At 35.5% G+C, this 137859-nt stretch overlaps 1 protein-coding gene across 6 annotated transcripts; it reads left to right on the forward strand.

The window, feature by feature from the left end:
• The first annotated feature begins 2890 nt into the window (after positions 1–2890).
• LOC149556733 (RNA-binding KH domain-containing protein) lies at positions 2891–111613 on the forward strand. Of its 6 annotated transcripts, none has more exons than XM_089831231.1 (8): positions 3196–3673; positions 3853–3938; positions 35304–35449; positions 40483–40599; positions 40706–40852; positions 81918–82037; positions 110736–110879; positions 110968–111613. In XM_089831231.1, the coding sequence occupies exons 1-8, from the start codon at positions 3579–3581 to the stop codon at positions 111112–111114; spliced, it is 1002 nt and encodes a 333-aa protein (XP_089687357.1). In that variant the 5' UTR covers positions 3196–3578; the 3' UTR covers positions 111115–111613. The 6 variants fall into 6 exon arrangements, with proteins under 6 accessions (XP_089687360.1, XP_089687359.1, XP_089687362.1 ...); XM_089831230.1 differs by having other exon boundaries at positions 3435–3673; positions 3850–3938; XM_089831234.1 differs by lacking the exon at positions 81918–82037 and having other exon boundaries at positions 2891–3673.
• The last annotated feature ends 26246 nt before the right edge of the window (positions 111614–137859 follow it).

The raw sequence follows: 137859 nt of genomic DNA on the forward strand, positions 1-137859 counted from the left end.
GACTTGTGCTATGTGTTTTAATAGCCTGTTTGGGACTTGAGATTATCTCCTTAGCACGGTGGGAGTGGACCACTTAGGTACCACGTGGTCGGGTGGTAGTGTATTTTCTACTCTTATCATTTGAGATTCATTGAGACATCGTGGTTGATGCGTCCTTCGTGATGGTGGATATGTATCCTTTCATTGATGATTAGCATATGTTAGATGATGTTATCTTATGCTTATATTTGCATGTTAGATTACTTTCTACATATGATGTTGTATTTATTAAGAGTAACATTCCTACTATGTTAATACCGATGATCTCTTCGGTGATTTGGGATGTTACGTAGGGAGGGATGGCTAGGGCCCACGATGGTCTAATGATGCTATTAACGGTTGGGAGGAACCGTGTACTTAGCTTATTTTGTTTGATCTTTATGATGGATGTATTTGACTTTTATGATGATGTATCTTGTGTATCATGTGATTATCTTTACTTTGATGTATCATGGATTAGAATAGGATGATGTACCTTATTCTACATATGTATATTCTTTTAAGCCTTCATACCCTGTGACATGTACAGTGGATGAATGAGCATTTGGATATGTAATAATTGAACATTGGACTTATCATTATTATTTCATGTGGATGTTGTACTAGTTAGATTCATGTAATTCAACGTTAAGGGATCTTAAAGAATGTAACCTGTTGTGCATATTATGTTTACTCTCTAGATGGACATTGCTATTGCTTCCGTTATTGTGAATCAGTTGTATGTGGAATTTACTTTCATGTAATTTAAAAAAAAATGTTACCAAACTTAGTGAAATTCTAGGTTAATTCTTTGGATCCCTTGGCGGGGCATTACAGATACAATTGGTCACCAATCTCATGGCTACATTAGAGGAAATGGAGAACACTCTAGCAGAGATATCGAGCACAACCATTGCTCTTAGAAAACTCCATGTCTCATGGAAAGCACAACTAGATAGTGCTAGAGCCCCTTACCCAGACCTATTGTGACTCTTTGACATTGATGACAAAAATGAGGAGATGAAAAGAAATGAAAAGAAAGGGGGGGATGACAAGCATAGGGGGAGATGAAGAATTGAAACACCACGAAGAAGAAGAAATAAGAAAAGGAGAAGAATATAACAAAGAAAATAAAAAGATATGGGAGATGAATAAGGTTAGGGGAAGATGAATACAAGAGATGTCCTGTGAGATGATGAAGGAAACAAAGCTAAGGAACATATAAAGAGAATGGTAAAGGAGGAAAAAAAAGGACATCAAATAGCACTTTTGACTAAGTTCACACACTGATGAAGTATCCACTGATATCGTTGTAGGAATGTGAAAGTAAGGATAGAGGACAAATCAAGAATGATCAAGAGTTTTGTCATCAATTGTAAAGTGGGGTGATTGTTGATCCTACAAGTCTTAATGGTAGTAGTAACACTTAGCACACCAATATGTTGGCATTGATTGACAATCGCTAAAGAGGAAGAAGTAATGTGCATACCATCTCACAATCATTGGTAGACATCTAAACCAGTCAAATGGAGTGTGAAGATGAGGATGAGGCAATGTGTCAGTCACAATCAACATGGGTAGTCACCATCAATGTGACACTACAAAGGGACATGCTCTACATCATGATGTGATTCAAGTTTAGATGAAATGATGGAAAGAAGATAGGACAAAGAGGCTCACCTAGGCCTACTATAGGGTTGGCATGGCTACAAGTCTAGACCCTACTAAGTAGGTGTTATGGGTTTTTCATGGACAACTCAGACATGCAATTCAAATTTTAAATGCATCAACTTTGGGTGGTATATTTTTAGGGTTTCAAAATTTAGAGAATTGAAATAATATATAGAGTTTGGACATTTAATTATTAAAGGGGTGTGTGTGCATGAAAAATAGAGAGAGATTGTATTCGAGAGAAGTGTTGTGTAGAAGCAAAATGGAATAGAATAGACAAGCTACTACAAACACGACAAAATAAAGAAGTGAAGAGGTGATGAAATAGACATCGTAAAGACAACTAACACATCAAGTGAAGATCTAGACATCTTCAATGTATATACTGGAGATCTACAAGGCAAGGTGTGCCACACATAATTTAGATCAACATTTGATTGGTATCTTAGCATTGTATTCATTTGTAAGCTCTTCATTGAGCATACTTCAATAACACACATATTGTAAATCCTCTAACAAGGTACCTCCCAGAATGAGAATTCAAATCCTTTAACATGGTATCTTTGACAAGCTCATGTAATCCTAATAGGTTGCTACCATTCATAACTGGATGTGTTCTTAAAAGGAACAATTGTAGCCTTTAATCGAGCAACCTTTTATTAGCATCAAAAGGCTAGTGAGTATATTATCCACATTGTGGTTTGCATCCTCTCACAGAGGGTTTCCATGTATAAATCTCCACTTGATGCATGCATTTGTGTGTGAGATTATATGCTTTTACTTTACAACTTTTATCATTGTTCTATCGGTTAAGTAGTTGTTGCTTAGTTTGCTTGAAAAAATAGTTCAATAGATCGGTTGGAGAATTTGTATTGATTCACAACCCTCTTGCCCCTCTCCCCCCCCCCCCACTCCCCCGCCCCCCAATCAGAGACCAAAATGCATAATTGTTTGAAGATGCTTTCGCACAATTTAAGAGTTATGATCATATGCTTTATTTTGTGTTGATCCTATAATAATTCACTAGATTTGTTTGATTGAATATTACATAAATAATTTATAGTATTATTATCAAAAAAATAATATAGAAAATGCAAATATATATTCCAAACATACAATTCAATCAAGAAATAATTCGAAATCCATTAAGAGTCCATCACACCCTATACACTATATTCAAGAGTAACACATCTTTTTGTGTACAACCATTTTGCAAGATAAAGTCTAAGGTTTAGATTAACTCTTTATTCCTTTTTTTTTTGGGGTGGTCTTTTGTGATTTTAATTCCATGGATGTGATCTGCCTATACAACTAGGAAACCAGGTGATCAATGTGATCCACTGTTGTTGCAACAATGTATTTCCCTGCATATGACGTTCGCTACCATTGTCCTCCAAATCCGGCCCCACTCTAGCAAAGTGCTGTTTACACCTGTCTTACTGCTAACAGGTACAAGTAGGAGTGCGGCGGGATGATAATTACCGTAATTGGGGTCCTATGATTTGTGTGTCCCCTAATTTAGAACTTCAATGCTGGGTCGGTTAACCATGGAGCTTTGATCTAACTCGGGGGTAGTATCCATGGCCAGTCGTCTGGGATGAACATGTGTTTAAGAGCCACCATACATGAATTTCTTCACACGCATCTTCCTTCTGGAAAAGTCCAAGCTTCCGTGGGGCTAATACAAACAACGTAAACAAATTCGCCTTTATCCCCGACAGGCACATTGCCACTACTAATCACTGACAACCATTATTATTCCACCATTAAAATTCACCCATTCTTTCATTTCAATGAAATCATTCATAAAAATCCTTAAGTTTTGTATAGTATTGTCTCTACGTGCAATCGAACATAATTGAAATAGATTACGAAAATATAGAGAAAGAATGTCTGGAAGGTATCTTCACTACTCCCCTGCTAGAGCTCACTCCCCCCAGATGGGAGGGATGCGCACGGCTAGCACTCCTTCAGACCATGACAGGTTGAAAAAGATCATCTTTATTTTGACCAACCTTTGTTTATTTGTTTTATTTTTTGATTTCCTTGGATCTGTTTCAGTCTATACAGATAGTTAGGTCATTGTCGAATACTGCGTTTCAAAAGGTGCAACTTTGTTGTATCCCTCTTTAATTCAATCCTTTGTAAATTTTGTCGCAGCAGGTACTTGGCAGAACTCTTGGCAGAGCGTCAAAAACTGAACCCTTTTGTGCAGGTTCTGCCTAACTGCAGCCGTCTGCTGAATCAAGGTTGGGTTGTGGACTAACGTTTATTTTTGATCTTTTATGCTTTATTTTGTCCATTGGAAAAAATATTTCATTTTTGGGTCGAGTTATTTTGATCACTAAGTAACAGTTTCCATGTCTGGGAAGAAGTTGTGTTTAGATTGAGTTATCGTGCGTAATCAGACCCACACTAGACCATGCAACATTTTTGCATATACTTTTTTTGAGGCCAGGATGCTTAATGATGTACATTGCATTCTCCGTTTATTTAGATTCCAGGTCTGAGGGGTATTTATCCTGCTAAATTTGCCTAATACTTTCACACAGCCTGTCTTTTCATTTGAATCTAAATGCCTATCTAAGCTCATCAGACTGCAGCTGCAATAGAATCTTGGTTTAACATATAGAAACTCTCCCAAAATGACTCTGAACCTTGGCTCCATTAAGCTAGTAGATTGGTAATTGACTTCATCCAAGCTATAGACTGGGATCGTTCGTTTCAATCCTGCAGTGCCTAGAGGCACTGTGCTAATAAATGTATCTGGATCTTGGAAGGTTTAGAATATATTGTGTGTGAAGTCATTGCGGGCAAGTGAATAGAGGTGCACTTTATATTTCAGTTACATGGCGTTAGAAAAGTCATTGCCAACAAGTTAATAGATTTCCTGAATCCCGATGTTCAAGAGAACCTATATTGCTACTGACAAATGGGTCTTCAGTTTGTAAGAATGGAGTGTGTCGTCAGGGAATTTATTGCCAGAAAGTAAATAGACTGGCACCTTGATTCTGAATCTAAGGGTTCTTGAGTACCATGCCAACATTGTTAGAACTCTGCACCACTTAGTAGTTCATATGGCAGCAAGTGAATAGATTGACGTGTCATATGACATCCCTGGGTACAAACTCAGACAAATTCTATTCCGCCAGGCACCAGCTGATACTATCTCAATGTTTGTGCACCCACGTTGTCATAAATGTTAAACATGTCTATGTTTGTTCCAGCGGCTCTCCCTTCGCTTTCGGCTCATACAGGGTTGGTTCTCTCGTTGTGGTTTATATTTATAAATGTTAACAATAAACAGTCACAACATATTCCACCAGTCTACCAAAAAAAAAGCAGGATTCAGTCGAATAGTTGATTGAAATTTCCTTCTCTCCATTTGCTGTAGATGCCTCTATTAGCACAAATCAGAATCCTGCTTTCCAGCAGGAATACCAATGAGATAAATTTACAGAATATGTAAAGTTCTAAAATGTCACACTGCAGTACAATTTATTTTTCACAAGCACAACTTACATGTCAATGGATTGCCACTTTTTGTCAAATTCACAATATCCATTATCACTGAAAGAACAAATTCAATCATTAGGTAAGAGAGAATTCGTTATTGGCACCTTCTATAAGAATCCTGTTATGCCAGGGAATTAATTTATAGCAAGCAAATATTGTAGTTTCTTTTATCAGAATTATGCATTTGTAAAGGGATTCACATACTTATCAGTATCTTGCAGTGCAAGTACTATTTTTTAATACCAAGGAAATTGTCATTTATCTGCTAGAAAATGTGTTCTACGAAGTTCAGTATAAGACCTGCTAGATATGAGATGTTCTTTGAACCCTGCTCCCTGTTAGAATTTTTTTCAGTACTGTTGCATATGAAATTGGTAATCTTGACACAGAAACCTTTAATGTACAGGCATTGCCCTGCGCTAAAGAGATCTACTTGATGTTTCTCATCCTCTGCATTTCGCATATCCGTGAAAATTGTGTTTTAATAATTGACATCTTCTGCTACAATCCTCTATATTGTTAATTCACTTTGTCCAAGCTAAACAATTAATTTGTTTTTGCATGAATGCTTATAATACTGGCCATATAATCGATATTTTATACCCAGACCTCTGACAGGGACAGAACCATTGTATGCAGGTTAACAATTTAATTCTTATGCCAGGAGCCTGTGAAAGTAGGTTACATGTCTGATTAAATACAACATGATTTTTTTGTGGGATGCCTTTGTATTCAATATATGTAGAAATAAAATAACCTTTTAAGGTAGAGCGACTTTGTAGAATACTCTTCAAGGAATAAGCTACTCCACACTAAATCTCCAATAGATCCGAAACACATAACATGCTCTGCACTTCTCCTTCTAATTATATTCACCGTCTTAATGTAGAATCTTACTAGCAACATGATGGACGAGGCAATTGACTTAACCCATGTGGCTTTACTCATTGCCTAATTCAAGCAATTTCACAATTTATCCAAATGATGCAACTTAAGGCATGTATGCTACATGATGGCATCTCCATCAACCTATCTACATTGTACTATTATATCTTATGGTGCATAACATCTCCTCCTTTCTTGAAATATTTCATCTCCAAAACATGGAAGAAGCCAAACGTTAAGATTGTTGCAAGTCATTACAGATATTTTGTCATGCATAGGATCCCACCCTGATTTTTGACAAAATCTTTTGCACTTCTTCCCAAAGTCTATTTTGTCGAATGGTTTGTGCACATGTATATTGAAAGGTTTCTGATTGCAAGTTTATATGTTGCTGGGTTTTCATTGATATCAGGGAACATCCCATTCAACTTGGCAGAATATGTAAATCATTCATAGAGCATAAAGACCATACAAATCAAATATTGGAATAACCAAAATCTTTACACAGATTGCTGTTAGCAACACAGGGATAATAAAATTGATATCTGACCTTTTATTTTGCAGACTTGCAAGTGACAAGGGTAAGAAGCAATATAATAGAAATTTACCCAAATATATTACATTTCATTGAATAGATGATAATGCGCAAGCAGATATGAAATGTCAATTAACTACAATAATTTCTGACCTCATACATCAGCCAATTTTGACAGCTTTGAGAAATCTTGGTACTCATCCAAGCCTCACATTGTATTCACAGCTGAACGGCATCTGAAACTTAGTGTTTCCAAATGTATTACATTTCATTGAATAGATAATAATACACAAGCAGATTTGAAATGTCAAATAACTACAGTAATTTTTGACCTCATACAGCAGTTGATGGTGACAACTTTGAGGAAGCTTAATACTCATCCAAGCCTCACATTGTATCCACAGCTGAACAGCATCTGAAACTTAGTACTTCCTTCCCTGAATTCTCTAAGGCAAGGGCAATATGCAGTTACAGTTCACCCACTGTCACCTGGTGTACGTGTGCCATTCCAAACATCCAAATGCCAACAAAGAGAGCCTTTCCAACTCAGCAACATACTGCAGCTGAGTGGTCAACACCAATGATCCCAAGTGCCGCAAAAATACTGAGATTTCTTTCCAAGGGTCACGGCTGACTGATAGAAGTCACATGCCACAAAGGCAAGCTTAAGTTTTCAATCAATGAATTCATAATCGCTCATCAGGAGCTTTCCATGTCCTCTGTTGTACTCATGCCATTCCTAGCATCCAAATGCAACTCAGCAACAGAAAGACCATTTGCTGCAGCTGAGCATTTAACTCCAATGATCCTGAACGCCACCAAGATACTGAAATTTCTTTTCAAGAGTCATGCTTGGCTGATTGAAGTCACATACCACAAGAACAAGACTTAATTTAATCAAATGAACTCCTAATGGCCAAGAGGAGCTTTCCACAACCACGCTTAGCTGAAACTTAACCTTCACACCCAGCTAACTCACAAGGTAAGTTATATTTATATTTATCAAAAAGTGAAAGTCAAATTGAAAATATAACATCATATTTTTAATTCGTGCTGTTGCACCCAAAAGGTCCACTTTTGAAGCACTAAAATGAGCATAACTTTTGATTGACAACTCCGATTGACCTCTAGGTTAGACCGAATCGAAGGGGAAAATGAAAAGCATGACATGAGCAAAACCAAAGGACTAAAAACTAACAAACACAAACTCAAAAGAAAAGAAAAGGACGATGAAAGCCTCAAAAATCAAGTAAAGGCTCGATAGAAAGCAAAACAAAAAAGACTTGACGAAGGCCTTCAATAAAAAAATTCATTATATCAATTGGTACCGATTGGTTGATCAACACTAACCAATTAAATAATGAACTAAACTCAGAGAAATGCGAAACTAATTTGAAAAAGTTTCGTACTGTTACCTACATTTTGTGGTGACAAAATGCAGGACAACACAACATAAAGAATGAGAATCAACATTTCACCATTAATTACCTTGAAGTATAGATTTGGATCTGCATCATTCTTGGAGAAGCCCAAGCCTGAAAGATAGTGATCTATCCTCTCATCCGTAGCTTGAGGTGCTTGTTTAAGACCATATAGAGCCTTCTTTAATTTGCAAACATGAGAGCCATCACCATGTATTACAAATCCTGCAGGTTACTCTAGGTACACTTCCTTTGGTATTATGCGATTAAGAAAAGTAGTCTTCACGTTCATTTGGTAAATTTTTCATCCTTTTCAAGCAACAATAGCAATCACAGCCCTGACAGAGGTGTATCAAGCAATTGGAGCAAATGTCTATTCATAATCAATTCCCTCCTTTAGAGAAAAGCCTCTAGCAACAATTCTTGCTTTATATTTTTCAATACTGCCATCTGCAACATGTTTGATTTGAAGAGCCATTTAGATGAAACAAATATATCTTTTGGTCTAGGCACAATGTCCCAAACATCATTCTTAAGAATAGACTGATATTCTTCAGTCATAGCATCTTTCCAAACTTGATGTTTGAGAGCTTTCTCTTCATTCAAAGGTTCTGATTTGATAATTTAACTCATAAATGCAACATAGCTGGAGTATTTAAAGGTTCCTTTTGGAGCTGCATATTCTCAGCCTCGTAAATCATGGTTCTTGCCCATAGAGTCTATTTCTGACCCACAATAGCGTCTCTAGGCTCATCAACCAAATCCAAAGGTTCATTTTGATTATCATCTTCCATATGTTCATGATTCTCCCTCTGAATCTCAGAAGCACAATCTCATATTTTGAGGAGACTCTTGATCTTTAATTTCATGAATGTCTTTGGATCTTTTGAAAGCAAGATCTTCTTCAAAGATTACATCTTTGCTTAGCTCAATTAATTTTTGTCCAGGGATGTAAATTCTATAGGCTTTAGATGTTTCACTATAGCCAACAAATATTCCCCTTTTTCCTGAGAGTTCTAGTTTGGATCTCTTTTCTTTGGGCACGTGAAAGTCAACATGACAACCAAAGATTCTCAAGTGGCTTAAATTAGGTTATATCTTTGTAAATGCTTCTTTAGGGGTTTTGTTATCCAAAAGGGAGCGATGACATCTATTTTGAATATAAACAATAGTACCAACGACTTCAACCTAAAAGAAGGTATGAAGGCTTTGGTCATGCATCATGACTTTAGTTGCTTCTACTATTGTCCTATTTTCCTTTCTGACACCCCATTTGTAATAGACAATGATAAATGGAGACTGTAAACAACGCTTGATGTGAGGAGATTAAATGATCTAAAACCTTCCTGTTTGTAACATCATCGAGAAAAATATATGCAACAAAGCTTATGAAGGTCATGAAGATGCTCTTGGAAACTATAGTGGAAAGCTGAAGGGACTCACAGTGGGAAATGTAGTAGTATAACAGGATGTGGAGATGTAACCATACCATTTCCTTCATGTGAATCTTTGAAGTTTGTCAATTTATGTTACTACTCGAGTTATTTGTAAGTATGTGCCTTAAGGATTTAGAGGTCTTGAAAAGTGATGTTACAGATAATGAAATTGTCTCCTTGGCATTCACATCACATAATGTAGTTGAAACGGGCATGACTGGGAGTTTGTAATAGAATCACAACATGGTAGAGTTTAGTATATACCATATACTTTTGGATCTAGCACTTCTAAATTGCAAATTGTACTAAGGAAAAAGGGGCTATTACTGATGAAGGGACAATCCAATCAAGCAATGCCTCATCAGAGGAATTTTTAGAGATATCTGAAGCATCTCATTAGACTTTTGGCATGATGTGTTTTACTCTTGAGACTGCTACTATATCGATTAAGACAATTAAGCATACCGGGAAAATAAAGCGAATATTAACAACAATTTAGCTTTTATGGGGCCTACTGGTAATTTTGGCAAGATGCAAGAAAGGTGCAAAGCCAACAACAAAATACAAGGTAGCTTCAGTAGCAAAACAATCATAGAAGTTGGTGAATCAGAGGATTGACACCTAAATAATGCTTTTGGGACACAATCTCTGAGGTTACAGATTCACATGAAACTTTGGACATTGATCATGATGCCTAGGTGAGAGACACTCTCTGTAGCAGTAGTAGAGAATGATGGTTCATCTGTCATGAGTCATTGGAGACAATTCAGACCTAATTGCATTGTTGGAGCAAGATATGCTTCTATGAGAGGAGTGGATAGAGGATCTACTTTAATTGACTATCGAGGATTAGATTGGTTCAAAGGGAGAAGATCATGTCAAGATGACTTCTCTAGTGACCAAGAAATTGTATCAATCAAGAGGGAGTCAGATAATCTACCAGATGAAAACTTGGACGAGGAGGTTAGAAGGTTGATATCACATTTAGGAAAGGTCTAAGCTAACCTTGGATGAGAAGGTCAAAAGATTGATGCATGCAGTTGGAGCTTTAGATAGAAGCCAAATTATCGTAAATGTTGGTATCCCCAAGCATGAAGATAAATTATAGTTTATTACATTCACTCATGTTACTATGAAATCAGACAATACATTTGTGTTTGAGAAACTACCCCTATAAATAATGTTGTGATTAGAATAGAGAGAGTTGCTAGAAGATCTGTGAAGTGGATCTTTGATGACTTTGATCATAGTGATTTAGAGTGAGTAAACCATGGAGATGGTTTCTAGACAAAGTGCACTATCATTGAAGAACGAACGGCTGATATTCTCACCAAGGCTCATACCAAAGTAAAGTTTGTGCCTATTGAGACTAGCTTGGAGTTGTGAAGAAAGAAGCCCTTGCTAAGAGGGAGTCTTAGCATCGGTGATTTCTTAAAATGCACTTTATTGGATTCTTCTCTATGAGAGTGAAGCTTAAAGTGAAACCCTTGTCCCACCCTCTGGGAGTAGTTACATTGGAACCACCCTCTGATATGGTTCATGGAGGATGTCATGTGTGTGTTGCCATGACAACACCACGTGAGAGAATTTGTGGTGTCTCTGAGTAAAATCTTTTATTGTCATGTGTGTGAATCCATGACTTTATGAGCCCCCTGTGTACATTATCAAAAGGTGACGATTTTTCAGATAATGAATGCTTGTATTTGACATTGTAAGTTGACGACTTTAGAATGATTAGCTTTACTATCATGATGGATATCATGTGATTTGATATTCGTGGACATGTCATGATAGTTAATATCTCTTGGATATTTTGATGGATATCATGAGACTTGATATCAATTGAAGATCATTATGATCCTTGTGAGATATTCATGGTGGATAGTGAGCTTGTGGATAAACCATGATTTGTTATGGTAGACATCATGAGACTTGATGTGAGTGCGCATACCTTAACTTGGATATTTTATGAAGAATGTCACGTGACTTGATATCTTAAGCATATCATATCCTTTGATATCATGAGTAAGGTGATATCTCTTCTCACAATAAGATGAGCCTATTGTTGAGACCTATACTTGGTTAAAACTTTATCTTCCCTAGCTAAGAGGGAGTGTTGAAAATTGGTAGCTTCGGTCAGATGACTGTGAATGACAATAAGGTCAGTAGGATGATATAATTACATATGGATGTGTGTATATTGATCTATACACTTACATATTTAATGATCAAAATAATATAATCATACTGATCTTATTGATGAAACAAAGAATCATTCATAATCAGATTGAAACGTTATATATGTTCCAAGTATAAATCTGAGTCTTATTGATCTACATTTGAAGATCATTATTGTTGACTTGTATATAAGTATCGAGTAATTAATGGTACTGCCGTCAATGCTGCATAATGATGAGATCATAATTATTGGTTATAAACCGATGCATATTAATTTGTGAAATGAATTGATGCATCTACCCTGTGTTATAAACCGATGCATTGTACTTGTGTTATGAAATGATGCAAAGGATGATTAATACAAGCCACCAATAATGAAGCGGTGTGTAGAGAAGAGTCATCTTGGTGTAGAGACATGTCTCTACATACGTAGAGACATGTCCTCCCCAAGATCTCTATATATATGCAGTCATGATGAGATCAAACAAGATGAAAAACACAGAAATCTATCAGTGCAGATCATTTGGTGTTCAATCTCTATATTGTACATATTCAGGTTTATATTCAAAGCATTATCATATCAAGAAGACTTATCTTGTGGAGAACCATGACAACCTGCAAGAAGAAGAAATAGCAAACATAAACATACCATTCAAGAGTCAAAGAATTAAAAGAACATATACAGTTCGAATCTGAAATAAATCTAATCATTTTAACATTTTGCAGGATAACTTCAACCTGCAACATCATTAAATGGTTCAAAAACGAAAATGAAAGAATGAAGAAAAGAGTGGCTATCCAACGCACACAGGTCAATGGGGAGTTGTTTGAAGCAGATATAAGCATTGAATTCTCTGAATTGGAATGAGAAAAAATTAGGATTTTTAGTCTAATGCAATGAACTTTAGAGAGGATGATGCAAGTGGAAAAACAGGATGCTTTGTTGGTCTTCCTTGAACAATGTGATCTAGTTAAGCAGGAGCACAATATCAATGCTCCATGTAATTTTCCTGAAGAGGAAGAAGTGAATTGAAGTTGGGTGGCCTAATAAAAAGACAATATCTCAACAACTGTAAAACAGCACAAAGGGGTTCCAGGCTTGGATAATGTGGTCTTTTATTATAGTGTGGGGTTCATTCTTGAGAAGTGGGAAGTTGTTAGTTGACTCAAGGAATTGTCTTCTATGTAACCTGCTGCTGCTGTCCGTGTTCTCCAGGTCTGCAGTCTGTTAGCTTTTTGGTGTTGAACTCCATCCTTGGAATTAAGTTTCAAGTGTGTTTTTCTAATTGGACAATTTCTACCTTTTTTTGGGTGTCCCATTGTGAAAGGGTTTGGGCAGTTTCAAAAATTGATTTTTACCCTTATGTAAGGACCCGAACTGGCTCCCTATTTGAATATTGATGCACAATTTACTATTTGCAATATTTAAATGTTTCAAATTTTATTTTGTATTTTCCAAGTCGGTATATGATAACATTTTCAAGAAGTTTGCAATGATGATATCAAATCAAACTTAACTGGATAACATCCTTTGCACTTTATTTGAAGACTACAAATCAGAAATACATATTTTAATCATGGCACCTGGATTGCAGTTAAGTTTGCCAAACTGTGCCACCAAAAATGCCTTCTCCTTAATGCTGACCCAGCCGCAATGCAATGAATGTCCTTGGCCACCCTTGAGAATGCAGAATGCTGTGTACAAATGGCGTGCAAGGGCTGTTGCTGGGATGTGATTCCTTATAACCCTCGGTATGGCTGCAAGAGTGAATCGCAGGCCCCAGCAAAGATACGTTAGCCTCCCAATCAATCGTTCCAATACCAAACACACGGGGTAAAGGCAATATCAGGACCAATATAATGCTGCCGTCCAATCTCCTCTTAGTTATGGCTGCCAGTATACCTACTTCAGAATTAAATCGTCCACCAATGTGTTCTCACAGCAAAGAAACATAAACTCCACAATTCAAGAGCTGATCACTATTAGAATGTCCCAGCCATAGTAGACACAGTTGGAGGATTCTACAATTGGTTACCGCAGCACAATTGTAAATGAAGACCTCAGAAAAATCCTTCAAACCCACAACAAGAAGTTATGAGCAAGGAAAATATAATATTCAAAATTATTCTCCTTAGCTATAGGAATACAGTAGGAGAATGTTGGCCAATTGTATACTTAAGCACAATTGTCAAGAACCACTCAGACGAGACCCTTATACTTTAGCAAGGGCTCACAAGTCAGAAATTAGGAAAAGCCACAAAGGCACACAAAACAAATATATTTTCATGCGTGCTTTTACCAATGAAATGAGCTCTCATTTATAATCTTTCATTGACCAAAGTTTCCTAAAAAACTCCACTTCAGAAATTGTGGAAGTTTCCCAAAAGAACTCAACACTAGAAACTTTCCAACATACTTTTTAGAAATAACTCTTAATGTCATTATTATAATAATATAAATATCATTATAATAATGCAACTTAATAATTATCGAACAAATAAGAGCTCATGCAATTATTAACCTGATTTACTGTAGGTGACAACTAATTGCCAAGCCACCCACTACACTGCCAAAAATAGCAATCGCCAAAAATAGACTTACTAAAAATAGTAAGTCCACAACTGAGACCCCCAAAACACCCTGTCGGCTCACAAGGGTCGCTATGATGAGCTAACTCCATCAGTTGAGTAGACCTGCCAAAAACAGGGACATTACACCTTAAGAGCACAAACTTAATCTAGATAAGTTTGTTCATTTCTTTTTTTGATTTTATGAGTGCATGCAATTAATTTAGAATTGAAGCTATTGCTGAAAATGAAGATCTTGCACTAATTTAGTCTAATAAATTAATAACCAGAAAATGGATGAATCCTGTTGATGTTAGTTTTGTACCTCTACATAACATATAGCGATTGAATACTTGATATTGAATATCAGACACTCAATCGCTATATGTTATGTAGTATAAAACTAACATCAACATTATTTGGCGCTAGAAGGAGGGCTGGATTGCAATTCATTCTTGGGAAAATCGTACTGATAGTGTTTCTTTTGAAGACTTGTCGGTAGTTAGCTATGATGAAGGATGTTGCTTCCTAGATCAAATCAACCTAGAGCAACTTGGGGAACACTTCAAGATCATATTGTAGCCAATTTGTGCTCAACTGCTTGGGAGGAAAGTGAGAATACTAGAGAGTATTTGGACGCCGTTTACGTATTGAATCGAGAGGAACAAAAAACACGAGCTATTGAAAGGAGAATTCATAAAAGGGTGGAATGTCAAAGAGAACTAGAAAGGAAGCTTGAAAGAGAAAGGAAAGCACACAGACAAGCTCAAGCCACTCTTGAGGAAAATTCAAATTAGGAAAACCAATCGGGTTTGAACACAGTCAAGCTAGATAGAAGAATCAGGTCTTTCTCCCTTGAAAGGTTTGAGAAATTACAATCAGATAGGAGGCAAAGGGTACTGAGATCTACACCACACTTAGAAGAGGATTTAGTTGAGTTGCAATTTCATAAGAAAGCAAGGAATCATTGGGTAGCCCATACTTCAAGTTTGGCTAGCTCCTCAAGTAGTCAGCTAGTTCAAGCTCAAGTCAATCAAGCACGGATGGCTCAACCACCATGGATTCAAAACAATGCCTCACCCATTTCGTTTCAACAATAGAATGACTTACCGAAGACTCTGACGAGATTCTGCTCCAAGTCTTTTGTTAATGACCCTAACCGCACAACAGAGGAGCATATCAAAGTATGAAGATGCATTGTGCAACAGAAGGATTCTACATGAGGATGTAGCGTGCAGGCTTTTCCCTTACTCATTGGGGGAAGAACCCTATTATTGGTTTGTCAATCTGTCGGTGTCATCTATAACAGAATGGGTTCAGCTCAGAGAAGTGTTTATTGCAAAATTTGGCATGCCCACCACACCATTGGAGTTACATAGAATGTTTGTGGACATTAGGAGACACGATAAAGAGTCAATAAGTTCCTTTAACAATTGTTTCCACAAGGCCTACACGAGATTGCAAGCCCCTTACACAATACAGGAGGTGAGTGCTTTGGAAGCATATTACAATGCCTTTGACAGTCAGACAACTATGTTTACAAGGATGACGAATCCCACTCCCACAACGTTGAATGGAGCTTACACTAAAGCAATTGAAATAGGGAAGCAATTGGGCCAACAAGGAATGAAACCCCCAAGTGTTAGGTGCTGGGTAAAACTGAAGTTCAATTGGATGGCCTTTATACGGATATAGTTGAATCAAAATTACCCTAAGAATGTCAATTCGGGAATCGTAGACTTGTGAGAGATATTACGGCTGTTTGCTCAAGGGGTGAAGATAATAAATCAAGAGATTTATGAATGCAAATTACTACTTGCTAATAAATTGAACTTGTCTAAATTACGACACATCTAGGATTACTTCTCCAAATGAATTGTAATATAAAGTGCACACCTTTAAACAATTAAACACAATACATTTATGAATGCTATGAATGCTATTAATCCACCTCTTAAACAATTGATCACGCTCTTCTAATTAATCTCAATGAATGCTTATTGCAAAGTTTTTGTCTAATGTAATCTGCTTAGACTGCGACAGGAAGTTGTTTTCAATAGGCTGGTTCCAAATACACAGGATGCGGCAGGGAGTATGGTAAGGGGTGACATGGAGTATTATAGATGGCGACAGAAAGTTGAGTATTATGGCTCAATGACTAAGAGGATACGATAGGAGAAATACAACAAATAATATTATGAATACCAAGGCTGAATGGAAACGATAGGAAGAATAGAGCGGACCGTATTATGTGATAGATTAATATACTAATAGAATAATGAACAATTCCTTTATAAGACTGTCGCAACCAATGATTCCATCAAACAATTGAATTCATGATTAATCAACAAACTCTATATGGATTTGATTAGCAAACATATACATATATATATATATATATATATATATATATATATATATATATATATATATATATATATATATATATATATATATATATATATATATATATATAGCAAACTTCTTATAAATGCACTCAAGTGAATTTGAAAGGAACACACGAAATTGATAATATTGAAATACTTACAAAGCAATCTGCAAGAATCCCACCAAGTTTCCCGAGAGGGGGCCCTCCTTTGGTTTGCTAGGTGAGAGATTTTCTAAACACCGACTGCTACTTAAAAACTGTGTTTTAAAACTTCAAAGATAATATATGGAACAGAGTATTTTCATAGATTATATATATGATATGTCTTTTGATTCACATTTACTTATATAGCCTGAAATGTTCAACCATATTGATAACTAACTATAATGGCCGTTGGTCTGTTTCTTAAACATGGGTAATGGTTTGTTTTGGCCATAACAATTTACAAAACAGTCTAGCTAAAATAAAATAGGGCCAAAACTGAGCCATTCAAAACTATTTACTTAATGAAACAAAATGACAACTTCAAAATTGTTCTTCCAGCTAAATGGTCGATTCCATATTCTCGCATCTTTAGTTCCTGTAGCAAGGTAGATCACAATATATCAATATTTATGCATTGAACATCCACTCTTTCAAGAAATATTTCAAACCTTAAGACTTTATTAAATGCATTATATTCCTTAATAATTAATGGCATAACAGGGGTTTAGACAAGCTTAAGACAAGGCAAAAGTTATAAAGAATATACAAAAACAAAAGCAATTTGCACACCCATCATTAGGTATCTGAACAATCCAGTTCCACATCTTACATACCAGGCACTTGCAAATCAGCTTGTGGTACATCCGGGACTTTCGTTGTCTCAGGCACCACCACCAATGCCAGTTTATTTGCAAATTGCAAGTTCATCCACGGGGACGCAAGAAGAAAAGGATGAAATGAAGGAATTAATCGAGCAAGTCAAGAAGTTGTCTATAGAAGTTAGAAATGTGGTGTTGCCACTGGATAATCAAGCCTCAACAGATAGTAGACCTATGGACAAAATGTTTCTAGCTAAGTCTGCCATGTCTAAATATTGCAGATTCCATGAGACTGATCAACATTTGGAGTTAGGATGTGCTGAGTTCAAGAGGGCATCTAACCTATTTCAGAACATAGTAGATGAGTCAATTGATCAGGAAGATATTAAGGTCATGGGGTATGAAATTGTCCCATCGTCAGGATATGATCAATGCTTGACTTTTGAGGAGATTCATTCCACCAGAATTTGAAGCATATAAAGAACACCAAGGGAGATTTCCTCCTGAGTCAGTCGATGGGCCAGTTAGCGAGGTAATAGATCAAAATGGATATAGCAATGGGTTGGATTTTTTCCCACCTTTGGGTGACGCTGTTCTAGTTCAAGGAATGGGAGGGAACCAAACATTTCAACAACCGACTAGCAATGCAAGGTTCTATCACAGAAACAATAAGAGAAATGATGGACCTTTCACGTCCTCCATACCTCTGAACAATTTCAGTACGTCTCCACATCCCAATGTAAGTAATGTACCAGATCCTTCAAGGGATGCACCCGAGTACAGACAAGGCAACCATAACAATGGAAATGGACAATAGAGTTCTCAACAAAGTACACAACAAAACAATCAAGTTGTTCAAGGATCACAGAGTATCCGATCAACACAAGAAGCAAATAGAGGAAGAGTAAGGAACAATGTTGTGAATAATGATGAGTTGAAAAGATTAGGACAAAGTGTAACAGATGAGATGAAGAAGATCAAAATAAGTCTTCCTTTGTTTGAATTGTGGAAGGTAATGGAAAATAGAGATACATTCCTTAATAGTTTGAAGGATAACAAATCACAAGGGTCTCACACTCAAAGCACAATAACACATACTCAAGGGAGGCCTCCTCCTAACTCGGTGCATGTGATCCAAGAAATTCCAAGTGGGAACACAATAAATTCATCTCAAGGGATCTCATACGGTGAGATAAAGAACTCTACGCAAGAGATTGCATATGGTGACATTAGTAATTTCAACAAACAACCAGGGCCTCAACTAGTTTATGTGGCTCAAGGATCAATGCTGATGGAACAACAGACTCAAAGGAGTCAAGACCTGGTAAACAATAAGGAAACGATGAAGGTAGAAGAGGTAGTTCAACTGACAAATTTTGAAATGAAGCCGAAGCAAGTACATAAGACACTAGTGGTATATTATCAAGGGAAAGATGAGCCAGCCCCATTCTTGCTTTCAGTAAGGATATTTGGGAAGCTTCTTCATAATTGTTTGATAGATTCAGGAGCATCAAGTAATGTCATGCCTCTGACTATTTGTAGAAATTTGGGAATCACTCTTTTGGGATCAAACAAAAGGGTTACCCAATTGGATAAGACAGAAGTGCCGGTGGTAGGTGAGCTACACAACATACATATACAGTTGGCATCTGTTCTGAGGATGAAACACACAGTGGATATTTCAGTCGTAGATGTGGCCGATACCTATGGATTGATCCTAGGTAGGGATTGGGCCAGAAGGTTGAATGGATACATGGCAACTGATTATTCTCACACATGGCTCCCGTGGAGAGGACTTGCCAACCAAATCAGAATTGATAACACCCTAAGGTTGAGATTGATAGTTATTGAGTATGCGGAATCAAATCAAATATTGTTTGCGGAAACAAGTATGAACATCTATAGACCTAAGAAGACAGAGGTATTGACTTTGAATATCATAAGTGAAGGGAGGAATTCCACTAAGATCGTGATTGAGTCAGATCCAGACACTTCATCAGACAATGGTGAAGGCATGTTCGAGAAATTTAAGAACTTTGTGATTAAGGTTGTACAACAGGGAGTAGAGTTGGGTAACCGAACATCAGTGAGAGACTTATTATTGCCCAACTGGTGCAGAATCCACAATGCTTTCCATTCGGAATTATCTTGCACCTTGTGCACAGTTGCCTTAGAACAAGTAGAGAAGAGAATCCTAGGGGCATTAAAACAAGATGATCAACATGGCAAACAGAAGTTGAAACTTTACAAGTTGATGAAGCAAAAAGTAGCATGATGGGTGAAACAAAGAACCAAACTGCAACACCTAACTTGGAAATGAAGAAAAATGATGAATCAGGCAAGTCCAAGGGTTCCCAAAAGGATTATCAAGAAAGTGATGGAGTATGGACTCTAAGGTTCGATGGTTCCAAAACTAAGCAAGGGGCTGAAGCTAGATTTGAGTTGATCAACCCGACAGGGGCAATGTATTTGTAGGCACATAGATTGGAATTCCCATGCACCAACAATATGGCAGAATATGAAGCTTTGATTTTAGGCTTGTTGTGTGCTATCAAGAAAGATGCCAAGATACTTCATGTACTTGGAGATTCGTATTTAGTAACTGAGTAGGTAAAGCATAAGTTCGCTTGCCATGACAAGAGATTGAAAAGGTATAGAAACAGAGTTTGGGATTTGATAGAGGACTTTGATGCCTCAATATCAAGTTTAGCTATAGAGCAAACAATCAGGTGGCTAACGCCCTCACACAAGCTGCAAGCTCATTAGCACCAATCAAGTTGGATGGCTTGAACAAATTTAGAGTTGAGTTAGCATCGATCCCATCAGTACCAGATAATGTCAAGAACTTCCAAGTGTTTGAAGATGATAGACATATCCTCAGCTTCTTGACCAATTCGAATGTTTTCGTAGCACAAATCATTGATGGTGAAGTGGATGAAGAAGCAAAGATCGATTTAGAAGGAATTATGAGCTTGAAGACAAATACTATTCCAAAGGGAATGATTGAGTTACAAAGAATATTCGACATGGACCAATTTAACAAAGTGCCATATAAACCCACAGGGGGTGATGAATGCGAAAAGGTAAATTTGGGAACAGAGGATTGTCCCAAAATAGTTCATATTGGGAAAGTTTGCACACCTAAGGAGAAGGCGGATATACTAAGTTTGATGAGGGAATTCCTAGATGTGATTGCTTGGGGATATGGAGATTTGAAAACATATGATCCTTTCATCATCACACATACAATTCCACTAAAGGAAGTAAGCCATTCAGGCAGTGACAAAGGCCAGTCAATCCTTTGTTAGAACCGTTGATATTCCAAGAGGTAAAGAAGTTGCTAAATGCACGGATCATCTTCCCAGTGAGACATTCAACGTGGGTCGCCAATCTCATCCCAATTAGGAAGAAGAACGAAGAAATAAGGTTATGTGTCAATTTCGGGAATATGAACGGAGCATCAAAAAAGGATAATTATCCATTGCCATCACTAGATGAGGTCTTGCAAGTTGTAAATGGAGCATAGATGATGTCATTTATGGATGGGTATTTGGGGTACAATCAAGTGATTGTTGAAGAAGAAGATAGATTGAAAACGACTTTCACCAGAAGTGGGGAACATTCGCATACAGGAGGATGCCTTTTGGCTTGATCAATGCTGGTCCAACATTTCAAAGGGCCATGGATTATGCTTTCAAAGACTTAAAAGACAAGTGCATTATCATTTACATGGATGACATGATAGTATTTTCAAAAAAATAGAGAAGATCACATTTTGGATTTGAGGAAAGTTTTCATGAGATGTAGAAAGTTTGGAGTTTCTTTGAATCCAAAGAAATGTATGTTTGGAGTTACTGAGGGAAAACTTTTGGGACATGTAATTTTAGAAAGGGGTATCATGATAGATCCAGAGAGAGTGGAGGCAATTTCCAAACTTGGCATACCAGCTAGCAAGAAAAAGCTCAAATCATTCTTTGGAAAGATCAACTTCGTGAGAAAGTTCATATCCGCATTCGCAGAGATTGTAAAGCCGATGAATGACATGTTAAAGAAAGATGCAAAAATGAATTAGACTCCAGTAGCAAAGAAGGCATTTGAAGAAATAAAGCATGCTATTGTTAATGCACTAGTTCTAGTAAGCTGAGATTATGAGAGGCCGTTCAATATATATTCTTTCGCCTCTGATCACACTTGTGCAACCATCTTAAAAAAGAAGAATGAGATAGATGAAGAGCATTCAATAGCGTTCATGAGTGCACCTTTTAGGGAGGCCGAATTGAATTATCCAAATGTGGAGAAATAGTGAAGGCGATGAAGAAGTTCAAGCATTACATCTTGAGAAGCAAAGTACATGCAATTGTGCTTGACATAGTAGTGAAGACTATTTTAATGCAAAACGAGCTTGGAGAGAAAAGGAAAGTGGGTCGCCACTATCCAGGAATATGACATAGAAATTCAACCAATGAAATTGGTTAGAGGACAAAAATTGGCGCAGACCATGGCATCAGAGGGGCCTAGACTTGTGCAACAAGTTTACGAATTGGAGGATGTGCGCCCCGATGAATGTTACCAGGACATAATCAATTATTTGTTAAATCATCGATGCCCTTCACATTTGAATCCGATACAGAAGCGAGCATTGAAATTCAAGAGTAAAAGATACATGTTGCAAGGAGCAATGTTATACAAATAGAATCACGAGGGGATATATTTGAGATGTGTCAGAAAAGATGAAGCTAGAAATATTTTGGAACATTTTCATGATAAATGGGGAATAGGACATGGATCAGGTTTGGCTACGACACATTGGATACTAAGAGTTGGATACTATTGGCCAACTTTGTTCAAAGACATTCATGAGCACGTAAAGACTTGTCATGTCTGCCCGGCATCGACAAAGACGGCAAAGAGAGAGAGGAATTCATCAATGCCTCTGTGGCCAATTATTGAGGTGAGACCTTTCGCAATGTGGGGACTTGACTTCATTGGTCCTATCAATCCACCTTCCTTGGCACAACACAAGTATATTCTAACCGCAATTGACTATTGTACTTGGTGTTCAGAAGCTCAAGCTTTCAAGAATTGCACTGCAGAGATTGTCATCAAATTTTTAGAGGAAAGAATTGCTACTAGGTTTGGGTGTCCTTCTGCTTTTGTATGTGATAATGGTTCTGCTTTCATTTCTTTGAAATCTCATAAGTGGGCATTCGACCATGGGATCATTTTAAAATCTTCATCAGGTTACTATCCCCAGGGGAATGGCCTAGTAGAGTCCACAAACAAGAACCTTTTGACTGTGATTGGAAAACTTTTAGATAGGAACCCAAGAGATTGGCACACACAACTGAGATACACTTTGTGGGCAGATAGAACAAGTGTTAAAGAGTCCATAGGAATCACTCCTTATCATTTGGTTTATGGACAAGACCTTGTGTTCCCGATTCAATTGAAAATTCCAACTTTAAGGTTCATACAGGAATATTATGATGAGAACGAAGACAAAGTCCAAGCTAGGTTGGCTCAACTGATGCAGTTAGATGAAAAAAGAGACAAAGCCTTAGAGAAATTTGCAAAACATCAAGGGGTAGTAAAGTGTTGGTTTGATAGAAAAGTGCAGAACAAGGCCTTCAGGATATTTGACTTGGTCTTATGTTGGGACAAAGCCCATGAAAAGAAATGACAACATAAAAAATTTGACAAGCTATGGAAGGGTCCTTTCCAGATTTTAGAGATTATCGGGGATAATGGATTTAAAGACACTCACTAGTGGGGATGTCTTGTTGCCTGTCAATGGGCAATTCCTCAAGCATTATTTCCAAGCCTAGGACTCCGTCCGGAGCCCTTTTTGTACATAGTTAGAGTAGATTTGCTTTTAGTTAGTAGTTTAGTTTGCTTTCCGTTCTTTAGAATAGAGTTTGTTTTGGACCATTTGGCCCGAAGGTTAGAGTAGTTTCCCTTTAGTTAGAGTAATTTTCTTTAAGTTGTTTAGTTTAGGTGTCGAGAGGGAACTTGAGTTTAACTTGGATCAAGTCATTTGACTTGAGATCTTTTAGCTTCCCTCAGTTGGAGAGGAATTTTGGTTTTGGGGCTTTGCAAGAGCAAAGGAGGTCCATGTTATCACTCATAGGCGAGGTGTGTAGATTTTACATTTTTGGTGACAAAACAAAGTTTATCTTGTTCATTTCTTGGATATATTTGACAAGGTTAAGAGATTAAAGGGTGTGCTTAGTCGTTAGTCTATGGCAGGACTTGTACTAAATTTGGGTCAAACTCGATAGAGGTTCTTAAGTTACTTTTGACATGGTTATAACATTCTACTCACACTTAATTGCTCCGGGTTCTTGGTGTTTTGAAGTGAAGTTGGACTCAGTAAAAATATACACCTGCTTCAATGCCACTATGGTCTTCCAAACCCTCTGCAGGCTTCATTGCTTGTAAGCCAAACAATAGATTGAGAAGAAAAAGCAATATCATGAGAAAAGAAAAATTGTGAATTTATGCAAAAGGAAAAGGCAGTATCAAAGTCAAAATAAAGATGAAATTTGGCTCAAGTGTGTGCAATCATCTCTACCGGTGTTATAAAAGTAATCACTAAAGGTAGAACCGTGATTGTGGTGCCACAACAATAACTCTGTCGAGGCTATAGATGCTTGACTAGTAGTGGAGCTCTATCTAGGTTGCTTTCGAAGTAAGGATATTATAATAGCTAAGTTAAATGGATTGGAGAGATTATCAAGTTCTTGTCGAGCTGGGAATAAATCATTTGCACACATGTGGGTAACTTATGGTCAGGGTGGTTAGGTTCAACTTGAAAGTTCTTTCCCTTGTTGAGTGCTTGTCCTTAAGTAGATTTGCGGTAGGACATCCTGAGATTTTTTTTGTTCCAAGTTGTTTTATTCTTGAAATATTCTAGAACATTTCACCAGTGGAGTCACCAGATGTTGTGAGATTTTCACAATTGCCCCAAAATTTTTGGGGACCCCCTTAATTTTTCGGTTGCCCTGGCAAAATTTGGAGTTGTTCAAAGGTTTTCAAATTGCGATTTTTACACCTTGGACGTCTTCGGGGCAGGAGGGATTTGATTTGTTTTCACTCAATGCGAAACTTGATTTTTCAGAACCTTTAATTTTATCCTTAGGCCAAACATAATTCAACAACATTTTTTTGATGGTTAAAATGATATCTGGCAGGATAAATTTGCAAATTTTGGACTTAGATGCATTTTGAAAATTTGATATAATTGTATGAGCTTGAGCATTTTCAAAATGAAATTGTTAGATTTAGTCATTTTGGAAAATCTTGAAATTTTGATAGTGAAATTGGATTTAGGGTTTTGAATTTCAAGTGCCAGGAAAAGGATTAATTTTATTAAAAAATTTGAAATTGTATTGCAAGATTGAAATTGGTTTGAATTGCAAAATTGCATTAATTTGGTTGAAATTTTGCCTAGGGGATTTTAGAAATGTTAAAGGAAATTGTAATTTGGAATTGAAAATTGATTTTGGCTTGCTAAATTTGATTTTAATGATATTTTAATTGCCAAAACATTATTCAATGAAAAATTTGACATCTCCTAAGGTTACCTTGTTTCTATTTTACAATTTCTGATCAAAACTGGCAATTAAATGGGCTAATTTCACTATAGGGATAAGTTATTTTAATGTTGCATTTAAATTTGGACCATTAATTAAGGGGCTAACTTTATTTTGTTTTCCCTCTAGGCAGGTCGGCCCCCTTGGAGAGGTAAAAAGTTTGGTATAAGAGGGGCTTCCTCTCTTATTTCCTCCTCCTTGGATGTGCGATTTTCTTCTTAGGGAGGTGAATTTCCAGCTTGGGCGATTTTTGGGGTAGATTTTTCCATTTCTTGGTGACATTTTTTCTCCTCCTTGCTTGGGCGATTTTGAAGGGGTAGATCCGATTTTTTGCAGAATTGGGCGATTTCTTTGAGGTTTGATTTCATCCTTGGCAGCAATTTCTCCTTCCAGAATTGGGCGATTCTTTTTTGGTGAAGAGGCAATGTGATTTAGGGTCTGAATTTTGGCAATTTTTGGGTGAATTTGGAGAACCGAAATTCTGATTTAGAGCAGATTTTTCTGCCCCAGGGCAGCGATTTCCTTCATTTTGAGTGATTTTGGCAAGGAGGTCAAGATTCAATGGTGAGCAGATTTTTGCAAGCATTTTATTGGCTAGGACATAATTATTTGCAAGGAGGATTGAAATTGCCGAGATCTGATCTGAACTTGAAGAGGCCCGGTTATTGGTAAAGGTAGATTTGAGGTAAAATTCTCATTCTTTTTTAGAAGTGAAGATTGGTTTTAAAGGCAGATTCTATTCCTTGTTCTTGCTTGGTTCGTTTCCCTTATCTTCTTGCACTATTCATCCACCACTTCAGCATTTCCATTGATAGGCTGAAGTTGGGAGATATAAGTGTAGATTTCATGATAGGACACTTGGATAGGTAGAAATAAGTTGTAGTCCCATCCCTAGGAAAGAAGTTTGGAGATTGATAAGTGTAGAGATAGGACTTGGAGAGGTAGAAATTGTTAATGTTTAGCGTCAAAAGAAGCAAAACATGAATCTCGTATGCTACCACTGTTTACTTTGCATCGCAGAGATATAAGCATTTGTATTTTGTTATTGATATCTGCTTTACATTACAGAGAGATAAGCATCAAATTTATGCTACCACTATTTGATATGTATCACAGAGATATGTGCATACGTACATATATTCATACTTACATATGCATACATATACGTATACATATACCTCTGTCATACATACAAATTATTGACAGCAAGGTAAGCATATTGTTGACCAACCTATATTGGTCGGGCTTCATGTTTATTACTTGTATCGGGTTTCATACCCCGTGCTTTGCCTTTGCTATGTATTAAGCATTATTGGGCCCTTTGATTATTATCGGGCGTGGCTTATATAATTTGTTTGGACAGTTGTATTAACTAAACATGCCTCCGAAGAGGCATGTCCCTATGTGGCTTTTGGGCCACGTAGAGACATGACTCTTCGGAGTCATGTCTCTCCATGCATATATATATACTCACCATTGCCACTGGAAAAAGCATCAATTCAAGGCATTTGAGTACTTGCGGATAAGTATCAACATTATTTATTGTTATCAACTTCATTTTGTTATACAGTGATCAGGAGTTGTTGCAATTGCTGAAGAAGGAAGACTGATAAAAGTTTGCTGCAAGTAACAATACAGATAAGTACTTATATTTTGCATAGTTTGATTCAGAATTTATCTACAAGCATTTTTTTAATTGTTTATCTATCAGTGATCCACTATTCTTAATAGAAATAAGCTAGATTCCATCGATAGAAAGAAGGTTGGAGATTGATAAGTGTAGTCCATATCATTTAAAACGAAGGGGTAGAAATAAGTGTTTAAGATGGTAGATGTCAATGCAAGCAAGAACCCAAAGGGAACGAATACCAAAAAAGACAAGGAAGACATGATGCTTAAGACCACCTTCTTCTTCAAAGTGAGGCGAATAAGTGATACCAATATCGGCATGGTGAACATGGTTCAATTAAAAGATAGATTGAAGGAAGGACAATCCCCCATGGCAAAGATCTACAAGAGCGGAATTGTACACGTGGCAGCTTTCCCTCCTACCTTGCCTTGTTCGGAATTGGTAATGGAATGTGCATCTCGGTTTGAAATTGTGACCAAGTCCATCATTTTTGATGAAGGGAAGAGAGTGTTGGCTAACATCAGCAAACAAGTGGTCGAAGAAGTATTCAATATTCCCCAACATAGAGGCATGACGATGGTAATGATTGATCAAACAACCAAGTTCTTTCAGGGTAACCAGGAGGCCTACTTCATTCATTTAAAGAAGAATTGGTTACACGAAGGCAAGAAGGGAGTCACCAAGTCGTCAAAGCTCACTGAGCCAGATTTCAAGCTGGAGTATGGTGACCTTATTGTGCTTCTCAGTTGGATCATGGGCGTGGCTCAAGGTATGCAATTCAAAAATTGGATGTATTGCTTTATTGATGAAATTGAAAATGGAAAGAGTAGATTTGATTGGGCTAGAATTATAAGTGAAAATCTAGAGTTGCAACTTAGGACAGTGCAAAACCAAAAAAAATTCTACATGGGATCCTATCTTTTTTATCTAATTGTGAGACTATATGAAAATCCTGGACTTAATGCCTTAGGAGTGATTGGCAATGGGCCTGGGCAATGTTTGGTTCATGAGTGCTATCCACAGCTTCATTTGCACAACACCAAAGATTATAAGATGTTTTATGACGCCTTTGTCATGAAGACGATAAGGATATTACAAGGGACACCTACTAGAAGGCTCTCAATAGAAGCGGAAGTAAAAGTTAAGAAGTATGGGAGTTGCTTCATCTAATTTCCGCAATTGATATATATTAGAGTAGGAGGAAGTACAGTTTGTCCCAAGAGACTTCCGAGGTACCCACCTGACAAGGTAGTTTTGATGGAGTTGGCTAGACAACTTGAGCATTATGACAAGGTGATGAAACTTAAGGATGAGATAGGGATTACCTTCTCGTTTGGAATAGGTAATGATACTTGCCCCAATCCTTTCGGCTTTGCAGCTGCAGAGAAAGAATTAGAGAAATATCCTCTAGGATGGTATAGAGCAAGACAAGGATTCGATCCTAATGGTCTTATCAAGGCATCTCACAAAAACGCATTCAAGCATATTCCTACTATAGAATATTTTTGGGCCAATGCACAGGATGACTTTCATGTGAGAAAGCTAGCTTTCTCAAGGTTGTCAGTGAGCATGATGAGGGCAATCAGATGGAGAGGCCTTGATATTCTCGATCAACTGGAAGATGATGAAAATGTGCTAAGGGAAGATTATGATACAGTGGATGGAATAGAATTGGGTCTAGTGGATTGGGACGATCATCAGGATCCTTCCTTAGAGGTAGTTACAAGGACAATTGATCTACACACTAAGTCATGGTACAATGAGAAGTTAAGGCAATTACAAAGTCGGAAGGCACGCCTTACTTACGAGAAGATGAAACCAGAGGAAGATCCAGTGGAGTTAGTAGGACAGAAAGGTGAAGGCAGTAGCCAGCAACAAAGAACAATTAAGAGTAAGAAGAGAAATTTGGAGGTTGAGAAAAGTAAAGAACATCAGGAGCCTCCAACAAAGAGACGAAATGCAGCACCGTCAAGGTAGAGCATAATTGAGGCTAGAAGCCAAGGGGATAATACAAGTGGACAAGAGGCTGCGGTAGAGGTGAGCTCTGATTTAGAATCAAGCGGTTACAGCAATAGTACCAAGTACTCTCCTCTCTCAGAGAACCAACATGGAGATGATGTGACAGTCACTAGTAAAGAAGAAGAGAGGCCAATTGATATTGAGGAAATAAGCTAGGCGCCCGAGGCTGTTGGTGATGCTTTGCGAGTCAAACCAAATCAAGATTTGGGGAGATGCATTGCACGACTATGGTTAAGGAAAATGCTTATACGAAGAGGTGAGGTGGTGACTATCAGAACAGTTGAAGATATTCAAGGGTTAGTGGAAAAGGAAGACATCGAGAAATAGAAACAAATTGCAAAAATGGTGGAAAAGGTAATCAGGAGTGATAATGAAGGTCATTGGAAAGTTCAGATTGCTATACCAAAGGTTAGCAAGGCAGTGGATGAGATTGTAGCCCAAGAATATGAAATTGTAGAGCGTAACTTGGTAAGAATCAGGGATGACATGGAATATGAGGAGATCCAAGAAGGCATGGTTTCAATTAGAGAAAGGTTGAGGAAGGCAAACGAGAGGATTGTAAAGTTGGAGGCCGAAAACACATATTGGGGAGATTGCCAGTCTATCCAACAGTTGCATCAGGCAGCCCTTTCGCAAGACAACGGAAGCAACATAGAAGAGATATTGGCTCAGCTGCACGAAATCAAATATTGGATCAATGATATAATTCAAGATGGGTGAAATTTCTTGCCTTACTTTATCTCGACATTCAAGTCATTGGTGGCTATTAGAAACAAATTCAGAGCATTTGAAGGGGAGTGGAAGGATTTCCTTCTAGTCAAGGACTTAGCCATTCCTAGGCTGCATGCATTTATCGAGCTACCTGAGAGATATTTGGAGAGAACCAAGTTGGTAGATGAAGGAGGAATGAGTACGGTGGAGTCTTGGTTTGTTGCCTTGACTATTAGATTGAGGATACTTGAATAAATACAAAATGAGATTACACAACACAGCCTAGGCGTTGACACTTCCATTTCAACCATGATGAGTGATGTTGGGGCTGCACTTGATTTTGAAGATATCAAAGAGGAGAACGTCAATGAGATAGAATTTGGATCAAGATTAGATGAGTTGGGGAAGGTTGCCATCAAGAAGAAACATTTGGGCACCCTTGCCTCCCTCATTGCCTTTATTGGATATGCGAAAGAATATGAGAAGGATCATGAGAAGACATTGCAAGCAGCGAGCAACATGATGAATTCAGCTGAGCTCAAGATGAAGTACACGCCTTGCCCTCCCATGAAGGAAATTAACAACAAGCTAGCCAAGTTCATTGCCTTGGCTAAGAAGATGAAAGAAAAGGGTAGAAGATCATTTGATGTAAGCCCAAGTGGCAATTTCTCCTTCTTCTTGGGTAGGATAGGTTCTGATTCTGATTGGATACCATTTTGGTGCCTTCTCATTGGTTGCCACTTTTCCTTTTTTTCATTGGTCCATTGATGAGGTGGCATCTTCTCATTGGTCGATGGGGTGGCAACCCTAATTAGGGCTTCTGGGATTTGATCTGAATTGTTGATTTTGCCTCTTAATCTCTACTGTTGGTTGTAATTTCAGCCTTTATATAAGGCCATTTGCTCTCATTTGTAAAGGGTTGAAGAAAATTGTTGCTTAAGATAATACCAAAATTGCTTCTTTTTATCATTGTTGTGACTTGCATGGTGATTAGGGACACTTGTTGTTATTGCATGGTTTCTACTTCCAATAAATTTCATTGAAGTTGTTAAAGTAGATTTTATTTCAAGAAAGTTGTTAAGAGTAAGAATAAGATGGATAGTTGTATGGTGATATTAGTGGATGTTTGACAGGGATCTATAAATTAGGCCACTAGCATCCTAGCGGCTTTTTAGGAAGCCTTGTTTGGTAATCTAGTCTTTTTTCCCTTGAATCATTGCATCTATGGAGGTAGAGCCGCTGGTAAGCTTTCGTCATATTTGATCCCCATCCATCTGATAATCTTTCCATTCATAGGAGTAGGAGTAAGGCAGCAAGTAGTGTAGTAGTTGGAGTTCAATCAAGAAGAAAGTTAGGAAGGCATAAGTCATTTGAACACACACCCTTCATCATCACCATCAACATCATTTGGCACTAGTATACATTGCAAAGCCAAGATTTCATCACCGTCACAACAAAAGTTCGACATCCTTGAAAGAACAACGTAAGCCCGCCTACGTGATTTACCAATAAATCACATTAATATAACTGAGTTAGTATCCACAGGTGTAAGGAACCTTGGAGTTTTTCTCATGTTCTTCATGAGTATATACTTTTCAAGAGAGGAATTGAGTGTTTGATATACCATATCAAGTATTCAATCGCTATATGTTATGTAGTGGCACAAAACTAACATCAACAAATCCTTTTTCTTTTTTGCCTGAATTGATCTATGTAGATCTTGAAGAGAGTTGCTAACAAACAGCTTCAGTAATTTGATGTATGTGCACAATGGTCAATGCTTTATTTCCATTGGTAGACAAATTATTATTAGCATCGTACAATTATGTCTAGTAAAACATATTGGATGGTTGAATTTTTTCCTGTCATTTGAGATAATATTCACTCAAATAGCAATCTCAGGAGATAATATTTACTCAAATAGCAATATCAGATCTATCGACATGCACATGAAACAATTTCTTCAAATCTAGGGAAGCAATATAGGCATAGTTGCAAGTTGCACCTTAACAAAAACTTAGTAGACTTCAAAACTCTTCTTAAATATGAAATCATGATCCTTTTTTGACATCTCCTCCATTGGCATGCCTATTATAACAGTTTTATTCGGAGTGAAATTTTGTGACATCCTATGTTCTAAACAAAAATTTACCTCAAAATGCTGGAGTGGACATTGATGAATCTAAAATAGAAGCAACTTAGCTCGATCAACGGAAATTTGCTAATAGCACGACATTCCCTAATAGAACATTGATTGGAATGAAAATTCTACATTAGTTAAAATTCAATGCAATGTAAAATGTTCTACATTGCTCAAACATTAAGTGTAACATAATAATATGTTCACCAGGAAGTTGTTGAAATACATTTCTAAGAAGTCATGTACAATATATTTTTAAAACAATAACTAATGGTTTAGAGCATGAAAAGATTTGTGGATCTCCAAAGTAGAAATTCAGTCTTGGCTGTGTGTAACATCCCGATTTCTCGGGTCTAAATTAACAACCAACATACTCAAGAAATACAATTATCACTTCGTCTTCTTAGGAAGTCAGTTAAATCAGTTTTGTTCATATGAAAGGGAATGACGGTTAAAATCAGTTAAACAAAATTTCTTAACTTAAAACATCATCAATGAAAATTATTATAAAAGTTAAAAACTACATACCATGAAATTTGAGATCGTAATCAAAACTAGGAATGCTTCTATCACCACCCGGGTTAGACCACAAATACCACTATAAAAATATCACATGACGACAACCATCTACAAACCACTATCTCAAAATCAAATGATGATTATGATTAAATACCACTATATTTAAGATTAAGGCATCACATACCATTGTATCAATTAGGGCATCGTTTACCATTGGTTCATTTAGGGCTTTCAGTTATCTCGGTATCACTTAGGGCTTGTGATACCACTGATTCAAACAGGGCTTCCAATACCACTGATTCAAATAGGGCTTCCAATACCACTAATTCAATTAGGGCTTCCGAGATCACTGATTTAATTAGGGCTTTTGATATCGTTGTATCATTTAGGGTTCCAGTTACCACTGAATCAATTAGGGCTTTTGATACCTCTGTATCATTTAGGGTTCCAGTTACCATTGAATCAATTAGGGCTTCTGATTCCTTTCCTTTCAATTACTTAACTGTTGCAGGAACTCAAGATTAGGAGATATATGAATGGAAGTTTAATATATCAATTTATCAGATAAATCTATCTTTCGCAACTAATTGTAAAAATAACTATAATGATGATATAACTCAATTATTCTTACCTTCATCTTGCATATACATCATAAAAGTAAAGATACCTATTCCAATAAAACGATTGGATGCATAGCTTATCTTTGTTCGACACACATGCGGCAACTTATGGAGAGGAGAAACATTGTCAAGGGCTTAACCACCCAACCTTGGACCAAATCTTATCCCCGCACGATCTCCAACGAGAGAGGCCCTCCCTACCCGGAATTGGCAGGGATCATCTTGCCATCCACTGGGCATCCTGGTATGTAACATACCATATGACTTGGCAGTAGGAGATTACATTGAATGGAATCATGCATGAGCTATTAAATAATTCATATTAAAATGATAAACATTGATATGTCATAACTGATTATTGTTTCATGTTATTGCAGATTCCTAGCTCTCACCTCATCACCCATTTTCTCGATTACACAACCGGGTGAGTCCCAGGTGTTCAGAATTCTCAGGACAACCGATTCTGTTAATTATACAAGAGGATTACATGCATTTGGCATTTCACAATCTGTGATTACATGATTATGTTCTTTAAAGATTTCTAGAATTTGATGGTTTAATTCTAATATCCTTCAGCATTATGATTATGGATCCATACTATGTTTTGTTTGGTTTCTCTTGCCATGCACAGGGCTGAATTAAAGAAGTTTAATTTGTAATTCAACAAGATATCAAACTAGATATCATCATGTTAAATGCTGAAACTTGCTGCAAACTAGTCTATGCATAGAGTTCGCTGATTGGTATGCTTATCACAACTGTGGCCAGAAAGGTTATGATCATTATATTTATTTTACACCTCTTCACCATTCAAGGCTTCTTTGCCGATGAATTCCTCAGTGTTTGAGCTTCATGACATTGTTTACATCTCTGCAAATTGTGTAAAAGAAACAGTGATAATACAGACAAGGTTATAGACTAATGGATTTCATTATTGTTTTCCATCTTAGATATCCATCTCTGAGACAATCTCATGGTTATTTGGTAGTAAATCAGGAGACATGATATTAGTCCCTATGAAGTTCCGACTAAGGATGAAAGCTATGTTTTTCTTTATATTACACATTCCGTTCAAACCAGTATTTAAATCCGACAACAACATTAACATCATTAAAGGTAACCGTACAAAGCAGAGCACTGACTTCTGGTATAACATTGAGAAAAGAAATTAAAGAAAGATCATACAAGCATCGGATTGGACATAGCAAGAATCACGTGACTTGTAGCAACATATTTTCTTCCTCTTGCGGCTGGAATTAATAATCACCCATTGTATCCTTGCTCTGTACCCATTGATGGAGGAAAAGGGAATCTGAACCCATATCGTTATGAGAATATCACTCGGCTTACTAAGACATAGTAGTAGATGGACGTTAAGGTAGAGGCAATGCTGAAAGAAAAAGAGTTGTTCCAAATACGATCAATGGTATTCTATAAAATGGCCGGCCTTGGCTCTTCGGCTACCTTCGGTTATCAAAAAGGCCATTCGAATGCAACTCAAATTCAAAATATAAAAGAAAGAAATAAAGAGGGAAAACGAATAAGGAGGTGAAAAGTTTAATTTTTATTTTATTATTATTATATGCTATTATATACGTTCACGTGTATATATTGGTGAAATGACATCATTAGATTATTAAATTATAATTTATTGGTGTCACTTCATTTTTATATATATGTGTTCGTATTTAAGGGTTTATAATAATGATAAGATAAAATTTAATAAACAATCTTTGAAGGTAAGCATGATAAATAATTAAAATTATTTTATGTTTTTTATTATATTGTTTTCTTAATGGCTCATGTGGGTCCCATAGATGTATCCTGTTTTCGAGTTGCTAGGTTCTCAACCCATATGCTTAGTGATGGTGATGCGCTTGCCTAATTCTTTTCTAACAATGCTTCCACCCCTTCAACATGCTTCCTACAAGGAAATTCTCCACAGTTAAATTATATTATCACAATAAATTATTTAATTATAAATAATTATGATGGTTAACCATCTTTTTAATTCCATGAATTCGTGATTAATGATCAACTAACATGTTATCTTCACTTGAAATCATAACCACTAACTATCTTACCATTTCGCTAGATTATAACAAATTAATTGCCAACTGACTTCATGTGAACCTCAACGGTTATATTTCAAATTAGGTCAAAAATTGGGATGTAACATTGAGAGATTTTAATTTTGATAGTATATAATTATGGAATACGAAAGTTCATATTCACAAATATTTTACTATATCATGTGTAGCTAATGTTGTATGATTGCATGTTCATGTTTGTGTGTATTAAATCTCCCTTTGATTTATTTTTTAGATCAAGTGATTGGCAATGCATCTTGCTTTGAACTTTAGCATTGGATTTTTTCTTGAGTTTTTGATATTCTTACAACCTATATAAACAACACAAGAGGAGTTCATTGACACTCTTGTCTCTTTTAAAAGTATTTTTTATGCATGACTAGTTTGATCTGGCAAGTATGACCATAGTTTTATCATGAATCTAGTATAAACATTTCTTAAAGATATACTGATGAGGTTTTGAAAAAGGTTTTGTTAAAGTGTCTTACTGTACTATGTAATGTGTGATCTTTAGCTAAGGAATCTTTCTTGCTTATACTATAGCAAATTTGCTTTGTGACAGAAATTCTACAGGCCTCTGGTGTGGTTTCGAACCAGAGTTTTGGGGGCAACGACAGACTAGAACATGGCAGTCCTTTAGCATCAGGAAGTCTTATTTCAAATGGCACAGGAATGGATTTGGGGGGCTGGGGAGGTCTCCAGTCTGAGGTAAAAAATTTTCTACCTTATCTGTTTTGGTACCATCCAGTATACTTTGTTAGACACCTTTTTATGATTATCTAGATTTTGAGAGGAGTCCTGCAATATCAAGGCTCGTGTGTGGAAGTAGTAGCCATTTCCTATTTTGTAGTATGATATATATAATTGTCAGGACTATTCAACTACCTAATAAATGTCAATGCAAGGTTGGATAAACTTGATTGGAGTTGTGACTCATTTGCTACTTTCCATGCAAACACTGTAGAGAAAATCTGAAGCATATCTGTCACATGGAACAAACTGATAAATAATCATGAATTTAGCAGTTTGAAAATTTAAATGAAGAACTATCAGTACTGTGGTAGGAGTTGTGGGATTGCTCATGACAGTCCTGTAGTCCAACAAGTGTGCCATTGACATGGGTGGCTACATCATCATTAATTGCTACCCTGCAGTGATCTGAGAATTTTGGGACATTTAACTGGCAATTCTGGATATTTTTCTGAAAATTTCCCAAAAGTATAAACTTTCAATATTTTCCGTGTAATTTATTTTTTAGGTTTTTGGTACTCCTTGGAATGCAGTTTTCCCTTTACCGAATAGATCTTTTGGTTTCCTTGGAACAATCAATGCTAGTACACGATTTAAGCTGTCCAGTGCATATAAAATATTTTGAATTCTAAAATACAGTCAGGGAGTGATGACCTAAAAATTGATACTGCCATGTAATCCCCATTCCAACAGTGTATTTCAATTCCAAACTTTTTCTGTCCTTTCCACATTGGTGATCTATACTCCATGAAGGACAACTCTTTTAACTCCCTTTAGTTCTTGAGGTGGACCTTTTGAGAACTTAGATTTTCTAGATTTTCTTAGCATCATTTGGACTATTTAGAATCACTGACATCAAAGTAGTTGACCCATGTATTACAATTCCACCTCAACATTGAACATAGAAGCAGGAATCCAATTCAATTATGATAATTTTCTACTTGTGGGGTTTGCCATTTCTCCATTTCTAGAGAAACTCAGGTCTGTGATCTTGTACCGCAAAAGTAATGGATTGGGATTTTTTTCACGATTTTCATTTTTTGATAAAAAATTAGGGATATAAATAAAATAAGTAATCCAATGATTTTGGATAGAATGAGTTTGATCTCCTTCTGTACCTTGCAGTATTGAAGGGATTGCATCTCTTGATTGTTGAATGGGCATTTCTTCCAAATTGTATCTCTTCAAGGTATAAATAAATCGGTTTGTTGTACTAATCGTATCTCTTTACGATATGGATTAGTGTATTATGCAAGTCATTTTTTAATTGTAAATTGCTACCTTCCATGATTAATCTTTGTTTGTTATCACGACAATGCAACTGATGGACACTGGCTGGGCACGCTAGCATCTCAGACAATATGAGTACGAAATACAAAGAATAAAGATGAAAAGAAATGAGTAATAACAGACCTATGCAAATATGGATGAGTAATAACAGACCTATGCAAAAGATGCTTGATAGATGTATTAAAAATATTAAGTATATTTTAACCGAGCAAAGATGTGCAAGTTATTTATTATAACAAACAAAATGAAGAGGTTGAGAATGTGTTCCAAGTGAATCCTCCAAACCCTTGAACTAGCAATGCAGAAAACCTACACGTACACAAACCAGGGAAAATTGTTGGGCTGTTTGAGAGGCTTGCATCAGTCAAACTCATGCTTTGGGGTTTCCACCTCCATGGACGACCAATAGACATGATATGATCAATGATAGATAACCGAATAGAAGAGATAATAACAATAACATAAAATAGAAATTTGAAGAAGAAGATATATACTCGAAGAACACAAAATAATGGAGAGAGGAACTCCTTAAATGCAAGAAAATTGCTTGAATGTGAGTTGTGGAGCCAACTGTGATAGCTTCGAAACCTTGACAATAGAAGACTTGCAACATAAATGGTGTGGATGGATGCAAAAATGGTAGTGTTAAAGATGTGCAAAAGACTCAAAAAGCTGTTGAATGCAAGTACAAAAGCTCGAGAGTTTGAGTGAATGACCAAGAAGGTCAAATGCATGCAAATTAGACCCTTTTCAAAGCCCTGGATGGATTCTACATAGTAATCCCATAATTTTGGGCGTTACAAACATGGGGTGGCAGTTTTGTAATGCTCAAATGACTCTCTGCACATCTACAGATTTGTGGGCACTAGCAAACCGCGACAAGAATGTTAAGATTCCCTTGTGTGGATCCGAGCTAGATGGCAAGTTGGCATGGTAACCGAGGTGAATGAGGGTGACGAAATTTGTGTCTTGTGGTAAGGAGGACAAAGTGCAAAAATTGCCTTTACACGGGGGTGTAAATTTTATATCATTACATTTTGTCCTCACTTTAGCAAGCTTATCATCCATTGGAGGAGAGCGAAGCTAAAGTAAGGAGGTCTTAGCTGACTTATCTACAAGAATTTTGTCATGTGCAGTTGTCCCCAGATAGGAATTCCTTGTTCATCATTGTGCTGGACCTAAGACACCTGTGACAGAGATCATTGGTAGGTATGTTGATATGGTTGGCAAGTTGTGTTATGCCAAGTCATATGATAGGGCAATGTTGATAGTGCTCCGAAATGTGTAGCGAAAACTAGATAGGCATGTAATAAGGAGGCTTTGATGGTGTTCCGACATGTGTAGAAAATGCTAGATAGGCATGTGATAGGGCGACTTAGACACAATGTGTCGACACTCATAGCATTAAGCTAGATAGGCATGTGATAGGGTGACTTAAGATCGTTGTCGAAACGTGTAGCATTGTGCTGGATAGGCGTATGATAGTGCAACACCTGCAATATTGATTGGTGGTTTAGCCCCCACTAAGGCAAGTGATGTTGAAAATTTGAAGTTTCTTGAGATAAATCTTGCAGAGTACAGACATCGTTAGAAAAAATAGACAAGCATATAACACAACCTCCATTGGGATGGACCATGCTATAAAGTTTCTTCAAATTTTGAACAACCAAATCTGATATGAAGCCTTTGTACTTTGCTGTAGATGGTCTTTATCAACACTGACTGGTATAGACAGTATCCTTTAACTGATGTATAATTCTGCAACTGTATATTTATATCTGCTATAATTCGTAAGAGGCAATAAATGCTAAAGGAGCAGACTTAGAATTTCTTGTGTGTCCTTTATCCACATTCATACCCTATTAAATATAGTAACCAAGGGTCATGTCCTTAGAAAGGACATGTCCCTTCCAAAGTCGGCTTTAATTTATCTCTTTAAAATCGGCGACTTTACAAGGAGACATATGTTAATACATCAAACTAACCAAGATGATTTAGTTAATCCTTAACTATGTTGCCCAAAGGAGACACCAATACCTATTAAGGAGAAGACAATTACTTATAGGCTTTACTTAGAAAGGGATTTCATGCATTCTCAGATCTGTACGATCTGTAGAATCAGATCAGTATGAGATCGAAGTTACAGAATTAACACGTGCTGCTCAAAGGGGAGCATAAATCATTTCAAGGAAGGAAGAGATATGATCCTTACTATGCAGGGATAATAGATCCAAATCAATTGGATGCTTATATTATCTCCCTTTATCAGATATGATCTGTATGCTGATTGATCCTCTATTTGATCGTGTGTATGATGGGATCATTACAAAGAACTGTTGAAATAATTTTAGATATAAATATGGGCTGTCTCCTGTACAAGCTTTTGATAAAACAGTAACTTATATCTACTTCATTGACAAAATTGAGGACTATTTTCTGATAACAACCTTTGAGAGACCAAATTAGCGAAAGGAAAATCAACACCATGTGAGTTAGCAAATATGACTACCAACTAAAATATTTTCAGCTACTTAGTCACAGTATCTTCTGTCTTATGAAAGATCGTCATTTCATATGGCAATCTTCCAAAGTACAACAAATGAGTGCTATGTTATATGCTGACTTTGGCATTATCTGATAGTTCTTGAAGTTTGATTTACTTTTAAGTGACTAAGATGGATCCTAACCTTGTTGTCTTTTACTAGACTTTTCAATATTTAATTGCAAACTCATCGATAGTGGGATCTAATGGTCATATTTGAAGCATCAAGTTGATCAGCAGAAGTTTGGGTAGATCTTTAATTTTGATACCATTCAGCATTGGTTGTACCTGGCCTTGCAAACAAACAGAGAGTATACAAACTTAACAATTTCTACCTCCGAAACAGGCAAGGTTTTTGACAAAAAGAAAGTAAAATCATGCAACATTGACCTTGACATCATTTTGAAAGCAAATAGATCTTGCTATGACCATAGGGAACAAGCACTGTTTCCAATTTATTGAGGCCACTGTTGAACCACACAACTTGTCAGCTATTCAAGATCTTTCAAATGATATTATCTAAAAGTATATCATGTAGGCTTCTGAAGGAGTTCCCGCACCCTTGTTTGATGAGTAGCTGATATAAGTACAGGCATAAGAAATATCTGAACCATAATGGACGAGATATAAAGGAGATATCTAGTGAACTAAGCAAAACATAAAAAGGGTTCCTGTAAGATACCGGAACTTTCTCTTCATGTCTGTTATAATTCAGCCGTCGAATTTATCAATGGTCTTGTATCATCCAGAGGCTGCTGCACAAAAGCAAGGAGGATTAATGCCCCCCTGCAATAAAGTAAGGGGCTGAATATTATTCTGGAGATAAACCAATACAAAAAGGAAATGACCACTCAAAAGAGAGGTCCACAGTCTTCTTGAAATCTGCTGCGGTGTTAAGAAAAATTCTTCTTTCGAATTTTATAATAGACCTTTCTTTTTTAGCTTGCAGAAATATTGTGATTGATATGAAGCAGGTGCTTGGCTATATGGTGAAGTGGTTGGCTTTGTGGTAAATTTGATTCTGAAATAAATTGTATTTAGAAGTGAGGAAAATAAAAAAATAAAAAATGCTAGTTCCTATAGAAGTTCACATTGAAATGCTTCTGTAAATTATTATAACATTCTCTGATATTTTTTGTCACGTCTGTCAATTTGGCAGAGATTAGGTATGTCACAGGCATCTTCAATGGGTTGGCATGGAGCACCTGGCATGTCTTTTACATCTGTTATCAAGAAAGTTATGCGTTTAGACATCCCAGTTGATAGTTATCCCAATGTATGACTTTTAATGTCAAATTATTTTCTTTTTAAAATATCATTGTAACATTCTCTTCTCATTCTATTCTAATTGTATTTTGACATCTTTGGTTGGATGATTTCAGTTTAATTTTGTGGGACGTCTCCTGGGGCCTAGGGGCAATTCACTCAAGCGGGTAGAAGCAACAACAGATTGCAGGGTGTACATTAGAGGTCGTGGTTCAGTAAAGGATTCTGCGAAGGTAGAAGCATCAAATTTTACGAATTGCACTGTAAGCTGCTACTTAAAATATGTTTTTCTTTAGCTCAAAATAAGTTATTAGAATGTTTCTGTTATTATGATTCTCTTCCTTGTTTCTTTTTCTAAAGCTTCTTAGTGCTATAGGATCTTGTACCTCAAAATATTGTTGATAAGTTGCCCGACTTTCAGTTGGTGGTAAAAATGAATATGTGACTCTGCTTCCCTACTTTTGTGCTTTTTTGTTTTCAATTTTTAATTGCCACCATGTTGTGTATTTGATTATACAGCATATTGTCCAGGGCTCTGATGGATCTCACTCATATCAATATTTTGAACATGAATATATTTGTTTGAGGTATTGATGTGATCAATGAGGCACTGTTTTTCATAGGTAGTTGATAACTCCTAATGTATATGACCCTAGTAATAAAAGAAGATGCATATACATAGACTAACAAGATAAGCATGCTGTTTCCCTAAAATAGAGTAAACACTGTAAAGAAGCAGGGCTACTTGGATTTTGGCTTCAGGTTAGAATATGGGCCTTAGTTTGTTGGTTGTCATTGGTGAGTTTCTATAATTAACTATTTACTTGTAACTTGAGTACTCATTGTTGCTTCTATCACACAATCTAAAAGTAATTATAACTCTATACTCATGAAGGGAATATAAAATAATGGTCAAAATTTTGTTGGAAAACCTTACATGGTTGATCCAAGCATGAGATATTAATAGATACCGATAGAAGAGAAAAGGTCAAGAATGAAGATGAGATTCTAATGCAAGATAGAATGAAACCCATTTGAGAAAATCCCTCTTATGAAGATTATGTATGTAGGGGTAGGACTACCTTTCGTTATGTTACTAATGTGGATGTAGAAAGAGGAGATTCCCTAGCTTTGGATGAAATAAGATCCAAACTTCCAAGGGACAGTTTAATACACGAAGGTTAAAATTCTTGGGTCGTTGAGAAATGTTTTTGTATCATCCCAAGGGGTTTTTCCTTATAATCTTGACGTGGATGCTATTACTTTATCAAATGTACCACACTGCAAAATTACACTAAATGTGATATGGCATATTCTTGAGTCAACTAAAATTACAAGTTCTTATGGTTGAATTGTTCAGAGTCCCAGAGTATAGGAATCAAGCTTGAGTGTAATGTCTCTTTTTTGGCTAGCTTAGGAAATAGGAACCGGAGCAATTACCTTGCAAACTCAATTTGTAAGAGACTTATTTTCTTCATGTCTTCAATTATGACTATGAATAACTACATATGAATGCCAAAATTTATGCAATCTTTCGTTATGGTACTAATGTGGATGTAGAAAGAGGAGATTCCCTAGCTTTGGATGAAATAAGATCCAAACTTCCAAGGGACAGTTTAATACACGAAGGTTAAAATTCTTGGGTCGTTGAGAAATGTTTTTGTATCATCCCAAGGGGTTTTTCCTTATAATCTTGACGTGGATGCTATTACTTTATCAAATGTACCACACTGCAAAATTACACTAAATGTGATATGGCATATTCTTGAGTCAACTAAAATTACAAGTTCTTATGGTTGAATTGTTCAGAGTCCCAGAGTATAGGAATCAAGCTTGAGTGTAATGTCTCTTTTTTGGCTAGCTTAGGAAATAGGAACCGGAGCAATTACCTTGCAAACTCAATTTGCAAGAGACTTATTTTCTTCATGTCTTCAATTATGACTATGAATAACTACATATGAATGCCAAAATTTATGCAATTGATAAGATGGATGGATAATGATAACATTATTCAAAGAATAGTGTGTAGATAGGATATTGATCACTGCTATACCTGATATGACCGATATTAATTATGCAAGTTGATCTTACTATTCATGGCTAAAGCTATTAGCCTTCTCTGATTTGACAATGGAGGGTGTGCTACATCATCTTTGTATAGCTCTAGCAATGACTGCTATTTCTGATCCAACTTTATGAACTTGCAAATGTTCCTAATATCGCATATAGCGATATACTTGCTATTTCCTTTTTCTAGTCTTTGAATATATCCAATGTAGATGATGATAATATTGCTTATAGCGATATGTTTCTATTTCTGATATGAATCTATGTTGCTGTCTCTGATGTATATTTAGATGGCTGCAACCGGATTTGCCAATAAAGGAAGTGCTTGATCTGAGCAGATCCAAATAGGATGAATTAGAATAAATAAAAGTCAATGATTTAAGGGATCTATGTGAATAACTTTTTATCTCTTTTTTTATGATGGAAAAGTTGTTTCACATGAGACATGGCTGATGTCTTTAGAAGTCTGCACCATTTGATCTTAATATTCATATCTAAAGATATTAGCCTTCTCTGATTTGACAACGGAGATTGTGCTATATTATCTTCCTATTGTTGGTACTGGTAGCGATGACCACTATTTCTGATCTAACTTTACAAACTTGCAAATGTTCCTAATATCGCATATAGTGATGAAATGGCTATTTCTTATTTCAGTCTTTGAATGTATCCAATGCACATGATGATAATATTGCTTATGGCAATATGTTTCTATTTCTGATATGAATCTATGTTCTTGCAACGATAATGGTGCTGTCTCTGATGTATATTTAGATGCCTGCAACCATATTTGCCAATAAAGCTAGTGCTCATTCTAAGCAGATCCAAATTAAGGGATCCATGTGAATAACCTTTTATATCTTTGTTTATGATGGAAAAGTTCTCACATGAGACATGTCTCATGTCTTTAGGAGTTTGCACCATTTGATGAAGAACTAATCAATACTTATATAATTCTATTAGCTATCATGTCTCTTGAGCTGATACCGATTCTCTTTGACTACACACACCCATTCATAAGAACTATGAGCATAGTTGTCTTACAATTTATTGTTTTTTTAGTTGTAGTCAGTGTTTAATGATTGCTGGTTCTTATTGATGACTTCCAAAATTGTTTATCATGTTGACTTATCTTTCCCTTTACTTTTGTTCAGTCATCAATGTCACATCTTAGTATTGTTAAGATTATAGCTACAGTTGGATTGATTTAATCTTAAGATGCAATGTTTATATATATATATATATAATAATTATAATTATATTACACTATATATAATATTATAAATATATATTATATATTATACAAATATATTATATATAATACATATGTTATATTAAGATTTATATTGTTAATATATATTAACTAATAATGATTAATCATAGAGACATGTCCTCTTCATGAGACATGTCTCCTACTCTTATATTTATAAGAGATTGGATATGCATTTGGAACATATCTATAACAATGGAAATATAATTACATTTGCAGAAACGATCCATGTTACTTAACATGGTATCAGAGCAAGGCTGTAAATGTAAAAAGGAATAGTTATTGGTCTACAGAAATCAGAGATTTAAAAAGAGATAACTCCAGCAAGCACAATTCAAGATCCAGATCAAACAAATGGTAAAGATGAAGAAGGGGAGATACAGAACACCATGGATAAATTTTTGAAGCAACAACATAGAGCCCTCTTCCGAGCAAAGAGGAATAAAGAGATCTTGACAAAGATAAGAAATGACCACATTAAAAGAAGTTTCTCAGGCCATGTCACCTCAATGTATGGTGCAGAAGCCATGTGATTGGAAGGAGAAGAGACATAAAATTAAGAATCTAGGAAATATTTGATTGGAACAAATATGCATTGATTTGGTCCATCTATTCTTATAAACTCAGTATTGATCCAATCAGTAGAGGCACACAGGAAAAGAGAAGAATTTATAGATGGTATTCATATATCATGCGAACAGATAAAGGCATACTAGTTGTACAATAACCATTAGAGTAATATCAATGGTAAAAGCATTACCACGAATGATGGCAAGGCATAATATCGTGACAAATTAATGATATCTCCTCTTCCAAGGAAATGATATTCTCTCAAATAGCTAAAGCAATGTTGAAGTAGTCATGGAGAAGAAAATCAAACTTGAGGAGTTTATATCCCTACAGCTAGCATACAACTCTTAAGATATTGATTTGAACGAATAATCTAAGAAATAATATATAGCAAACGTGGGATATAACATAATATTCTTATCAACATTATAATAGAGATTTTTGAAGCAATGATTTCCATACATAATATGCAGCAAGGGAACATTGATTAACTTTGAGTCGATTAAAATATTTGGTGGAGGCCATATACATAGGTAACAAGCAAGAGAGATAGATGGAATTCCCAAAATAAGTCGCCAGTAGAAAGTGAGGATTGAAGATGGAGCAGTCCAAAATCAATACACTCCGGACATCTCGTGAAGTAAAGAATGAATTTTCCATTACAAGTGTAATAATATAGAGGCATGAAATTGCATCCAGTCTACAATTGGAGAAATAAGGAAGAATATAAATATTGTTATAGACTATTTAGAAATCGTGGATACCAACACACTAGTGGGAGTCAAAGGAGTTTAGAAACAAAATAGAAGCATACCCACGTCACCTTAGTTGGACATATGATGCATAGTCACCAAAGGAAAAATAATATATTTAAAGGGTGACCCTCTTGGCAGTCAATTCACTATTATAAGCACAAGAATAAGTTTAAAGTATTAATGGTGACATAAACATCAAAAGTGGAAGGTGACACGTAAATCACATTACTTTTCCTTGCAATGAGTACTCCTATGTGGATTCCTCCAAAAGGGATCCATAGTGGATGATAATTACATAATGTTTGATCACCACTAATTCCATATAATATGAAGAAGGATTGAATTAGGAAGGTTGTTTAAAATTGCAAATGTGTTGGAGAAGCCCGTAAATGCTCCAAGAAATTACAAAGTTTTGGTTCACTTTGGTTCAAGTGAGAGAAGGATAGTGGTGGAATCATATATGAGGCTGTGAATGTCAGATAGAAATACCAATGATCCATAGAAGCTTGAAGAAGTGGTAGTAGAATCAAAAGCAATTATTATTGTGCTTCCATACTTTTTAGTGGTAGCTCCTATATCGTTACTTATATTTAAAATGATAATTAAAATTTTATGGGGATGGCGGCATCCATACACTTGAAAATTTGTGTTCACGGCAAGCCTCTAATGATGTCAAACCCTTATTGGAATTGGGATATATGGACAGATTGAAGTGTTAATGTTTGTGGCCTTTATGACAAAGATCAACAATAAATAATTAAATATGCGAAAGTAAGCCAAGAGTGGCCACATATTTAATGACAATATAATAATAATAGTATGATATATATTATTTTATTATATGATAATTCAATCAAGTCGGAAAGCTTAATTGGCCCCATTTGTAGTGTCATGTCTTTTGGAAGACGCAACTCTTCATCTCATATATATATATATATATATATAATATGTGTTGGGTGGTGAATGAAAAACACACCAAAAACATAATGTGCAAGTAATTATTCACCACAATTACACTATATCTCTTCTCTGCCCTAAAATCTGAAAAACGAACATTGTATCAGTGCGGAATCTTTTGTTGGAAGCTTAATTGCTTGAAGGTAGATCCATTCAGATTCATGGGCAGAATCAAATAGTTTGTCATGTTGGGAGGATTAGAAGAGATTCATTGTGACTCGGTTGGGGGATGCCTTGTCTTCACTAAAATTTGGCGGCACATGTAGTTGAGACTTTACTTGCCATGAGATGCAAGGGAGCAACACTAATCTTCTGCCGAATTGCAGGGAAATTCTGGCACAATCTTAAGGAAAACCTCACATGAAGAATGTCAGTTGAGGCTAAAGTAGCCGATTCACACAGTAACAGCTATATTATCATGTTTGAGAAGAAATCACCATGAAAATGTGTTAAAAACAATTGTTGTTCAACTTGTTGAAACAACTTCTGATATCGACACTTGTAATGAATTTCCATAATCATTTCAGCATGATGGTGGATGTATAATGTATTGCAGAAGCCTCAGGGGATATTGCCTTGCTATGAGCATGGTCGATAAATGCAATATAAGAATCTACATCTATCTTTCGTAAGATTATTAGTACAAATAATGGTTGAAGACGTTGAAGGAAAGATTGGATTGGATTTTTTTGACAGTGCAGACCATAGTGACGGGTTGTTTCCTAAGCAAAAGAGGGGACATGTCAAGGCTAATCATGGATTGGTGGGAAGAATTATATGGACATACCATTAACTGCCGCCTACGGAAGATCACGGTCTATTCATCCAAATTCGACCCACTAATATACGAAAGGATAGTTGAATATATGCTACGCTCCCACGGGGAACTACCGATGGGAAAAGACATAGAGAGAATGGTTATATGAAGGAAGGTCGACTAATGGTGAGACCAATTGGCACGTAGATCCGAGCAGGGAAGAGAGCAACGCTAATATTCAATTTGGATTGGGATGCTTAAGGAATGCAACAGAGAATTTCAATGCAATGCCTAGTGATCATAGTAGAGAATTTGGATGCACAACAGCGGAAAGATGCAGCTGCAGCTCCAGAAAATAGCAATTTTTATTTTTTATTTTCTGAAACGAAATAATTATTTTATAGAAAATTGTTGTTCGATAAGAGCATTGGAAATTAAAAAATAGAGGAGAAACTCTAAGCAATAGCAGTAGAAGGTACATTGATCAAAAGTGGTGACCAGAACGCTGGTGAAGATTGGAAAGGTCATTGCAGGCCTTCAACATTATGCGCAAATGAATGAACAAAAGGTGTGCAGAGGTGCATAGAGGAAGTTGCCAAATGTCAATGGGAATCATTTCCAAAAGCATTCAAACATTTCCAGGTGCATTCTAAACATAGCAGAATATTTTTCTGTTTAAGGTTGAATTTCAATAGGGATATTACATTATATTTATTTCTGAGTATGAGTTAAAGAATTAAATTGGTTAAACCATTAATTCTGAGATAAATCTGGACTAAGTGACATAAACAAAAAATTCTCATAGTTTGATAATGACTCGTAACCCCTTGAGAAGTTATTTGTAAACTTTGGCTAGATAACGGGAGGGGACCTTACAATGTACACATTGAGAGGGAGTCCTACCAAAAGTAGTTAAACCTAAACTTCAGAGGGAGCAGATAGGAAATTTGTAAACTCTTCACTGAGGGAGTAAATCACATTAAGTGTCATCGACCCCAGTTACTTCAATTTGGTTTGACTTAAAAAGTTAAATATAGTCATGGATAAATTGAGAACTTGCATACTTGGATTGAATCCACCTTGGAGATGCTTGAACTTAAGAGGGAGTTTATATATGGGCTTACTTTCACCTAGTTTTGCATTATAAACTCCTCCTTTGGGGATTCATATGTATAAGCATTTCTTTTATATATATTTTTATGGGCTATGTATTTAGCCAAGACTATATTTAACCTAGGCTACATTATTGGCTGCGTTTTTTATGATCATTGGCTATGTTATAGCAAAGACTAACCTGTTTTATATAGTTGAGTCTATAATTGAGATAGTTGGATATTTTGCATGATCATTTCTTTGATATGTGAATATAGCATAGACTATATTGTTTGTATGCATATGTGGCTAAATTTATCTATGTGATTATATTTTTATGATTTGTGGATAGTGGCAATCCATGGTTTGAGCCTTCTCCACTCAAGGATTGAGTACTTGGTGGACTTAATGTCTGGATACTAGTACTTGGAGTACATGGTGAATATCATGTATTTGATATTCGGATACCAGTGCAGGTGACTTCATGGATTTGATGTCGAATTTAGTACTTGGTGGACTTAATGTCCAAAGACCAGTATGGGTGACATCATGGATTTGATGTCAATTGAGTCCTTGTTACTCGTGGATCTTGGATCCACAGGTTGAGTACATGGTGACATCATGGACTTGATTTCGGGAAGCCATTACTCGGAGCATTTAGTGAATATGATGGACTTGATATTCGGCCAATGCTTTTGATATCATGGATTTGATATCGGTTGAGTCAATTAGACTCAAGGTTGGAGTATGTGACATTAGGGATTTGATGTTCGGATGAGTTAGTTAGACTCGAGAGACTAATACTTAAGAGCATATGATGATGACTTTGAGATCTTTTGAGATTTGTACGAGTTTTACATCATGAGATGATGTATGGGATATATAATAGATTTGAGATCTATTGAAGTTATGTTTTTGGTACCTCTACCAATTATAAAGATAGAGAAGTTGAGGTCTTTTATAGACTTGAAATTTATTAGTTGATCTTCTTCTCAATTCCAAGAGGGAGTGTTAATGTTTGTGGCCTTTACGACAAAGATCAACAATAAATAATTAAATATGCGAAAGTAAGCCAAGAGTGGCTACATATTTAATGGCAAGATAATAATAATAATATGATATATATTATTTTATTATATGATAATTCAATTAAGTGTGAAAGCTTAATTGGCCCCATTTGAAGTGTCATGTCTTTTGGAAAACACGCCTCTTTATCTCATATATATATTATATGTGTTGGATGGTGAATGAAGAACACACCAAAAACATAATGTGCAAGTAATTATTCACCACTGTTACACTATATCTCTTCTCTGCCCTAAAATCTGAAATACGAACATGAAGATTGAGATAGAGTTCAATAGTGGTGACATGTTTTCTGCCCTTTCCTTATCGGGAATTATAAAGAAAATGAATAATCTACGGGGCAATACTCTATCATGAATGGGAAACAATATGTTCAAGAGTATAATATAGTTCCTTTCTCTCTCATGACAATATTGGGAAGCAATATGCCTACTGTTAAGTTGTTGATAGTGTAGCAGGAGAGAACTCAATCTCTTTTCATTAGCTGAGATATTTGATCAAGTATAAAAAGGTTGACAAATTCTTACATAGTCAAACATATGATGAGTGAACAGTAATACATAAAGTACTGAGCTCCAAAAAAAATGCATTAGTGGTTTGTTTAATGAAAACAAGTAGCAAGTATTTGGAGTGGAAAATTTTGATGTAGCAAGTATCAATGACACATCATCAAGTTGGAGCATCTATAAGAGACAGGCCAACCCTGGACTATCAAAAGGGGTGGAATATTTTAATGAAGAGAAGTTGTGTACGTGATTTTGAATGGGGGACATTGCCAACTTCTCATTTTCTATAGCACAAAGTTTATTTATTTTTCCCCTCAATGCCAGGTTTTGCTTGACATGTCCTTCCTCCCTAATCTACAAAATGAGTTTCAATAGATTGTATAGATGACATAATTCATTAGGATAATGGATTAGTTTAGTAAAATGATAAATGAGCCCCTAATAGTTAGTAAGTAGTACTCAACACAAAGATGAGATGTTGGACTAATGGGCATGAGAGATTCTCAAAGTAAAAAATATAAATAAACACTTCAAGCACAACAACATTAGTATAGTGTTATTATAAACACAGTTGAAACCTAGACCTGATCACTTCTATCACATCCTCCCATAGTACAAGCAAACTAAGGTTTTGAGATCTATTAAACAAAACTAAGTTTGTCATATTTGATGTGATGCAAAAGTGTTCAACAATACAAGAATAAGTGGAAATTTTACATTGTGGGGGGAATAACAATTAATGTTCCATTTGGGACGGGAGATGTTCCATTCTCAAATAATCTAAGAAGCATGTGCAAATAAGTATTCTTATTTTTTACATTTATCTCTCTCTTATTTGTGATTTTTATACATACTATAAAGGTTATTTGCCTTGATCTTTTCCTTGATGTTTGAGGTTCTTATAGGAATAGAAAGTTGGTACTTAACACATGCTACCAAATATTGTGCAAACTCAATCTAATGATATTAGCTCCAAAAACCCTGATGATCAAGATAAATAAAATGAGGCTCTTGAAGCAAACATCCTTGATGATTAAGATTATGAGATTCTTTTACATTAAGAGGGAGTATGACACTTCTTCGAAGGCAACGCAGGAGCTTAGAAGATTGATACTTAGAGGGAGTCTAGAAATACATGTGTGTGACTGCATGATTTTGATGGGCCTACTCTTGAGTGCATTTTGAGGAAGTATTGACTTATCACTAGAAAATCAAAAGATTGATATTAGATTTAGAGCGAGTTCGACATGCATCCTTAGGTGAAGAGAGTTTCTGAGGAAGTAACTAGAGGACCTTACTTCCTAGGATCGATGTTTAGAGGGAGAATTTTGAGGTGCAATCCTTTGTAAATGATATCTTCTCTATGAGGAGTTCTAAGTAAAATTTATTGTAATGTATTCTTCTCTATGAGATAGAATTGAGGTGAAGCCTTTGTACCACCCTTTGACCTAGTTCATGGTGGTTACTGTTTCACATATGATATGTAATGAAAGGTGACGATCTTTCATTGACATGTATAAACAGAAGTAACCATTGTACGGTGGCGATCTTATAAATGGTAGACCCGTTATCATGACAGACTTCATTAAGTTGTTGTCCCAAAGTGCTAGAAGTCATGATAACGAATAGAAGGTAACTATTGTAAGGTGATGACTTTATCAATAGTTGATCTATCTCCTAGTGTTATCATGGTTCTTTGGGCCGGATTTTGCTGAACACCTTGATAACCAACTTATCATGGTTCTTCAGGCCGGATTTTGCTGGACACCTTGATAATCAACTCATCATGGTTCTTCGGGCCGTTTTTTGCCGGACACCACGAAAATCAATTTGTTATGGTTCTTCGGGCCGAATCTTGCCGAACATCATAACTTAAATCTATCATAGACCACACTTTAGGTGGTATTCAAATCTTGTATTATAATTGCTTTAATTCTCTCTTTGTTAAAGAGGGAGTGTTGAGAAATGTAGCCTCATAGTGAATCGAATCAAATTCCATATGTAATATATGTTAATATATATATGTGTGTGTTGATAGATTTATGTTGATATCCATAAATATGTCATTCCAGGAATATCACATTAAGATGATATATCTCCATATGCTTGAGAGCATATTGTGTTCCTTAACAAATCCTCCCTAGCTAAGAGGGAGTGTTAAGATTATAGCTATAGTCGGATTGATTTAATCTTAAGATGCAATGTATATATATAATATTATAAATATATATTATATTATATATATATTATATATTATACTATATTATACATATATATTATATATAATACATATGCTATATTGTGATTTATATTGTTAATATATATTAACTAATAATGATTGATCATAGAGACATGTCGCTTCATGAGACATGTCTCCTACTCTTATATTTATAAGAGATTGGGATCTGCATTTGGAACATATCTATAACAATGACAATATAATTAGCTATAACAATGGCAATATAATATCTATAACATTTCTTTTCTTAGCTCTCTCATCCTGATGATGGATCATTGAGTATGATCCGAAATGTTGATGCTGATAAAATCACACACAATCTCACCCAGAAGCATAAATAGAATATTATGGATTGTGAAAATCTGTTACAATTAATATAATTACATTTGCAGAAATGATCCATGTTACTTAACAAGTATTAACACTTGATCTTTATACAATCTTATCAAAGCAATGTGTTGTATTCCTTCATGATAATGATCTACTTTCTTCTTAGAGAATTCATAGTTCTTAAGTTGATGTCTTTGGCATGCATTGTGTTTCACCATTCACAATAGTATCTAGGCGTTGTTGTATTATTACTTGCCACATATGATTAATTGACATGTATTGTTATATACTCCTATTGCCTAAGTTACCAGTTCAGATTTGGGGATGGTTTAGGTACAAGAACCGGTTTGTGGGTTCATGATTTTTTGTAGTGGTTCATATGGGTTCATGTGTGTATATACATATAAAAAAATATATGCATTATATATACAAAAAAATCAGATAAATATACATAATTGTAAAACTAAATCATTTCATAGTATGAATCTATAATGCTTGATCATTGATCAATGCCAAATGTCAAATATCAACATTAAAAATTTAAATACTTATAATTGATCTATGTTCACGATTCTAAAGAAAATTATCACATTCAATTACTGAATTGCAAAATGAGAGAGCCAATGTGAAAAAGTGTGTTTGGAGACTTCATAATGGCCCTTTTAGGCTTCTAACAAAAAATAATAATAATAAAAATGTTTTTTATTTGACTTTGGACCCAATTTTTCGGTTGGACACCATGGGTCCTTGCTTGGCCCCCCTGGGTCTAGGCAAGGTCTATGCCCAACCCTGTGGGGCCTCATGGGTCATATGAGCGCTTATAAAACGTCTTCCATACATATTCATTATCAATTGGATATAGCTGCTGACTTATGGACCATTCTACAAATTCGGGTTGGTTCGAGGGTCTAGGGTGCGAACCCAATAACACAACCTATTGCTATTTCTCATTTGATCGCTTATAAAATGTCTGCCATACATAGTCATTATCAATTGGACATAGCTGATGAGAACTGCTTTGTATATTTAATCAATATTCCTTCCATCAGTATTGTACATTAAACCTTGATAATTCCTTATCATATATCAAACAATTTCTGAAATGCGTCTATATTAAAGACTTGTTCCAAGTATCGATACCTCATGTAAACCAAGGTTGGCTTCTCCATAGTATCCTCCATAGTTAAAAATATCGTTATGGACAACTTATTGCCAAAGGCCGGAAAAAAAGAGCGAGCAAAATATCGAAGATTAATCGACAATTCATCGACAACTTAGAAAATTGCTTAGATTTAATTAGAAATGCATTTTCTTTGCGAAATCAAATGAGATGCATCTAATGAGTTATTAAATGAGTAAACAAGACAAACAAGCTGAGTCTATATATATTTAAATGCAAATAGGGTACAAAATGGCATCCTCATGTGGAATGGTGATGGCTGGTTGCCATAGCCTGATAGTCTGAACTCTGAAGGAAACTAAAATAGCAAATTATCTTTGTAAAACTACAAGTAAATACAAGTACAACATCAATATACTCTACATCTTACTCTTTCCCTTCCCAATAGCTCTAGCAAAACTACTGGAAGGGTAGGGCCTCCTCCCTCAACTGGCTGTGACTGGACCTCCATTTTGGATGTAGATGGTGTTGGTACTAGCAATGACTCTTCATCATCCTTGACCTCCGTATCCTCTTTATCTTCTTGAATGTCATCCAATTCCACTATGAATCCACCTTCCATAGCTTGCCTCTCCAAATTGTAGATCTCATCCTCGATAAACAATGGGGGCTGCTTGTGTGATGCTCAGTCATAACAAGGATTTATGTTATCCAAATCAATTGGACAAGTTGGTGTTTCCTCTACCTTGTGTGCAACCGAAGGTTATATTGTACAAAGACAAGGTCTTTGAGATGTTTCTGTGTTAACTTGTTCCTGTTCTTCGTGTGGATGGACTTGAACAAGCTACAATTGTGCTTACAATTGGATGAACTACAAGGCTGGGATAAGACTGTTCTTAAAGATGAGATTCTTGAGAAATTAATGAAATAATCTGAAAATTTTGTTAAGAATTGGTGTTAAATCTTGTTCATCACAGTCAAACAATTTATAGTGCTTAGGAAATGCTATGATAGAGTTTTTATAAATTTGGATTAAACAAAGAGATCATAAAAAGATTTTAAAAAATAGAAAAAGAATTTTGAAAACTTACCTCTAAATCTGATTGTGCTTCAAAAACCTCTTCAAACCCACTAAAAACCACGTTAGATCTGTGCAAATCACTGTTCAAGACTTTGAAAGCGTTTTTTTGCCAACACCCTATTATGCGACTAGGGTGATATTTAACTGCTTATCACCCACTTATCGATGATAAGGTGCCAACTTGTTGGCGATAAGTTGGCAATGTATCACCGATAGAAATCAGCCATAAAATGTTGGAATTTATCACAGTTTGCAATTTATTGTGATAAGTGCAACTATGGCATCCTATATTGAGAGTCTCCTATCACACAATAGTGATATAATCACAGTTATTAAGGGAATCACTGGCTATTATCACTATTTGCAAGACTCTTTGTTACTAGTTACAGACACCCTAATTACCACCGATAGTTTAGTGTTTTGTCTTGATTATTATCTAAGTTACCGATTCTGGTTCTGATGCTGATGTCGATGCGGGTGCGGGGTACTGATGCGTGGATTTTGGATGCATTTGGCTGCATTCATATATATATATATATATATATATATATATATATATATATAAAGTTGTCAACTATAATTTATGTATGCAAAGAAATACACGAAATATTAAATATCAGATCTAATATCAGAAAGAAAAGAGAGAAAAGGAAGGGAAAATATAGTGTTAGTTCTTAAATATAAAAAGAGAAACCCTTCCATTTTCGTGTGATTCAACCTTATACAAATTTAAATTGAATTCGCCTTATACAAAATTTATTTACTTTTAAATATAAAATATAATTTTTGAATAGTAATTTATTAATTTAATTATACTATTAAAATCTTAAAAATCATTATGTAAAATATTTATATTATATTTACTTATAATAATAATATAATACTCTTTAACTTCATAATATTATTATCTATCTAAATCTTATTATTCTATTATTAATAAAATATTATAAGATTTACAAATATTGATTCATAGATTTTAAATTCTATTATAAAATTATTAATAACTATATATTATAATAATAAGATAATAATTTAACAAACTATAATCTATAAATATAGAAAAGTCATAAAAATTTAAAAATTAAGTAACCTAGCACTCGCTCTAGCAGCTCACGGAAAAATGAAGACGGGCAGAACAGATGGAGGAACTGTTTTGCCAAAGGAGGAGTGCAATTCAGTAGACGGTCATCATATGTGCAGCAGTTCATATTTTGCCAAAGGGTCATATTGGTTAGTTCAAGCTTAGACGACATCCGCAGGGGAAGATGGTGCTTCCTGACAGCACCCCCACGCATCCTCCCGTATCCGCGCACCAGTCCACATCTGCACCTGCATCCTCCTCCAGCCCAGACGCATCGGTAACTTGGATTATTATATCTAGTCACAAGTTGATATCTTTATACCTATCACTGTTGGTGATTGTCAATATACCAATGTGTATAATACTTGTCACCCTCTTGCTGTAGATGTATATATCTTAGTCTCTATCAGACTTAGTCATATATGATTATTGCAATTTGTCTCTTTAGAGACTTCACTAAAGTGCAATGCATGGTTGCCATGATGTCAAAAGGGTGGGGGATATTACAGATATTTTGGGTCTTCAGTTGGGGACATTGCATAGAGTAAATCTAAATAGTCATGCAAACCAGAGTGCAATTTTGTTTTGAAATTGCACTAAAGGAAGGAATCCTTGAGGTATACTGTTAACTTTTCAAACCAGAATATATAGCAATGCAAACTATGGAAACTCAAAAACCAAAAGAACAATGGACAAAAATCATCCTGGGAAAACCCTCCACTTGAGGGTGAAAAACCCAGCCCCACAAAATATAGATCCATTATTGTATGCAAAAACAAATACAGAGTTCTCAAGCTTCTGATTGTTGACTCTTATCAATCAAACAATCAACCTTATACAGAGTTTGATCTCTTCGTATGCAAATAGAGAATATAAAACTCTTCAAGTATCTCATAAATAACGTTGTCAATGAGATTGACTTATACACTTAAAACTATGGTTCACCAACCATATACAGAATGATACTGCCATGCATAACATACTTATTACAAAAGATAAACTTCTTCTCAAGGCTCGAGAATATCAAAATACATACACGGATTTCACCTATCATTCTTGAATTGATCAGCTTTCAATACTCAGCGCATACGCAGCTCTATACAATCGAACCACAAGAAAAGACTTCCTTCCGTTGAATACCAAAAGACATTGCCGTTACTACAAATGAATCAATCGCAGTATGAATTATTGCCAGTTACATATCCACGCGAAAACCATAATGCAACTCACAGAATATCCATAATACAACACACAGAAAATCCACCTAAGCTGAATGCTTATGACGCTTTATAGTTTTCTTCTTAAATGTGGGCGGTAACAGTTACAAGAGAATTCATCGCAATAGGAGAACACATATGGCAATAGACATTGTGACAGCTGCAAGGAAGCATAAGAACAATATCCGTCTCCAAAAACATGCACATATAAATTGGGAGAGTTGTGGCTTAGGGTGGATAGCTGAAGACCAAAGTCTTATCTGCTCAAACACAAAGATGTAGAAGTGTACTAAGCTGACAAATAGATGTTGCAGTACAAGAGTAGAGGTAATTCCACCTCAACTTCGAATTCAAGAATATCCATATGGACTGTTAAGTGTAGTTCATCTTGATTTGCGATTTGGCACATGCATAGTATCAATCCAAAACTTCAGAGATCATTTAGGAAGATGAACTTCTACACAAAATTTGAAGGGACTGGTCACAAAAGATGATTTATGAGAATAGGTCCTATTAGGCATGTGATTAAACATCTGAATTTGATGCTTTCTTTAGCCAAGATTTGTGCTAAGCCATTGCAGAGCACTACATTCTCATGGAATAGGAGATATCTGTTTTGCCTTACGTCAGCATTGGCCTGTAAATATTAAGTCTTGTTGGCCTCCTTCAAAATGTGTCATTTGAGTGTATATATATATTATCATTGTTATAATGTTGACAAACTCAATTATCTTTTTGTAGTATTATTACACCATAGTAGTTGGTTATGATAAAGATGGCAATCCCTGTAGCCCTGTCACTCTCAATCATATTCACTGTCTAATATTCAAAGGTCATAACTTGCAATTAGCAGGGTACTTTCAATTATATGGTACTTTTGACTAGCATTCAACCTCAAGATTTTAGAGGTGAAGTTAACCAGTATTAGGGTCATTCGTAGGATAGAGTTGCTAAGTCCTCATTGTCACACCTTTGCACTTGCAAAACCATTTTAGTTTCTCTTACATATGTCACTACAAGACTGTTAGTACTTGGTTAGTCCAAAAGGTAACATGCATAATACATTCACGCTGCAAGACAAATGGAACCAATTTGTTCATAGGTTTTTAATTAATTAATAGATATAATTGGATTTATAGTATTTAATATGTAGCATTAATCATATAATCCATTCAAACATTTTAAAACATTAGGTGTGATTATAGTTTCAACAGTAGGGTTCTACCTTAGCTCAAATTATATTGGTACATCAACCGTTTAATACAAAAAGAGAATATAGAGTTTGTGGGGATGTAACAATCTCTGCATACGACTTAAGTGTGTGGTTGTTTTAGAATGCTATTACAAGTGCATAATGAGTTTTGGAAGAGTAGAAGAAATGGTGGCATAATCTTTTATGCATCATACATTCAGATTAGTGGATCGAAAAGGAATTGCATCCTTGTCAACTTTTTAATGGCTTTGAATGGTGTTGATTAGGTACCATTTTTTAAGCTCATAGACGTCTCTAAAAGCCTGTATAGTATCTGAGTATAATGCTGAAGAAGATTATGTTAGAAGTCAGCATTGAGAATATGGCTCAAATTGTAATAAAAAATGCAACTACATATGCAGCTGAAAGGAAATTGCATCAAGAAAGGCAACTGCCACATTTTTGGACTCTGCTTTGCCAATTGCTTTGACCTCCTTTTGGATAACGTAGGCAACATTGATTGGGTGAGACCATTTGTGGAAGAAGTCAGAAACATTGCAAAGCATTTGTACTCTGTTAACGCCTTTGAAGTAGTAGTTTGTGAGAAAAAAATGGTTAGATTCGTCATATCTGAAGAAGGGTAATGGAGAGAGGGTTGGATAGACAAATTTTTATGTCTTTCTAAACAGAGCTAATGTCAACCCCAATTTTTTGTTCTTAGATAACTTCATACATATTAATGGAGAGTTTAAGGCTCAATGTGCATTGAGAGATGCCTACGGTTTAATTGAGAGACTCGAGTATATAAGAGTTGCAAAATTAAAAGTAGGTTAGGGGGAGGCTTTTTTCTAAAGCCATTTGACAGAGATCTACCCAAACACAAGGTAACAAAAAATAGAGTTTTCACCTATATTTTACAATTATCACTTGCTTATGAGCTTTTTAATATCTTAGTTGTAGATTTGTTATTGGAAATTAAGGTAGAAATAAGTTATTTAAAAGCTTACCCTCAATATCTTGTCTCAACTTTGTAGTGCTTATGGATGTGAATGTTTTTGGAGTTTGTTTGAGGTCATTTACTTGAAGAAGCACAAGTCGTCACAACAATGTCTCAATGAATTTTTTTTTGTGCAATGCAATTTTCGCTTTCACACAAGAAAAGAGGACATAATTAATTTGGAGCCCAAGACTTGAATGAGATTGATTTGTACAAAGATTGGACTACATAGGATGAGGACACCCCCTTGTTCACAAAAGAAGATATTGTTGATTTTTGAGAGGCAAGCTATGGAGGGTGCAGTTGTAATAGAAAGGGGAAACATTGGATTGGATGACATAAGCGTAGATAATGTTGAACTCAAGGTAGAGCAATTGTACTAGTTCTAGGATGGAGCCATTGCCTTAAAGTATGGGAGTGGAGTTGCATTGTCATGTCCTCTGCTTAGAAACTTATTATAACATTCTCATCTGGAAGAAAGATTTAATAATATAATAAAAAATTATTTTATTTTAATAAAAGGTAATAATATTACAAATACTATATATAATTGTATATTTGATACAATCATAATAAAAATATTATATATGATCATGTATTTAATTTATCATAATACGAAAATCAATTAGAATATAAATAAATAATAAATAAATAGATTTGCTACAATAAAATAATAATTGAATATAATTATTAACAAGATAATATCATTTATGAAAAGACATGACTTTAGAGAAGAAAACTATATATACATAATATTAACATTGAGAAAGGATCATTCAGAAATATGGAGAAATAGAGAGAAAATACATGGATGTAGTCTACAAATGGAAAATATATATGAATTAAAGAAGGCCCCAGTAAGGGACATTACAATTGGTATCAGAGCAACGATCCTGCCATTCTGTAAGATAAAAACAATTTATAACATAGCTTGTAAATAGAGAAAATTGCACAAGAAAGTATACGATATGGAATCATGAGAATTCAGTAAGCAACAGTGATACATCAGAAACAGACGACTTATTGATATAAGCAATAATAATTTAAGACGAAGGCATGGAGGAATATAATAGACAAAGGGAATCATCCATCCAATAACACCAAACACAAATGGCATATGAGAATACAGCCGGGCAATACCAAGGATAGAAATTAATTATTCAGCAAACTGCTTGTGTTAGGGATGGATCCAAAAATACCTTATCGAATCGATTAAGGCTGCTGTGATAATAAATTGGAGACTATTAGATTGTATTGACAAGATAGATATAAACTGAAGACTTTGCTTTCATTTATTTATTATGAACAAAAATTGAATCTTGTGACTAATAAAGGGAGCAGACATGACATCTGGAGTTCAGACCTAGTTTGAAAACCCAATCTAATGTATCATTCTTATGGGAGTCTATAATCGTGCGCTTATAGCAAACAGTGCCATCAAGCAGACATTGAGCACAAAAATACCCTATGCGGGAGTTTCTATCTGCAATCATACTCAAACTATTTGTATGAGACATATGACTTTTTGAAAAAGTGAAATGCATAACCATTTATGGTATTTTTGTCTATGTATATCACTAAAAACATGTCAAATTTACCTTTTGAGATCACTTGAAATTAACAGAAAATATAAACATGGATTTAATATTAAACAGAGATAACGGCCGAGGAGACAGTGATTAGGATAAGTGAAAACCATCCGCGAAAACCATTTAAATTATTGAGGAAATTCTATTAGAGGGATGCTGTTGAAAGACTTGAAGGTTTAATTCATATCTAGCAGTGATAATTACAAGAAGGATTCTGCGTCAAACAAGTCCGCCAGTTGTATAACACGTCAGCACTGGTGGATGGTGGAATAACTATCCCTCATATTATTTTTGAAGGGCTATAGAATAAATTAAGAAGTGCACAAGAACCATTTTGCAGAGACACAAGTGCAGTATATAGACAGGAGTGTCAAACATTTTCATGGGAATATACACTAGTGTTAGCAGTGATTTTGTTCTACAAAAATAATAATGACTATGTCAAGAAGCAATGACGTCTAAAAGCAGAGAGCATACACGAACAACAGCTATAGATGACAAGTGCATTTATCAAATGTATTGTAATAATATATTATAAATAGATAAGTGATTTGATTAAGAGTAACTAGCGATTGGATTAAAGAGCTCACCTGATGTGATTAGAAGAAAAAAGGTGCAATTATAATAAGAAAAGGTGCAAATTATGGAGACACATTTGTGTTGAAAAAGATATGGAGGTATATAAAATAAATCAAATTCATTGTTTAAAAGCAAGGTGAAAGAGAATGAATTAAAAGAAGAGTATTTTGTGTGAAGCACGTAAGAGGAAAAAGAGCAGTGTTGAAGTGGAGAAAAGGAGATAAGATAATATTATTAATGTCCATGAAAAACCAACACGGTTTATGGGACTGAGCATACAAACATAAGAGCCGGCCAAAGCAGAGGCACCAAACGGTGACTGAGAAGAAACAAAGCAAGAGATAAACAAGAAGGAAGACAAGGTAAGGACTAAAGGTCCTTCCTTGCCACAAAGAAATCAGTAATAGAGAGGTAGATCCGTGGACGATCCATAGCCTTCGGATGTCATGAAGAACTGCTATAGGATTGTTGCTGCTTGGAGCCACTGGTACAATGTCTGACTGATCTGGAATGAGAAGTAGTGGAAGGCCTTTTCAAACCCCATGGAGGAGACAAGGGAGAGAAAAAGGTGGTAATGAGCTGATTAGAAGTACGTCCCTGAGGAAAGGACTGCAGGGTATTATCTCGAAGATGGGTGGCCTCCTGAAGATAAAGTGCAAGACACCGCTGATCAATATAGCTGAAGAACATCGAGAGAGAAGAACAATCTCTAAAAAGGCAAAAAAATCTCCCTGTGATCTCATAGTAAAGAGGATAACGAAATATGAAGTGAATCTCAGTCTCAACCTCCATCAGGGTACATAACTGACATAACCGATCAGCCCGATCCATATGATGGTCAGTTCGAGCCTTGAGGCGATGAGAACCAACTCTAAATGAGCCTAAAGAGAACCGTAAGGCATGATTCTAGTGCCGATAGAGATAAGCAGGGCGAACAAAATAACCATCCTGAATATCTAGAAAATGCTCAGCATAGAAGGCCATCTTAGGTCGCAGACCACCCAAGGGATGACACCAAGTAGTGGTAATTTACTATCTATAAATATCCTGTCTGACATGCTCATTCAACTCCTGATGTGAGGGGAGAAGATGAGCAGGAGCATCCAACGAAAAATGATAAGGAGGAGGACGATCAATCTCAATCTCGATTGAACCCAACAATGAGGTGGCCTGAGCGTACCAGCATCGAGACCTAGCAAAAGTGTTGGATCTCATAATCTCCACCGAAGAATAGTATGCCAGCTGAGAGTATCTATGCCGGTCAACATGTCTCCATAAAACTCCGAAGCCGATGAAGAAACCAAATCAAGTCAAAAATGACAGCAAGTTTGAGAGGATGAGCACCAAACTCAGCCAAGACAATGCTGTGAGGGGTGAGTCTGTGACACCTAATGATACGTCACAACAATAGCGTCTGAACCTGCTCAATCGAAGCCCAATCAAAAACAATAAGAGAAGGTCCCCAAATCACAGAACCATAGAGAATTGTCGAACGAACCAAGGAGTCGAAAAGGGACAACTTGGACGAAATATCCTTAAAATATTCTTGAAGCATTGTCTCTCCAACAAAGCGAGGGAACCCATACCCTTACTGACTTTGGACTGAATAGCAGGTCTCAAATTGAAATGCAGTCCCAAGAACTTCACACCAAGATACATATAAGAGGGAGTAATCTCAACCTCCTGCCCCTGAAAGAAGAAACGAAGATGAGAGGTCATTAAATAGTTAAAGACCATAACCTGTGTCTTAGACAAATTGATCACAAGCTGCCATTGAGTACAAAAAGAAGCTAGACCATCAAGGAGTCTCTGTAAGCTATTAGGAGAAGAAGCCAAGAGAACGACATCATTAGCAAAGAGGAGAATAGAGATCAAAACCTGATGCAAATAACACCCATCTCTCGGTTGAGAGGATTTCATAAGGAAATCCTCCAACTCATCAATATACAAACCAAACAGTATAGGAGAAAGAGGACAACCCTACTTCACTCCAATGGTGCTCTGAATCGGATCAGAAAAGCCCTTCGGAGTCCTGAGCCTGCCAGTTACCTTCTCATAAAGCCTCATAATAGCAGTCTGTAACATATCTGAGATCCTAATCTCCTGAAGTTGCTGAAATAAAGCCAACCTAGGAACGGAATCGAAAGCCTTACAGAAGTCCACAAAACAACAATAGACCTTCTGAGAGCGGTGTCTAGCCTCCTCAATGATAGCCCGCAGTGTAAAAACATGATCCATAGTTTGATAATTTGCTCGAAAACCAGCCTGTCCTATAGCCCTACAACCCCGTCTATCAAGCTCACTAGATAACATGGTGTTCAGAGCAGTGGCATAAAGTTTGGCAAAAGTATGACCTATCATAATAGTTCTGTAATTACCCGGATCAAAAGCAGGCCCACACTTGTGAATAGGGTAAACCACATGTCTAGACCAGGAATTAGGGAACCCAGTGCAAACCACTCTATTAAAGAGTGTAGGAAGGTAAGATCCAAGAACTGAAGCACCAAGTTTGAAAAGTTCTGCCTGGAAACCCTCTTCATCTGCTGCTCTGCTGCATTTCAAAGATTTGATGGCCTCCATAATACTAGAATAGGTGAACAAGTGGCAGTGAGGAGGTGGAGTGGAGTGGAGAGGAGGCTGCCTAGGAATGTTGTAAAGCGTAGTGATATGGGAGGTCAGAGAGCGATAGTCAAGAGTGGAGGACGGGGGGGAGCAACAAGGTAAAAGGGCACGCCAAAAGATTTGGGGATTTTGAATAAGTGTGGAGCAAAGGGTTCTGCACTGAATGGAGGCAAAGGAACATTTCTTACGAAGAAGAAAACGGAGGTACGAAAGGTGCAGATGGGTAAAGGCAAGAGACTGAGCCTCAAAGGCGACACGAACAGGGCGATGGAAAGCTTTACACTCAGCATCAAAACATTTATTTATAGAACAGGTATTCCAATGATTAGCTTTGAGAGAGAGAGGGGAACGGTGGGGAATAGAAAGGAGAGCAGAATCCCATATGGTAGAGGCAAGCGAATCAAACATGTTCGAGGTAGCAAGCAACTCATTAAAGCTTGTGGGTGACAAAATTCTCCTAAGGTGATACGTAAAAAGCTCACCATCACTCTTAGGGTAATGAAAGCGGGTGGGAAGGGAGACGGTACCAGCCAGGTAGAGCAAAGGCGGGGATGGATGGGGTGAAACACAAATAGAAATGCTAAGAAGAGCATGATCGGCCAAGGGGAGACACAAAATGGTGAAACTGCGAATGGAAGAAATGAAAGAATGAGAGGAAATGACATAGTCAACAACACTCGCACCACCACAGTGCGGCCAGCAGGTAAAGAGGTCCGATCTAGGAAGGAAGGATAAACCGTTCAGAATCAACAACCCAAAAGACTCACAGAGCTAGAGGAGGTGGCAACCATAAACAGAGAACGGCCCAAGAACATCCTCCGAGGTGCGCTACATGCACATAGCAATCGGATCTAACTTAGAAGTGCAGTTCGAATCAGAGCCACGATCATGTAAAGGGATTTGACGATCCTTGGTTCGAGCATTGAAGTCTCCAAGAATAATAATATCACCCAAAGCCTCCAACTGTGAAATACTCTCTTGAAGGTCAAAATAGGGATCTCCATTCTCCGAGTCATGAATGGCATAGGGAGAGGAGGTCGGAGGAAAATAACAAACAATAAAATATCTCTCTGTCGATATTTCCGCCGACCAATCTGGACCCACATAAATCTGGCATAGGCATCAGAGTGAATAACAGAAGTAACACTGAAGATATTATCTCGAACCAAACAAGCAACACCCCCAGACCCACAGACCCCACCAGAAGTCCGGACCTCATCCCTGCACACTGACAGCCACTAATAACCATGATAACCTGGAAGAGGGTGCATAGGGCTCTCGTGAGTCTTAGTAACGGCCAAAATATCTGAGGACCCCACCACATCCTAAAAAACACCGAATAATGACCATAAAGAGCCATTACTATTCCAACAGTTGACAAGAAGAGAAGAAGGTCTCCTCTTGTCAGACTGTTGTCAGGACCATCATGTTGATTTGGAGGTTGTCCACTCTACCCAACCAGTAGGAGGAGAATCACGAACAACCGCTCAAAGATTCCTAATAACAACCCATTTCCTAGCACACCTAGCCTTTGCCACAATACCTTGAGCCTGTTTGAGTTCTGTAACCTGTGCCTTAGTAAGATCTTCTTCCAGATAAATTTTAGAGGGGAGAGAGAATAACTTTCTCTTCGCTCCAAGGGCACGAAGCCTATCTGGAAAAGAGAAGAATCTGATAAAAAGGATGTCCCCCACACCAAACCAGCATCTATCCAAGGTAATGTCCGAAATGCCAAGTTGATCAGAGAGAAAGGAATGTCCAGCAGTAGCAGGGTCGGAAGTGGGTGTAAGACCACGAACATGCAAGTTGAGCTCACGTGCTTGCCGCACTCGCTCGTCATCAATCTTACCTTGAACAATTTTGTCTATACTCAGTCTCGGAGTAGTATTATCAATATTGGTGCAAAGTGAAGCCCATGATTTTACCTTCTGTTCCATTTCCGCAATCAGAGAAGAGTGTATTGTAGCCATTTCGGTCTGCTGATCCTTGATTTTATCTAGCCCATCAAGTTGTTCAATAACTGCCTCGATATTGGATTTCAGCACTGCTGTTTTAGAGATGAAGGTGTCTGAGAAACATTTGATATTCAATTTAGTTGACTGTTTGAGGTTTGAAAGTTCCGCTAACAAGGTCCCAATCTGTTCTCTCAACATGATGTTGTTAGCCTCCAGCTTGACGAATCTATTGCATAGTCTCTAATAGGTCAGAGTATGAATTTGAACCTAGGGAGGACAATTGTCTCCTTTCTTCATAGTAACAGGTGTCCTACACCCAACCAATAGTGGGAAAAGTTGCAGAAATCGCAGGTGCAATAGCAGGTACAATAAAACAAAGAAACCCACACAAGAAAAGTTGTAGAAGTCACAGGTGTTAGCAGGTGCAAAGCCTTACATAAACAACAACATCCAAGAAAACAAAGAAACCCACACCAATAAAAACCGTAGCTGTGGACAAGGGCAGTTAGAAAATAATCTTAAAAACCCAATATTAAGCTCCACAAAAATCCACTAGTAACCCTTAGACCTGACACAAACAGTGGAAGAAAATTGTGTTGGTATCCTTTAGACGTCGTGGTGAGATAAGGAAGAGGAAACACCAAAGCTTGAACAGTAAATCCAGATGCAAAAGCTGGACGAAAATCCTTGAAACCCGACGCAAACAGTGGATGGAAAACAAGAAAACATAACCCTCAAATGCCGGGGAGAAGAAAATGGCGACGACGACACCCAACAATAACCCGCATGCAGTCACCCAAGGCCATTAGTGATTGCGAACGCAGGAGGAGAAAGGCTCAACCGTGGATGCGATGCAACGGGAGGAAAATCGTAGAGGAAATACGTCGCGGTAGGAGGTCATTGCGGGAAGAGAAAGAAGTAATTAGAGTAATATGTATAAAATCGGATTCTCAATTTGATTTATATTTAAATAAAAATATGCCAAAGATAAAGGAATATAGTGTGGTGTTGGAAGAATAAAAAAGGAAGTTATATCAAAATAATAAAAGAAAACAAGGAAGATTGCTGCTCATTTTTAAAGAAGATATGAAGGAAGAAATTTTCAGATGTAAGTGTAAGTAGATTAAAAATCAGGAAATAAATGGAAATTTATAATACAGTACCATAAATGGTTTATACAGCCAATAACTGGCTGATAGCATACAGAGACATCAAAGTATAAATAAACAAATCCAATCATCTGCATCTGAGATAGCTAGACATAGACATATATATAAATTACATCGCCAAAGGTAAGTATGTTATTTATTAATCAATTCATTTAAATAAAATCCATATCCAATCCCATTATAATTCTAAGCTAGAAGGAATAGGTAGGGGTACAATATGGGAAAGGTCTTTATCAATTCAGCCAATAGGTTATTTCTGAGATGGATAAGGATCAACATCCTCAAAAAATGCCTTGAAAACAAGTCCAAGATGGGCTTAAGGGCTTGGATCCCCAAAAACCTTGAGGGAGACTGTTGAGTTTGGTCTCAAAGTGACCTATTGTATCTTAGCATTCCTTCTAAGCCAAAGTATAATCGGAATAGCTTGACTTTTTCAATTCACCTATAGTTTATTACTAACTTACCTATAAGGGTAGCCTTTGAAGAGAGAACAAAGGTGTATTCAAGGAGAGGCTAGTGTAAGTCCAGTCAATCGGTTATTCCGAGATGGGTAAGGACCAACGTCCCCAAAGAATGCCTTGAGGACATGTCCAAGACAAGCTCAAGGGCTTGGATTCACAGAAACCTTGAGGGAGACTGTTGAGTTTGGTGCCTAGCAATCCTTTTACATCCTAAGCATTCTGCTCAACTAAGAATGATAATAAGAGAAAAACAAAACAAGCATCCCGCTAAGTAAGCCACCTCATGTGGATGCGTAAACATTGCTACTGAGGCCAAGGGGGGCAAAGTTTCACTCTTGGACTTAGTATAGGATCAGCTTGGAGTAATTTATCACAACTCACATTTTCTTTGAAACTTATATATACACGTGTACAAATGATTACTTGTGGTTGCAAGATTCTATTGAAGAAGTAAATTTTGTAAATCTTTTTCTTAACCCTAGTTTATTGCAAATTGTAAGGCATTAATTAAGAATACATGCATTATATGTTTGCATTGTGTCTACTTCGTGTCTTCATGCTTTCATGTGTCTACTTTGTGTTTGCTTTGTGTCTTTATGCACTCATGTTTTCTTTGTGTATACTCTGTGTTTTCATGCATTGAGATGTATTCTCCATAAATACCTTGTGTCTTTTTGCATGCACTTATATGCTTCGTATATGGGCTCCACGGGAAAAGTTATGTATAAATGGTCTTTACTTGAGGACAAGTGAAATTTGAGAGGGGAGGACCGTCATGTCTCTCGCTTATAACCTAATTATAACATTCGCGTCTTGAAGAAAGATCTAATAATATAATAATAAAATTATAATATTTTAATTTAGGGTATTAATAATACAAATATTATCTCTAATTGTATATTTGATACAATAACAATATAAATATTATATATGATCATGTATTTAATATTATCATAATATGAAAGTTAATTAGAATATGAATTTAAAAAAAAAAGATTTACTACAATAGAACAGTAATATAATTAATACAATATAATTATTAACAAGATAATACCATTTATGAGAAGACGTGACTTAAGAGAAGAAAACTATATATATAGAGTATCAACATTGAGAAAGGACCATTCAGAAATATAAAGAAATAGAGACAAAATGCATGGAAGTAGTTTGTAAATGGAGACTATAAACAAAGGAAAGAAGGTCCCAATAAGGGACATTACATGTATCCAATTGTAGGGAATAAGCTCTTGCACAATTTTTCGCTAGAGTGAGGAAGAGGAAATTATAAATTATAAAAAATTGCATGGATATGTAATTTCTTATGATGATTCAAATGGAAATCATCATAAATTAGTAATATATATATATATCATATTGATTAGTTGGCCTTTGTTTTGTTCATAAATTGATGTGTAACATCCCGTTTTTCCCGGTCTAAATTAACAACTAACATACTCAAGAAATACAGTTATCACTTCATCTTCATAGGAAGTCAGTTAAATCAGTTTTGATCATATGAAAAGGGATTGACGGTTAAATCGGTTAAACAAAATTTCTTAATGAAGAGCTGAAAACACCATCAATGAAAATTACTATAGAAGTTAAAAATCACATACCATGAAATTTGAGATTGAAATCAAAACTAGGGATGCTTTTGCAACCACCCAAGTCAGTCCACAAATACCACTATAACAATATCACATGATGACTACCATCTAAAAACCACTATCTCAAAAACAAATGATGATTACGATCAAATACCACTATATTTAAAATTAGGGCATCACATACCACTGTGTCAATTAGAGCATCATTTACCATTGGTTCATTTAGGGCTTTCAGTTATCTCGGTATCACTTACGGTTTCCGATACCACTGATTCAAATAGGGCTTTTGATACCATTGAATCAAATAGGGCTTCTGATACCACTGATTCAATTAGGGCTGCACTTATCACTGAATCAATTAGGGCTCCCGATACTGCTGTATCATTTAGGATTCCAGTTACCACTGAAACAATTAGGGCTTTTGATTCCTTTCCTTCCGATTACTTAACTGTTGCAGGAACTCAAGATTAGGAGATATGCTCATATGATTGGAAGTTTGATATATCAATTTATCAGATAAATCTATCTTTCGCAACTAATTGTAGAAATAACTATAATGATGATATAACTAAATTATTCTTACCTTCCTCTTGCATGTACATCATAAAAGTAAAGATACTTGTTCCGATAAAACGATTAGATGCATAGCTTATCTTTGTCCAACGCACATCTGGCAACTTATGGAGAGGAGAAACATTTTGTCAGGGGCTTAACCACCCAACCTCGGACCAAATCTTATCCCCACATGATCTCTAATGAGAAAGGCCCTCCCTACCTGGAATTGGCAGGGATCATCTTGTCATCCACTGGGCATCCTAGTATGTAACACACCATACGACTTGGCAGTAGGAGATTACATTGAATGGAATCATGCATGAGCTATTAAATAATTCATATTAAAATGATAAGCATTGATGTCTCATAACTGATTACTGTTTCATGTTATTGCAGATTCCTTTCTCACCTCATCACCCATTTCCTCGGGTACACAACCGGGTGAGTCCTAGCTGTTCGGAATTCTCAGGACAACCGAATACAAGAGGATTACATGCATCCGGCATTTCACAATTTGTGATTACATGATTGTGTTCTTTAAAGATTTCCAGAATTTGATAGTTTAATTCTAATATCCTTCAACATAATGATTATGGATCCATACTATGTTTTTCTTGGCTTCTCTTGCCATGCACAGGGCAGAATTAAAGAAGTTTAATTTGTAATTCAACAAGATATCAAACTAGATATCATCATGTTAAATGTTGAAACTTGCTGCAAACTACTCTATGCATAGAGTTCGCTGATTTGTTTGCTTATCACAATTGTGGCCAGAAAGATTACGATCATTCTATTTATTTTACTCCTCTTCACCTTTCAAGGCTTCTGTGTTGGTGAATTCCTTGGTGTTTGAGCATCATGACATTGTTTACATCTTTGCAAATTGTGTAAAAGAAACAGTGATAATACAGACAAGGTTATAGACTAATGGATTTCATTATTGTTTTCCATCGTACATATCCATGTCTGAGACAATCTCATGGTTATTTGGTAGTAAATCATGAGACATGATATTAGTCCCTTTGAAGTTTCGACTAAGGACGGAAGCTATGTTTTTCTTTATATTACACATTCCGTTCAGACAGTATTAAAATCCGACAGCAACATTAACATCATGAAAGGTAACTATACAAAGCAGAGCACTGACTTCTAGTATAACATTGAGAAAAGAAAATAAAGAAAGATCAGACAAGCATCGGATTGGACATAGCAAGAATCATGTGCCCTGTAGCAAGATATTTTCTTCCTCCTGCGTTCGGAATTAATAGTCACCCACGACATCCTTGCTTTGTACTCGTTGATGGAGGAAAAGGGAAGAAGGAACAAATCGGATTGTAAGTTCTGAACCCATATCGTTCTAAGAATATCACTCGGCTTGCTAAGACGTATTAGCAGATGGACGTAAAGGTAGAGGCAATGTTGAAAGAAAAAGAGTTGTTCCAAATATGATCAATTGTATTCTATTAAATGGCTGGCCTTGGCTCTCGGCTACCTTCGGTTATCAAGAAGGCCATTCTAATGCGATTCAAATTCAAAATATAAAAGAAAGAAATAAATAGAGAAAAAGAATAAGGAGGTGAAGAGTTATTAAATTTTATTTTTTTATTATTATACGCTCTTATATATGTTCACATGTATATATTGGTGAAATGATAACATTAGATTATTAAATTATAATTTATTGGTGTCACTTCATTTTTATATATATGTGTTCGTATTTAAGGGTTTATATTATACGCTCTTATATACGTTCACGTGTATATATTGGTGAAATGATAACATTAGAGTATTAAATTATAAGTTATTGGTGTCACTTCATTTTTATATATATGTGTTCGTATTTAAGGGTTTATAATAATGATCAGATAAAATTTAATAAACAATTTTTAAAGGTAAGCATTATATTTCAATTAAAATTATTTTATGTTTTTATTTTATTGTTTCCTTAATAGCTCATGCGGGCCCCACAAATGTATCCTGTTTTCAAGTTGCTAGGTTCTCAACCCATTTGCTCAGTGATGGTGATGTGCCTACCTAATTCTTTTCTGACAATGCTTCCACTCCTTCGACATGTTTCCTACAAGGAAATTCTCCATAGTTAAGTTATATTATCATAATAAATTATTTATTATAAATAATCACAATGGTTAACCATCTTCTTAATTCCATGAATTTGTGATTAACGATCAACTAACATGTTATTTTGAAATGACTAACTATCTTACCATTTCACCAAATTATAACAAATTAAACTGCCAACTGACTTCATGTGAACCTCAACAGCTATATTTCAAATTAGGTCAAAAATTGGAATGTAACATACCATTCCCCTTGTGGTTCATCGTCCTCAATGAACTTGAAATTGAAACGAACATTATAAAGGAGTATTTAAAATTTGAATGTAACGTACCATTCCCCTTTGTGTTTCATCGTCCTCAATGATCTCTATAAACTAGACACTAAAAGAATAGTCCAAATACAAGATATATATATATATATATATATATATATATATATATATATATATATATATATATATATATATATATATCATTTCTTTTTCAAAATCAAGTCATAATTGAAACTCAAGATCCATTTTTACTTCAAAGTTTCCAAAAGATACTTGCATGGTAACATAAAATTAAACATGTACTCTCCTGAGTTCTCTTTACCGTACTTGTGGTCATCTCAGCATCAATTGAGTTGATTCTATTTCATATTCCTGTCATACTCATGTAGACACTCACCATATCATTAGTTTGATTCCATATTGATATCTTTATTTAAGAAATTTTCATGGTTCAATAACTGAGGGTAAGATAAATATTCAAAATTGGAATTCTTCAGCTAACAAGTTCTAGATCATAACCTGATCGTAATTTAAATCACTTATACGTACCATCTGGCATATAGCACTTATTAATGGGTAGATCATCCTTGCAAACTTACAGATCACCTGAAATAGGTTAGTGAATCCATGTTTTTCCATTTATGTAACCTTGGCCTTCATGCTCAACATTTCATTAGAATAATCATCTAATGATAGGATATCTTCAAAACAATATACAACAACTCAGTATGTAAAGTCAACATCTTATGCGTACTATAGTTGTATAGCAGTGTGTCAAAGGGTAAAAGCATGATATACTATGCAAGATCATCATACATCTAATCAAGATCATAAGCATCTGAAACAAATTCTCATAAGATTCTTTCGAGTATCTCATCATTCTTTTGTAAATATTTGGAAGTTTATCTTTTCCATTTGTATGAGTTAGGCTTTCATGTCCATCTCGTCAAAAGTTTACATCCGTAAACAAGAATTGATAGTTTCAATTATGCAAGTGTGATTACTCCATACTGGAGTAGTATGTCAAAGGGTAAAAGCATGATATACTATGCAAAATCATCATACATCTAATCAAGATCATAAGCATCTGAAACAAATTCTCATAAGATTCTTTCGAGTATCTCATCATTCTTCTGTAAATATTTGGAAGTTTATCTTTTCCATTTGTATGACTTAGGCTTTCATACCCATCTTGTCAAAAGTTTACATCCGTAAACAAGAATTGATAGTTTCAATTATGCAAGTGTGTTTATCTTTTCCATTTGTATGCCCATCTCGTCAAAAGTTTACATCCGTAAACAAGATTTGATAGTTTCAATTATGCAAGTGGGTTTACTCCATACTGGAGCACATAATGAGTAAACACACTTGCATAATTGAAACTATCAAATCTTGTTTACAGATGTAAACTTTTGACGAGATGGGCATGAAAACCTAAGTCATACAAATGGAAAAGATAAACTTCCAAATATTTACAAAAGAATGATGAGATACTCGAAAGAATCTTATGAGAATTTGTTTCAGATGCTTATGAGCTTGATTAGATGTATGATGATCTTGCATAGTATATCATGCTTTTACCCTTTGACACACAGCTATACAACTATAGTACGCATAAGATGTTGACTTTACATACTGAACTGTTGTATATTGTTTTGAAGATATCCTATCATTAGATGATTATTCTAATGAAATGTTGAGTATGAAGACCAAGGTTACATAAATGGAAAAACATGGATTCACTAACTTATTTCAGGTGATCTGTAAGTTTGCAAGGATGATCTATCCATTAATAAGTGCTATATGCCAGATGGTGCGTATAAGTGATTTAAATTACGATCAAGTTATGATCTAGAACTTGTTAGCTGAAGAATTCCAATTTTGTTTAATAAACATCAGAAAGGATCATGGTTCACGGTTTCGTTTTCCTTCAGTTCAAGTTCAAATAGATAACAATTTATTTCTGCCATTAATTGCATAAAGAATTATTTAGCTATCATCATGGTTTTAGATAACATCTTATCAAAGTTATAGGAGCTGGTTTGGATTGCGCAAGCCTTGGCATTTGGACCCAGTTTAATCTTCTCATTCTCTTCTGAGAATGGCCCTCCCTCCTGGGATAAGGCACATGTATCATTTTGGTCCTGCCATCTAAGTATTCTGGCGGTTTGAGTGTCCCATCAGTTATTCATAATAACTGAAGCGTTTTGACAGACAAAAAGATCTCATGATTGACACATTTGCCTATATCTACCCTGGCCAAGGATTTCAAAGTTGGGTTCGTAAACTTGATCTCCACCACTCGACTTGCCAATCATTTTATCTTCTTAATTATGTTTCATCTTTATGATATTATAGTTTATACATTTGTCCATTTTATATCATTTCAGCCTTCCCGGCTATTTTGAATGATTCCCCAGTGTTATTTTTTTTCTTTTTCAGTTTTGATTGCATTATCCAGTTATGCAAAATAAATCTTTTTCAACATTTACTTTTTCAATTCCTCAAAACTTGTGTTGGACCCAAGGTTTCAGCGTTGAACCCAACGCTCTAATACCACATGTAACATCCCGTTTTTCTGGGTCTAAATTAACAACTAACATACTCAAGAAATATAGTTATCACTTCATCTTCATAGGAAGTCAGTTAAATCAGTTTCGATCATAGGAAAAGGGATTCACGGTTAAATCAGTTAAACAAAATTTCTTAACGAAGAGCTGAAAACACCATCAATGAAAATTACTATAGAAGTTAAAAACCACATACCATGAAATTTGAGATCGAAATCAAAACCAAGGATGCTTCTGCAACCACCCGGGTTAGTCCACAAATACCACTATAACAATATCACATGATGACTACCATCTAAAAACCACTATCTAAAAAAAAATGATGATTACGATTAAATACCACTAGATTTAAAATTAGGGCATCACATACCACTGTATTAATTAGGGCATCGTTTATCATTGGTTCATTTAGGGCTTTCAGTTATCTCAGTATCATTTAGGGCTTTCGATACCACTGATTCAATTAGGACTCCAATTACCACTGTATCAATTAGGGCTCTCGATACCGCTGTATCATTTAGGATTTTAGTTACCACTGAAACAATTAGGGCTTCCGATTCCTTTCCTTCTGATTACTCAACTGTTGCAGGAACTCAAGATTAGTAGATATGCTCATATGATTGGAAGTTTGATATATCAATTTATCAGATAAATCTATCTTTCGCAACTAATGTAGAAATAATTATAATGATGATATAACTCAATTATTCTTACCTTCATCTTGCATGTACATCATAAAAGTAAAGATAGTTGTTCCAATAAAACGATTAGATGCATAGCTTATCTTTGTCTAACGTACGTGCGACAACTTATGGAGAGGAGAAACATTGTCAGGGGCTTAACCACCCAACTTGTAATGTTCCAAGATAACCTTGAGCTGTAGATGCCTGATTGGCCATACGGATATGTTGCCTAGAAGGACGTTTTTCCCCTATGAATGCTTTAGGAGTGGAGGCCGTACAAGCACCATACACCAAATCAAGAGAGATGAGGCAGTGGCCATACAAAGTGAAGATCGTACTATAAATCCAAATGTCGTACAGAATGTAGTTGGCAGGCAAGAAACTGTATGGGATTATAGTCTATGCGTACGGATATTTAGAAGTTCGTACAACATTTAAGGAAGGCCGTATGGTGGCTGAAAGTAACAAGCCGTACAGTGACCAAAAAGTAGGCCGTACGGTGTCTTGTAAAGATCGTACAGTGACTACAACAAGATGTATGGAAGTGCAAATGATGGGACTGGGTACGGATGTATGGGTGAGGGCCGTACGGTTGAGGGATACACAGTTGGCGACTGAAACACAATATTGCTCATACACAAACAAAATGTTGATGGAATCCACAACATAATAGGGACACAAAATGAAAGTGCACAGAACAAAGAATAGATCGAACCAATAGTCATTTACAATATGATGGCGCTTCGGCTTTCCAGATCCATGTGAAGAAGTACAATGCAACAACGGAATAGGGTGAGGGTTGAATCCCACCAAAACCGCACTAGCCAAATACGGAAGGTCTTTCACTTCCAAAATGGCAAACAACAAAAAATCCCCAACAAGAATTCGCAGTACAGAGAAAAATAATCAAAAGCATGCCTAAGACTTTTTACAAGCCGTGCTTAAATACCTGTCGGGAAACCATTCCTAGGGTGTACAAAGATAGCCAACGGCGACACAAACTTCAAACACAAAAATAAAAATGGTACCGAGATAAATTAAATCAATCGGCCCGTTACAAAGTTTAATTAAATACATTTATTTTATGACGAGGACATTACAGTCCTCCCATCCCAAAATTTGCTTGTCCTCAAGTAAATGTAGTGCTGAATACTGGAGAATGTGCTCGCCTTCCCATGTTGCGTCATCCAATGGTAGGTGTCGCTAGCGTACCAAGTATTCCTTCACAGTGCGGTTTCGCAAGGTCTTTTCACGTACTTTGAGGATCTTGGCAGGTTCCAAAATGAGCTTTCCTTATTCGTTGGGTGGCAAAAGGTCAGTAGCAACTCCGATGTTTTGCCCTATGGCTTTCTTCAGTCAAAAAACATGGAAGACATTATGAATGCGGCTTCCCTTCAGAAGTTCCAGTTCATACGCTACTTCACCAATGCCACGAACCACGCGATAGGGGCCATAAAATTGTGGCTTCAATTTTTCCTTTCCTATTCCCTTTAATGAAGACTGTCAGTATGGCTGGAGTTGGAGATAGAACAAATCTTCCACTTCAAAACTCCTCTCTATCTGGCATCTGTCAGCGTACATCTTCTGTTGATTTTGTGCTTGCTGTAGGTTTTCTTTCAAACTCCGCAGTATGTCTTGCCCCTCTTGAAGCCAGTCCCTCGCCTTGGAGCGCGACTGTCACCTAGAATTGTGTCGATTAAGGAGAGGGGTTCGTACCTGTACAGAGCTTTGAATGGTGTCATCCCGATAGAGATGTGATACGTGGTATTGTAGCAATATTCCACCCAGATGGATCCATTTTACCCACGCTGGTTGTGCCGAGACGTAGTTCCGAAGGTAGCCTTCGAACCATTTGTTCACGATCTCGGTTTGATCGTCCGTTTGCGGGTGGTAACTTGTGCTTGGTGATAATTTTGTCCCTGCCATTCGAAACAATTCTGTCTAGAAGATACTGACGAATCGTCCATCTTGATCATTGACGATGTTTTGGGGTAACCCATGCAGACGAAAGACTTCTCTGAAAAATAAATCGGCAACTTGTGTAGCTTGAAGGTCCGAGGGAATGGCAAAGAAGTGTGCATATTTCATCAATTTGTCAACCACTACGAAGATACAATCGTTTCCGTTCACCTTGGGAAGAGCTATTATGAAGTCCATTGATATACTTTCCCACTTATGGTTGGGAATTGACAAAGGTTGTAGCAGCCCGGCAAGAAGAGTGTGTTTGGACTTGTTTTGTTGGCAGACCATGCATTCTCTTACATACTGCAACACGTCTCCTTTAAGTCCTTTCCATGAAAATCTCTTTCGAAGACTTCTGTAAGTTTTGAGGAACTCGGGGTGTCCAGCCAGAGGAGAGTTGTGTACTTCCTTCAAAATCTTTTGCTTCAGTTTGGATTCTGGCACCAGGTATATCCGGTCTTTATAGTAGATGATATCATCCACCACTCTGTATTGATCATCGTGGGTGTGACCATCCATTATTTCACAGGCAAGTGTATTCTTGGAATATTCCACTAGTAGATCTGCTTTCCAGTCAACTGAAATCCGGTCTAGTGAGCAGATGGTGGGTTTCCTGGACAAGGCATTTGCAACAACATTGTTCTTCCCTTTCACATACTCCATGTCAAAATCAAAAGCTTGAACTTTGCTAACCCACTTTTGTTGCCGTTTGTTTAAGTCCCGCTACTCCAGAAAATATCTGACTGTTGTGATTTGTACGGACGACAAACTTGGCACCTACCAGATACTGCCGAGACTTGGTTAGTGCATGCACTATGGCCAACATTTCTTTGTCGTAGATGGAATACAAGCGTTCTGTTGGTGTAAGCTTTCTGCTCTCATTAGCGATGGGGTGTCTATCTTGCATCGGAACTACTCCAATGCCTTCCCTAGACGCATCGCACTCCAGAATGAACGACCGAGTGAAGTTAGGTAGTGCAAGTACGGGACAAGTGCTCATGGCCTCCTTCAGCTTATCAAAGGTGAGTTGTGCCTTTTCGTTCCACTGGAATGACCCCTTCTTCGTGAGATCCGTTAAAGGTGTGTTGAGCTGAGAGAATCCTTTAACAAACCTCCTGTAGTAACTGCACAATCCGAAGAATCCTCGCAAATCCGTGAGTGACTTTGGGGGAGGCCAGTTGAGGATAGCCTGAATCTTCTCCTGATGCACTTGAACCCTGTATTTACTGACAACATGCCCCAAGTACAAAATCTTTGTCATACCAAACTCACATTTGGACTGCTTGGCGAACAAGGACTGTTCCTCCATGATACTCAGAACTTGATTCATATGCTCTAGGTGCTCCTCCCATGTCCTGCTATAAATAAGATCATCAAAGAATACCAACAGATACTTATGCAATTGTTTGTTGAAGATGCGGTTCATGCATGATTGAAATGTAGTAGGTGCATTGGTAAATTTGAACGGCATGACCAAGAACTCATAATGTTCGTAGTGGTAGCGGAAAGCCGTTTTCTCCACATCTTCCCTCATTCAGATCTGATGGTATCCGGAAAAGAGATCTATTTTTGGAAAATAGACCGTGCCATGCAATTCATCCAGCAACTCATCTATCCTTGGAATGGGATACCTATTCTTTATTGTTTTCTTGTTCAACGCGCGGTAGTCCACACACATGCGCATCGTCCCGTCCTTTTTGACCAACACTACAGATGATTCGAATGGGCTGGAATTGGGACGGATCCATCCTTCCTCTAGCAATTCCTGAATCGTCCTTTCGATCTCATCTTTGAATTTCTTGGGATGGCAGTACGGTGTGGTTATGACTGGCTTTGCTCTTGATTCCAACTCAATAGTGTGTTGAAACCCTCGGTGAGGTGGTATGCCAGGAGGAATATCTATGAAAACCTTTTCATGTCTACTTAAAATATCTCGGAGCTCATCATCCTTTGGAGGTGTTTTTTTCCCTTTTATAGGTTCAACCGAGATAAAACAATGTGCAGCCCACACAACGTCATCGTGCCAAAAGATTGCCTCCATCCGATGCGCAGAAACTTCCTTCGAACCTTCATTCACCATTCCTCGGAGGACAACCTTCTTTCCGTCAACCACAAAAGTGAAGTCCATCCGTTTGAAACTCTGGGTGTATTCATGAAGGGTCTCCATCCACTATATGCCAAGAATAACTTCCATGTTTGCCAGGTCCACTATGAAGAAGTCCTCAGTTACCATGTGATTTTCCATTGTGATGCTCAGTTGAGGAACAAGGTCTGTGTAGGGCAAGAAAGTCCCTCCGGCAACCTTGACTTGAAAGCTTGTGTGTGCTTCCGTAGGGAAACTTCTTTGTTTTACCAAGGATGAGTTTATGAAATTCAAAGTAGCTCTGCTATCCAACATCACCGTAACCCTTTGTCCTTGAAGGGTACCCCATACACAGAAAACTGTGCACCTCGGGCTGCCAGCCAAGGCAATGGATCCTCCGCACTGTACCAAAGCGGCAATTCTCTCTGTGCGGTTTAGATTGACCATGTTAGTGTCATTGTGGGGTTGGTTATCTTCGACCGACATTTCTTCCTATTCAAGTTCATCCTCATCATCGGATACAACCCAATGTAATGGATCTTCCCCTTCCCAAGGCATCGGTGGCCAGGCTCCCAAGGCCCCTTGCAATTGAAACACAATTTCTTCCTTCGGAGTTCCTGTCGGGTAGCTTCATCCAATGATGACTTCTTGGGCGGAGGTTTGTCCCTCGGAAACATCGACGGTTTCAGATGTGAGTGACTTCGAGAGGATGAGGATGATGCCGACAACGATGCCATACTTCGTGCCTTACTGATTGCTTCCGATAGGGTAGATGGATTGAATCCCTTCACCCAACCTTTCAGCGGTTTTGCTAGTCCGTCCATGAAGAGCACGATCCGCCTTCTTTGAGAAATGTCTGTGACCAAAACAGATAGTTTCTGAAACTCCGCAATGAACTGATCTACTGATCCAGCTTGCCTCAATTGCGCCAAATCCTTGAAATTGAGCTCAGGGTCTTTCGTATCAAATCGTTCTATCAATCTCTCTGTGAATTCCACATAAGTCTTTATTTGATCATGCCTAATGTGATGGTGCTGTGGTGCCACCATTCGTGCGCAACTCCCTCCAAGTGCAACGTGGAAAAGTTGATTGTTGCTTCTTCTGGCTTAGGATTCAGCTAGAAGTAGGTATCGACTTTCATTACCCACGCTTGCACTGATATGGAACCCGATCCGTCAAATGGAGATAGATTTACCTTACTCAACTTTCTCTTGAGATCATCGTTAAAGTATTCTCTGTTTCCACCCCCCGAATATCTCATTCTCAGATCTGCATAATCTTTGTAAGAAACGTCTTCTTCAAGGTTTGCATTCTTCCAGTCTTCTCTTATCTCTTCAAAAGTTGGTTGTCTCTCTCCGTGATGTGCCTCCGTCCATGGTGGGAAAGTCGGCATGGAAGGTCGGGAGTGTGCTGGTTGAGGGTGTGATTTACTCGACACTGAGTCCACGTTGTGACCATTTTGTTCTCCAGATATTTTGTTCTCTGCCAACTTCTTGAGAGTTTCTTCCATGAGTCGTTGCATATCAGTGATCTATGCTTGATTCCTGGCAAATTCCCTCAGAAGTGCCACAAGTTTGGCAGCGGTTAGTTCTCGTTCATCAGCCATTCGATCAACGGAATGTGTCCTTCGCTTCTGGCTATAAACTCTCATTCACTATCCATAGGCTGGTAGGATCGAAGTGCTTTGATACCACTGTAATGTTCCAAGATAACCCCGAGTTGTAGATGCCTGATTGGCCGTACGAATATGTTGCCTGGAAGGACATTTTTCCCGTATGAATGTTGTGGGAGTGGAGGCCGTATGACTACCATACACCAAATCAAGAGAGATGAGGCAGTGGCCATACAAAGCGAAGACCGTACTATAAATCTGAATGCTATACTCTGTGTCCAGATGTCGTACGGATATTTAGAAGTTCGTACGACATTTAAGGAAGGCCGTACGGTGGCTGAAAGTAACAGGCCGTATGGTGACCAAAAAGTAGGCCGTACAGTGTCTTGAAAAAGACCGTATGGTGACTACAACGGGATGTACGGAAGTGCAAATGATGGGATTGGGTACATATGTATGGGTGAGGGCCGTACGGATGAGGGATACACAATTGGCGACTGAAACACAATTTTGCTCACACAAACACAGAATGTTGATGGAATCCACAAAATAATAGGGACACGAAATGAAAGTGCACAGAACAAAGAATAGGTCGAACCAATAGTCATTCGCAATATGATGGCGCTCCGGCTTTCCAGATCCAAGTGAAAAAGTACAATGCAACAATGGAATAGGGTTGGTTGATTCCCAATGAAACCGCACTAGCCAAATAGGGAAGTTCTTTCACTTCCGAAATGGCAAACAACAAAGAATCCCCAATAGGAATTTGCAGTACAGAGAAAAATAATCAAAAGCATACCTAAGACTTCCTACAAGCCGTGCTTAAATGCCTGTCGGGAAACCATTCTGAGGGTGTACAAAGATAGCTGACGGTGACACGAACTTCGAACAAAAAATAAAAATGGGACTGAGATAAATTAAATCAATCGACCCATTACAAAGTTTAATTAAATACATTTATTTTATGACGGGGACATTACACAACCTCGGACAAAATCTTATCCCCACACGATCTCTAACGAGAAAGGCCCTCCCTACCCAGAATTGGTAGGGATCATCTTGCCATCCACTAGGCATTTTGGTATGTAGCACACCATACGACTTGGCAACAGGAGATTACATTGAACAAAATCATGCATGAGCTATTAAATAATTCATATTAAAATGATGAACATTGATATGTCATAACTGATTACTGTTTCATGTTATTGCAGATTCCTCTCTCACCTCATCACCCATTTCCTTGGTTACACAACTGGGTGAGTCCCAGGTGTTCGGAATTCTTAGGACAACCGAATACAAGAGGATTACATGCATCCGACATTTCACAATCTGTGAGTAGATGATTATGTTCTTTAAAGATTTCTAGAATTTGATGGTTTAATTCTAATATCCTTCGGCATAATGATTATGGATCCATACTATGTTTTTCTTGGCTTCTCTTGCCATGCACAGGGCTGAATTAAAGAAGTTTAATTTGTAATTCAACAAGATATCAAACTAGATATCATCATATTAAATGTTGAAACTTGCTGCAAACTACTCTATTCATAGAGTTCACTGATTGGTTTGCTTATCACAACTGTGGCCAGAAAGATTACGATCATTCTATTTATTTTACACCTCTTCACCATTCAATGCTTCTTTGCTGGTGAATTCCTCGGTGTTTGAGCATCATGACATTGTTTAAATCTCTGCAAATTGTGTAAAAGAAATAGTGATAATACAGACAAGGTTATAGACTAATGGATTTCATTATTGTTTTCCATCTTACATATCCATGTCGGAGACAATCTCATGGTTATTTGGTAGTAAATCAGGAGACATGATATCAGTCCCTATGAAGTTCCGACTAAGGATGGAAGCTATGTTTTTCTTTATATTACACATTCCATTCAGACTAGTATTAAAATCCGACAACAACATTAACATCATTAAAGGTAACTGTAGAAAGCGGAGCTCTTACTTTTGGTATAACATTGAGAAAAGAAAATAAAGAAAGATCAGACAAGCATCGGATTGGACATAGCAAGAATCACGTGACCTGTAGCAAGATATTTTCTTCCTATTGTGGCCAAACTTAATAATCACCCACGGTATCCTTGCTTTGTACCCGTTGATGGAGGAAAAGGGAAGAAGGAACAAATCGGATTGTAAGTTCTGAACCCATATCGTTTTGAGAATATCACTCAGCTTTCTAAGACATATTAGCAAATGGACGTAAAGGTGGAGGCAATGCTGAAAGAAAAAGAGTTGTTCCAAATACGATCAATGACATTCTATTAAACGGCCGGCTTTGGCTCTTCGGCTACCTTCGGTTATCAAGAAGGCCATTCGAATGCAACTCAAATTTAAAATATAAAAGAAAGAAATAAAGAGGGAAAAAGATTAAGAAGGTGAAGAGTTATTAAATTTTATTTTATTATTATTATACACTCTTATATATGTTCACGTGTATATATTGGTGAAATGACATCATTAGATTATTAAATTATAATTAATTGGTGTCACTTCATTTATATATATATGTGTGTGTTTGTATTTAAGGGCTTATAATAATGATAAGATAAAATTTGATAATTTTTTTTAAAGGTAAGCATTATATTTCAATTAAAATTATTTTTATGTTTTTATTATATTGTTTCCTTAATAGCTCATGCAGGCCCCACAGATGTATCTTGTTTTCGAGTTGCTAGATTCTCAACCCATTTGCTCAATGATGGTGATGTGCCTGCCTAATTCTTTTCTGACAATGCTTCCACCCCTTCGACATGTTTCCTACAAAGAAATTCTTCATAGTTAAATTATATTATCATAATAAATTATTTAATTATAAATAATCACAACAGTTAACCATCTTTTTAATTCCATGAATTCGTGATTAACGATCAACTAACATGTTATCTTCAAACGACTATCTATCTTACCATTTCGCCAAATTATAACAAATTAAACTGCCGACTAACTTCGTGTGAGCCTCAATAGCTATATTTGAAATTAGGTCAAAAATTGGGATGTAACATGATGCTATTTTATGTTCTTTTTGTATTCAAATCTAATGGAAAACACTTCCCTAGTTTATTTAATCTGTTAAGGAATATTTGTCAAGAGAAATCGTGGAAGAGTAAGTGCATAGTTATGATAATTTTGTAGGTGAAGCTTGGGTAGGTGGACTATTTCTAGTCGGCTACTTGAAGAAGAAGCATAGCTATGCAAAGTTCTATGATGCAATAAAAATAAACCTAGGTGTGGATAACTGGTAGAGGTTTGAAAGGGAAATGATGTTATATGCATATGTCCTCACTTCTCAACTTGCATGACACTTCATTTAAGTTTTCTATTCTATCCATTGGTTATTGGTGCATAGGCCGCATTTGAGCCCAACTTTGGTGCGAAGCTTGGCAAAGGAAGCTTCAGAACCTATGAATAAAAATGTTGGTACTTCTCGCCCCTTCTAGCTCTAAACAACCAATGAATCGAGGAGGGTGTGTTTTCTCATGTTTCAAAATTGTTCCAAGGGTTGGGTTGTAAACTTTTGTCTACATGGCTTTGTTGAAACTTGATATATGTATACACTTGCTTAAGATTTGTCTATATTATGTACTAGTAATATATGGTTTGGGAGATATTTTGCTCTTTTTGATAGTTGGACATTCTTTAGTGAAGATAGGCTTGCTCAAAGTAAAGGCCAGTCTCTGATATACTTGGCTAATTTTTGTATGGTAATGTCTCTTTACAATATTGTTTCATAGTAATGGGGCTGGCTATTACATATATTAGCCTCTATTTTCTACTAAGGTTGAAAACTCAGGTTCGACAATAATTCAACTGACCCAATTTTTTTGAAAGATTTGGAATTGCGAAAAACATGGCGAAAAATTTGACACTTTTATGGAACATTTGAAAACATATAATTGCTTAAAATATTCTTAAAAACACACACATATACACCACATTTGTAGAACCTATACTGATTTGACTTATCCACCCTATATATTTTAAAGTTTAAAGTTAAATACATAGCAATTAGAACTTAGTAGATGAACATAGAACCATATACCCCAAAATAAGTATGACACCTGAATTAAAAAATGTGGTGTAGATTCATTGTATTTAATGATACATTACATCCCTTTTATCGTCTTTTACTCTCATATATTCAGTCTATCCCATTCATCATTTCATTTACTATATCACATACATTATCAATAATATCTTTTGAATAAAAATAAGTTCAATGTTCAATGCATATAGAAGTCAAACTCCATTAGACTACAACTTTTGAATACATTTTAAGTTCAAGTTTCAAAATTAGTGAAACCTAGAAGTAGAAATCATACATTGCGTCTATGACCAATGCTCAAAAGAGATTGTTGTTGCTATGTGGGTGGTGCTGAAGTAGTTGCAGCATCCTTCATAGGTGCCTCATCAAAGGGCCAGTCTCTGATATACTTGGCTATATTTTGTATGGTAATGTCTTTTGTGCAATATTGTTTGATAGTAAGCCATGGGGTTGTCTATCACATAGGTTAGCCTCTATTTTCTACTAGTTTGTACCAAGGTTGAAAAATTTAGACTCAGTAATAACTCAACCTACCCAATTTTTTTAGAAAACTCGAAATTGCCAAAAACTCAGTGAAAAATTGACACTAAATAAAAAATTTGAAAATATTATTAAAACACACATAACCAAATTTGTAGAACATATACTGATTTGAGATATCCACTATATCTCTAAGATACCGATTCTTCTTGTATAGGCCAGGCTTCCACATCCGATGTGGACGGATTCCAGATGCATCAGGAAGCCTTGTGGAAGCTGGTCAGAAGCCAGCCGTAGGCTCCAGGATGCATTTGGAAGCCTGCGATTGGCTGGCTTCTAACCAGCTTCCGTAGGGCTTCTGGACGTATCCAAGAGCATCCACAGGCCCAACGGCCAAAAGGCCCAAAAAAGACGTTAAAAAACAAAAAAACCACTTAAGTTGGCCATTCAACACATGTTTTAATTACATTTTAAAGGTATTTTTTTGCTATAAAACCATAAAATGGCCCTAAAGGTAAATATTGAAACATTCACAACTCATTTTGGAACTTTGTTTGCACCTACAACACTTCTCATTTGGTCTCTAGTTTGCATTGTCATTGTGAAGCCAAGTTCAGCATTTTCGAAGAGGATCAATTGAAGAGCGAGAGATAGCTTTCTCAAAGGAGTTTAAATCATTCAAGGTAAGTGATCAATCTCATTCTTGAGTATTTTGATGAATTTTTTAGGGTTTTTGATGAATTTTTTCAAGTTCTTGAAGAATTTTTTTCAATTTTTTTTTGAAAGATATGTAAAAGCAAGTTTGGGTATCTTATTTTGATGAATTTTTTAGAGTTTTTGATGATTTTTTTCAAGTTCTTGAACAATTTTTTGTCAATTTTTTTTTTTGAAAGATATGTAGAAGCAAGTTTGGGTATCTTATTTTAGTAGTTTTTTCTCACTTCTTTCCACTTGTATGCATGACGTTCATAGATGTTAGGACCTAATTAAAATTTATTAATTTTCTTATAGAATAGGTTGCAAAAAAGTAGGCAAGAATGGATACCGATGGTAGTGCTAGTCAAAGTTCAATGGGGGACCAAGGAGGGGAAGGGACTGATAATTTCAAAACTGATATAGGTTCTCCTTTATGAAGACATACAACATGGATATCACAGGTTGCAGGAGGTGGCTCATACTATTGTAAGTGCAATTATTGTGAAAGTAACAAAGGAAAACCTTTCAATAGTTCATATTCCCAAGTGAAGCTTCATTTTATGGGCCCTCATGGCAAAGGATTTTGAATGTGCAAAGGAAAAAATGGTACTGGGATGACTAGTGCAGAAATACTTTCATTTGTAAGAGAACAAGAAGCTGCTGATGCATTGATCAATAGATTTAACAAAAAGCTACTATCAAGGTCCATCCCCAAAGAGCAAGATGCATGCACCCATTGAACCAATTGCATCCTCCCAACACCCATTCTTACAAGTACCTGTGCCAGGAGAGGATGAGGAAGAAGTGAGAATTTCAACCCGCAAAAGAGGCCCATTGCACACCACATTTAAAATGGAGGTAAGAGACCGTGTTGATGAAGCTATTGCACGTTGCCTCTATGCGAATGGGCTTCCTTTCAACTTGGTGAGATCGCCATATTGGAAGGAAATGGTGGCAGCAATAAAAAAATACCAGCTGACTACACAAGCCCAGGGTATGAAAAGGTGCGTACCACTCTATTGTAATGAGAGAAGAAACATATAGAGAAAAACCTTCAACCAATCAAAAAATCTTTTAAAACTTCAGTTCTAACTATTGTCTCAAATGGTTGGAAGGATACAAGAAACCGGTCATTGATTAATGTAATTACAGTTTCCCTAATAGGGGCAATGTTTTTGAAGGCTGTTGATTGTGAGGGTCAAGTGAAGGTTTATGAATTCATTTCGAGAATTCTCATCTAGGCCATCAAGATGGTGGATAGTGAGAATGTGGTACAGGGGGTCACAGACAATGCCAAAAATTGCAAGGGTGCAGGTGCTTTAGTTGAGAGTCGGTATGAGCATATTTTTTGGACCCCATGCAGAGGATTGGCACTCAAGTAGATGGGGTGAAATATACCAAGAGGGGGAGGACATACAGATGTTTGTGACAAACCACCACATGTCAGAACCCATTTTTAGAACATACTCCAAATTGGAATTGCTGAAGGTAAATTGATTTTTTAAAATTACTAAGTTTCATGGATTTCTAATTTAGTTAAAAATTAAAATTTATAATTATATTGTCAATTGTCAATTGACTTATTGTTAACTTGCTTAGGTTGTTGAGACTTATTTTGCATCTCATACAATTGTTATGAGACGACTCTTCAAGGTAAAAGATGCATTGGGCCAAATGGTCATCGGTAATCAATGGGGCATATGGAAGGTCTCAAATTCAGAAAGAGCACAAAGGATCAGGGATTTGATCTTGAATGAGAGTTGGTGGGCTTGTGTGGCATATGTATTGGATTTCACTGAGCCCATCATGACTATGCTTTGTTTTGCTGATATAGATACACCTTGCTTGGGGGATGTGTATGATGGCATGGACACCATGGTTTAGAAGGTAACACATTCTATACAAGCACATGAGAGTGACCCCACACAAAGCGAGGCCTTATGCAAACAAGTGCAAGCAATTATCGACCATTGCTGGAATAATATGACTACCCCACTGCACCTCCTTGCATATGCCTTATCTCCTAGGTACTATAGTTAGGAGGTAGTTGGTATGTCAGGTAGAGTTGCACCATTTGCGGATGAGGAGGTTGTTGAGGGGTGCCACAAAGCTCTTACAAGTCTCTTCCCACTGGAAGAAATGCATGAAAAAGTGAGGGAAGAATTTGGGCTGTTTGCTTCGGGGTTAAAGCATTCTCCATTTGCATTAAAGGACCAAAATAGAATGGGAGCTATCACATGGTGGTACATGTATGGTCAACCTTTCAAGCATCTTCAACCTCTTGCAAGGTCCTATCACAAGTAAGTTTTTTATTTTGTTTTGTTTTAAACTTTTATGTTTGCACTTGCATTCTAGAATGTAGTGTTTCACGCATTCTTTAAAATTAATTTGCTTTTCATTTGTATGTTTTGTGACAACTATCTAGGTTGTTAGTTCTTCTACTGTTGAAAGGAATTGAAGTACATACTCCTTTATCTATTCAGTGAAGTGCAACCAGTTGGGCTCCAAGAAAGCTGAGGGCTTGGTCTTCGTCCACACTAACTTGCGGCTTTTGTCAGGTAAGAATGATCATTACAAGGAAGGGGCAACAAAGCTTTGGGATGTAGCCCCTGGGTGTGCAGATTTGGATACAACAATTCATGATCTTATTACAATCGGAGACGATGATGATGATAGCATGGCACGTGGTGCATCTAGCATAAGTGGAACCATGTTTGGTTCAAATGATCTTTTAGCAGTTGGAGATGATGATGAGAATGTGGATTTTCTTGCAAATCCCTATGATTAAAAGTCAGACTCTGATGCAAGTTGATTGAATCTTCAACCATTAGCTATGTTTTTATTTTCTTGGAATCTTGAACATGACCTATTTGAACTTATTGTCTAAGACTAAACTCTAATTTTGGACAAGCACATATTGATATATCATATGAATTTTGAAATATCTTGAATTTTGATAAAGGGTTAAGTATCATAGTCATACTATCAAATGATTTGTTTTTGTATATTTCTTGCATTTGTTTGTATATATATATATACATACACATACATACATTTCCTCCCGCATCCGCATCCTAATCGGTAACTTAGCTATATATTAGTCAAAATTTTGAGTTAAATACATAGGAAATAGAACTTAGTAGATAAACATAGAATCATATACCAAAAAACAAGTACGATTTCTGAACAAAAATAAGTTCAATACATATAGAAGTCAAACTACATTAAAATACAACTCTTGAATATATATTTAGTTCAAGTTTCAGCATCAATGAAAACTAGAAGTAGAAATCATAAATTGCATCTATGACTAAAGTTCAAAAGAGATCGTTGTTGCTGGGTGTGTGGTGCATCCTCAACAAGTGCCTAAATAGGTGCCTCAACAAAAGCCTTTGATGGATGACCAAGCTCATGTAACTCCTCATGTGCTACCACTTATGCATCCTATTCATTTGCCTCTATCTCAAAGTCAGGTAGCTGATCATTAGTCAAGAAAGGATCCACATACACATCCACATCATCACCATTAGGAGGAGCAATGTCATGTCCCTTGTTTTGATGCCCCTAATTTAAAATAAAAACAATAATGGAATGATAGAATTATGGATTACAAGCTCTCTGAATACTCCCTAAGTTGTCGAGTACTCTAATTTTTTCATTGGGCGAGTACTTGCAAGTTTAACTCGTGCATTTTTGTAGAGACAAAAACCATGGGTAAAAATGTCAATGCATGTAAAATGTTGGTTAAAATGTGTTTGTCACAAGTTGTTTTGTTATAGAGCCATGCGTTTTCTCTTTCAAGATGCCAATTTTTAATTCAATAAATTTTGTAATTGAATTTAGAAAAAAATATCTTTATTTAAGAGATTTTAATTTTTTAGTTCTTTATATGTTGCCAAGTTTTCCTTGAATTTTTGCCAAGTTGAAAATTTTGGGCTTGTCGAGTACTCTCTGAGTCTGAGCTTGCAAACTATAAATAGAATAATAATAAAAGAAATTTTAATATAGTCTAGTTATAATATATTATTAAAATAATAATATAATACGTAAATATTTTGTAAATAAAGAATTAATACTAAGTAATAATGATAAAATATAAAAATGAATAAATGACATTATTTAAATACATAATATTATATAATATAATAATATTATTGTTATTTCAAATATAAATACAATATTTTCTAAATAATACTATACATACCTAATAGAATATAATTGTAATTATAATATGAAATATAGAATAAAATAATAAATAAATAAGATTTGTTGATTAATTAATTAAAAATAACATCAATAAACCTATTAAAAATAAAATATTATCATACCTTCTCCCTAAAGGCACAACTCTATAAAGGAAATATATAGTAAATCACGAAAGAAAAGGGGAAGGGTGGAAAAATAGGATATGGAATCATGGAACTCAAATGAGTTATATGCCAAATTAATTAAGGTCCTAGAAGGGGACATTGCAAGTAACCCAATCTGTTGTATATGGATCAATCTCATCCAACTCAAGTGCATCATATGAAGCTTTCCCTTTCACCTTCTTTTTGTGCAACCGAAGGTTGTAGCCCACATAAACCAAGTCATTCAAGTGCTTGTGAGTCAACGTATTGTGCTTCTTTGTCTCTATGTTCTAAACAACACTTCGGTTTCACTCGCAACCAGAAGCACGATAGGGTTGTAATAATATTTGGATGACAAGCTTTTTTAAAAAATCGGTAAAGGCCCTAAGGCCAAGATTTATAGCAAAAAATAAATTTACCCACCTCAATAAGGCACCAAATATAAGAGATGGGGATAGGGATCTCTGGTATTGCCCTTACAATCTTTTAGAATTAATTGATAATGATTAACTAGACATCATCATGTTCCATATCTGAGAATCGTTGTTGAATCTTTCCAATGCTTGACTCGTAAAGTCGTATTATCCTTGCCTTTAGTTCCTGCATCTCAACCCTTGTCTAAGATCTATTGTTAGTCTCCCTATGCATATTATAATTATTTTGAATTCCTTGGTTTATTAATAAGTAAGAATAAGATTAATTGTTTAAAAGTGTTATATTCTTTTATTGAAATGAGTCCACTGAACAGAAGTATTGAAGGAAACCTTAGAGATCAGAACTATTGTTACCATAATACAGATGTACATGATTAGAAAGATCAATCAGATAGAGCTACTCATTTATTCAAAATTTGCATTTTTTGAATGAAAGAAAATTACAGTAGATTATTAGTAACAATGATCAATCCATGCATAAATTTGCATCCATTTTTGTACTTGCAGCCCAATTGGGAGTTTACGCAGTTTATCATTAGTATCCTAACAAGTTATCCTCAAAGCTTCGATACCATATTAAGGAGAAGTAACATCAGAATCAGATAGTCATCAAAAGGATCATTTGGCTTTATGAATTTAAGACTAATGTTGTCTATATCTTCCTACAACCCAACCTGGTCTTAATCCATAAAGCAGTCAATCCATCCAAAGGAAGGTGGGAATCTAACATGGAGAAAATGCATCAGAAAATCTACATTCCTCTTGATGTTTGGTTTCCATTTCCTAAATCTCTTGCAATCCGCAGTGAACTTAATACGGAACATAGGAACGTTATTTCTATCAATCAGATTTAAGTCATAGTTACAAGGTCTGGGAGTCATACGCTCTTCATTAATATTAATCAACACCACCTCCAAGTTTCCTAGATAAACATTCTTAAATAATCTTCTGTATAATAAGTATATTCCAAACTTTTCAAAGTCCACCACATGTACCATTGCTACAAACGTTGAAGCAATATCTGAAGGAACTCTATATCGGTCTATATTGAAAATGAATTCTTTACCAAGAATTCTGTAGACTGCTCTAATAACTAGAAAGTGAGAGGACAAACATATCTTTGATCATCATACCAATAATAGGCCCTTCAAATGCGATTTGAGTAACAGGCCCGTGGAGCTTTATTATTGTCTCCATTCTCAGACCTGATGAAAAACGGAACCTATGCTAAATGCCGAACTGAGAGATGTTTATATAATAGGCGAAGGCTAACTAAAGCTTGGAATATGAAATGATCAGGTGACTAATTGGCTGACCGATCAAGAATGTGAATTGCTGCATAGACTAAAGGGACTAGCACCTAATCTTCTCTGAAAGATTCTTGGGTAACTCAATATTAGCCTGTTGCTAACTGACCTATCATTTCCTATTCTAACTCTAAGTAAGTTGACAGTATTCTCTTTAAGAATGCTAAAAGACACTTACATTGTTAAGAAAGATTTCAGAATATAAAGAAAATAGCTAATAAAAGAATATACCCATTTACCTGTGAGTTGAAGTTTTAGATTTATTGACCCCGAGGAGAGGGAAAAGTCTTAAAATAAGGATACTTACCCTTTTTTTGTGTATTTTGAGAACTCCGTTCTCAGGCTACACCAACAAAAGGGGAAAATGTCTTACTTTAAGAAAGATAGGAGCTATCTATACTCATCATACTGGACAAGAGTATCATCACTAGGATCTAGCCAAGCTTCCTGAAAAGGATGACAGCATTCTAAACAAAGAAGTGAATCGAAAGGATTGAAGAGAAATAGCATATACCAAGGGATCGGAGAGAGAAGTATTTCTGAGTTAAGAACTTTGCAAATACCAAGGGATCAGAGAGAAAAAGTATGTCTGAGTTAAAACTTTGCAGATACCAAGGGATCAAAGAGGAAAGATAGCATAGAAAACCTAGAACAAAACCCACCCATCTTACAAGTTTACACAAAGAGAGACACCCGATATCTATAGGAAGAAAGGCACCTGAATGGAAAACAATACCAAAACACCAGATGATCAGACCATCTTAGCCCAAATCGCATCCGTGATGCATGATCATGATGCTTGGGAACCAATATAAAGAGAAACCCAAGGAGAAATTGTGTCTAGGAATATTGTTATGTTTGGGAGCTTTATGAATCTCAAAAATTCAATATCACCAAATACCATATCTCCTTTAAGGATGAGCATAGACGATGTGTTTCTAGGTCTAAGTATAAGGAGCGAAGGGACTGACAACTGTTACAGTTCAACAGTTCCCAACCAAGACACCTCAAGTTAAAATAAAGGGAATAAACTCGTTAGATATACACTTATCAAAACTCTGATAGAAGCTACGAATCCTAGGAACCAATTTCAGAAGTTAGGTAAAACACTCAAAAACATGAAGGGAGGGAGATAAAGAATAAACTGACAGAAAAAATATGAATCTTCTAATTGGAAGAATATAAGCACGAACGAATAATCTACTTCATACTAGTTATACTTATCCAACGAGACATACAATGCTATGTTGAGCTCGACTTCAAACGATTAGTGAATACAGGATCTTGATTTAGAAACAAAACAACTTTTTATAACAACTTTCCTAATATGATGTTTTTTTACTAAACGATCTCTTGTTTTTGGGAAAGTATCTAATATCTTTAGCGTAACATGATTTAGAATGGTTAAATTTATCAACTATATTAAGACATTGTATTAAATCTTGCCGCATCTAAGCATGTTCAACCTGAAAGAAAAGCAACTGTAAATGGTTTAGTTGTAAGATATCAAATTTATAGAAGCAACTGACATTTACAACTTAAAGCTTTTGAACTCATACCCTTGAATGTCAAAGAAAAAGATATTTAACACGAAATCATCAATTTCCAATATTACCAGATGAATTTGGAAATATCGAATTGGAACATAGTTCATCAGTTATTCTACCTTACAAACAAGAGACATATTACTTGCTAATGTACAACCATTATTCTAAGATGTTTATAATATCTAGTAAATCTTGATTTGAATCAGAGTACCCATTGGCATATCTTTTTTGACATAATTCTTACATCTTAAGCCTGCTAAACCTATCTGATTTTCTTCTTTCCGTGAGCCTACATAAGCCTGTGACCAGACTGAAAACAAATCTTTTTTTTTTATCTATAAGTGAAGGTTATAAATAGTACTTATTTTCAACCAACCTCCAAATGAGAGTAATCTTATACAGTGTTAGAGGGAATTCATTTAGAGGGAATATCAAACAATTCATATTAAAACTTGCTCCAAAAGGAATGAAAAAATGTACAATAAATATAAAGGAACTGGATTTCTTAATGATAAACTATTGTTCTATTGAAACATTCAAATCTCGAACCATTGAAATTCAAATGTGGAAAATACAACATTCACTAATTTACCATAACATTGTGAATATGGAATCACATACTACCAGCTTATATTAACTTTAGCCATGATTTCCATCTCAGATAATGGAACAATCGAAAGCTTCTAACTTAAAATAAGTATTTTATACTATATTCATTCTGTTGAGTTTAAAACATAATTATATTAGAATAGCCAAAAGCAGAGTTCCCCATATGTACAAGACCTTGAGTTTATCAGTTCTAAGCTTTGCCGAGATGTTGATGTGTTTTCTTACACAGTAATACTAAAACAGCCTAAGATAGTATCAAAAAATGGCTTTGATTACTCACTATCTTAACTGCTAAAGTTATATACTATCTACTAAGGATAAGAAGTACCGGAGATACATCTGAGAAGGAGATCCTTATGCATCTGGATGGCGGATGACAATGAGTTCTTCATCAGTGTCCTCATCTTCGTTTGTGACACCAAAGCTTGCTTCCGCTGAAACTTCCTTGGATTTCTTTGGATTGTTTGATTTCTTAAGCTTGGACAATATGAATTTATAGTCATTATGATCATCTGCATGTGTGATTGGAGAGATACTCATTTTAACTTTCTTGAATAAAGGTCCCAGCCACTGGTTGTTCCTCTCTTTGATCACATTGCACCATCTGAGAACAAAATGCACATTAGACACCATTCCCGACCATGCCTTATCAAATATAACAGGATCCCTGATTGACATAATAGGACACTTAGGGATTTTGGCTGATTTAAGACTGCCTATGGGCCAATCCATATATGCTTCCAGATAAGGGATCTCTAATCTGCTATTGATATTAAAAACCGCATTGTGGAGTCCCTTCATTGATGGAGGGTCGAATATAAACTCACACGGCCTTACCGTATCCCACTGGTTGACACTAACTCGAAGAAAAACAACAATAAGCACCCAATAACCTCGCTGTTTGTCCTCCATGTATGGCTATAATTGAAATGTTTTTCTCCCAACACTTTATTCACCGCCATCCACACCAAGTCATCGGGAACTTGTAAAATCCTACCCCATCTCTATGCTTTTACCAAGCCTAAAAAAGCCATAGTCCTACTTTCTTGCGAGTGAAATAAAACAATTGCAGTATCCATTGAAATCTACTGTAGTATGGAGATCAATAACCAAAGGAGGATAAAGCATTGAGTAACACAGAGCCAAGACAATAAAGGTTAAAAGTTGGGAATGATCCAGAAAGTTTGAGACTGGAAATACGATCGGTGATTATTATCCAACGCCTTATAATGAGGAAGACTTAATATCCCAAGATGGTAGTAATAATGATTATCCTTGAGAATATAACAAAATCAACAGCTGCTGATGAGATGTGTTGCTAATATTGGACTATATAGCCAAATCGTATGACAAGAAACTTAGAAGGGACTAATATCGATAGTAGAGCCTGTGAATCTAATTGATATATATATAATCCTAGTGATGCTAAACTAATTTGATCTCTAAATTTAGCAATCAGTTAAGGCGGTTGTATTCAATGAGGAGGTAGGGAACTCGTTTAAAATTAATGATGAATAAAGCAATTCTTAAAGGTCACAGGTTTACAAATGAAGACCTCCGCATGGTGAAGAGTTAGTGATTATATATAGAAACCTATGATAGGTAGAGATACTAAATGATTGTAATAATGTAATTCTTATACTGAGGTTTATCTTGCCATGTTTTAGGATCGACAACAGCCTTTGGCAGAAAAACTATGATCGACACTAATCTATCCTCAGATAGCATTATTATAACTACTTATGATTGACTATTGCAAAATACCCACCTTCCCTCAGATGCTTGACAACGAATCTCTATCTATAAAACCCCTAGACTAGTCCGCTTAGATTATAGTCCAAAATTTAGATATATCATTGTGGAGCTCAGGAATATTCCTAGGATAAAGATTGAAGTAAAATTCTATCTATCTCAGGGCTCGCATTTGACCTGGTTAAAAGGTTCAAAAATCTCCTCATGAAGGATTAAGTAGAAGATGTTATATTAATATTTAGATCCGAAACTTAATCTAAGGGTTACCTACAACACAGATTTATTGTATTCTAAGTAAGGGAGATAATAGGGAGTATGTGACAAGTAAAACACTAAGAACAAACAGAGAGATAATATAAATGAAAAATGTAGATTAGTAGAATAAGCAAGATTTTTACTTTAATTTGAAGTTACACTGCCTGCTCCTTTACTAGCCAGCTCTGTATTGCCTTCCCGATATATATGCTTTAATTCGAGGTCCTCAAAGGATTTTTAACAAATCTAATGCTGCTTCTAGAAATGACTGGATTTTCCAATTAGGTTTTTTGCCCACCCTTAATGCATTAATATAATCTGTGAATCGCCTTCTATTTCCAGTTTGGTAATACCTAGATTCTTACTGAGTTTTAATCCTTCAATTAATGCCATAATTTCCACTATATTGTTGGTTATTTCAAGCAGTGGTTTAGCTAATTTGGCAGACACCTTACCCTCATGATTATGGGCAAGACACCCAATACTTGCTTTCCTAGGTTCCCCCTAGAGGCACCATCAAAATTTAGCTTGAAGCACCCAGGCTTAGGAGGAGTCCATTTACAATTAGCTCTTTGTTTCTTGCTGATAGGACTACCTTTCCCAAATTGATGAGAGATAATTAATCCAAACCATTTTTTACAAATGATGCCATCCATAATAGAGAAGATGCCATCCACAATGATTTTGATTACTTATTCTATTACTTAAAGTCTTGACAATACCAGCTTCCATCTTATTTGTTAGTGACTTAATTGACATTTCTTTGTTTTGAAAGGTACGCCAATTCCTTTCTTTCCATAGTTCCCAGGTTATAATTGAAGGAACAATCTTCCAAATATTCTCATGGAGATCTTTATGGAGCTTTGTCAGCCATTGCTTAAGTTGTTCAATGAGATTGTTATGAATGGCTGATTGCCAATTTTATTTTGCATAGATTTTGAGCCAACATTCTCTAGCGTACATTCAACTAAGAAGAATGTGGTCTAATAGATTCCTCATCCAATTTACATAGACTACATTTGGATGGACCCTCATAGCCCCTTTTTTTGATCCATTATGCAGTAAGAATTTTCCTTTGCATAGCCGCCCATAAAAAGGTACCAACTTTAGGGGCACAATTCCTATCCTAGCAAAGATCAATAGGGAGAGATGATATTGATGAAGTTAGGGAGGAGGATAAAAATTTATAGCCAGCTTTAACCTTATAGTTTTCATCTTTAGAACCAACCCAAATTAGTCTATCCGAATAATGTTTAATGGAGATTGTTTTGCTCGAAATAATTTTCTCAAAGGATTCCTTTTGGTACTCTGTTAAATAGGCATTATTAATGTCTTTCCATTTCCAACCTAGTAGAGCATTACTATCTTTAGTTATATAATTGCTTAGTTTTTTACCTCTAACATTACTCAAACTATTCTTGATATCGTGATCCAAACCTATAGAATCTAAAGGAGCGTATCTTGCCCAAGAATCTTCCTAGAATAGAGCATCTTCCTCGTTACCTACATCCTAAGATGATTTCTCATTTATAACAGGAATACAAGATTTAATGAAATTCCATATTCTTGACCCTTTCAAATAATTATGAACCCGAAACAGATTAATTGGTCAGCGTCGACGACATATTCATTTAGAAGAATGGATGCCCACTTCCTATTAGGATCTTTAAGAAGATTCCATACCAAGTTTTGCCAAGACAAGTTCTTAATACCAAGACCACCATTCCTAATTTTGGCCTCTAATTTATTTTTGCTAAATGAATTGAGGGGAAGAACATACATTTGGTAGGTAGGAATAGCCGAAAGGACAAATTTGATCATTGTTTTTCTCCCTACATTGGACAACCATCTTCCTTTCCAACCGTCCACTTTTGGGTGTAGTTTGGTTAATATATCTTCCCAAAGCTTGTTTCTCGTAGTGTCTTTATTTAAGGTGATCCCTAGATATTTACACGAAAAATTTACCGATTTGAAACCCAAGATACATCATATATCTTCCTCAACTTCAGGAGTAGTGTTCATAAAGATCTCTGACCTATCAGCGTTAACCTTTTTACCTGAGGCTTCCATATAATTGTTTAAAATGTTATTAAATTGCATTGCTTCCTCACTATTACTCTCAACCGAAAGAAGAGTATCACCATCAAATTTCTGATTAGTTATATTTTGGGTATTTTCTGCTACTTAAACACCAATTATGGGCTTTCTGTATAGACCGTCCTAAAGCTTCAGCCATAATGACAAAAAAAATGGCAATAGTGAGTTATATTTTGGGTATTTTCTGCTACTTGAACACCAATTATGGGCTTTCTGTATAGACCGTCCTAAAGCTTCAGCCAAAATGACAAAAAAAAATGGTGATAGTGGGTCACCTTGCCAAATACCATTTGTCATAGTAAAGAATCCTTTTGGCCTACCATTAACCAGAATGGAAAGCTTGGGGGTGGTGATACAATTAAAATTAAGGTTTATCCAAATTCTAGAGAATCCAAATGTCTCTAAACATTTACATAAAAATCTCCAATCAACTTTATCATATGCTTTCTCTATATCAAGCTTAATCAGCATACATGGGTCTTTATTATGTTGGGCAAAGTGAATGATCTCTTGAGCAATAATAATTCCTTCTAGGATGGTTCTGTTTGGAACAAAATCCATTTGCTCTTCTGAGGAAATCTTAGGAAGAAGGATTTTTAATTTGTTAGCAAGATTTTTTTTAAAGATCTTATAAACTATATTACAAAGGGAGAAGGGCCTAAAGTCTCCAATTGTTTTGAAGTTGGACTTTTTGGGGATAAACATTATAAAAGTGTTATTTATCTCAGCTAGGAGAGACCCTGCATTTCTAGTTGCTTCGATGGCCTTGTGAAGATCATTTCCAATGGTATCCCAACATTTTTGAAAAAACTTAGGGTTAAAACTGTCCAAGCCAGGAGCTTTTTTTGGATTCATTTGAAAAACCGTAGTTCTTACTTCTTCGAAGGTAATTGCTTTATTCAAACTCTTATGAGGTTTGGGATAAAGGACAACATTCTTGTTTGTGCCCCCAAGTTAGATTTCTCCCTTTCGTTACAAGCGTTTAAGAAATAATTGACTATTTCATTTGATATAGCTTCCAGCTTCTCAAGTTCTTCTTTGCTATTTTTTATTTTGGATATCCTATTTGCTACTCTTCTAGATTTAGTATTGTTGTGTCCCCTTCTATTATCCATGTCTCTCTAGATCTTTGTTTCCAAAAAAAATCTTCCTTGGTCAAAACTTCCTCAAGGTTTGCAAGTATTTGCTTCTCTTTAAAAAAAATCTCATTATCCATACCATCCTTGATGATAGTGTCATTTAGACAAGCTAACTCTTCTTCTATAGCTGATTTTTGGTCAAAAATATTGTTGAAATGTTCTTTATTCTAGGTAATTAAATTTGTCTTAATATGTTTCAGTTTAGAAATGAATTTAAACTTCTTAGATCCTTCCACTATGCAATGTTCCCACCAAGACTTAATTAGATTGTAAAAATCACTGTCTTCAAGCTACATATTTTCAAACTTGAAAGGATGTTTTGATAAGATTAGGGGTTCAAAGATGATTGACCTAATTGGGAAATGATCTGAACCTGAATGGTTAAGAATTTATGCTTCTAGGACGTAGTCAAAACTAGAAATATCTCCTCTAAACAAAAATCTATCCAATTTCTCGGATATGTTACTGTAATCTTTCCTCCTATTAGTCAATGTAAAAATACCATTCTTAGTTAATACTTCAGATAAACTATTGGAAGATACCCATTCACTGAAACCTTTTTGTGATTGAGATATAAAGTTACTACCTCCTCTCTTTTTTGAGGCATCTAAGATTGTGTTAAAGTCTCCACCTAACATAAATGTCTCCATTGGGTCCATAGATGATAAGGTGTTAATTTGGTTCCAAACAACAACCTTATCCCCTGAACTAGTGGGCCCATACACAATTAACTATAGAAAAGGACAAATTACTCTTAACACTACTAACTTTAGCACTCATCCAACTTTGTCCATTGATTATATTATAAATTAATCCTCCTTGGATCCCATAATAAATCTAATCCAAAAGATGCACCATTGGATTCTACCTAGGTGGATTTTCACAAACCAATCTTTCTGTTGAATTTGTCATATTCTTCTATATTCAATTTAGTCTCTTGTATTAGGATTAAGTATGAATCAAATGTTTTCAAACTCCTTCTCAGTTGTCTCTATTTGTTAAAGGCATTTAATACCGTAACATTCCAAGTAGTTATCCTTAGTGGGGCATGGAAGGGAACTTCCTCCTTCTTGCATTAAATAGTTTTGTAATCTTTAACTGGTTTCCATCCATCCCATCTTTCTTACGAAGTTCTGAAAGAGGCTTCCTTCCTCTTTTTATTTATTTATTTTTTAGCTATTTTTGATTGATCTAGGCCTTCTGAAATAGTTGCAATACCCAATCTCTCTATGGAATTTAAGTCTATCCTTATATTATCGGTGGGAGATTCTGATTCAGTTTATTTTAGCAGACCTCTCCTCAGAGTTGCCTCAAATCCTTGTTTTGAGACAATTTACTCAATATTTTCTTGAACATACACTCACTCCATCACACTCTGCTCGATTAAAGGAATTCCAGTTGACGCTTTATCAGATTTAGGATCGTTAAAAGGATCTAAGTTATAAAATAGATCAATATCCAATTGAGGACCTGCTCCATAATCCTCAGTCCAGACATTAACTTCTTGAGGGTGAGATATGACCATGGGAGCTATCTTAGTGGGGGAAAATATCTTCCTAGAAGACAATGGGTACAGAAATGATGCCATGAGGCAATTTCCTCACAAACTTCCTCATGAGCCAACATTAAATCTTTCATTAGATCATTTAGGGTTTCCATATTACCTTCTACCTTTTTTATAAAGTTATCTATATCTTTCATGATCTTAAATCTATGATCATCAACTAGGAATTCTGTGTTGGGATTATTCTTGTCCAAAATTAGCTTATCCTTCGTCTCCTTATCTGGAAACGAGTCCAAGTTGACTTCTGAAACCTTAGGAGAAAGAATTTTAGTCATGCTCTGGTTAGAATTTGATAGTTCATCAAGGTTCTGTTGTTTCTTCTCAAGGATACATGGATTGACATATGATCCTCGAAAGGCGAGGGAATCTAGACTAATTGCTGTCCACTTGATCTAGGGGAATGAGGGTCCAAATCTTTAGAAGAGTGACAACTTAATTGAACTTCTTCTAATGAATGCGATTTGCTAAAAAAACCAAATCCCCCATTATTAAAAAACCTAAAACTTGTCTCTTTGCCTATGTCAGCATAAGTAGGAACAACTGAATAGAAATCTTTTATTATCTCAGAATCAACAAATGCTATTTTAGATCTAATAATGCCTTTGAAGAAAGACGAGGTCAATTTATAGATTGAGTTATTATTGACGAGCTTTAAAGTTTCAAGGGTTTTCTTTGTGGGCAAATCTACCAAAATCTTGATTGAATTGGAGCATACAAAATTCTCTTGTACTCCTTTAAATCCCCCTAGAATATCCCCATTTTTTTCTAAAATGGAAACATTTATTAACTCTACAGTGAAGTAGGAAAGTTCAACCCAACAAAATATAGACGGAATCGGCAAATTGGATAGATCAAAACTAGTATTCCATTAAAAAAAGAGATTAAATAGCCTTTGATATACACGGGAGGGCATGTTAAAAACTTATCTTTGATATATTGGTTTTAGCATTCTACAAAAACATACCAGTTCTGTACTTTAGTAGCAGGTAGCTCTCCCTTGAAGTTTGTTGAAAGCCACAAAGAAAAATCAAAGTCAGAAATGAAGCTACCTTGCTAGAACGCCACAAGACCAAAATTATGACATTCATTCCATAGTCTTTCCATGATTTCTTATTATCAGATAATCAAACTCCTTTTCCTGATCAAAGCCCTTGATATTTGAATGAACTTTTGTCTACCCCTACCGAAGTTTGTTTTGGCATTTGTCTTGACTCTCCTTCTGAAATTGATCATATGCTGTCTACAATCTAGGGTCTCCTATAAACCTCCTACTTTCATGTCCGAGATCCTTGCTCTAAAGTATTTAGTAACGTGAAAATAAGATCCCGTCTGAAGACTGAATGTAATTCCTATGTTTCCTTTTTTGCATTGATCTCGGCCGAGGGATCTTCCTAAAGTGTCTCCGCTTGTGGTGATGGACAAAAATCCATCCTTCATCAAGAATATTTGTGACCAACCCTTTTACGGTTTTATCTGAATCCCAACTTGTATATTTGACCTGAATCGAATTGTCGAAATCATTGTTTTTACTATGTCAAATGCATTCTCCATCTGAACTGAATACCTTGTTTTCTGAAAGTAGTTTTCTGCCCTTTCCTCGATGCAGGGCAGCTTTCAAAACGGACATTCCTGCTTAGTAATTCACATTCACATTTGCTGATCTTATATCATAATCTTTCATCTATAACTTGAGTATCCTTTGGATGGCAAGCTTTTGAAGTTTAGGTGTTGTGGCATTATATCTTCCCACCCCACATTTGCAAGTAGAGAAAACATTGTTTATAATGTGGTGAAGATTCAATAAACTTAAGGAGCGAAATAAATTATATAATAAAACTAAACATGTGTTCTTGTTAACTTGGCTGGAAGGTGTATCTCCCACATTTACAATCAGGTGAAGAATACAATGGCCCATCTTCCCTCTTGTTGTAACTCTTCAAGTGTACGGTCTTGAAGGTCCAAATAAAAAACCAATCTCCAAATATATGTCCATGCCAACTTGAACCTCTACATCTGCTCTGAAAGTATTGGAAAAGTAAAACTTAAGGTTCAAGTAGTAGGTAACAATATGAATATATTGGAGTCATCGGTTCTATATACGACGATTATGTTTTGTATGGGTCTCTATTTGGTCTCATTTGACCTATACAAGTTCTTAATGGCCTCTTTGGCCTTGTCCATGACCTCATCTAGATACCCCGTGGGGCTTTTATCCCCATCCACCATTCGTAGAACCTTCACCAATGGTTTTGACACCTGGACATAATTTTTTTCACTAAAATCAGTGAATTATAATATATGAAAACTAAATAATATATCATAAATGAAGGTTTGAAAACTTACGTTGATGATCTCCTCTATTAGCTTGTCAAATCTAACATCAAACATAGCCTTCGCAATCTTCTTTGCTTCAGGTTTCTTGGCATAAGGACTCTCCTACCATTTCTCACTCACAAACATCTACTTCAGATTGCGCAATGTGGCTAATATGCTCTGTAAGGTGAGAGAGTTAGTAGCAAAGCATGTGACCCCCGATCGCATAAAAAACCGTCAATGTGCTCTCTCATAAGACTCAAAACCCATGGTGGTTGTAGATGTACTTTGTGATATTCCTTCCATCTTCAACCACCTTCTCCACCCAACTTAGTTTCCCTAGGTCCTCAAGGAGCAAGTCAAGACACTGGGTAGTACAAGGGGTCCAAAATAATGTGAGATGCCTATCCATTAGAATTCTGCTGGATGCCACACATGCAAATGCATTATCAATCACAATTTGGATGACATTACTGATTCCAACTTATACCACCATCTCATTAAACATGTTGCACAAAGTCATTGCATTTTTTCACTTGGTCAAAGGCATCAACCAATTTTAGAGATACAACTGCCCCTTGAAGCAACTAGAAAGTTGATGAGCGTTCTATCCCTACCAGTTGTCTACCCATGAAATATAATAGTGCAGCCTCTCCATTCTCAAACTCTTCTTTGCTCTTCCACAAGTTGATGAATGCTTTGGACCTCATCCTGTAGCAACAATCCACTCACCTCATAATGAGTTGGGGCCTTGAGCCCTTTACCAAACATGGTCATTGCAGCAACCAATTGATCACAATATGGATTATGTAAAGCATTCAAGGGAATATCATTACAGTACCAAAACTTGACAATTTTCAATTTTGTCTTCACATGCATCTCTTTGTTCCATGCAGTGCCTTGCAACTCGGGTTGAGAACTAGGAGTCTTATGTGGAACCCAAATGTATGATATATGCTCACCCACATTTCCCAATCCTTGTATCCATGGCCCAATGAAAGAAGCCTCAACACTAGTTTGTGACCCTGTAGAACTAAAATCCCCATTGGGGCTGCCATGGCCTCTAATGTCCTCTTTTTTTCTGCCTTCTTTTGTACAAATGCTTCAAGGCTTGCCAAAGCATCCCTTATAGCCTCTTCCAGTCAGCCACCACATGCTGTAATATCATTGCATGGAATCTTCGCAAGATGACATTTTAGTCGGCTTATGCCCTCACTCATCTCCTTAGGGAAATGGTTACATTTGACATCTTTGCAATTTGGACCTGGTGTCCCATGTTTCCATAAAGATTCTCTCTTTTTGCCACTAACTGTTTTCTACAATTACTGACACTAGAAGGCTGTAGGTACAAGGATAAACAATCAAATATTAGATAAGTTTGAGATAAAAAAAATTGGCCAAGTCTATGAACTATTAAGTAACTGAGATCAAAATTTAACAGACTTTTAAAGAGGGCAGTCACCAAATAATTATCCAAGTCTGATATCATATATTAGCTAAGTCAATGAAGTAGCTGAAATCAAATTAATCAAACTTTTAAAGAGGGCGGTTACCAAATACTTGTCGAAGTTAGATATTGAACATTAGTTACATGACAAGTCTATGAAGTAACAAAGATAATTAAACTTTAAAATAATAATTATTATAAAATATTAATTGCAAATTTATACTGTTATTTATTAAACTTTAATATATATAATTTTTTTCTAAATATACATTTGAGATCAAATTTTATCGGAGTTCACAAAGTAAATATATTATAAATAAAAGTCAAAACTTCTTATTTAAAATAAATAATAATAATGACAAATTTATATATTTTTAATTGAAATTTGATATATATAAAAGATTATAAACATATACTATTAAAAAAAAATGGTGATTTGCATATATATTGTGAAAATGGTTCAAGGTTACTATTAGCTTAAAATTTTATGTCACATGATAAATATATATTGTTATATATTAGTCGTTTAACTATTAGTTCAAAATTTAATTGTAAATACTAAACACCAAATATAATTAAAATAAATAGAAAACTTCAATCCAAAGACGATTTTTGTGATCCAACATTTGTTGAATCATCATATCCTTGACCCGCATTTGTTGAATCGAAACAAACTTGACACACGTTTGTCTTGTGTCCTACATCTCACATGAAATCGCTAAGTCAATATGTGACGTCTCCTCTCCTATATTGGTATTATGTTTTCGTTTGAGTTCTCAGAGAAAAAACAAATGTTTTTTTGTCACTTTACTGTGCCGAAAACCCTAATCCATTTTTTTCCTTTTAATGCATTAAGAAGTCGCTAGATACTTGACCCGTGCTTGTTGAATCCAAACAAATGCGACATGCTTTTGGCTTGTGTCCTACATCTCATATGTAATTTCTTAGTCAATGTGTGATGTCTTCTCTTCTAGGGCAGTATTAAGTTTTTGACTGTCTTAGAACTAGCATACCTAAAAATTTAATTCATTTTTTTTGAAAAATAAGCCGAAAGGTATCCAATTTCAATAAAATTAGTATAAGTTTATTTTTTTTATATATACTATCCCTTAATACATAGAAATCTTAAATCTATCCAAAAAAAATACATAGAAATCTTAAATTTTAAAACTCTTCCTTAGTTTTATGAGACTGAAAAATCCCAACAAATCAAATTTAGAGAATGATTTACTTCATCACATCCAAACATGAAATATACAAATTAAAGAAAATTATAGCAATAAAATAAGCAATGGTAATAAATGTTTTGAATTTATTTTTATTTTATGCTCTAATTTGTAGCATGATCATAAGAAGATTGTAAACCATATTTTGGAAAGTGGAACAAATCCACCCTACATTGAGGAGGAATTGGTTGTAAATAAAAAACCCACCAGTTCACATTGAGTTAAACTATCCATTGCATCCAACTTTCAAGATTTTAATTATATTTAGTCTTAAGATTCTATTTTATTTCTGTGATAGGTAAATGAACGCCAATTGTTTTTTTAAATAAAAAATGTTTACATTGAAGATTGTTACCACTATAGAAAGCCTCTTGGCTTAAAAAAGAAACGTTTTTTTGTCGCTTTACTATGCTGAAAATCCTAATCCAATTTTTTCTGTTTAATGCATTGAGAACTCACTGATCTATTCATGGTCAACACAAATATTTTGGCGAGTATTTGGATTAAAAATGGTGCAATATTTTCATAGTCTCGCTCACGATAGATGGCGCAATAAAATTGGTTTCCTTTCAAACTCACGATATATCTACATTTTGGCAATATGTCGCCTATATTTTCAACTATGGTTTGTACAAAGGCTATGCTCAGGGATATATTGCTTTTTGTAAATACTATATTACATCTTTAATATTTTTTCAGGCTATATGCCTTCTACTGGAAATAAACTATGTTGTGCATTAAAAATGTGTTTTTAAACCAAATCTAGTTTTAAAATATATAGGGGAATATTAAATATTCATATGAAAACATGTATAAAGCATGCTTATATACATTGTAGAACCTTAAAATATGTTTTAAGTAATTTAAATTGAGAGGTTATATGAGAGGGGAAGTCTAACAATTTATCAAAACTTAAACATTATTTAAATTAATTTTATGGGTCAGCTTGGGGATGGGTTTCCAAAAGTTTCCGAGTTTTTGTGATATACCCATTCTGGGACATGTCAAATTATTCTGGAAACGTGTCCCTTAGTAACATGGCGATTTTCGAAGGTGTCAAAGGAACCATTCAGCCTCTTGATTTGCCAAAAAGATGGGAAGACTGATATTATGTGGCCTCCCAACCAATGACAATTGAGAGAAGGTCGGTAGATGTATTGATGGAATAGAGACCAATTGATATATCAAGGGACAAACAGAAAATTCCTTACAAGGAGACATCAGTAAATAACAATGTGATTGATCCAATAGTTTGAGGTGGATGGAGGATGAAGCAATTAGGTCTAAAAGGGAGGGATTTGTCAAATGAGATAAGAGAAGGCCAGAGTAGATGGATGGCTGAAATATAGAATCAAATCTAAGGAAGAAATGGCATTGAGTGACAATTTAAAGTTAGAGATTGCTTGTCATTGCCTAGTAGACAATGGACTCGAGATTGAGACTAGTGCTAATGACTAAGCATGGGCTAGATTTCTCAACATCAGTAGAGAAGGTTTAGGTAAGTTTAGAAGATGCAAGACAAATAGGCAAGGCTAGTGGAACTAGAAAAGGGTAATACCATTACGGTTGCTAGGGTCTCCTAGAAAACCAAACAAACTAGCATCATAAGTTTAAGACCAAAAAAAACAAATATAAAATACCAAAATCTAGAGGAGATAAGGACCTTGTCCTGATAACTGGATTGACTCAGAGTATTGTTATAGGTTGTATTTGTTAGCATTGAAAGGAATTCCAGAGAACTGATATGTGGAGTTTAATAGCATAGATCTGAGTAATCGGATGAAGTTAAGAAGTGCCTTTCGAAAAGACTTAAAAACTTTTCTGGGACTTCACTGAGAGTGTCTTCAAGGTGAGAGTGGAGACGGGGTTAGCATGCAGATGAATACTCTATTGGTGTTTGTGATTCAGTAACAAAACTGCATTTATATCGTGCTTGAAGGAAAGCTAGGCTACTTGTTTCAAATTTTGAAGGATAAAACTTCGAAGTGTTGAGCATTGCGTCTTGCACCTAAAAGACACACAAATGCAAACTTCCAGTAATGTTCTAGGATCAGTTTTTTTTGATTTTCCATCCATGGGACAAGCTGGCAGCAACCTGTATGTCCGATCAGTCCACTATAACCAGAACCACCTATATGTATGTTGGAGACGAGTAGTGATTGATTTGTACATAGATCATATAAATTCCACCACAGCAGTACCACATAACATAGAAAATTTCCACCAGTGAAACCCAACTGATATATTAATACAGGTAAGATTTATAGAGTATGGACTCTTGTGACAATTTTTACAACAACTATAATTAACAATTTCAAATCTACATTAATTGCAATTCAAACTGCAATAGACAATATGTATATGAAAGTGGAACCACTTCACTGAATCACACACACACACAGAGACCTGAGTACTTAGATGAAGCTAAGAAGTGCCTTCCGAAAAGATTTTAAAACTTTTCTGGGACTTCACTGAGAGTGTCTTCAAGGTGAGAGTGGAGACATGGTTAGCATGCAGGTGAATGCTATCTATTGGTGTTTGTGATTCAGTAACAAAACTACATCTATATTGTGCTTGAAGGAAAGCTAGGCTACTTGTTTAAAATTTTAAAGGATAAAACTTAAAAGTGTTGAGCATTACATGTTGCACCTAAAATACACAAATGCAAACTTCCAGCAATGTTCTAGGGTCAGTTTTTTTTGATTTTCTATCCATGGGACGAGCTAGCAGCAACCTCTATGTCTAATTAGTCCACTATAACAAGAACCGCCTGTATGTATGTTGGAGACGAATAGTGATTGATTTGCACATAGATCATATAAATTCCACCCCAGCAGTACCACGTAACATAGACAATTTGCACCAATGAAATCCAACTGATATATTAATACAGTTCCGATTTATAGAGTATGGACTCTTGTGGCAATTTTTACTACTATAATCAACAATTTCAAATCTACTTTAACTGCAATTCAAAGTGCAATAGACAATGTGGACATGAAAGTGGAATCACTTCACCGAATGATATGCACACGCATATTGAATAACTACTGCCCTGCAAATCCTTGAAGCTCGAATAATTCCCTGCATAAGAACGTCTTCATGAATGAAATGGGTATCATCCTCTGATCCTAGCAACTAATGGGTCTTTATCCGCCGATCAGAGTCTCCTATGGGTTTCCATCTACAAGAATTCAAACACAAAGTGCTCTAGAAATAAATTTGGCATATAGTATTGATGCCCTTAAAAGGAATTGTTTTCCTAATTTTATATGCTGCAAAACCTCAATTAAAGTAGCTAGTTAGCCTAGACCCAAGTTGGTGCCAAGGTCGAAAATTTGAATCTGACATGTTATATCAGATTAACCCTAAAGCTGATGGTGAAGCTCCAAGAGGTAATGAGTTGCTCTGTAGATCCAACTGGAGTTTCCTTGGCCCAGTACTACTCCATGGTATGTGAAGTTTGATGCTGCATTGTATAAAAGGTACAGAAAATATTGCCTGGTAAACTAGATGTTAATGGCTCTTCACAATGATCTTCTGACAATGATAGCTTGCCACATCCTGATCTAATTCCCTTGAAATCTGAATATGATGTGTGTGCATTGTTACCAATCTGAAGTTCTTTTCTGCAGGCCAAATTGTGATGGTGCCATGAAATGTGTTGAGCTTATATGGGATGCTCCTGGCCTTTTTCTAAATGATGGTTTTCTGATAATGATAACTCGTTGTCAGGTTGTCCAAACCTCTTCAAATCTTATAATGATGTGAAAGATTTGGTGCAAATATCTTGTGCTCTCTTGCAAGAGAGACTATGCGGGTGATATTCTGTAGGACTCACTGAAATGTCTCTGCATCAGTCCTCTGCTGTACTTCTAAAATGGGAGCATGATACCTTCCCTAGTAATGGGCATGATACCTTCCCTAGTAATCAGGTGTGTAATCTGCAGCCACTAGAGGTTATGGAAAGGATTGTTTGTGTGGCCAATGCATGCCATGATCCTAGACAAGTTAGATAGAAAACTTAGATCAGCAAGGATGAGATGGTAACAAATTGAGAGGGATGCCAATTGTCCTCCAGTTTTATCATCCCCAGCATGTAACTAGTGAGGGAAGTTATCTAGATATCCTCCAATAGACAATGTAATTGCTTGCCCATGCCCTTCCAGTTATACAATGAATGGTAGGATTCAAAAGACAAAGAAACACAAGTTAAGAGAAATTTTTTGCTTTCCAACCTTCAATTAGGTTGCGTCGTTGAGATTTTTTTCACTTCTTATTCTCAGCTGTTCGTAAATGAAGTAGAGGAAAAGAATTAATTTTGCTACAGAAGCGACTAATATCATAAAAAAATCTTTTCACGTGCAAATTTATTTATTTTCTTAATGTGTAGATAAAATATCTCATAATAGCTTATTATGCACTTACAACTATATATATATTTATAACATGACCTGAACCCATCAAAAACTTTGTCAACATTTTAAGCTCTTTGATAACAGTAGAGCCTCAGTGCTTTTGGTCATCAAACAGTGCTCTCTTGAGTGGAAATAACTGTGTTTTTTCAAATAGATGTCCATTACCACTGCAATTTTTCACCAGGCTATTTCAAATAATGGGTGATGCCATGCCTGTGTACTCCCTTTGTAATATATAATTATATTCTAATCCTTTATTAACATTCCCAGTTTGTTTACATTTTGCATTTGATATTGTTATAGAAAATTGAGTGCGGAAAATATCTCCAATTGCAGGAAGAAAAACTGAGAGGTAAACCAGGTTACGAGCACCTAAATGAACCTTTGCATATCTTGATTGAGGCCAACTTACCTGCAAACATTATTGATGCCAAGATGAAACAAGCTCGGGACATTATAGAAGATCTGTTGAAGCCTGTGGTACAGTTTCTGTTGAACATTTTTGTTATCACCCCTTTTCCTTTTTCTTGATTTCACATTCCCATTTTTTATTGATTCAATTTTACAGGACGAGTCTCGTGACTATTTGAAGAAGGATCAGCTGAGAGAACTGGCCTTGTTAAATGGTACATTAAGAGAAGAAAGTCCCCGTATGAGTGGAAGTGTTTCTCCTTTCAGCAACACTGGAATGAAACGTGCAAAAACAGGGCGTTAGCAGGCAAGGTGCATTTCTGGAGTTTCAATCATGACTTTTGGAAGGAATTTTACATCTCTTACCGGGTTGAATATTTTTGTTTATGGAATATCACAAGCAATGACACAGAGAGCAGTCAATTGGAGAATGTGGAACTGCTCAATACTCTGTTTTAAGGAATTAAGACTTGGTTCATTTCATGATGTGTTCAATATGTAAAATCAGAAAACTCTTTGAAGACTTATAATGACAGCAGAATTTGATACTGTTGTCAAGTTTTGACGCTCCTCCTGTATTCTTTCTACTGCATATCAATTGCAACGGCTGAAACTTTTTAGATATGTGACAATATCCATATATTCTGAGCTTCCATAGGTGTGCAGAAACATCTTTGGGAGTAAGCCATCAGGTTTTATGGTAAAATATTACTCAGCTCTCTAGCAAAGTTTTGAATATTGTATGCTTCTCTTAAGCTTAACTTTGTACATCTTCTAATTACAACGTGGAGCTTTAGATTTCATTCCCTTTATTTATTGATATACGTTATTAACTAGTTTAAGGTGAATTATATTATTAGTCTATTCTTGTGAAGAATTGACAGTTCATTCAAGTCTTGACATGAACCCAGTATGTTAATCTTACTTAAAACATCAAAATTTGTTAGAATGGATGAGCATGAAGAGAAGCAAGTGTAACATGTACACATGAATTTGTGATGAACTTAGGAGAATTAATATAGCATTTGTTTTTTGCAGAATAGTTGCATGCAGTTTTTGGTGGTTTAGACACGTTATATGTGAAGCATTCCTATATTAAGTTCTAGTCAAGAGGTAACATATGTTGAAAATAGTATAATTATTTTTAGCACTTGCAAACCAATGGGCATCGATTGGAAACCACTCTTTTGTTGAAAATGCACCTGCATATTCATTCAAGAATTATCAAATAATTTACCAGTGTCCTGAATCCTTGCTGAAGCAACACACATTTAGCATACAAAATTTAGACATTTTGATAAAGAGGCTTTGTTGGGGACGTTAACACTGTTATATACAAAAATCGTTAAAAACATATCAAAGTTTGGGGCAGAGCAACTTTATATCAGTGGGTGGTTAAGTCACTAGGTAACTTCACAGTTGTTGTGAGGACCCTGGTTTAAAGTCCTAATCATCCAACTTGGCCATAATTTCTTTGACATGTGCAGTTTTTTGAGATGTTTATTATTTTCCAGTATTCTTCAGTCTCTTTTAGTTTTTCTCATATAGCCTTTAGATACAACTCCAATTAGGGGGAAAAAATGAAGACTCGGTAACATATAGAGTTAGTTCATTAGCACTATGTACTACAACTCGGATAACTCCAAGTTTTTGGTGGTTTAAACAAGTAACATGGGAAGCATTCCCTATTGAATTTATATTACACGGAAATGTGACATAGTTTTACATCTGCCATAAGGTAATGGCTTCCAATGGATAACCAGTTTTGTTGAAAATGTGATTCTTACCATAGTATCAAGTATATTGGTGGAGTGACAGACAACCAACATGCAATAATTAGATATTTTGATAAAAAGGCCTGGGGTTATTATAAAGCCAAATTTCTTTGTTATTATATGTAGGGGAAATGGACGTAACCTTTCAACAAGGCACTTGGGTATATCACATGGGAAACTCTTCCTCCTTCTATGGTCTTGTATCTTTTATGATCTACTACTGTCTCCCTTCTTCCTATAATATCATCTTAAGTGACTCTAGTCTGCAATTTACATTATTATATCTCTTGGTACTAGTCCTAAGTGTGATCCAAAATGTTGAAAAAAAATAGACAATTAAATTTAGAAGCAAGTAAATGTTTAAAATTGTATATACTATAATCATCCAACTTGGCCATAATTTCTTTGATGTGTGCAATTTTTTTGATATCTTAATTATTTTCCAGTATTTGTAGTTTTTTCCCCTCATATAGCCTTTCGATACAACTCCAACTAGAAGGAGAAAGCAAGGACTTAGTAACATATAGAGTTAGTTCATTAGAATTTTGTATTTCGAAGAACTCAAATAACTCCAAATGTTTGGTCGTCTAAATAAGTAACATTTGAAGCATCTCCTACTGAATTTATCACTAGTCCTACCATGGGTCAATAGACTGGGGGGTTGGGGGGTGGTGGTGCAAGAGCATCCGAGGTGTAAGGGCAATCTTGCATCACCCAAAAATATTTCTATCTCTAGTTTTCTAGTTTTGTATTTTCAATAAGGGTTATTCTTGTGCAGAGTTGCTATTTAAGGGAGCTTTCTAATTTTAGTAAGTTGATATTATGTGCTCAGATTATTCTAATCTCATATGTGGAGGTCCATCTTTGACATATCAGCCTGTTAGATGGGTTTCATTGTCATATCATACGTACTAGTGCAGTTATTGCATATTTTCGGTGTGAATTTTGGCTATCAAAACTTTAGCTCCAGTGATGAAAGCCTAAATTGCTTTGAAATGAGGTGAAATCTTGGTTGATAGGTGCTTGCATGATCACTAGTTGAGGATTCCAGAATGAGGTTATAATAGCCCATCGGGGCAAGGGTTTGCTAGTTATGGTCTCCAGAAGTGGACCCATCCGAAAATGTAATTTCTAAATTGTTTTAGGTCGATCTAATGTAATTAAGTGTAATGAAATGAAATAATATGAGGTTTGTTGGCCTCAAGGGTTAGGTCTTAGTGTCTAGAACCTTCTCGGGCAATAAAAGTGTCTATATAAGGAAGGGTCATAAGTTGTCTAGAGTAGTTTTGGGTGATAGTCACAACCTTGTCTTGCAAATTGTTGTAAGGAAGGCGCCCAAGTGGGTTTGTATATTGTAATTTTGTAATTTCACACTTGTGGCGACTAGGAGCCCATATTTTGTTCTCTTAATTTGTGTTCTTTGTTTCTATTGTTTGTTGTGGTATTAAGGGGAGCACCCTTCATCAAGTGCTATCATAGTGAGAGTTCCTCAATGTGTAAATAGATTGTTAACTGGGAGGCAGTCTGCACCAGGACTATGGTTTGGGCTATGTGTGTGGACAAATTGTTGATTGTGAGGCAACTAGCGCTAGAGTTTCAATGGAAGCACGAAAATGCCTCCACGATGAGAGTGTGGCATCAGAGGTATTACACCTGAGGTTTGAGCCCTCTAAAGACGAATACAGCATTGCAAGAATAGATGCGTAGACTAATGAATCTTGCCTTACAAGATGAGAGTGAGGATGAAAGAGAAGGAGAAGGACATATTGATCAGGGAGAAGAGGAAGTTTTGAACCTAGAAGAAGAAAAACTTTTTAGGTTCATTTTTAGGCTTGGAAAAGACCTGAATTTGAGTTTCCCACATTTTCGAGAAATGTTAACCCAAAGGAATTGATCTATTGGATCAATGAATTAGAAAAATACTTTGAGTATGAAGAGATTGAAGATCCAGATAGGGTCAAAATTGCGAAGGCCAAACTGAAGGGTAACACAAAGATCTAGTGGCAGGAGATTCAATTGGAGCGAAATAGGAGGGGGACAAATAAAATAACTAGATGGGATCAGATGATAGATAAATTAAAGCGACAATTCATTCCCGTGGGTTAAGAGCTTGATCTACTAAAAAAAATGCACGGATTGAAGCAAGCGAGAAAATATGTTCAAGAGTATACCGAAGAGTTCTACCAAGTTCTCATTAGAATCGGCCATGCAGAAGCCGAGAAGGAGAAAGTTGCCTGTTATCTTAATGGATTGAGGTTAGGCATTTAGGAGGAGCTAAGTCTGGTTCAAATGACCATTATTGAGGTGGTGTACCCATTTTCCCTAAGAGTTGTGGAATAGTTGAATAAGAAGTTTGATAACAAGAATAGTGGAAGAGGTCGTGACGGAAGATCTGGCAGACAGTCTCATGAAAGTCATAATGATGATCAGAAGAACAAGGATGAGGCTAGTAGTCTCAATCACCATGGGAGAAAAAATTCCAATTGTTTCCATGATTAGAATAATAGAGATCAGAGAGGAAAAGGAAGAGTGCAAGGACCTAGAAGAGGAGGTTTCTGTGGAAAATATTTTCACTATAGAGAAAAGCATAGAGCATTTGAATGTTCCCGATGCCAAGGAAGGATTGATAGAAGAATAAAAGACCAAATTAGAGTTGCGCATATTGATGAAGATGTCAAATCATCGCATCTTTTGAAGATGTTGAAAGATGAGAAGCCCTAATTAACATAAGAGTTTTGCTAAGTGGTGAGAATGAACTTGATCAAATGAGAAGTTTGTTTCACACAAGGTGCAAATGTGAAGATAAGTGTTGTGATGTGATCATTGATGATGGAAATAATGACAATTTGATGTCAGAAAAGATGGTCACGAAGTTAAATCTCAAGAGGCAAAAACACACACCCCCATACCGTATTGTTTGGGTGCAGGATGACCACAAGGTCATGGTCAATGAGCAATGCCTAGTGAAGTTAAAGATTGGAAGTTACCAAGATGAGGTGCTTTGTGATATCATACCTATGGACATATGTCATATGTTGTTAGATAGTTTGTGACAATTTGCAATGCATGTTGTACATGATGGACATGCAAATACCTACACTCTGCCAAAGGATGGAGTGAAACATAAGTTGAAGTCATTGAAGGATCTAGATGAAAACTTATATAGTACTACCAGAGTATGTTTTATTGATGGAAAGAAGTTCCAAGAGGGCATGAGGCGTGAGCATATGTGTTTTTCTATCATTGTAAAAGATGGCAAAGAAGAAGTAGAAGAGGTACCTACAGAAGTTGAATTTTATTTTGGAAGAGTTTCTAGATATTGTCTGAGATAATGTCCATGATGGATTACCACCAATGTAGAAGATCGGTCACTAGATGGACTTGATTTTAGGAGCCAGTTTTCCAAACAAGGCAACACACAGAATGACATCAGTAGAAAGTGAAGAGTTGAATAGACAAGTTCATGAGCTGTTGTAGAAGGGGTTGATTCGAGAGAGCCTAAGTCCATGTGTTGTACCAATAATATTAGCACCTAAGAAGAATGAAGAATGGAGGATGTGTACAGATTCTTGAGCTATCAACAATATCACAATCAAATACTGATTTCCATTGTCGTGGATGGATGATATTATGGACTGTTTGAGTGGAGTTGTGTATTTAAAAAAGATAGAACTGAACAGTGGGTATGATCAGAGGAGATGAGTGGAAGATTGTCTTCAAGATAAAGGAACGATTGTACGAGTGGTTAGTCATGCCTTTTGAGCTAACCAATGCACTGAGCACTTTGACGAGGCTCATGAAAGAGGTACTAAAGAAATTTATGGGTAAGTTTGTCATTGTTTACCTAGATGTAATTTTAATATTTAGTAAGACATTGGAGGAACATTTGATGCACATTCATAAGGTGTTTGATAAGTTGAAGAAGGAAAAGTTGTTGATAAATTTGAAGAAGTGTAGTTTTGTGAAGGAGTTGATGTACTTGGGATTTCTAGTTTCAATAGAAGGTCTGAAAATGGACCCTGAAAAAGTGAAGGCTAACCTCCAATGGACTACTCCAAGGAGTGCAAAAGAGGTAAGAGATTTTTATGGACTGACTAGTTTTTATAGATAGTTTATCAGAGGTTTTAGCAATATTTAGGGACCCTTGGCTAAAATGATGAGTGGAGATAGGAAAGAATTTAAGTGGACTATAGGAGCATATAAGAGTTTTAATATGTTGAAACAAAAAGTTACAGAGTAGCATGTTTTAATGCTTCCAGATTTTAATAAGGTATTTTAAGTAGACTGGGATGCTAGTGGTACTGCTATAGGAGTTTTTTTGAGCCAAGAAGGTAGACCTATTGCTTATTTCAGTGAGAAATTGAATGATGCCGAAAGAAAGCATTTTATTTATAATCATGAATTTTATGCTATAGTTTAGACACTAAAAAATTGGAGACACTATCTTCTTCTTAAAGAGTTTTTTTTGTATATTGGTTGTCAAGCTTTGCAATATTTGAATAGTTAAGGAAAATTGAATCAAAGACATTTGAAGTGGGTTGAGTTTTTGCAGAGTTATACATTTGTTTTGAAACACGGGAGTGAGAAGTCTAATAGAGTTGCAGATGCTCTTAATAGAAGACAACTTTTGTTGACAAAAATGCAGATTGAGGTGGTTGGGTTCAATGAACTTAAGAATTTGTATCTGGAGGATCTTAATTTTGGTGAGGCTTGGAAACCTATTACACTTGATAGGACAAAGTGGTTGGATTTCATAATCTAAGATGGTATGTTGTTCAAGGGAAGTAAGATGTGCATTCCTATAAGTTCTATGAGAGAGAATATAATTAAGGAGAAGCATAGTGGAGGATTGGCTAGACAATTTGGTAGAGATAAAACCATTGCTTTAGTTGTTGAGAATTATTACTAGTCATAGTTGTAGCAAGATGTAAAGAAAATTTCACAGAGTTGTAGAGTATGTCAAATGACGAAAGGAGTGAAGCAAAATATGAGGTTATATGAATCGTTACTTGTACTGAGAAGCCTTGGGAAGATGTGAGCATGGATTTTGTTCTTGGTTTACCTAGGACACATCAATGGCATGATTTGATATTTATGGTGGTTGACAGATTTATAAAGATGACACATTTCATCCCCTGCAAGAAGACTAGTGATGTTCACGTGGCAGAGTTGTTTTTCAAAGAAGTGGTGAGACTACATGGTCTTCCAAAGAGCATAGTTTCTGATCGAGATACCAAGCTTGTTGGGTATTTCTGGCATACATTTGTAGAAGAAATTGAAGACAAATTTGAAGTTCAGTTCATCACATCATCCATAGACTGATGGACAAATAGAAGTTGTGAATCAAAGTTTGGGGAATTTGCTTAGATGTTTAGTTGGAGATAAGCCAAAAGGCTAGGGTCTGATCTTACCAAAGACATAATTTGCAAACAATAATTCTGTCAAAAAGAGTACTGGTAAATCTCCATTCCAAATTATATATGGGAGCAATCTCAAAAATGCTTCTGAATTAAGGCAGTTGGATAAAGGAGAAATAAGTAGTGCTGAAACATAAGATTTTGCTGAACATTTGAAGAACATCCATGGGGAGGTGAGAAAACACATTATTAAGATGAATACACAGTACAAGGCTAAGGCAGATGTGGAAAGGGGGTATAAGTAATTTCAAATTGGAGACGAAGCCATGGTTCATTTAAGAAATAAGCATTTTCTAGCGGATACGTATAATAAGCTAAAAATGAAGAAGTTTGGATCGTGCACGATAGTGAAAAAACATGATTATGGAAATGCCTATGAAGTAGAGTTGTTTGCTGAATTGAATATTTCACCAGTGTTTAACATTTCAAATTTGATATAATATTATGAAGGAGGTGATCATGAAATTGCAAAAGTACAATGGAGTATTCCAGCATCTACTTCAGTTACAAAGGAGATTGAGGAGATATTTGATAGTCGTGTTGGAAGAAGCACGAGGAACATAACATATGAAGAGTACTTGGTCAAATGGAAAGGGAGGCCATTGAAGGATTCATCATGGATAACACATGAGGAGGTTGATCGTCTTGGTTTTCCTTTAACTACCTGAGACGTAACAAGGTCAATTCCCAACTTACCCTAGGTGTTCGGTGCAGGAGCATCCTAGGTGTAAGGGCAATCTTGCATCACCCAAAAATATTTTTGTTTCTAGTTTTGTGTTTTCAATAAGGGTTATTCTTGTACAGAGTTTCTATTTGAGGAAGCTTGCTAATTTTAGGAAGTTGATATTTTGTGTTTAGATTGTTCTAATCTCATATGTGGAGATTTATCTTTGACATATCAACCTATTGGGTGAGTTTCATTGTCATATCATATGTATTAATGCAATTATTGCACATTTTTGGTATGAATTTTGACTATTCAAACTTCAGGTCCAACGATGAATGCCTAAATGGCTCCGAAACAAGGTAAAATCTTGAATGATGGACACTTACATAATCAATAGTTGTAGATTGCTAGTTGAGGATTCCTAAATGTGGTTATAATAGCCCATTTGGTCAACAGTTTGCTAGTTATGGTCTCCAAAAGTGGACCGATCTAAGAATGTAATTTGTAAATTGTCTCGAGTCAATCTTATGTAATAAAGTGTAATAAAATGATATAATATGAGGTTGGGGGGCCTCAAGGGTTAGGGCTTAGTGTCTATAACCTTCTCAGGCAATAAAAGTGCCTATATAAGGAAGGCTCGTAGGTTGTCTAGGGCAGTTATGGGTGATAGTCGCAAATCTATCTTGTAGACTATTGTAAGGAAGGTGCCCATGTGGGTTTGCATATTGTAATTCTGTAATTCTGCATTTGCGGCGATAATAAGAAGCTTATATTATGTTCTCTCAATTTGTGTTGTTCTCTGTTTCTGTTGTTTGTTGTGGTATTAAGGGGAACACCCTTCATTAGGAGGGGTGTGAATCAATATACTCACCAATCTTAACTTTTTACTGTAGATCACACTACACACTTATCTATGAGTTAGTGCTAGGTATAACTTAACAGGTCAGGTTAAGCAAAACCATGAAATATGAAAATAACAACACATAACATAATATTTATCCTATGGAAACTCGACTAGGGTAAAAAAAATGATGTGTGATTTGATCGTGACAAAGTTTCACTCTTCTGAAGTGTGCCTAGTCAAGAGCTTATCCCTATTAGAAGATTACAACAATGTTGTTAAGTGCGACCCTGTCGTGCAATTTTGATAAGACTTTGTTAAAGTCTTGCCCTATTAGGAGCAACCTGTTTAAAGGGTTTTGGAACAAAAGTTAATGTGTCACCCAATTAGGGGATTTATACAAAGAACTTATTAGGCTCCACCCTTAATAGGATTTACTGCTATGAAGACTAGTAAACAACAAGAAATGATCTAATAATTTGGTTACTACACTAAGCTTGAGATAGATCCTTCTTCAGCTCTCTTGACCAATTTGGAAGTAATCTCTACCTTCTCTTGGCTTTGCAACTTCAAACTCTGATCACTTGTAGTCTTGGCTCTCCTTTCCCATGCACATGTTACACCTTATGTTGTTCAGGATTACTCTCCTCACCTTAGCACAATCATTCTTTGAAGATGACGCTGCATTGATCACTCTTCTTCCCACTTATGAGGTTCCACTTTAGCTTAGCTCTTCTGACTTTTTTTCTATTCGCTTGGCAATCTAACCTTTACTCTTCAAACTCTATTTTCTTTTATACTTTCCTCTTTCTTAATATGGAAGTCTTAATCTGCAAATTCAAAATTTGAATTCTCACCCTACTACTAGTTTAACTTCCCATTGTAGTAGTGTGTTGCTCTTGTCAAATATAGTGTGTTCATACATGGGTCATGGGTGTCATGCATTTTCAATGGCTTTCTCTTTTTGGAAAGAATTCAAATTTGAATTCTTTCATTTATTCCTCGATCTATTCCCCCATCACCATTAAATTTGATGTTGAGTGCACTCTTACCCTCTACATGACCACATAGTCATGGGTTCCTTGCTCCATGCTCTTTTTGCTAATCTAGCCAATCCAACTCACTGCTATGTTTTCTTTTCCTTTCGCTTAGCATCTTTCTGCTTACGTGCACCTCACTTAACATATTTTGTCTAAGTGGATCACCTTTGTCATCACCTCTACTAGGCTTACACATCTTCCTTGATCTGATCATCCTTTGAAATTAGAATCACCAATTAGTGTGTTTTATCAGTTGTTCCTTTCTACTAGTCTCAATTCCTTCATGTGTGTTGTCATCCATGATAACATCTTTGATAAGTCTACTGATCTATCTACTAGTCAGTCTTCAAGATACAATCATTCTTTGAAGATGACCCTGCGTTGATCACTCTTCTTCCCACTTATGAGGTTCCACTTTAGCTTAGCTCTTCTAGCTTTTTTTCTATTCGCTTGGCAATCTAACCTTTACTCTTCACACTCTATTTTCTTTTATACTTTCCTCTTTCTTAATTTGGAAGTCTTGATCTGCGAATTCAAAATTTGAATTCTCACCCTACTACTAGTTTGACTTCTCATTGCAGTAGTGTGTTGCTCTTGTCAAATGTAGTGTGTTCATACAGGGGTCATGGTTGTCGTGTTTTCGATGGCTTTCTCTTTTTGGAAAGAATTCAAATTTGAATTCTTTCATCTATTCCCCCATCACCATTAAATGTGATGTTGAGTGCACTCTTACCCTCTACATGACCAGATAGTCATGGGTTCCTTGCTCCATCCTCTTTTTGCTAATCTAGCTAATCCAACTCACTGATATGTTTTCTTTTCCTTCCGCTTAGCATCCTTTTGCTTATGTGCACCTCACTTAACATATTTTGTCTAAGTGGATCACCTTTTTCATCACCTCTACTAGGCTTACACATCTTCCCTAATTTGATCATCCTTTGAAATTAGAATCACTCATTAGTGTGTTTTATCAGTTGTTCCTTTCTACCAGTCTCAATTCCTTCATGTGTGTTGTCATCAATGATAACATCTTTGATGACTAAGTCTACTAATCTATCTACTAGTTAGTCTTCAAGATACTTAGGCCAACAATCTCCCCCTTTGGCATTGATGGCAACACTTAGTCATTTTGGCACTCTACGCTTTGATGCATTGCCTTCCTTTGTTCATCATCTACTCCTGATATGGTGCATCTTTGTACTTCGGCATTTTTCTGCTCTTCTCATCTCTCTTCTCATCTTCTTCCCCTTTGAAAACAATGCCAAAGGTGACTATACTTTATGGTCTCACGATTGCTCCCCCTATGGAGTACTCCCTCGCTCTCATCAATCTACCTTTAGACTTATTCATTCCTTGATTGTGGATCAATGTCTGCCTATCTGAATTTAGTTTAGGTTGGATAGGGGCAAGACCCTTGGTCTTTCTCCTAGATACTCGAAAGTATCCTTTGGAAGAGTCTTTGTAAAGATATCAACCAATTGCTCCTTAGTTTGTACATATTCCAACCTGACCTCTTTTTCTTGCACTTGTTCCCTTAGAAAATGGTACTTAATGGATATGTTCTTTGTCTTAGAGTGCACAACTGAGTTTTTAGGTTATTGATTGCACTAGTGTTATCATAGTTGATAACTACCAACTCCTCCATCATTTTCTATTGAATTCCTTCCAGCAATTGTTAATCCAAACAATGTGAGTGCAACTCATTGCTATGACAACATATTCTACTTCAACATTTGACTAGGATATGCAGTTCTTCTTCTTGCTGGTCCAAGCAACCAGTCTTCCTCCAAGAAAGAATGAACCTCCAGTTGTGCTCTTTATATCATCTATGTTCCCCGCCAAATCGACATCCATGAAGATGCTAAGTTCAAAGTTACCATTTCGAGGATACCATAGGCCATAATCTTCAATACCCTTTAGATACTTGAAGATCCACTTTACAACTATAATATGTGATTCCTTTGGGTTGGTCAAAAATTGAGGCACTAGTCCAACTACTTGTTCTATATCAAATTTCCTGTGCACCACATACTGCAGTTTGCCAAATCATGAATTAGTAAATGTCTCATTTACTTTAGGGCTTTCATCTTCCTTTGATAGCTTGCAATCGACTACCATTGGAGTACCTGTTGGTTTTGCTTCCTCCATATTGAATGTCTTCAGTATTTCCTTCACATACTTGGTCTTCCCTATGAAGATCCCTCCCTTTAATTGGGACACTTGAAGTCCAATGAAGAATTTGATTTCTCTAATCATGGACATTTTGAACTCCTTAATGGCTTCAATAAAATAAATACTTAGCTTATCATCTCCTCGAAAGATGACATTGTCCACAAATATCTTTGCAATCAGCAAACTTACTTTTGTTTCTTGCTTCATGTATAAATCACAATTATCATTGGTTCTTACAAACTCAATCTTTATCAAGTATGAGTGCAATCTCTTATACCATGCTCTTGGTTCTTGTTTTAGTCCATACAAGGATTTTCTCAGCCTACATATTTGATTCTTGTCTTGCTCATTTTAAAATCCCCTGAGTTTCTCAATGTAAACTTCCTCTTTTAGAACTCCATTCAAGAAAGAAGACTTTATGTCCATCTGATATACCTTGAAGCTCTTGTGTGCTGCAAATGCTAGGATTATCTTGACTCCTTCCCATCTGGCTACTGGTGCAAAGGTTTCTCCATATTCTATGCTTTCCTCCTGAGCATAGCCTTTGCAAACAAGTCTAACCTTATTTCTAATCACTTCTTCATCTTTGTTCATCTTATTTATGAACACCCATTTTGTACCAATGGAATTCTTGTCATCTAGCTAGGCGACCGAGGTTCATGCATCATTTTTCACTATTTGATCAATTTCTTCTAATGTGGTCTTTCTCCAATCTTGATCTTTTAGAGCCTTTATTATAGCTTTAGGCTCCATGTGTGAGAGTAGACACTGTCTCTCTCACCTTTTTTTTGAGTTATTACTCCTGCATCTTTGTCACAATGATCTGGTCTATTGAGTGGTGTCTTCTTACATACTTTTCTACCAATTCTCCTTTGTGTCTATATCCTCTTATCTTCAAGTTGAGCTTAATCTACTAGAACCGAAATCTTTTATAGATTATGTTTCTACTAGTACTCTCTCTATTGTATCACCTAGTGGGATGTACTCAAATTGCGTGTATTCTTCTAGTTTCTTCTTATTGTCTTCCTCATTTTTCTCTGAGAATTCATCCACCTTCACGTTTGCATATTCCAAAATTTTGTTTGTCTGAAGTTTCACACACTAATATGCGCTGCTCTTGGTAGGGTATCCTCGAAAGATACCCTCATCACTTTCAAGTTTGAAATTTCCTTGGTATTCATCCCCCTTGAGATAACATTTACTTCTAAATACCTTGAAGTAATTGATGCATGGTGTGTGACCAAATCACAATTCATAGGGAGTCTTCTTCGTCCCTTTCTTTACCTGTACTATGTTATGTGTTGACAACCTCTCTCCAGTAGATTTGTGCAGTATTATTTTGGATTATCAATGTTCTATCACATTCTATGATAATTATGCTTCTCCTCTCTGCAACACCATTCTGCTAAGGTGTCTTAGAAGCTGATATTTCCCTCTTGATTTTGTGCACCTCACAATAATTTTCAAACTCTTGCAAGGTGAACTCACCTCCCCAATTTGATCTCAAGCATTTTAGTGCTCTATTGATCTCCCTTTCCACATTTTCCTTGTAAACTTTGAACATATGAAAGATTTCTAACTTTTCTTTCAAATAGATAGTCTACATCATTCTAGAAAAATCATCAATAAATAACATAAAGTATATGTCACTAGATACACTCTTTGTCCTCATGGGACCACACAAGTCAATATGAACTAGATCTAGTACAGGTTCTGAAGTAAGTGACTTTCTATAGAAAATTTAACTTGTCAATTTTCCTAGTTGACAATCTTTACACGACATTGTCAAGTTTAGTAGTAGGGGGTAAACACCTTACATAGTTTTTCCTTCCTACTTTGACAATGCTTTCAAAATTTGCATGACACAACCTCCTATTCCATAACCAATTATTGCCATTTTTAGCTACTATACAAGTATTACCAGAGATATTGAGGTAAAAGAGGGTACCTCTTCTTTTCTCTCATGTAGCTAGTAGCTTGTGTGTCTTGTCAAATATTCTGCTAGACCCTTTGTTAAATTTGAACTTATAATCTTTGTCCATTAGTTGAGCTACACTCAACAGGTTATATTTTAATCTTTCCACTAGGTATACATCTTCACAAGTAGTGGATTCATTTAGGGATACAATGCATTTACCTATCATCATGCATGGAAAGTTGTTGCTAAAATTTACCATTCATCCATTGTAGGCCTCAACCTTGTGAAACTTTCTCTTGTCACCAAACATGTGGTGCGAGCAATTGATGTCTTTTATACAATTCTCATGGATATTGGTATTGGTTTTCAAGGCTATCTCTATTGTTTCTTCTGTGATGGCAAAAAATGATACTCCATCCTCCTCCTCCTCCTCGTCATTTGTTGACTCTTCATCAGCCACACCTTTTAAAGCAATGTAGCATTACTTCTTCTCCTTTCCCTTGGAGTTAGACTATATTTTGTTGGTCCCCTTCAAGTTATTTTCTCTCTCTTTAGTCAGTGGTATCTTTTCTGACAAGTTCGAGACATCTAGTAGCATAATGTCCTACCTTTTGTAGTTAAATTGTTTGAAAGGAAGCTTACCATTGTACTTTCCTTTTTCTCTAACCATTCTTTTTTCAAACATAGCCTCTAGTTCTTCTTGTTCTACTTCTTCGACATATAGGCTCTCTAGTTCTCTCTAGTATCTGGATGTGCTTACCTCTCATTTTTCTCTTAGCATTGCAGTCGATGCAACCAAAGCTTTGAATGTAGTTTCATCCTTGGGTGGTTGACTATTATCAAAGTTGCTAAGTTCAAATGCAATGAACTTTCCTATTAGGACATCTTGTCTATGGTTCTCAGCTCTTGAATTGGTGACACTCTTATGACATACTTGGGTAGCAAGATCCTCAACGCTTTTCTCATGCACTCATCTTCTTGTATTACTCATCTGCATGCTCTAATGGCCAACATGAAGTCTTTTACCTACTTTTAATATGCTTCAATATCTTCACCTTAATAATGCTTTAAAATTAAATAAATTTTAACTAAATTAATTAATAATTTCTTGTCTTAAAAGATCTATATTAATATTAGTTAATACTTTATTTATTAATATAAATAAATATTAACAAAGCTTATTAATAAAAATCTTTAATTACTATTTAACTAAATTTAAATATAATTAAATATATATTAATAAACTAATTTTAACATTATTAATAAATAACATAATAATTAAAATTTATAATTAATAATTTAATTTTAATATAATATTTTTAACTTTTAAAATATTAATAAAACTATATAATAAAACTTTATTATAAAAAAATGCACACAACTTTAATTAAACGTCGGCCCTTATAAAGGGTGGTTGTCGTGACAGGCCTGCTGATGCAAGGCTTGTGGCAGCTTTGCTGACATAGTCCCTACACTAGCACTGACTGTCGGTGGCTTATATGCCAAAGGGTGGTGGGGGGGTGGTGGCCCTCGCCTCCCACTTATTATTTATATATATATATATATATATATATATATATATATATATATATATATATATATATATAAGTGTCAATTTTCAGTTTGCCTATATTTAGATTTACGTATAATTTTCAGTTTGACAACTAAGTGTTGAAGTATGAAAAATATACAACTAAAAGTTTAAGTTCTATCTCAGTTCAACTAGTTCAAGTTTCAGTTTGTAAAAGATACACATAACAGTTTAAAGTTTTATTTTTTTGTTCAACTAGTCAACAATAGTGGGGTTCCAATATACCGAGAGCTCCCAATGTAAAAACTCGAGCTCTGATACCAAATGTAACGCTCTGCCAAAGGGACCCAAAAGAAATGACCTAAAGTTTTACTAAGTTTGCCAATATTTTTTTTTTTGAAACAAGAAAGAATAACATACACATTAAACACATGGTAGTGGAAGCAATAACATACAATCAACTATAAGCATACATAAAAAGTTACATTCCTTAAGGATCCCATGATGTTGAATTACATTTAAATTTAATCTAATACTAACTCTAACAACTACCACATCCACATGAAAGAATAATTATAAAGTCCAATGTCCATAATATACATTTGTTATGAATGCCTCTTGGCAAATTAATTCAGAATGCTCAATCATCCACTGTACATGTCAAAGGGTATGAAAGGCTAAAAGAATATACATATATAAAAATAGATATGCATCATCCTCCTTGAAACCATGATACAAGGTACAATAATATAAATGAAACCATCCACCATACATGATACATTCATCCATCATAAAAGATATAAACATCCAACTTGAAATACAACTATCATAAAACACATCTAACTAAGTGTGTGGTTCCTCCCAACTGTCAATAGCATCATTAGACCATTGTGGGCCCTAGCCATGCCCCATGCGTAACATCCCAAACAACCAATAAGATCATCGGTACTATAGTAATAGGGACATCACTCTTAAAACATGCTACAACATACTCATAAGGAAATCTAACATACAAGAGTACAACATAAGATGATCCTACAAGCAGATAACATCACCTATCACATGATAATCATCGATATGAGGAAATTCATTAGTAAATAACATCACCTAATCATGATAAACAAGCATCCCAAGAAGCTCTAGCCATGGTGACTATAGATGGATCTCGATGGTAAGAGTGTAAAAAGCACTACCACCCGACTGCGTGGCCATCACCTCACTGAGGAGATAGTCTCAAGTCCCAAATAGGATAACAAACCACATATCAAAAGTACTCTCTAAGTCCACAAAATCCTAAAAGTATTCTAACTCAAATGTTCTAATAAAGAATGACATCTAATCCCAGAGGCACACAAGACACGTAGGAAACCTAAGATGTAAGCGGGAAAGTCTCATCACATGAATCACATAAAAGTTACCCTAGCAGTTAGCTTAGGACTCCAGGGTCCCTAGTGATCCCTATGCAGCCACTAGTATCCTCTCGTATTGACAAGACATACTACAAAATGCAAAGTCACAAACAAGCATTCTCTCTACTCCCATCCTAGTGTACGAGCACTCGAGGCATGGGCAAGAACATACAATTATCTTAGTAGGTTCATTTTAATCCCCATTTAGTGTAATATTTTCACTTATTAAAACAACTTACAATGAGTTACTCTATCAGCCACTTAGGGCCTCGGCCCCCATTGCAAGCCACTTCCCGACACTACATATAGATAACCTACCCTAGGCTCAAAAAAGCACAAATCAATATCACCTTAGTCTTGTACAAGTGACTAGATAGCATCAAAAGATAATCCACAATAATCACACCAGTTCTCCACGAGCAACTGGAAAACACAAAAAGATAATCATAATGATCACAACAGTTCTCAACGAGAAACTGAAAGACATCAAATGATAAATCACAATATCCATCAGTTCTCAACGAGCAACCGTAAAGTATCCCAAAACAATACTAATCGAAGACTCCAAAATGGTCAAGTCAAACATGTCACAACACGACATCATCAAGATCAAAAAAAACACTTCAGTCCCATCAAGGCGACTAGAAAGTAATCCAAGTATAACTAATCGAGACTCAAAAATGGTTAAGTCAGGTACCTCATAAACATACACCTCTGCTTCACATAAGAAGATTGGAAAGCAATAACAACAGTAAATACATCCAATCATAGAGCATACTAATCACATTACCATGTTGGATTAAAAGATCAAGAACAAATCGTGATAACATCACATTCATAGAAATCCCAAGCCTCTAGTAACATCCTACGACTAGTCAAACTAGGACAGAACCCAAAAACCCCAAACATAAACATCCCATAGAAACAAGATGTAAATCTCACAGTTGGGTCTAATCTAGAAACACATTGTTGAGTTAAAAGTTAAGTTTCAATTTATAGTAAGATTTCAATTTTTATTTCAATGTACGTTCCAAGTAAATAGTCTTATAGTTCACCCTTATAGTTAATCCATTCTTGTTTTTAAATAATTCACAAAGTTATCTCTATTTGATTTAGGTCAATTTTCTCAAAATAATCAAAGAGTAATAATTTTATTTAAATTATTAAAATAATACTCGCTGATTTTCAAAGAAATAATCTATCTTTATTAAAAATTAGTATTAAATTAATTTAATACTTAATTGAACATCTTTCACTATTAATTAATTATAATTAAATAAAGTTTAACTAAATTAATTAATAATTTCTTGTCTTAAAAGATCCATATTAATATTAGTTAATACTTTATTTATTAATATAAATAAATATTAACAAAGCTAATTAATAAAATTCTTTAATTACTATTTAACTAAATTTAAATATAATAAAAAAATATATTAATGAACTAATTTAAAAAAATATTATTTATTATTATTATTAAATAACATAATAATTAAAATTAATAATTAATAATTTAATTTTAATATAATATAGTCTTAACTTTTTAAATATTAATAAAAATATATAATAAAACTTTATTATAAAAAAAATGCACATAGCTTTAATTAAATGCTGACCCTTATAAAGGGTGGCTGTCATGGCAAGCCTACTGATGTAGGGCTTGCAGCAGCTTTGTTGACGCAGTCCCTATGCCAGCAGTGATTGCTAGTGGCTTATATGCCAAAGAGGGGTCGGGAGTGGTGGCCCCCGCCTTCCACTTATTATATATATTTTTTAATTTGAATTTTATTAAAAAAATTATTTAAAAAAAAAATTCAATTATGTATACACTTTTTTTTTTATATAATTTATATAAATTTTATAAAATGACATCCCTCTCTATTGAAATTAATAAATATACATTTAAAAAAAATTTATACCATTTGCAAATATAGCCTGATAGAACAATTACTATCAACCATTTGAATTTTCCCACTTTATAATTCTTTTCTTCTCTTTCAAACCCTACCTAGATTTAACTACAATTTTCTTTTACCTATGGACGGGGTTTTCAAATTGATTTATTTTTCTTTCAATCTTAGTGTAAAAATGAGATACAATACGAATATCATAAGATTCGGACAAGAGAACGAAAGAATCATACCACAAAATCCAAAGAATTTGATCTCAACAATTATAGACACGAAGAAGACAGGAAAAGAAAATTGCGTAATTAATTAGTGCTCAAAAAATACAAGACCTTACCTGAACCTGATGCTAATACACAACTACCCAATGATTGTGAGGGAATTTGCTTCTATCCAAAACTTCTCTTTGAAACTTCCCAAAATTTGCCTTCCAAAATTCACTTCCAATTTGCTTCCAGAAATTCACATCCGAATTCCTCCTCCCAATCCTCCCTCGAAAATGAACCCCCAATTGGTGATAAGGAGTTCTCTCCTCAAATTGGGGCACTAATTATGTGTTCACTTAGGAAAACTCCCTGCTCACAACCCTTAAATCAATATTAACTTTTATTTATCTTTGTTTTATCTTGCATTAATCTTTTCCATGCACATTAATTGCATTATGAAAATAACTTTAGTTACTTTTTACTTGACTTCATTTTTAAATTAATTTATTAAATTAAATCCCATACACACTTCATGCAATTAAAATAACATTATTAAATCCACATGTTTTATCTTTTTAATTTATTTCTTATATTTTCAACTCATGCATGTATCATGTGAACTTAAAACATTTTTTTAAAAAATATCTTTTTTACTTTTTAATTTATTTTAGAAACTTAACTGATAAAATATTTATTGACTTAAATAATAATAATAATATTTAGCATTTATTTAAAAATGAACTCTAAATATATATTATTATTAAATTAAATAAATATTATCATGTTCTAAAATTATCCATATGACTTTTATCTTCAAATTTAATTCTTTTTATTTAATTAATTTCTCAATTAATTAAATATAATTAAATATAAAAATGTCATAATAATTTTTCATTAAATTAAATCATTAATTTAATCGTTCAATTATACTTAATTAATAGAAAAATACCAATGACTCATAAAACAACATACGAAAACCCATCAAAGAACACATACAAAATCAAACTAAAAGGTTATAATCACGAATTAATGTCATTTGACGCATTTGGAGGGTACTCGACTCAGATACTTGTCCTAATTTTCAATTAGGACAAATGGCTTAAAGGTTTAAGATTTGGACTTAAGAATTTATCTGCCCTCTTACCATTGAGATAATTCAATAGGGTACGCTCATCCTAACAATTCAGGGAAGTCGATACCTAGTACCTGCAACCTGCAAAAAATCCATGCATGTACAAACACAATATATACTAAGCTAAACAGGCAATGGCAGGAAGTGGTGCATCGTGTAGATCCCAACTAGCAGGTGACTACAACTCCCTTCCTTAACCACATCAGAAATGCCATACATAAAGAAAACAAACACGCACACCATACACATGCAAGTATGGGGTAAGTATGCATTAGAAAACACATGTGATAATAAACCATCTAACTAATCATCATCAATTACTGAAAGCATTGTAATAATCATCACGTATACATGAAATATAGAGTACCAAGTAATCCCATCATATAATAAACTGAATGTAAAAACCAATATCTGATAATCCCAAAACAATGCTACTAATAATCAAACATAAAACTAGCCTAAAAGAGTTTGACAATGATAATAGAAATTTGAACTAGGGGTGGACACTACAAGAGTACAAGTGGAGGAGCATTATTTGTTGGAGGAATATTGGTATCTTGGTTGAGTAAGAAAAAAGATTGTATTCAAAATCCATAATAAAGGTAGAATATGTTGTAGCAACTAACAATTGTAATCAAATTATGTGGATGAAGAAAATATTGAAGGACATTGGTATTGTATTTTCAAAACCTACTATTATGCATTGTGATAAAACAAGTACAATTAGTATGTTAAAGAATCATGTTTTACATTAAAATAATTAACACATTGCAATTACTTACTGTTTTATAAGAGAGAAAGTTGCAGAGAAAGAGATCAGACCAGGGAATATGTGAGTACACAAGATTGATTGTCGACGTATTTACAAAACCATTAGCTAAGGACACTTTTGAGTGTCTCATAGGCATGCTTGGGGTAATTCCCCCACTTGATATAGAGTAATTGATGAAACATTGAATTAGTATAGTATAATCAGAGCATTTTTCTTACACCCAGATGTGATGCTTAGTACTACTCCTTAGGGGGAGTGGTTACAATAACCATAACTACTAACAAAGTTCTTATGATTTTTTTTGGCATAATAGTGTTTATTGACACTTAATATATTTTTTGTTTCAAATTGAATTGATCCAATGTAGATAAATTGATGAGGATGTTCATCAGAAGGGGAGCACTTCAGATTGATATTTGGCATATTGACACATTTTCCATTGATATATAAGAAGGAGAAGTTCAGTGAAAAATCAAAAGAAAAATCTCTTGATGTCCCCTAAGAAGTTTCAAAGGTTTGGAAGGTTGTATATGTTGAGAACATTCAGAATTTTCTTAAGGTTGTATATGTTGAGGATATTCAAAAAACTGTATTTAGAAGATTGATTTGGGTTGATGGTTTTTTATCATATGTTGTCATCAATGCCAAAGGGGGAGATTTTTAGGAGTACAAGTTTGGTTAGTACTTGGATATGTTGGTTATGTGTTGTATTGATGACAAGCTTTGTAATTCCTTGCTCAGGAACCCAAGAGAGATTAAAGTACCATGTTACAATGATTTATTGAATTTTTTTAAAAAAATCTATACAACATGAGATAACGATGCAGAAATAATATACATATACACATCAAGTACACATAAGAAATTAAAAATACAATTTCCATTCCTTAAGAGTTTCTTCATGTTGAGTCACATTTAAGAAGGTTTTATTAATTAGTTTTTAATCTTAAGTACATTGTCCATAATCATAAATGAATAATGGATACATAATCTCATTAGTAGATGTGTCAGTACAACTAATACAATGAACCACATCCACTGCACATGTCACAAGGTATGCAATAACAAATACAAGTACATCAATAAACAATACATCATCTCATAGGATCTCAACATACAAAATACATGAATACATAGATATAATATCTGAATAGAAAGTCTCCAAGATAAGAATAAAATTGATAGTGGTACAATTGCATCAATGAACATCCAATACTACCAATCTAGGGGGGGGGGGGGGGGGGGGGGGGTGTAGTAAGGATTCGCTACCTCCTAACTACATGATCACCAAGTCAGGCTCTCACTCCCACCATGTAGGGGAGATAATGTATGATCCACACATGGATGATGAAACCATAAAATCAACAATGAAAATCCTAGGCAAGGATCCTAAAAGCTCTCTACAATAAGTGGTACTACTCATACAAAAAGATGATCCCAAAGGAAACCCAAAAGAAAAACATAAATATAAATATAAATAGGAAACCCAAGATGCATATGGGGAAGTGTCATCACATGAGTCAACTTTAAGGTTACCCTGGTAGTCTCTCTAGACTCTGACCCCCTAGTGACACTATGTGACATTAGTAATCCTTTCGTACAAACAAGGAAACTATCCTTTAGTAATCCTCCAAATCTTTTTCTGAAGACAATCTTGGCTAAAGGGTATCTTAGTCAGAAGGGGATCTTAATCCGAATGCAATCTTGGTCTACATGGAGTCTCAGTTCGAAGAAGAAGGCTATCTTGGTCCAAAGGCAACCTCGATAAGAAGGGGATTTTCGTCCAAAGGCAATCTTGTCTTAAGGGTATCTCAGTCTGAAGGAGATATCATCCTGAAGGGAATCTTAGTCCAAATGGGATCTTAGTCTAAAGGTGAAGGCTAAGGTTACCTCAGTCTAAAGGAAATTTGGAAATGACCATAGGTGCAGGTCTAGGAAATGAAGATTGAGATGCCCAAAATAGTTGCACACTATTAAGTGGATGTCCAATAAAAACAAGATATTCACCAAGGAAAAGGTATGCATGCATATTGTCACCAAACATAGAATTTATATTAGTAGACAAAGATGGTGCTCCAAATGTGCTAGATCTAAAGAAAATTAATACAGGGAATAGAAATAGGGTGAGGTTGAATCCCACTGAAACTGTAATAGCCAAGTAGGGAAGATCTTCCAGTTCCAAAATGGTGAAGAATATTAAACTCCAACAAGAATTCATATTATAATAAAATAATCTAAAATCGCATAGTAACAACTTCCTATATGTTGCACATAAATACCCCTTTAGAGAAAACTCCCAAGGGTTTCCAAAGAATGCTGACACAACATACACTTACGAAGAATTAATAAAAATTGGGCCCTTTATTTATTAAATAAGTTCTTGTGATATTATTTAATTTTTAGGACTATTTAATTAATTAACCTAATTAAAATATTTTATTAAAAATTGGAGACATTACATAAAGGCATGAAAAGAAAGATGGATTTTGAGATATGGCTATGAGGATGTAAATGTCACATTGTAATACTATAAAAAATTGCCACCCTAATAATTTTTATATGATAGGATGCAATTTTTTTGTAGGGTGAAAAATATGACATAAATAGTTGAGAAGAAAATGTACTTGAGAATGAGAACCCCAAATGGGAGCAAAAAGGCAAACATAATAATAGACAATATCATGCCATTTATGAAATAATTGTCTGGTACAATATATTAGGGTTTAAAATGCTCTATAAAACTACCCTATGGATAAAATAATGGTGACTATGAAATGTTAAGGTTTGGAACCCTCAAAAAAATTGATTATTATTTTTCTTCACATCGCTTCCATTATTGGCTTGTCAATATATTTGGATGCATACCTACTATCTTAAGGGATCTGAAATGTCAGAGTTTGAAATCCTTATAAATATTGCAATGGTTAAAAACTGAACATCTCAAAACCCTTTCTCAACATCCTCTAAATTCATAGTTTTAACATAAAGGCAAAGTGACAAACATTATTGTGCTCATATTGTTTACTTGATTTGCTTTGTCCCTTATTTTCTACAAAATCAATGACCAAAACTAGTTATCACTCTTCATCCAAGCCCCTCTACGACAAATATTTCACTCTAAAAGGGGCCAACACAAAATAATAAGGAAAATTTTATCTCATTAGAACACAATCCTACCACTCCTCATCATTTGCAATAAAAATAAAATCTACACACCTAGTCACTAAGATTTGCATGTGGCCATGTTCAATTCTCACAACTTATTGCATGTTTACTTCTTATATCCCTCAAAATAATGGATAGTTGTCATGCTCTTTGTATTGCCTATACACATCATTTTTCAAATTTTTATGGGCCAAAATTTCCCTAACCATGGAGATTTACATTCCTATTGTCCAAATCTATCTAACCATCAACCATCTAAAAGTCCAATTCCATCCATTCTACTTGTTAGTTCCACCCAAAGCAGGTAACCTAAGGATTCATTCAATGTAATTTGTATTTTAAATTAACCAAACACCTTTAAAAAAATTTCTAGCTAGTATATATTTTTGTAGTTGTAAAAATTATACATATTTAAATAATTTGTATAAAACTACTTATTTTTTCCTATTGGTTAATGACAACTAGAGTAATGAGGAAAAAATTTATTTTTAAATTTATTTTTTATCAATAAGAGTATATTTTATTAATTTAATTATATACAAACTAAAATTTTCCAAACTTACTTGTCAATGAAGTACATTGATTTAATGTAACATCACTATGATGAAAGTACATTGTTAAAATAAAATTTCATTACAACTTTTTGCATTATGCATGTTAAAGATAGGCATGCCCGACCAACCATCATACATGTGATGTTATACTCTAACTAACTTAACTTTTGTCCATAATAATACTAATTGAAAAATAATTTTAAAATATTTAAACTTTTATTTTGTAATTTGAAACCTTTTTATAATTAGATTTTATGAATTGAGAATAAAATAATATATTAATACTATTTATTTGTTTTATATTTAATTCAAATAAAAAATATTTCATAAAACTTTAGCCCAGTCAAAATTAGACAATACTTAGCATAAAATTTAAAATACTTAAAATTCTTTTGAAATATAAATTTCACTTAAAAGAATTTACATATAGTTTTTCTTCTAGAGTAATTAAATATTGTCTAAATGAATTATGAAAATCTTATGCACTTCAATTCCTTTTAAAACAATTTTGAATAAATATAGCTACAAAACATTTGAAAGCAGCTTATAGAATGTTGTATAATGCTTTATATTTCCTTTGAATAAGAATATAATACACTATTATATCAACATGAAAAGACATATAGTAATATAATATGGAAGTTGCAGTGATAAAAAATCATTTCAAATAAGAAATTATAAGCAAACTCTATAACAATTTATAATTGTATCTTCTTTCTAGGCATTCCATTGATGCTCGAGATCATGGTGGAGGTCTTGCATTTTGTCATTAAGTGTAGCTCTACCTTGGAACTAGATGGAAATGTCTCCTTTGACTCAATAAAATCATATAATCCAAATTAGTTTCCTCATGAGTTAAGCCTTCCATATTTTTGAGTAAAATTTTAACATAATGCTTCAGTGCCAAGTAAAGCTATTGCAAAGAAGAAGAATATTAGTTCTCAAGAATATAATAATGAGAAATATAAAGAAGATATTGTGTAAAAGGTATTAGTGGCATTTATTCTATTAGGGAAGAAGTGACTATAAAAAATACAATATGGAGATTATATTTTGTACTATAAACTAAAGTAATACCCATATAAATAGCTTTGTCTTAGTGTTTAATGATTCATGTTTATTAGTCAATAGGATAGTTACCCAGGAACATGCCAATGGAAAAGCACGATGTATCACTTGGAACTTGAAAATAATGGGTAGATCACCTTTACGGCTGCTGAAAAATAGGTTATATTTGATTTGCAAAAATGTTATGATGTTAGTAGTAGTCTTGATAATGTGACTAGAGTGCAGGGTTCTTTTTAAAAAAACAAGAATGGGGTCACATGTGCTCTTCATGAATCAACATTTTTAAAGGCCTCCAAAAATTGAGAAAAAGGGCTTGCAATTAATATCCAAATTAATTTGCACACACAAATCATCAATTGTGACTGCAAACAAATAACTAGAACTTGTGGTAACTATGTTAAAAAAAAATGGACAACAATAAATGATGGATGGAATCAAATCTACCCATGTGCTAACCCAACAACATTAGGCATCGATCATAATACTAGTACATTTTGGCAAATATGTGACTAAGTGACTAAAAAATTTAGTCACACCACTAAATATTTTAGTTAGGTGACTAAAACTGATCACGTTCTACTATTTCTTTGTAGTTTATAAGTATAGGTGACTAAATAAGTGACTAATTTAGTCATCAAGTACAATCACAAGATCAACCAAATGAAATTAACTAAATAGACTACCAAATAAATGACTAAACAAATGACTAGAAAATTAGTCACCTAAAAAAAAACTACTAATAAACTACCAAATAAATGAGTCTACCTTGTTTTCTTATTTTGATTTTCATATTTGCCTCCTTTTCTCGAGAATCTACCTTGTTTTCTCCCATCTCCTCTCTCCGTAGGTACAAAAATTCTTGGTTGATGTATTGTAAGAGTCAAATTTATTGAATTCACATTTTTCTTATATTTTCTCTTGTAAATATATTTTTATAATTCCTTTTGGTACTACAAAGGAGGGTATTTTAAGATAATATCTTAAAACAAAAGAAATATATTTTCTTAAACTACTATAAAATTTTGAAACATTCATTATTTTCCTATAACTTTTCTTTATTTATATATAATTTTCTTCTTGATTCAGATGTTTTAATTTACTTGTCTTTCAATCCTTATTAGTCAATATATAATTGATTTGAAGCTACCACTTTTAAAGTCAATGGTTTAATTGCTAAATAAAAAATTAATAAAATTATAAACCTCATGAAATTAAATTAAAATAATCTATGTGATAAAGTAATACATCTACTCCATCTATCAATTTTTTTACTAATCTCATAAAAGGCCATTGTTAATTTTATTGCACAAATAAACTTTATTTCTAAATGATTTATCAATTGACCTCTTTGACATAGGTGTATGTAACTTAGATGAATACTTTTACACTCCATACCGAGATGCAATGTCTAATAACTTTCTTTAATTGAAAAATAATTTAAAAACATTCAATAGCGGGAAGTGAATTTTTTTGTA

Source organism: Cupressus sempervirens, chromosome 5 (genome assembly GCF_028749045.1).
Source record: "Cupressus sempervirens isolate cs-2001-9-10 chromosome 5, ASM2874904v1, whole genome shotgun sequence".
Taxonomy (NCBI): Eukaryota; Viridiplantae; Streptophyta; class Pinopsida; order Cupressales; family Cupressaceae; genus Cupressus; species Cupressus sempervirens.

Coding starts and splice junctions, on each gene's coding strand:
- LOC149556733 (XM_089831230.1), top strand. CDS start 3,579: ATGTCTGGAAGGTATCTTCACTACTCCCCTGCTAGAGCTCACTCCCCC. Junction 40,853..81,917: donor CAAATTTTACGAATTGCACT/GTAAGCTGCTAC, acceptor ATGTTATTGCAG/ATTCCTCTCTCACCTCATCA. Junction 110,880..110,967: donor AAGATCTGTTGAAGCCTGTG/GTACAGTTTCTG, acceptor TCAATTTTACAG/GACGAGTCTCGTGACTATTT.